Here is a 122,547-nt window from a genome sequence, read left to right on the forward strand (position 1 = left end):
TGCGCACACACACATACACACACACTGCTGTTCTTCAGAGGAGGAGAAGAAGGACTTTGCATGAATGAGTCATGATGAGGTCCTTGTTTCGCTCCCTATAGCTTTCAGGGTCATGGAAGGTCAGAGCGAGTCCTGCTAAACTCTGAGCTTAAAGCAGCAGGAATGACAAGTTGTCAAGGTCCTGGAGTTCAGTGCAAAAGGTGAAGCGAAGAAATCGAATGCATGCCTGGGGGTGGCATGTCATCACACTCTGCGACTCCTGTTGTGTGAATGTATGTAACAAACATGAACTCCTATTTTATAGTCACAACACTGCTGCCTTTTTTACAGATTTAGCAACTTACACTTAAAGAGTGTCAGTAATGACCTTATTTGAAAGCTCTAATAAGAGTTTGAGCATATGCGAGAGGATCAGTCAGATAACTTTAGTTTAGAGGCCTTGTCAAGCCACTGGCTGCATTTCCATTACCCTTGGAAATGCGCACAATTTAAATAGAAACACCAGAAAAATACTTAAATATCACAAAAAACTTTTTTACGTTGAGGTGGTTCAGACGTTTCTATAATGAAATGTGTCGCAAAAGAGTAATTAAATCGCTTTTTTGGCAATTACACATCACAGAACAGGAGACCTTAGCATTATACTTAAAAAATATTACAAACATTAGACAGCAAACAACAAAGGAATGTGGAGCATTATGAGGAGATTTAGAGCGTCCATCTTGTAAGGAAGTCTTGCAGAGATTTTACGAGAGTTACGAGGCTCCAAAACAACCTTCAAAACGTAATTAAACTTTGTCAAAATTTTTGAAATAATAAGCACAATATGTTCTACTTCACATCTTATTCTCACTGTAAAATAATCTATTTTTCCCCACCCTTTCTATTTCCTGCCTTGAGTCTCTCCCCCCTGCTCCCCTCCCCCTCCACCTAGGTGTAACACTGCTCTCCCTTTTTATATCCTCCCTATAATAAAATGTTTCTTACCCTTCCTTAGGGAGGGCTGGTGATGGTCACAATTAAGCAATAAAATAAATAAATTTATTTCATTGCAATAACAAAACATGCATTGCTGTCTCATAATGATTGCACTTCTTGTAGTGTTGACCTTTGATAGCATGTGCAGAGAAGTGAAAAAATAAAAAAAAATTTAAAAATAAATGAAATATCGCTTTAAATTTGCAAAAAACTAATGGAAACAGCTGCTAACTGCTCGGCAGGAATGGGCTGGAAGTGACTCATTGTTGTTTTGTTTTGTGTGTTTAAATAGTAGATGTAGTGGAAATATTTCCAACAAAAAAATGTGTTTAATGTATTAACATACAATAAAAATAATGTGCACATTTATTTAAAGTACTTTTTGGAAGAATTTTATACCTTAAAATACACTTAATTTATATTAGTTCACACTTGATTTCTTTGATTTTCCTCTTTATTTAGGTCTTTGTAGTGTTTTTCTTCATATTTTCAACAATATTATTTCATTTATTACTGGACAACACAAAAATCTGTTTGTTTGAGCTACTATTGACATGTATTAAACTGTTACTGTGAGCTCTTGTTGTGCATCAGAGCAGCCACAGCCGGCAGTCGGCTGCACTGTTTATATACAGTATGAGACATGACAGAGACCATTCTGCACACCAGATAGAGTGAACTTACCAGGCTGTACAAGGACTTTTAAAGAAAGATACCCCATAAAACCTTCAGTGTTATATCAGATTTTGGTTTTTTACAATTAAATTTCACTACAGGTACTCTTTCAAAGCATTTGATCTAGACAGAGTTATTCAGAGGGTCCTGGAGTCACTTCATTTTGACTGAGAAAGAGAACTTCAGTTCTCATGGCCGACCACTGTTTGCATACGAACGGCCCTTTGAATCTACCATCATTTTCCTCCTCGGAATTACTAGAACTAGTACAGTGCCTGTCAGAAGTATGTATTCATATAGTGGGGGCTTAAGTAGAGTTGTCAATTATGGACAAATGTTCATTTGTGTGACACCAATGAGTGAAAAATAACTGTGAATAATTGTGAAACTGCCTCATTTATCATCACGCTTGTAAATTATGTTAATAGCCTGTAAAATAAACATGTACATAATGTAACCGTTGTGTTTTTATTGACATTTAAGCTTTTATTAAACCTCTATTCTGACATCAAGAACCCACTACAAAACAGGGAACTGTAACATTTAAATAAAACAAGTGATCTGAAATACTTTAACTCAATTTCAAATTTCACTCCTGGCAGAATGAACATATATATTATAATTAATAATTAATTTTTTGAATATTAATACCCTCTCTGTTGTGTTTTTGTGCTTTTTTTGTATAATTTATTTATTTTTTGTTGCCATTGTAGTGTGATTCTGAAGTCATTTTGTGTATTTTTGTATGTTTTATGGTGTAGTTTTGTGCATTTCTGTTGTCATTTTAGTGTATTTTTTGTATAAATTATTAGTTTTTGTGTATTTTGAGTCATTTTAATATTTTTGTTGTTGTTTGGTGTATTTTTCTTTAATATATGTTTTTTGGAGTCATTTTGTGTGTTTTTGGAGTCTTTTGTATATTTTTGTGCATTTCTGTTGTCATTTTGTGTACTTTTTGTATAAATATTTAGTTTTGTGTATTTTGAGTCATTTTAATATTTTTATTGACGTTTGGTGTGTGTATGCGACTCGCTACTCCGTGGCTCACACACACACACGCTTTAGCCACGCACATCAGTGACTCACATCAGGCCCAATAAGTGAGATTTGAGAGCTTTGCTAGTTTATCAATGTTCACACGCACGCTGACCTTCTTTGCTTTTATACATAGATAGATAGATAGATAGATAGATAGATAGATAGATAGATAGATAGATAGATAGATAGATAGACAGATAGATAGATAGATAGATAGATAGATAGATAGATAGATAGATAGATAGATAGATAGATAGACAGATAGATAGATAGATAGATAGATAGATAGATAGATAGATAGATAGATAGATAGATAGATAGATAGATAGATAGATAGAGCATGTGTTTCTTATTGATAATACAAAAAAAATGTTTGATGTTGTAAACACGTACATATGATCTGTAATGTAAAGTAATTTTACTATGTTTACTACCTGTATATTAACACCGGTAGTTCTTCTGTGTACAATGAGAGTTCTTCATAGCATAGAAGTGTGCAGCGATGGTTTTACTTGGTGTTATGGGTTTGAATTGGCCAATGTAACGACCCACGCATCATCATTAGTACTCGCTCCTTTGGAGAGTGTTCCATTAATTATTTCAGTGGGAGGATGACTCTGAGAGGATTTGAGAGGCGAATGGAAAGCAATGGGGGTTTCTGGGGGGTGGACAGGAGAAGAATAAAGGAAACATATATACATAATTTGTAGATCAACTTAATGGACCTAGCAAAGTCATTAATGCAACACAATGCATATGCATCTTAATCAGGATATTGACCCTAATGAAGCAACATGTGAAATGTATTGTACTTGGAAGAAAAAGGATATAGGAATACTGCTGACCTGCTGTTATTCCAGTCTTCACTTTTGTTCATTTATTTGAGATCATTCTCACTTCACACAACCTTGAAAACTTTTATTTCTAATAGGGAAACCGGGTCCGAGGGTCACATTATCAACAGTGTCAGCATTTAGAATAATGATCAATCTATGCATTAATACAGGAAGGACAAAGGGTATTCATTCTCATTTTTATCTGTTTTTCTTGCACTGTGTATGTGTTTGCTGTTGTTTCTTGTTTTTTGGGAGTCTTTTTGTATATTTTTCTCTTTATGTTACTTGTATGGTTTTGTTGTCAATTTGTGTCTTTTTGTACTTTTGTTCTTTTTGAAAGTAATTTTGTGCATTTCCATTGTCATATTGTGTTTTAAGTGTAATTTTTATTTTTGAGAGTCATTTTGTATATTTTTTGTTATTATGTGTGCGCTTGCTTTTTTGGTGTATTTTTGTTGTCATAATGTGTGTTTTTGGAGTGATTTTTGTGTATTTATGCTGTTCTTTTGTGTATTTTCTCTCATTTTGTGAGTCATTTATTACATTTACTTTTGTGTGCCGCCTTTTGCTCATGTCTCGGTTACTTTGTGCAGGATTCACTATGTGGATCTCAGGAAAAGCGAGAACATGAATGTGAAGTCATTGCAGGTGAACAAATCTGTGTTTCTTTCATATCTGAAAAGTTAAATATAAATTCAAAAAAATCCCTCTAAACCTTAAAATTTAGTCCAGCTCAATTTAAATGTAAGAGACCAGTGGAGAGGTTGACAGTGATGCCAGGGAGGCAGAGAGTATGATGACAAAAAGTGGAGATGAAGAAGCCAAGGTAGTTTTTTTTTTTCAGTTTAATTAGAGTTTTTACCTCGGGCTGCTATTGGGAATGTTTCCTGCTCTGCACTTAAGTGTTGTGTTGTTCATCTGCACAGATGATGCAGAGGAGGCATCAAGATGAGACGAGACAACAATTTTGAATTTGAAAAGGAGCAAAAACTTCATCATATCTTTTTGGGGGTTTTTTGCGGAAAATACGCTTTTATCCTAGCATCCAGCTGTTGATATTCTGAAGTTAGCCTCCACTGGATTTTCCACTGTTTATCTCCAGCATTGACCTGCTTGGGTTTATGCACTCCTCTCCACGCCGTGGCCTTGCCATGCAGTCATTTATTGATTGAGTGTGAAGCACTAGGTGTGCGACTTTGTCTCTGTTCTCTTGGTCATTTTAGCTGACAAAGTTCCATTCACATACACATTATGCAATAGCTGAGGTAGCAGCTGCACACGGTTTATATAATGGGGTTTTCTGTGCTGCAGCAGTTCACAGGCTTTTCTTAAATGCATTCATTCTCAGAGACCTGTTACTTAATAATGAATTAAAAGCCTAAAATTATTCTAATGTTCTTGTTATCTCGTAAATCATGTTGTTGCTGGGATCACTTGAGATTATGCGGAATTACAGGTCATGTTGCGCTAATATAGTATTCTCTATGCCTGACATGCATTGAAGTGCTTATGCAGCTTCTTTAACTGCTAAAGGCATTTTATAGTTGGTTAAATCTGCTGACTCAGCAGAGTAATTTCCCCAGAAGAGAAAAGGTCGATTGTGATTTTGTACGGAAATCGCTTCAGGTTTTCATGGAATTTCATGCAATATCTGAGCAAAAATAAAACAAGGCAAAAATAAACACAAATAATAGTGATTCAAATGAATGAGATATTATATGTTTTGTGTCCTCAACCTTTACATTGAGATGTTAAATTCTGATCTGTATTACAACTTCAAATTATGACAACTGCAAAACACCCCCATTGTTTAATATAACATAACAAATGTGCACAAAATTGTTAAAATTCCTTTTTTTGGTCATATTCAGATGCAAATCATCATTAACCAGTAGGAGTAAAATATTCTGAAATATGAGGAAGTTAAGTAGACACGATTAATGAATCCAGAGCTAGTTCATTTTTAATTACAAGCACTAAATCCAATAAAGTCAAAATTAACAAAGTTAAAAAAAAAAAAATTAAAAAAAAAATGCCAACGGGATAAACAAAACAATAAACAAAGCACACAAAGGACCTAATATTTAGGCACAAGGAACATGATGAATAATCCAGGCACACCTGGAGAGAGAAAAGAAGACAAAATCCCCAACTACATGTTATCTCAGCAATTACACACAGACAAAATACAAACGGAAAAAGACAAAACAGATTCACAACACAAGAAGTCAGCAACTAAGAAAAGAACATGAACTGGAGCAAAACTAAATTAAATTCAAAACTTTTACATTACAGAACAAACCAAAAATGAGCAGGAAAACCAACAGACAATGAAAACACTTCCACAGACGCACGGGCTGTGTTCCAAGATGCTGGCTCAACATATCCTGAACGAAAGCCAGAGCTCCATTTGTTTGAGGCTCTGTAAAGTTTCACCACAGCTGACAAGTTATGTTGATCCTGAGCTGCAAAATGCATCATCAGTAGAGCACAGACGACATGAATATAGGGTGGCTAGATTTTTAAAACTCAAAACCGGGACAGTCATTTAACCAAAGGAGACGACAAAGAACTGTTTGCATATGATTTTATTTGTAATAAAAAAGGTCACATGAATTACATTTCTTTTTCCTTCCTTTTTGATGAAATGTATTATTGCAACGGCTGAACCAAATTTACAGTGGCCATCAGTAAAAAAAAAAAAAAAAAAGCAACATTTTAAGTTAAAGGCATACCGCAGATTTTTTGACCTAAAGAGTTGATACATATGAGTTATTTTCAGGCTAATATACAGGCATTGACAGTATCAATGCTCCGAGCGGCGCTTCCCTCTTGAAATACCGACTATGTAAGTTTGGAGATACAAACCGTCTTTGGCAAGGTCATGTGACCTGGTGAATGCCTGGAGAACGTGTCACTTCGCTCGGATATATGTAGTTCCCACATGATGTCACAACATACGGGTATTTCCCGACCCAGCACCATTGTTGTGGGCATCTGAAACGAGTTTAACCTCTGTTTACAGCCAAAAAAGCACAATATGGTAGTTTCATGTTGGGTTTAATGGTGCACTAATCGCCGTGATAGTTCAGTTAAAAATAGATTCTTTAGGAAGGGAAGTTGGCAAGTCAGATCCATAACTTCGGGATGAAGATTGGCTCTCAGGGCTGGGTCGGTCGGGCTGGGGTGCGAAGCAGGGCTGGGCTCGTGCCACGGCTTGAGGGAGCAGCTGTCGCCGCCCTCCTCTCCCCGCCGCCGGGAACCCGGTGCTCGGCCCACCTCGGCGCATCAGTGGCACTCCCCACCTACTCCCTGGCCTTGCCGCTGTAAGTTGGCCCCTTTTTCCAGGGGTCAGAGCAGAGGGGCGACCCAGCGTGCGCTGGGCGGTGTCCGGGGCCGGGGCCGGGTCTCGGCGGCGACTCTGGAAAATAGTTTTTAATAATAATAGAAAAAAAGGTGTTTTTCTTTTTGGCATGTTGAAGGAGAAAGCAAGAGAGGAAGCAAACAGGTAATATTGCAAATGCCAGCGACCAATCAGCATTGAGTTGCAAACGTGTGGATGACTTTTGAGCTTTTTCATTGGTTTATATTGCAAGCGCTACTATAGCAACTGTTGTGATTGACAGCTCACAGAGATCAAGTTTCCAAGCAAAATGCACTTTAAGGGTCTTTTCATTCAGCGGCAACAGACCAGACGTCCATTTAAATGGGACAAACGGGACTGAACTAGTGACTGTCCCAGTTAAATCGAGACGTCTGGTCACCCTACATGAATATTAAAGGTGGAACAATATTATGTGCGATAAGATGTTATGTTATCTTATCTTTTTATTACTTCTATTTTTATTGTGTCTTTACTATCTTGCTGTATTTCATTCTTATTTATTGCCTGCATGTTCTTAATCTCTGTAGGTCCTGTGTAATGGATAGATGTGTTAGCATCTTATTTGTGCAGCTATTTGCAGCTTGGAGTCCAAAACAAATATCCATACGGGGACAAGAAAGTATATGGCATCGTATTGTATTGTAGAATATTGCGACGTTAAAACCTATTAAAATTTCAGATTAAAAAAATCAGAACAATCTGTTTTGTTTTTATTCATTTTATATTCCTATTGAGCTGTATATGTCCAGAGTTTACGTCAATTAAAAGAAGGTTATTTTTCCAACACACTCCAGTACAGTAGGTGGCGATATGCATCTATTCAACTTGGTTGCAACACACCAACAACCAAGAAAGAAATAATTTTTTTGGTCTGTTTTTCCTTTGCAAAAATATTGTATTGTTTTCGTGAGCTCATTAGTGTTTTTTGTATCATTTGGTAAAATTAGTCTTTCGCCCTACCTCTACTGATTATTAATGACGGACAGTGAAGAAAAACACACAACTAACTACACAGTAGTGGAATAAAATGTTTTTTTTATTATTCATCTTTTGGTGTGAGCATGTTTTAGTCCCACACTGCTGTAAAAAAGGCTTGTGGGGAGCTTCTACGGGTCTGCCTTAGAACCAGTACTGACCCACTGTGTCCCAGTATGGTTCAGATGTCTCTCCATCAAATCATCAAGACCGATGAGAGAATTATCAGCTCTAGCTCAGAAACAGACATTACATACCTGAACACTCCTGAACATCTACGTCCCACACACACACACACACACACACACACACACACACACACACACACACACACATAACGTTATGAACTTTATTTGTGCATGAACAACTTTCACAGTCATCAGTCACACCTGCTCTCTCTTTGGCTGATACTGGGTGCAGTTGTCAATGTTTTCCCAGATTCCTCATGTTGTCTGAATACGTTCTAATCTTACAGTAGATCTCTTACTTTAGCCTAAAATTACAGACCAAATAATAATAATAATAATACATTTTATTTAAAAGCACTTTTCGAGACACTCAAAGACACTTTACAGCATAAAGTGAAAAGTCATCGATTGAAGAAAATATGACGCAGAAAAAAGAAATGAGAGTGAGTGGGTGGTTGAACGTTAAAAGCTGCGTGAAACAGGTGAGTTTTGATTTGAAAGATTGGAGGTCGGTGCAGTTGCGGATGACGCTTGGGAGGGAGTTCCAGAGAGTGGGGGCAGTAACAGAGAAAGCTCTACCCCCCCCCCCAAATACGTTTCCCTCTCTAAAGTCCTTTCATTGTTTCCATATGTGATATTACTTAACTCCTAGTTTGATGAAATTATCAATGAATTTAAACAAATCTTAAGTTTATTGGGTTTTTTTTCTCCAATAAATGGAAGTCCGAAGTCCAATTATCATTTGATGGAGACAAAATATAGGAAGTATCTTAGTTTTGGGGAGATTTGATGCAAATGTGTCACAGAAATATCATATATTGTGTTTGGTTTGTGTTTTTTCTTCTTTAATTAAAAAGAAAATTAAAAAGATGTCAAAGACAAAGCAAAGTATGTTTTTCGCAAAAAAAAAATAACACAAATACATTATGGCTGAATAATGTTCACTTTTGCGAGCGCACTTTTTCTCTCCGTTTCTGTGGATCCAGAATACAACAGTGTAAAAAACAATAGCAGCCCATTTACAAAAACCGCCGGAACAGAAATGTATAACAATTGCAAAAAAATAACACAAATACATTATGACTGATTAATGCTTCTGTTGATCCAGTTCTTGTATTTTTTCAGCATTAACAGGCACATTAAATTGACCAATAAGATCAAATGATACGGCGAGTTTAATATGCTAATTACAGTTAGCATTTTGGGTTCATTATTTTTGAATGTTTGACCAAAGCATTTCATGTAATTCAAATAAAGTTAGCCTGAAAAAAAAAGCGTGAAAGTGGAAGTAATCCGGTTTTTTTTTTTTTACACTTCATTGGGTAAATCTTGCATCACCAATTGGAGACCACTGGTGTAGGACAGTGGTTCTCAACAAGGGCTACGTGTACCCCCTAGGGGTACTTGAACACATTACAGGGGGTACTTGAAAACATTGATGAATCTATTTCCAACATGCTGAGTCATTATTAAGCATATTTCAGACACTGTACATCATCCAACATCTTTTCCACCCGTTGACAATAAATGGCATTAATGGAATAAACAATATTGTGGCCTTAATGTCCTACTAAACTGTTACTAACATGTTATGCACATTACTAAAACTGAGGTAAATATATTCTCTGATATACAATAATTGTAATGCACAAAATTGATATTTAGTGTGCGGTAAATGTACAGGTTGACATTTTCAAGCTGTAGGAGATTTCAGAGACCAACATGTACATAGAACAAGAAAGGTTACTAAATTGGAGTGACGAAGGGGTTCTCCTAATCTGAAGAAAGGCCTTGGGGGGTACATGAGACAGAAAAGGTTGGGAAACAATAGTGTTGGAGGTGACTCACCATATAATATTCTTTGTATTCCAGTAAAAATAAAAAAAAATGATATTCTTCTTCCTTCTGCTTTCAAGTCGACTGAATTATATGTCATGAATTGTATGTATAGTGTGTGTGATTATTGTGTAATATTGTTATGCACCTTCATAAAGGAACACAAGAAGACCCGTTTGCTCTGATTATGTTTAAGAAGCTTAATAATTATTTTTTATGAGAGTATGGCTTGTTATTAGGGGCTAATGATTCGTCCTGGTGCAGGATCAGTGTTTCTAGCTTCATGTTATTCAATCACTGCCCATTTGCAGTTGTTTTTTCACACATTTTTTTTTATATCTTGTGGCTTGGCTCGTGCAACAAACGTTCATATCTCTGCGTCTTGGCAGAGACTCTATAGTCAGCCATTTCATTGCACAAGAAGTGAGGATTAAAAACTGTGCACTTGCTTCAAAGCAGCGTTTTGTGAAAGAAAATCTTTCACGTGAACTGTAAATGTGATGTACCTGCTGCTGCTGCTGTAGCCCGTGGTGGTGGGCTGCTTACACCCACTGCTCCTCGCCTCCACTGTGGATACACACAAAAACACCACCAGCACAGTGTGGATGTGGACCATGGAGACGGTTTCCATAAACTGCTGCTCACATGTTTCCATCTCCGCTAATTACCATCCAACTGGGAATCTCATATTGTATTTTCACAGCAATGCAGTTCTGTTTTTATAAAAAAAAAAAAAAAAAACGTGTTATTAATCCCATAAATCCTTCCCAATCCTCCAATTAGCCGCTAAGCTACACTGCCAGTGTTTTTGTAGTGATCCACATATCACTTTTAATTATGAAAGTTTGTTTTTTTCAGCACCTACAGATGGATGGATTATTTAAAAAAAATAGAAAAATAAATCATTTTAAAAGTACCGTACCAGTTGGGAAATACCTTGCTGACAGCTTGGCATTTGATCCACTGAGTGTTAATTAAATGCTTGAGTTAACTTGTCTTGAATCTTCCCTAAAAACCGTGCAAGCGTTGAAATTTCACGTTCGTTTTTCTCACACTTTTTTGGAAGTTAAATTTTAGCCCTAAGTTTGTCTTGGGAAATGCAGCTACATGTGTATTCTTCACCTGTCTCTTAGTGTTTCTAAAAAATGTTTCCACAACCAGCAGATCAAATGATCACATATCAACTCCCACGGAAAGATATTGATTTCCTTGTTTCTACGTTGCCCTGCTGAGCAAGTTGCTTGCACCTTGCATCACCTTGTCTGTAAACCTGATGGGATCATAAATGTGTAGCAGAGGTTCATCAGCTCACATGGAAGTTATAGAAAACATCAGCTTTTGGCTTCAGTGCCAAAAAAAAGGAATAAATTATCAAGTTTTTTTGCATTTTAATGATTATTTACAGTCTTTAAGATAAGTAAGTATTAATGTAACACATATATTGATACATCAATAAATGCTATCAGGATGCCATTGTAACAGAAAACCATCAAAATCATGCAGAAATACAGATTATTTTTAATTGAACCCAAATAATAGTCTATTCCACTGTTTCTTATAACTTAATGTCTCCTCTAATGGATGAATGCAGAATGTAAAAAAAAATAAAAAATAAATCACAAAATAAAAGAAATATGTACAGGATATTTGATCAAAATGACTTCAAAAACACAATATGATAAGCAAAAACACACATAATTACATAAAATACACAGACATGGACAGAAAAACACACAAAACAATCGCAAAAAAAACACAAAATGACAACAAAAGTACACAAATACACAGGAAAATAAAGAAAATCCTCACACAACCACACACAAAATGAGAGATAAATAAACAAAATGACTAAAAGAAATATGCAGCCGGACTCCAAAAACACACAAAATAACAAGAAAAAAAAAAAACATCCCAAAATGAAACCAAAACACGACAACACAAACACACAAAGTAAGAGGGAGAAACAGAAAACAACAAACACAAAATAAGAAAAGAAAAGAAAATACACAGCCTTTGTTCTTTCCTGTATTAATGCTCAGATTGGTTATTAATTAATCACTGACTATGGCTGTGGCTAATGTGGCTAATGTGGCTAATGTGGCTAATGTGGCCCAACGATCAGACAATCACATTTTGTGGAGCCTGCTGTGATAAAAGTCGCCCATCTCTGTTATAACTGTTGTGAATTTTTAATTATGACACTAATTTAGATATTGTTGAATGATATTGTAATTACTTCTAAACATTGTGATTTTGCCAATTATTAAAGAATCTAAACTACAAATGTAAATAGGGGTCATGTCACAGGAAGTATTTTTAAGAGATTTATTATAAATAGCAACAGCATTTACATTTCTTTGACACATTTTTAATGTCACCCATCAGAGCAGACATTATAACTACATATACAAATAAACTGGTCATAAAATACATACATGCATTTTCTGGTTCAATAAACAGAAAGAGGTTGAAATTCTGATGTAGCTGGTTATGATTTACTGTCCGCATAAACAGGACTGAATCATAATCTAACCTCTAGAGCGGACATGGGTTCGTCTGTGAACGGTCGCATTTACAGACTTGAATTTTATATTTTGATAAGCGCATTGAGATGACTTTGTTGTAAATTGCGCTATATACAAATAAAGTTGAATTGAATTGAGTTGAATTGAACACTAACATTTTACACATTCACATTAACTTGATCACTTTTCACTGTAGACATTTTTTTATATATCATTTTGTGTTTATTCAGCTCTCTTGTTCTGAATGGAACCAGTTTAATGTCCTTTAAAGGTTGAATTAGTTTTATAAAAGAAGAGTTAGTGAGAAGGCTGTTCTTTATTCAAAGTGTGTCTCTCATTAAACCAAATCTATTCCAATAAACAAAACGAAGCTCTTTAAAAGGAATTAATTACTAACCGATGAGGCATTTAGAAATAAAATGTACTTTTACTCTTTTTCTTACACATGAATAAGATTTTTAATAAAGAGATACTGCTTTCCTCTGGACTATGATGACTCATATTCATTTCTTTACCCTGAAGCCATTTTTTTATTTTTATTTTCTATACTTGTTCTTTTTTCATAGAGCTTTATGGTGTCATTACTTTAGTTTTTTTCTTGTGCAGACACCCAGATACTATATTATATGTTTCCCCATGAAACTTCTATTTTTCTGAGTGAAACAGTAAATCAACCTGTACGATACAGACAAAACATAATCCATCATTCCGATTCTCAAAAATGTAAAATTTATTATCATGTCTTAGGAAAAGGTTTTGTTCTAACTTCTGCTTTTAAAGGAATTCAATTCAACTTGAACAGTTTGTGTGAACGGTTTGAAGTGAAATGATTTAGCTTTTCCAGGTCGACACTTGAAACTCGGCAGATGTTTTATTCATCAAGTCAACTGTTCTGTACCTTTGAATCCAAATGAAACAGATAGACACTCTGCAGCAAGTATGACAAGTATCAGTATGTTTCATCTACGCTTCGCTCATGTTCAGGTTGCTGCTGTTGCATGTTAAGATTTATTTGTGGGGATTTTAAATTAGCATCAATGCAGATTAATTTAGCAGCAGCCGATAAACGCTGCTCGTCTCTTCGCGACGCCTCCAAACAAATAACATCTGAATTCTTTAACCATGAATACTTGTCAACTCAGAAGAGGACAAGTAGGAATGCTGTAAATTTAACATGATGTGTATGTGAATATGACATATGAGTCAAAGATAAAGTTAATAAATATTAGTTATGAGACGTCCCTAACCAGGGCTGCAGACCAGTACACCACCTAACGGCCAACAAAGAAAAATTCAAACTGCTGACGACTTTTTTTTTTAACAGATAAAGATATAGTGTATAGACCTAAAAAAATATGTCTGAAAGGTTTCACACATTGCATTGTGGGATGTGGAGTCCCGTATATGAATGCAAAGAAGTGTTTTTGTAATTCATTCTACTGTGATTTCTTGTGAGAAAAGGAGGAAAGTGATTAGATTGAGACTGTTTTTGTCCTGTTTTGTTCACTTTGCATGACATTCGGATTCCAATATGTGTAAGCCCAAAAAAAACAACATCCGCCATTGTTTTGTCACAAATTATACTCCATGAAAACACCAGAAATGAGTTGGGAAGTCACTTTAGTAGAGTTTTTTGGGGGCAAACACACAAAATCACAGTAAGAATGAAGTAAAAACATTTCTATGCATTAGTTTGGTGGCCAAACCCTGATTTTCTTGTGAACATTGCAAAAATGACCCCCCAAGCAGATTATGACTGATTCTGGTAGAGGTTTTGAGAAATTCAAGATGGCCACAGAAAATACCTAAATCTATAAATGGTTCTAATTTGGTTAATTCTTGACTGGTTTTGTTGTGCAATATATCAAATACAAGGTTTTCGGGGTCAATAAATGTATTTATGACAATACAAAAGTTGTAGGGATTATATTTATGTCAAAATAGTAAATTGTTTACATAAAAAAGTTCACAAATGCTGCAAAAAATTATCCCCCCATACAATGTCAATCAAAACAAATTTTCAAGTGGCAATTTTAATCTTTTACATCTTTTTTATTTGAGTAAATTTGAGTTGGACCCGTGTCCTTTTAGCTATAGTTTCGTGAGTTTTAGTTTAGCCCTAACCCTAACCCTAACCCTAACCCTAACCCTAACCCTAACCCTAGCCCTAACCCTAATCCTAACTCTATCCCTAACCCTAACTCTAACCCAGGAAATACCTTAAAATGTTTAGTTATTTTTTTGTACATGTATTTTTAAAAGTGGAATTTTCCGTGTTAAGTATTCAACACGGCATTACAGTTCCTACATAACCATAATATGCCTATGTTAAAAACAGGCACATTACAATTATGGAGAAAAGGTCCAGCAGTCAGATTTGTCTGAGGTCCGGGTCTGGAACTATAGACACTTCATAATTTAAATGTCATTTATTTTCATGACCAGGTATTTTTTTTGAATAATTGTCACTTCTACTTGCACGCGCATCTTTCTTGCACTCTGTAAAAAGTGTTTTGATCTGTAATGTGTTTGTCTGTGCTACATTTTATTATGACAATGAAACCAAACTCTTAGCTATTTTTCTCCTTTTGAGAAAAATGACAGAGATCAAATTCAAAACTAAATCAAGTACAGTACTCAAATATTCATGCAAAAGGTTTTAGATGTGGGCTGATCTGTTGAACACTGTTTAGGTGTTTTGATAAATATTTGTGTTGGATGATGAATGCACCTTCCCCCACACCAGATGAACTATTTTGTTTATCATTAAATGTAGTGTGATGTGTCACCCATTACCTGCAGAGCCCAATGCAACTCATAATGGCATTTCTCACTGTGTTATTAGATGGACTGTGTGGAGTCGTATCATTAATCCACGTTGTCTGTGCGGCTTAATCCATTTCTGAAGGCTTGGCTGTAGAAAAGAGGAAGATCCTCCAACAGCAGCAGGGAATCAATAATGGAGGTTTAATGCTTGTTTCCTTTTAAATGTAAGCTGCCTTTGGAGCATTTTGACAGGAAGCAGATTCACTTTTTGGTTAATATAACAAGTCTATTATAGCCTTTATCTTGTGTTGTCTTTGTTTGTGGAAGCAGAAATAATATTCATCCATCTGCTTCACGTTTGAAATGTCTATATTTTTTAATTTGCATTTTATACATGTTAATTTATCCTGCAATTTGCATTTTTTTTCAAAAAGTATCTGGGTTCAAAGAGTTGGATCGATGTGCTCTAAAACCTAGGTTCCTAAAGTGGGGTACGGGTACCCCCAGGGGTACGCAAACTGTCATAGGCAGTACATTTTGAATAAAAGATATAAATTAGAAACTAGAATACAAATCAACCAGCACTCAGGAGGCTCCATGCATTGCCACAAATTGAACATTGGTTGATGTAAAGACTGCATGGTTACAGATTATTTTTGGTTTTTTTTATTGTGATTTTACTTGAATTTACATCTATCTTCTACCATGTATTCCCTTGAAATCACATTTGTCAAATTATGTCCTTTAAAGCAGTGGTTCTCAAGCTTTTTGGGATTGTAACCTAATTTTTTTCTATAGATTTTGATCGTGTTTGAGCTCTGTTTTTCTCAGTTTTTCTATTTTTTTTTTTTATTTATTTATTTAAAAAAAGAGTAACAATTAAAAAATTTCAAAAATCTATTTAAATTTTTCAGAATTTTCAGGCAACCCCACATGGGTCGCAACCCTGATTTAGTGTGAGGTGTATTGACTGCTTCATATGATATTCATTTAATGCAATATACGTTTTACCTAGATTTGAGTGTTGGCCTTTTGCAATGCTGAACACATGTTCTAGCCCCAGCTGTATGCCATAAAAGTGTCTGATTGTGGCTCCAGTTCTTTGACAAATGGGATTTGCTCCTGAATAAATATATTTCTATAGATTTTATCATTTTCGGTCATCTCATGCCAGGGGTGGGACCAATAATGACTTTTTATTTGTTAATTTTTCTCCTTCTCCTTCTCTCAAGTACCCCCTGTAGTGCTGCTATCATGTACCCTAAGAGGTACACCTACCCCCATTCGAGAAACACTGCTTTAAAGCATCCAATTTGGCTTGCAGGAGAAAACAATACTCATTATTTTGTTTTTTTTAATTAAATTGCAGATATCTCAGTCCATCCAATTCACAAATTCAATGAAAATCCACATTTGTTACTGAGCCGAGCAAGTTTCCTGTGAGTCATTATCTGACTGTGATCACTTTTAATTTTAAATTGTCGTTAGAACTCTCTGTTCTTATAAAATCCTGCAATTTCTCTCAAGCAATCTCACATAATTCCTCTAAATTAAATAAAAAGTGGTCATAAAAATGTCAAATGATCATTTTACACAGATTAGTCCCAACTCTGATATCTGAGCCCATGGTCGACGCTGTGAGGCTACAATTACAACAATTCTGACTCTCATAATGATGATGTGAAAAATGATAGTTTGAACTTGACTCTTTCCACCTGTGTGTGCACTTTAAGGTGGAGCCAAATAAATCTCATTCTGATTCTGTACATAAAGTATCTGAGATTATGTTTTTGAGTGTTACAAGTCATTCCTTTTTTTATTGATCTTTTTATATTGACTGCCTTCATTTTATGTGAGTGTGATAACTTGTTTTCATAAGACTTAGATAAGTTGAGCATTGTTCTGAGGTTTTGCCTGTGAGCAGGATTTATTCTACGAACGTAAACAGGGACACTACTGTACTTTGAATCCAAACACCTCCAGCCATGAGAGCTGCACAATGCATGTTCACTCTTTTCAGCCCACAGGCTCCTCTTTGAACCTACCGAATGATGCTCACATGTCTCCATCGCTCAGTCCACGCATAGCCATCCGCCTGCATTGGATTATATTTATCTGTTATATTTATAAGTTTTCATCATGGGACCTGAAAGAAATTCCCCTTTACTTGTTTTTTTTTTTTTTTTTTTTTTTTTTTTTATAAACCAAGATGGGGTAAAAGTTTAAGGTTATGACTGAGGAAGTCACATGTTATTCCAAATGTTCACCTGAAGAAAAGAGTTAAAAAAAAACATGAAGAGGAGGCAGAGATAACAACGTCTTTGAGGCTACAATTGTTCTTGTCTGGGTACTGGTTTGCCTCTGGACTCTGAGCTGGTCATCTTGCTCATACTCCAACCAGTTTAGGCTCTAGAACAGAAGGAAAACATTCCTCTCTTCTGCTCTGCCTGATCTAAACAAAATGATTGCCTTTATAGATTTTCTGAAACCTGCACTAACTGCTGATTCAACTTTAGTGGATGTAAATCCTGCAAATTAAGCCAGTAAGCACAACTTGTGTGGTGGGAACCATTTCAACCTCACAGAAATAAAGCCTCTGGTTCCTCTGCTTTGAACCTGGGACCTTCCGTTGCTACATGTGTTTTGTCAGCTTGGAACTTTCAATGCTGGTGTGTCAAATGACCTGAACTTCAGTCAATTTCTTTCTTTCATCACCTCAGATAGATGACTAGATTTATTAACGCAATCAATAACCCTAATACATGTCGCAATCAATAATCCTGATCCATGTAAAGCTACACGTAAGATTGAGGTTCTCTGCTTCCTTCACAGTGGACTGCTCCGGAGGCAAAAGTCATCTTCCACTCTGACTCCGTCTTCTTTTTATAGTGTTTCACTGCACAGTTCAGTTCACTATTTGCTGGTCTTGTGGCCACAGCGTGACGGGGGTCACTTAAACAGCGTGACGGGGGTGTCGTCCAGGGGTCTTTATTCCTCATCTGATTCCTGCTCCATGATCTTCAACGACCTCGCGTTGATTCCATTTTACAATGCTGTGTGTATCTGTGTGTGAATCTAAGCCTTTACAAAGTCTATAGTTCCCCAATAAAAATTCTACACAAGCATTCAGGTGGACATAATCTTACAGTTTGTTTCTATCTGTTGGCTCTGATACAGATTAATGTCCTGTTTCATGTGGTGTGGGGTGTTCAGCAGCAGAACCCTGTGATAAGATAGAAAATGCATAAAAAAGTCAAGGCTTCTCCCTCCTGCTCAAATTAATTACAATATTGACACAAATATTTTATCTAACGGTGAGGATTTGCAGAACTGTTGGATGTGGTCATGGAAGTAATGAGTAAATTAAAATCCTGGTTTGATGAAAACAAACTCTCTTTGAATTTGGACAAAACAAAATACATGGTATACAAGTATAGATGTGAAAATTATTATGAATAATGTAGATATTGAGATTGTATATGAATACAAATGTCGCTTAGCAAGAACTGTTGGAGTGTTGGGTCGAGCCAAATACCTCCTGAATTAAAAAAGCATCATTTATTTTATATTGCTCACTACTTGGACTGCCATACCTGTTATTTTGTGTTGAGGTGTGGGGAAACACCTACAAAACCACCCTACAGACATTATGTGTAGTGCAAAAAAAGCAAACGGGTTGTACATAAAGTGGGTTGTTCATGGTCAGAGAGGGAGGGTATACCATAAACTGAGGAAGGAGCAAAATTTAAAACAACCCAGTGTAAGAACGAGTCTCAAAAGTAATTGCATTATTGTCTGTGGGGTGACTTTGTGGAACGGTTTACAAGAAAAAACATCAAAATGAGTAATAATGTCATAAAACTGAAGATGTGTTATAAAAAAAAAGCCATTCTTGTGATGTATAGCACACAGAAGGAATGAAAATGTTGAGGATGAATGAGTGAATGAATGAAGTGGGAGGAGTGAATGGATGATGAAAGCGCAACGTGGTGATTATCAAAAATCAGTACTAGGAGTAGGACAAGAACAGCCTTTGCTTCTTCCTGCTCCTTTTTAGACAAAATATATTGTATAGGGTGTATGTGAGTTTAGGGATTCTATTTGCATTATTGTATATTTTAGTTATTATGGAATTAAATTGTTGTTTGTCCAAAATAAATAATAATAAAAACTTTAAAAAAAAAACAAACATGTTGCAGTTTGCAGAACCAGCTGCTTTCTGTATTTTTTTTTTGCTTACATTGTTTGATTGATTTACTTGTTTGTCTACAGTCTAACTTGAAAATTAGTTGAGGGATTTTTATGAAATTTTAAGGAAATATCTAAAATTGGATAATGGACAAGTGATTGTTAATGATCATAATCAATACACTCGTTCTGGATCAGTTTGAAAAATCAACGAATCTCCATATTCAGCTCTTTGAGCGTGTTCTACAACACCTCCTGCTGGTTACTTTGCACATTACACACTCCAGTCGTAAAAAACAGTTCACTTTCTGTTTTGATCGTGCAACAGCCTAGCCACGTACTAGAAAGTTCTTAAAATACTTTAAACTAAAGTGTCACTGATCCAGATAACTGACAATATCTAGAAAAGTGGAGATTTAGGTTTGATGGAGGTTTTCACTCTGAGTGCTATTGTTTCTTTTGATTCACTTTGTTTGGAAAAAAGGGTAGAGCAGAAGAATGACTGAATGATCTATAATTATTTGTTAGAAATCAGTATGCTATATATTTGTTTACTTAAAAGCAAAAATGCTTTATTGTCACTTAAGTCATGCTGGTGGGTATTGAATGGACTTTATAATGAATAACTTTACTTACAATAGTGTTTTTTGTCACATGAATGGTTTCAGATCACTGTAAACACTCACACAGACGCAGCCTCGAGCTTATTAGTTAAAGTGAGGGTGGATTTTGGCAACACTTTGACACCACGAGATGAATCCCTGCTGAAGTCGATGCCGTAACCGTCAAACTCTTATCATTAAGCAAATGACGTTCTTCATGTGACGGAGGAAAGCATAAAAACACAGTAACGTGAGCTGTCTCGATCCTATTCAAATGGCATTTAAAAAGGCCAGAGAGAAGTTGCTACATATCTTAGAAGGGAACATAAAGCTGCAGTATGTAGAATCATGAAACTTGCATAGAAAAAACCACACTCCCTCCTCCCCTCCTTGTTTCCAAACCTATCATGACTTAGTTTCATACGTCTCTATGAATAGGTAAAATGTAAAAATTTGGATTTTTAACCTTAAGCTCATTTATTTCACATTCTTTGATGCATATGTCATATTAATACATTTTTACCTCATTTTGCTCAAATTGATGATTTTGATACATTAAATTTCATTTAAAAAACTTTAAATTAATTAATTTTTCTCCCTGAACAAAGTGGGCTTGTCCACCTTGTAGATCATCCTGCTGGTTGAGACTGAAGTCTCAACTGGCAAAGTGCAGAGCTATTCACGCACGCCAAAATCTGCCTTTACCTAAATTCTCTATTGTCTTGCTCAAGGACACATAGGCAAGGAAAGAATCAGTCCTCAGTGAAAGAAAAGCAACAGTAGAAACCACCTTATTGTATGAAAAAGAAACAAATTAAACTGAAACATTTTAATCTTTCTATATTTTTCAAAAAAGACGGTTTAGCTTATGATACTTTCATATTGCACCTTAAATCCTGTAGGTCAGTCTTTGTCTCATTGCATGTATGAGTTGTTTCCTTTAATCCTGTGTTTTTCCGGAAGCACTTTGCTATCCAGAATGACAAGTCTTTTTAAAAACTCTGAACAGGAAAATGACTTCATTATGTTGGAGACATTAGAGGCTGTTTTGTAGTGATGATGTAACAATGACACAGCCTTTCAAAGTCTGGACTGAGGTCAGCCTTTCAGTGACCCCAGTCACCAGGTTGAATCCATGAATCTGCTTTCAAATGTGTCATTTATAATTTTCAATAACACGCAACACATTTTTATGGGGACTTTATCTTTGCTGCTTTTCCTCTAACCATAGATTGTCTTTGTTTTCACAGAATGAATTAAAACCCTGGGGCAAAGGTCAAATACAATTTGTTAAATAATACTATATAGAAGCTTGCACTTTTCATTATCAGCATAGCATCTCATTTTAGTCTTCAATAATGAACTCTGACGAACCATCCCCCAGTATCTTCTGATGTTCTGAAGGAGCGTTCACCAAATAGGACAGTTGCATAAGAAACCAGGTTGCATCTCATAATAGCATTGGTAGAGTTTTAAGCATTGAGGGAAGGATTCACTAAAGGTTTAGTGGTATTAAAACGTGTGCAAACGTTATTCCACGTGCTAGTAAGGAGTACAAACTCCAGGGAATTAGGACTGCAAGTCTTCAGCGTGTCACAATGCGCCACCTATCCATTTAAAGCGTTTCCCTCTGATGAATATGTAAAGTAGGGGGATCTCATAAGGGGCACAAAAAAATGGGATGAGGAAATGCAAATAAATGAATGCAGTGGGCGCACTGCATTTCATCAAACCTGGAACTGTTTGCGGTGATTGTTTTAGCACCGGAAAATAGCACGACTGACAAGCAGGTGCAAACACACACACAGAGATCCGTAGAGTAAATGTTGACACAAAACACAGCAGAGATGAAAAAAAGGCTCCAGTTAACCTTTCTAGTATAACAAAATAATTCAAGTAAAACAATAGTCAATATTAACAGACACTGAGTGAGAAAATAAAGTCTGAGTAAACTGTGTTCGTGGGAGAGAAAAAGATCCAAACCCGAGGCAGTGCGTGTGGAGTCTGGTGATGCTGCGGTGGAGAGAGGACGCTGTTACAGCCGCTTTAGTGATGTTTTGACCGTCAAACTCTCTCTCTGTTGCCTTGATGGAAGGAGCATCAGGCCAGAATCAACTGATCAGATTGACGCAGTGATGGCACAATGTTCACATTTGAGAGTGTGGTGACACAGCGCTACTCAGGAGCTCAAATCTGCTGAATGATGGTCATTAACTGAGCTTAATGGCAGATCAATAGGACGGATTCTGTCCAAATCTGCCTGTTTTTATGGACTGATCAGAGCTAAGTTATTTGTTTATTTAGTTTCATACATTATTCAATTTTTGTGCAGCAGACAGAGAAGTCCATCTGCCTTTGATTTAACTTTCTCAAATGTCATTGTGTGCTTCTGTGCACTCACGTCTTCACATTGACTGAGCAAAATTCTCATTTAAAAAGAGCGGTCTCCACCACTTCTGCATGTGCACTAATCATTGCTGCAATCTTGGTGAATTCCTTGCAGCAGGTGAGGAAACTGCGTCACCAAAGGATTTAGGAATGCAACTGGTTTACCACCCTTCATTTCAGATCTTTGTGACTCCGCCCCCCAGTGTCTCTCAACTCACAGAAAAATAGAATCTGAATCAGAAATACTGTGGTAATCTCAAGGAAAAAATTATTTTGTTGCAGTGGCTAAAGTATTAATAATAAAAAGGTGAAAAACAAAATACAAGCAAAGAACAGAGAAACATGGTCAAAAAGTACAAAAATAAAAAGTAAACATGGAGACCAAGACAAGGATTATATTAACAAAAAATGAAAATTAGGATTAAATTAAATATGAATAATCAGGACAGCAAAAATACACAAAACTAATCCAAATACAAGCAAATGGACAGAAAAATAAACAAAACAACCGTAGTAACACTCAAAATTATTCTAAAAATATGCTAAAATACAAAAAATACACAAAAAGGATGACAAAAATACACAAAAGGACTCAAAAAACAAACTACATGACTACAAATATACAAAATTACAGCAAAAACACACAACCCATTTGTTATTTTCTTGATTTAATGCCTTGTTTGGTCTTTATTCTAAATACTTACTTAAATGTTGATCATGTGACCCTTGGATCAGACTTTCACATTCTTATAGACCCCTTTGTGATGAAAGTTGCCCATCGTTGATCTGTGGTGTTTAAGTCTTATGTGCAATGTTGTAAAAGTTGCCCACTGCTTGGTTATCTGTGCTACAGCTGTTAAAAGATTGATGTTGGTATTTGTGGTGCAATTTAGTAGCTCAGTTTAAATGTTCTTTAAAAATAAAAAAAAGGATGAATGGTTCATTAAAATGTAGATGATTTAGTGAACTCAGAGAAAGACAGAAACCATTTATCTGATCCCTTTAGATGAAAATGGCTCAGCAATCTGTGTAATCAGAGCCTATTAATCAAAACTAAGTTGATTATTGTCACCAGATTCATCTGAACTGTATTATTAACTGTGTTATTGTTTTTTCCTCTCCTCCATATCTTGCAGATTTTTGTGCGTGCTTTAATATTTGTGGAGGAACATGTGCTGCAATTCTCACATTTTCCCCCTCTTTGGTATTGTTCTCCATTCCTTTCTTTTTACCATCGTTCAAAGAAAATCAAATAAAAAGACAAATTCAAGTTTATATCTGAAAGATAAAAGGCCAACCATTCTAATCTGAGACAATGAACTCAGTTCAGTTTGTCAGTTTATGTTCGAATATAAAATGCAAGATTACAATAATTGCTTTCATTACAAAGGGACAATGATGTTTTTGTCAGTGTTTCACATAAAAAAAAGCTCTTAACAGCAGACGTTTTGAGACACAGTGATAAAAGCTCAGGCGGTAGAAATCAGTTTGATTTCAAAACCACATAAAAGCTTCCGCGGAGTTTGGGAGGCTGGGGGGTCAATGCCCCCCTAGTGATCAAAAGTTTTCATTTAAGTTTTCCCAAATTAATTCAAAAAAATGTATTTATTAATATAATGTACATAATATACAAACATTTTAAGTGCCAAAACCACAGTGACTAGAAAATGATAAAAATGGCAATATAAAATTAAAAATTCACCAAATAAAATCAAGTAAAAAAGTTTTAAAGGACCGCAGCACGATGACATTTGACCCTCCTGCTTCCCGCAGTAGCTCAGACACTGCATTGTTTACAACATGGCGGACACCGCGGGTGCTCCGTAGACTAACTAAGAGGTCTGTTGTTTGTAGTGATGCACAGAGAAAACAAGCGGCTGGAACAGTGTACGAGCAAACACCGCGCTCAGTGCACCCTTGTCTGTATATAAAGTGGTGGAGTGGGCAGTGTTGTTCTAATCTACTCCCCCCTTTCCCTACAAAATCGGCATCCCCTGGCCACCACGGGTGCACACATCAGCATTCAACGAAGGCAAAGTTACTTTGTTAGAGACTTTTAGGGCCTGTGTTATGAATCTAGATTGGATTAATCTCCGTTAGCTGGCTTCAACTAACCAAACATTCTCTCTCAGAGAGGAGCTGCCCTATGACCGTGGATCACCTATGATCACATCACGCTAATTTAAGCCAAGTGATTACAACCTCGCTAATTGCGCGTCCACATGAAGGAGTGCAGCGTCTGACCAATCAATGGAGAGAACTGGCAGACTGAGCGTCTTCACAATGAATAGAGGAGATCTTAAACAAACATAATGAATATAACTCAATGATGAAAGCGAAGCGCAACAGTGTTAGTGCAGCGCACAGCAGGAGGCGGTGCTTTTATACTCGCTCAGATCTGATCCACCTCATAACTTGGTACCCATCAGGTTGCTGAAGTTCAAAATGATCAAAAATTAAAATCCATCATTCAGACCAAAGACAACCCTGTTGTTACAGAAAAGGCAGGAATGAGAGAACTCAGACAGGAAGCTGCTGACACTGTTAATGTGTAAAAGCGGTGAGATTATAGATTATATTAATCCATCGGATGATAAACGGACAGCGCTCTAATCAGTTAAACTTTATTACAGCACACACGTGTTTCAAGTAGACCTCTTTCACAATGGGATGAGAGCACATTGTGCATGGTCCTGGTGATAATGTCAGCCCCACCATAATGTGGTGATGATATGATCTTTCCTGCAGCACCACCATCAGGTCAAACTTTCAGTTTTAGTTAGAGTATCTTGAAAATCTTTCATTCAAATTCTAATTCTAATTAGGGATGCACATTAATGACTCAGAATAAACCATATTGATTAATGTTGCTGGCTCCACTTTTCCTGTCATAAACATTATTTTACTACTTTAGTTTAGAATGCCTCAAAATCAGGGTCCTCCTTAACACAATCCTCTTTCTCAGACACATTCTCCTCTAAGTCACTTTCACTGTGAAAGAGCTGTTCCAAAACGAGAGAGTATGCAGACTGCAATACACACAGAGCTCAATAAGGAATGATTTGGATAAATGGCTGCCATGTAAGCTTTTATATGTTTGCTCCTCCCTTAGTTTGTTTGAACTACCATTGTCCTAAAATTGCTTGGGGTCAAAGAAGAAAAAGAGAAACACCAATGCGTCCAATAAGCGTTCAGCACATTGGAGAAAAAAAATATCATCATGATAATTTTACGCCTAATGTGAAATAAGGAAAAATAAGGAAACTGTTGTTTTTTGAATGATTTACATTGAATAGGGTCAAAATGACCCCAAGGATAATAGGAAAGTTAAATAAAAGTTTACCTGTGTAAGAACAACTACACTTGAAGCTTGATGGTTATTCAATAAACACATCTCATCCAGTGAGAGATTTGATTCTGATCATTTTTTTCTATGGTAAATTACTTCATTAAAGTGCAAGATTTTTTGAGTGAGCACTGGGCCCACTTACAGGAAAAGCCCATACATGAAGAACTGAATGTATAAGTAATAAATGAGACTCTAAACATAGTACCTTTAATTTATTATAATTTATATCAAGGATTTTTCTAGATTTATAACATTTGTTATTGATGGATTATCATTCTTTTAATAGATCTCATTGATGTGCCAATATTTCTTATTATAATGTGCTATAAGGACATTACAAACCACACCATGCAAAGAATGCTGATAAATAGAAATCCCGTAAATAGCTTCGTTCTCTTTGATTATAAATACATTGCTTCTGGTCAGATGATGATATACCGTAGTTAATTACAGTTTCATAACCATTTGCTTGTCTCTTATTAGACTGTTTACAAAACCATTCTCTATTGGCGATGGCTACAGTGGAACTCCTGTGGAGTTAAAAAGAGAAATGGAGCATAGAAGGTAACAGAAAGTCCTTTGTTCTGGGAAATCAATGAAACTCTTAGGCTCATTGACGCACAGCCACTGATTCACCAATTGATTTTCTATGTGTGAGCGTGCGGTGAAACGGTGAGACAGCTGACACGTCCGTTTGCATGCTTATACCTGTTTGCCACATTAGCGTTCTTATTCAATGGCCTAGTTTACTTGCAGCCTGTAAATTAAACTCCATTCCAATGAAGTCCATGTGGAACACTTTCTGCCGGCTCAGCACTATCTTCCTTCCCCAGTGGGTTGCTATGTAGACAAAGATACGCTGCATATGCTAGCACCAGGTATAGCCTACATTATCTACCTTTGAAGTTTTATCTATATATAACTTTTTCACACTGAACTATAATTTTCAATTAAAATTACAGCAGAGATGTTTGTCGATAAAGATATTGTTCTCCCATGAAATCTCAAAGTGCATTATCAGTGTTGAAAAGGGAATAGATACAAATCTGTTAAAGCTTCAGTCTTTTCTCAGGTTCAAACTATTTGTTCCATCTCAAGCTGCTCAAAGAAATAAAATTCACTTAATTTCATGCAGGCACAGTCCATGTCATGCTCACAAATGCAGACTTACACCGTGCAATTTACCCTCCTCTTCATTATTATGATCACACTGTTTTTCTACTCTGGCCTCTATCATCCCGGTTAGCGTGATGCAAATTGAAATGATTGATTTCTACGGCTTTATTGTGAATAAAAACTTGTCCAGAATGAAAGTACTTGTTTTAAAAAAAGAAGAAGAAGAAGTGTTACCCTTTCTTTCCTGGCTTCTGTTTTATCACAACTCAGTAATTAAACAGTAACTCCCCATTGGGCAAAAACCATTGACACCTGTGGTGTTATTAGCTATTTGTTAATTTCCTTTTTTTATACAGAAACCTTTGGAAGTTCGAGTTACTGATCATTCACACTTTAAAGGCTAAAAAATAAATAGCAATGAATTATGCAATCCGGATTTGATCTGAATGGAACTCGGTGAGGTAATTGATAAACCAACCTGACATATCTTTATAAAGATGAGTCAATTACAAAGCAAGGATTTTTCCCTTTCAAAATGTAGACTGCGTAAGGTCTATCTTTGGTTATTTTTTTTGTTATAATCCGTTAAATAGTTTTGACTTAATCCTGACAGACAAACTAAAATAAAAATAGATGTCGGTGAAAATATGTTGAAGGTAGAAATTACCGCCCAAAAGTATGAATTTGAATTTATGAAATTTTGCCAATGATGAGAGAAAGGGATTATTCTTTTTTAAACTGTTCCAGAATAAATATGTTATTCCAGATCCCACTTTGAAATGTAGTGCAATCATCCATGGAATAAGATCTATCTTTGGATATAATGTTGTCAAAATTCGTTAATCACTTGTAATATGATGTTATTCATATTATTATGTTATTACATTAAATCATTTTATTGAATCTGTGGTCAAATCACTTGTTTATTTGCAATATCACTTTATTTAGGATGGAAATGTAAACACTTACCCAACACTGATGTTTGAAGTGAAAGTCTATTAGGAACTGATAAATCAGGATGTTTTCGGATGTTTTCTTTGTGATTGGATGGGCTATTGACTTTTTCTTATAGTTTGGCATAAAAAAAAAGTGATTTGCTTATTATTGAAAGACTGATCTTTATTATAATTGTTGTAATGTTTAAAAAACATTCAAATTAAATGTGTCACAGGCTTTAAAAATATAGCAAATGAAAAGAATAAACTCTAAACAAAGAATGAAAGAAAGATAAAAGAAAACGTGCAGAATTAAATAAAAGACTGTTAATTAAATACGGAATAAATACAAGTGAACACATTACAGTGGGGAACAAATAATATAATGTAATATAATATAATATAGTTATTATTATTCAGAGTTTGGGTTTATCGTCAGATGGGCGTGGCCTTTGAGGTTTGATTGACAGGTGATTTGGCAAATTACCTGTAACTACGAGCAGTCACCGACTTGCAGACTGAAAACTCGATGTAAAGAAGTGTCTGGGAATAAGTTGCTCTTATTGACATTCATAAACGTGTTTTCTTGCTGATTTTCAGCCAGAACTGTCCACACGGCCTCCAACACGAGTTCAGCAGCTGGTAAGTTGATTAGCATCTAAGCTAATTAATGAAACTATGACACTCTTTGTTAAAGGTGTGCTTTGCTAACATGTAGCTTGCGCGGTAGCTTAGCTTGACTTGATAAAATTAAATAGTTACACAAATATTCTTTGCCGTAAGTCATTTTATTTGTCATTTATTTGGTAAATTAATACGTGAGCCCGTGGTTCCAACTGCGCATGCGCTCTTACATAAATCACCGTGTCAACTATTTTGTAATTATTTGTACTTTGTCAAATAAAATTGTTTTATTTAAACTTGAAACATCTACTTAGAAAATACATAAATTGTTAATTCATCATAGGTAAAGCTTATAAAATATGTAAGGTGTTATTGGCCAAAACAAGAAATAAGGTCCCTGGTGAGACTCTCAGGCCTATGATTGGACCGTTTGCAAACATGTTTTTTGTAGCCGAAATGTTAGAAAATGTGAATACATTTTTAAACTCTTATTCGCTGTTCCTTGAGAGACCAAGTGTCAAAGTCAAGGGCCGAGGACCAAATCCGGCCATTTAGAGCTCCCTGTTTGGCCCGCAGAAGCAGGGAAACATGACAGAGATGAGAGAAAAAAAATAGTCATTTTGTAAATTACCTCATAAATCAAGTCTTCCAAATTCACAAATTCAATGAAACTATTTAACTAAATATTTACAGCAACTTGTATTTTTCCCGTGCCTACGTGACTGCTGTCCTTTTTTATTACAAATGGGGGAAAAACACAGCGTTCCTCTAAATTACTCACAAAAATTAGGAATTTCTAAAGTGACTTCAATGCACTTTGTGTTAACATGAGAGAACATATTTAATGTGACTCTCTTTCAGCAGCCCAGTCAGTAATAGGCCTGTACAATATTATTTAATGAATTACCGAAATATTTTATTTATTTTATTTTATTCTGCATTGTACGAGCATTCGAACATTCGAACAATGCGGAAGATAAAATAAAATACCGGCAACCTTTGTGGTCGGATGGTTGCCGGTTCGAATCTCACCCGGGCCATCGCTGTGGGATGTTGAGCAAGTCCCTTAACCCCTAACTGCTCCCCAGGCACCGCAATATGGCTGCCCACTGCTCCTCTGGGATGAGTTAAATGCGGAGGACACATTTCAAATTTGTAATAACATATATGACCAATAAAGGCGAAAGCCCCGATTTAATCTTAATCTTTAATCTTTAATTCATATTAAGTCTGGGCAATATATCGTGATTCAAGATATATTGAGTTTTGGCAATACAGAAAATGACAATATCGCCTATATCGAGATATGTCTAAATTTAATTTTAACTTATTTTTACTTATATACAATCACGCAGTACAAATCACATCTTGCAAGTATTTAATATTATTCATAAAGTACAGTCAAACAGTGTCCTTCTTTAAAACTTTTCCATATTTCTGAGATATAGATTTTATAGTTTATTTTGTATTAAAATACTTCATGAAACTAAGTATGTTTTTTTTTTTTTACCAATTTGAGCCTTTTTTTGCTTATTTTTTAACATTTTTCTGCAACTACACCAAACTTACCATATTTTACCCTATTTTAGTCACTTTTTCTTGCCATATTTTTCTTCCTTTTAATGCATTTTTGCGACATTACTCCCATTTCTGCCACTTCTCAGTCAAATTTAAATGTAATTTCTGCAATTTTTTTTTCACCTTTAACTCACTCAGTGCCATTGACTCGTCAATTGCGTTTTTTCACGGCGATTACTAGAATACACCCTAGCGGAGGTCCCTCATCAATATCTGAACTGTAGTGTGATGTAGTGACCAACTGGTGCCCTGAATGTGGCAGCAGCGCACCTTTGGATGAGAGATTTAAAAAAACTAGAAAATACTGTACTATTTTCCTTTTATTTTTCATTGGCAAATGGTTATTAATAAATCACGGGCCTACTTATTGCAATCTTATTAGCAACCTACAGCACATTAGAAAAACTCTCTTAATTGATCAATTAATGATAACAAGAGGCAACTATTAGTATTCATTAATATGAAGGCTGTATTGAGTAACCTGTGGCCTGGATCTACACTCATGCTTCTATGCATCGCTGTGCGTATTCCCCTGATGTGATGGAGGCTGTATTGACATCCTGGCTACGCTGGTGAGATAAAACTAATTTTTGTAGCGTTACTCTAGGCTACACCGTGCTGTCTCCAGCTTGTCTTTATATCGCTGTTTCCCTTTGGGTGTGTCTTATATAACCCCATTAGAGACTTAAGTGATGCTTTAGCTGCACAATTTGCAGTTTTACACCCTTCCCTCCCTTTTCCCCACCGTCTTATCTCCTCCATCTACTACAGCACCTGTGAGGTTTCAATGAACCCTCTATACCTCTTATCAATGTCTTTCCTCCCTCCGGAGTTGATAATGAATGTGGGAACTTGAGCCAGTTGAAGTGGAACATCTCCCAATGGGAAAAGGTTTAAGTTTTAATTAGCAAAGTTAATGTGGCAGAGTTAGATCAGTGCAGTGGGGGTGAGAGATAGAGAAGTTTCACGTTGGGTTTAATGAGACTCCTGAACCTGACAGTTCATGGTGGACCTCACAAAGATTTATCTAAGAGGAGGTAATGACAGACAGCAGGACATGTCTTTCTCTTTCCGAATCAAATTACTTCTCTCCAGTCTAGATGGTGGCTTTTATAAGGGTATAGATGTGTGCTCATCCTCAGTTTGCATTAAATGTACCCTAATTTTCAATGATTACTCACTTGAGTGCGAGCACAGCCAGCGCTATCAATTAGATGACCTGTTTAGGACGGACTGTGATAAAAGTAGGAACTCGTATACCTGCATTTCTAAGTGGCTCAGGTACCACAGTCATTTATATAAAAAGCTATTTTTTAGCTGATTTGTATTTATCTTCCCTTTTACACACTTCGCTCTTCCTTTCCTTTTCAATTTCGACCTACTTCACTTAATGTCAACTCTGCCTTTTGGTTTTTGTCTGCCACACAAAACTGAGTTCAAAAAGCGACCTTAAAGTTTGCGACTTGTGCATTGAATTAATTCCATTGTTTCCCCAAGGTTTGCTGGATGTTAGCACACATTAGTCACTGAGTACATTGGCAGCACTATTTACAAAATAATGAGTGCCGTTGCATTTTAAAAGAATTAAATAAAACTTTGTGTTTCCGTCTTAGTTGCTATACTTTGTTATTTATCCTAAAAAGCATGTATTTAGCTTGTTGGTGTTTGGTGGGTAAAGAAAATGATACTGATCTGTGTGCATCCATGGATAAATACTTGGGTTTTCAGATTTCCTATCGCGTTGAAGTCCCTCTAAATGCATCACTGTCTGTACGGTAATTCGTTCTTCTACTACAGCTGTATTCCTGTGAGGAAATGCACTCTTATCTTCTTTGCAGCAAACCCAGGTGTTGTTGATTAATATACACACTTAATAAAGCAGAGAACTGTGTACAATTGTGTGAAATCAAATCAGGGTTTTCTAGCTTCAGGGGTCAGTGAAATAAAGTTAGGAAATTACAGTATATCTACGGGGTGTAATAAAATTGTACACATCAATGTAAGTAACCACAAAAACATTAAAATACACAACTCCCATGTTCTCAGGTAATGCATGAATACTTCTATCAACTAATTTAATTTGTGTTTGATTAAATAAAAGCAAAATATCAGCCATTAAATGTCCTTTGAAATTAAGTAATGTTGTTGTAATATATTGTTTTTAAGATGGTTTTAGAAGTCAAAGGGCTTGTGTTGTAATTGATAATAGTTTATTTTGCCTGGTAAAAAATTAATATTTGTACCTGCTTTTTTAAATATGATCTGAGATTTATAATTAATAACAATGTTTGAAAACATTTTCAAGAAATACATTATAATATACATTTGTATTGGCTATTTTTTATTTATTTATTTGCTCTTGTTCTTTTTTCTTGTCAGTGTTATTTATCTACCATTGGCCCCACCCACTTAAGGTTTTGGAGCCCTTCTTCAGACTGATGATGACTATGAAGCCAGTCTAAAGTTTTAGCTCTGCATGTTTTTGTTGTGCAGTTTGTGCTAACTTTCAAGCTTGCAAAGTAACTAAATCTTCACATTATGTGAAGCCCTAATGAGTATGTGTGAAATTTGCCAGTTTAATCTTGATTTATTCAGAAAATGTGAAAAGCTTAGGGCTAACCGATCGTTTTAAGTGAAATAGGAGCTGCTTTGTCTTTAGAATCAGAATCAGACCTACTTTATTGATCCCAGGGGGACATTTTTAAGTAGGATTGTAAATCTAATCAAATTGTTGTTTATACAATCCTGAAGGAATCCAGGGGTAAAGTTGCCTTCTTGTCACTGGTCTTATGATTATGAGGAAAAATGTGTTTCCCTCTCGGGTCTTTAACCCCAAAGGTTTTAAAAAGATTTGAGTGTAAATACTAGCTAAACTAAAGCTACTTAAGTTTTTCAATCAAAGGTTAAGTTGGAGACCAGCTGGAAAAGGCAACTTTTTATAACTCTGTTGTTGTTCGAACAGTATAAATTAAATCAAGGAATTCATTCTAAACAAATCATGAATTGCTAATTTAAAAACAGTGAAAGGAGAAAATACTACATCAGCAGGCAAAATGATGGCTTGGAACTCAGGGAGAAATGCATCGCAGAGCGCTGCCAACAGCAAACTGCCAAAGACTAGATGACAGAAAGAAATATGTGTTGGAATGAAACTTAAAATATATATATATATATATATATATATATATAAAGATATAAATTGAATCATGTCTTTGATAGAATGTGTATTTTACCCCTGAGTTCTCATAAAGCTTTTTGCCTTTTACTCACAGGCTGCATGGTTTTCAAAAAATAATAAAACACAATATTCTCTGTCCTTCCTTTAATCTTTTTCTAGAATAGGTTTTTGATGCAGACAGCTCACCATGGTGCAGGAGGTGGGTGACGGGATAAACCAAGACGTGGTTCTACCGCCGGTTCAACAGAATATACCTGCTGTAAGAGCCGCCTGCATGAATGCTTCCCACTGACATCTTAGGCCACGAGCACTAATCTCCAGGGCTTTGTTTCTGCACAATCACAGGGGAACACACAAACCCCCTTTGTGCTTAAAAGCGTCTGATGTTTTCCAAATTGTGATGTGATAAGTGACTCACACTGGCCAGCTGGAATAAGAACACGTTTCATCGGTGCTGCCAGAAGGAAAATCTGTCACGGTGCATGTTTGAAAAAAGGAGTAAACAAAAAACAAAACTTTTTTCACCATTATATCTGCATGCACATTGTGTGTTGTGCTTTTAATTTGCAGAATGGAGAGTTGTGTTCTGTTGCTTTGGGGACGTTGAGTAAAGACATGAAGATAATCAGGCTGTTTTTGTCCCAATTTTCCCCTTTACAAATGCCAGATCATCTTATAACTTATAAGATTATCCTCTAAGATGATCCACTGGTCTGAGGTGTGTTAACATTAAATTTGTCCTGATAGTCTGCTCTTAAACAGTTCATAAATATTTAACTTATTCAATATTTACAACCTAAACTCCTCGTGTGTGTGTGTGTGTGTGTGTGTGTGTGTGTGTGTGTGTGTGTGTGTGTGTGTGTGTGTGTGTGTGTGTGTGTGTGTGTGTGTGTGTGTGTGTGTGTGTGTGTGTGTGTGTGTGTGTGTGTGTGTGTGTGTGTGTGTGTGTGTGTGTGTGTGCGTGCGCGCGCGCGCGCGCGCGCAAAGCCGACGACTCCCTGAATAAATGAAACCTTAACATTTTATTCAAAGAGAACTTGCTGGAATTTTTACGCGGATGTCAAAGACACATCAAAGCGATCAGCAGATGACTCTGAAGAAGACTGGCAGTTGACAGTAAATTTCCTGAAAAACAGTTGTCTGAATAAATGAAACCTTAAAATAGGATTTAAAAAGAACATTTTTATTTGTTTGTTTTTATTATTTTGTTCGCTGATAGAGACAGGTCAGGAGATGGGCAACTTCTCTAACAGTAGGGGCCACACTCTGGATTTTTTGCTCTATTCTATTACCTATTTTATCATCCCCTTGTAAAAACCATTTTATAAACGGCACTATCAAAGATAAATCGAGATTTGTTTTCCATTTAGACGTTAAAAGCTGTTGACATAAGTGTCACAAAATGATTGTTTTAATATTTATGTTAACCGTTTAAAGTGTGCCCTGCAGTGGGACTCCTGTGAGAATGATCTGGGACTTGGTTTTCGGTGACACTAAGTGACGGCAAATAAAACGGAGTGTGAGAAAGCATCCCTGTCTTAATTATTTGTATTCCCTGTCGAGTTTCCAAACACCGTGGCTGTTGATTGCGCTTCTTTGTGGCTGCTGAATGACTTTAAATCAGATGTCATTTCAGTATCTAAATGTATCCCCTGGAAGGATTTACAAATCACCACAGGGTTCCTCCACCAGCAAAAAGCCTAAAATTAGGTAACTTTTGGGAAAAATCAAAACTCACACATGTTTCTTTTTGATGAAGTCGGTGTGAGATGATTTAAACAGTGTGCAAGCTTCAACTGCGACTAATGAGCCTCTGGAACGTGTGAAAAACATAATTATAAAACTGAGGCACTGAATTCCTTAAAACTCCATGAAAATTAGCGCTAGCTTTGATGGGAGTTATCAGGTTTGTGATCATGCTGAGGTGCAAAAAGTTTGACATAAATTCACTCCGAACTGTTTTCTTTTCATAACTCTATAGCTGTGAAGTCAGCTGAGCACGGACGGACATTAAAGTCCGATGTTTATATACGCGCTGTTTTGTGGGATTTGGTCGAAGGTTACGCTAAAGAACAAAGGTTTACCGTTGCTGGAAAGTGAAAGGAAGAACTTCTGGCACTTTCCTATGCAGCCTGAGATCAGAGGTGACTGATTGTTTCTTCCAAGGAAAAGCAAATTACAGCAATATAAAGAAATACAACAACAACCTGGTTCTAGAAAGCCTGAAACTGCCCGATCCCCTTTCAGCTCTTTTTTTTTTACAGATAAGTGGGATAAAGTTTTTACAGATAAGTGGGGTAAAGTGACAGATGCTGCTGGTTGCCCTTGTCTATGTACATTAACAATGAATAGTGTTTTACTTTAAAAGAAAAATGAATAAAATGCAAATATTATAGGACTGAAACAAAGAAATGTCACGTAGATCTATTAAAACAATTTGATTAAATGTAAAACCTATAATTTTCCCCGCGACCCTGAAAAAAAGGAGCGAGTGAGTTCGATCATGGATGGATGGCTCTATAATTCTACTTTCTATATTTCATCAGATCACTTTACTGTTCATATTTAGGTCACTGAGAAGTAAAATGCAAGTTATTAATATGAATGCTTGATATTTATATTGTGTTTGTAAGTTAGGTTTTAATATTTGTATTACTCATTTTGTGCAGTCTGGCACTATGTGGGCCCTGCATAGTGACCTAGGGCACTTCAAAGGGATCGCTACTTATTTTTACAGACCAAAACCTTTGAAATGGTCTTATTAGAAAAAATAATTTTTGCACCATATTCATTTAACTTTTAAAAACAGGACTACTTTACTGTTTCAGTGCTTGTGTTCCGCCATCTTAAAATCACACGTCACAAGACCCAACAGCCTCTAAACATCCTATTAATTATCATGGGAGTGAAGCATTCAGCCTGCTTTTTAGATCATTTAGCAGTCAAAATTCCTACTTATGCTGCTTTTGGTTGCTCTAGAAAAATCAGGAAAATGTAAACCTGTTTTGTTCACAGAAAGAGGATAAACAAAATCTGTGACCCGAAAAAAAATCTGTGAACACAGGACCTAAAGCAGAGAAGAGCGTTCCTTAGGGACCTAAAAAAACAAGCGTCACCGTTGATCTATTAGCAAAATGTAAATACGGTGCCGATTATTTTGGTTATATTGAACTTTCAGCACCAATTCTTTTTTGTGTCGTTGAAATGTCATTTTGGACTAATGGGCCCACCCACTCTTCAGTCAAAGAGGGGATTTAAAGTTTCCACTGTTATTAAATTATCTTGAACCAATCTGTGGTAATGTCATTGTCCTGTGACATCCCATTGTTTAATTTAGTTTTTAGCTAAATATTTATGTGATATTATTTTATGTTTTTATTGCAAAGAAAAAGAGCTCTCCTAACAGACATTTACTCTCCCTTAAATAGTGCATGGCTGATCCTCTGGTGGCTGAAGTTATCGAGTAAATCACGGACAGTTGAAGGACACACCCAAAAGGACTTCTATTCTCAGGGTTTGTGCATCTTCAACAGTCTCTGATTTGCTCGTTAACTTCAGCCACCAGAGCGTCAGCTGCACACTTTTTAAGGAAGAGTAAAGGTCCCTTAGGAGAGCTCTTCTCTGCTTCATTGTCTACTACCAAACCACAGAGTTGGAACTGTTGCCCCCAACTGTTTGTATCGTCTTTCCGTAAACAAAAGAGGGTTACATCGGCATCTTTAACTTTTCCTGATTTTTGTAGAGCAACCAAAATCAACACAAATGGGCATTTTGACCGAAAAAGCTGCGTAATTATCTAAAAAGCAGAATGAATGCTTCACTGCAATAGAAAGCAATGGAATGTTTACTGGCAAATGGGTGATCCCGTGATTTCAAGTTGGTGGAACACAGGCTCTAAAATGGTAAAGTTGTGCCATTTTTAAAAGTTAAACAAATATGGTGCTAAATAATGTGCTTTGTTAGGCATAGATCTTCTAATAAGTACATTTTAAAGGTTTTAGGCCACATTTGTAAAAACAATGGCAGAATCCCCCTCTAAAAATGTGGCAAATGAGGAAACGAGACCATAGTAAATATTGAGTGACCGTCATATCATCGGCATCAGATTAAAATCAGATGATAATTGCTTTACACATGCACATGTATTTCCTTCTAGTGTATTTTGATCTGTTTTCCACAATTGACTTTTTACGCTACAATAGTTACTTGAGCTACTTACATTTGTCATTTAAATCATTTCCTCCAAGCACATTTATCTTCTTTACTCATAGTTTGTTTCCAGCTTCGTCATCAAGTTAATGTTTTGTCTTAAAATCGACTCTCATGCCTCATTTTCTGGAATCAAACCTCATCCTTTAATGAGGCCAAACTGCCATTGATTCTCGGAGATCGATTGGCTATTCAGGTCTGAAGTGGTGATCACTCTGCACCCTAAATAGCATTGTACCTATAGCGTGATTATCAAGGGTTGCTGCAGTGACAAGCTATGCCTTCCCCTCTCTGCACAGGACACTATGCAGGGTATTGTTGTACAGTAAACTGGACACTCTAGTCTCAATATCCTATTTTCACACAAAAGAGAGAAGAGATGAAAGATGACGCACAGGCAGGAAATACCACTCCAGTGTCAGTAGAGCTCAGGAGGTAGGAAATGAATGAGATCCATCCCCTTAAGGTCCTTTCACTGTCTTTTTTCTACACAATGACTGAACAAATATTATGCAGTACAATTATTACTATAAACAATCAGGTCCTGTGTATGTGGAAGTTAAACAAGTTTGACCAAGAAACAGTCGTTAATTTCACTAATAATATCCAAAATATTTGCTGCATCACTTACTTGACCTGCGTTGACACCAGGGTTGGGGTCAATTATAAATGTAATTGATAATTGATTACAATTATGACGTGATTGTAATTTTAAAAATATGTTGCTGTTGGAATCCTAATTGAGTTCAGATATTTGACATTGTAATTGTCCTGTAAATTCTATAAAAACTGGTAATTATAATTTAAGTAAAGAATTCTATGACTTACACATACGTAGTTAACAACTATTAAATATGTTTCATATAAACTTCCCAATACTTGTCAAAAAATTTTAATCTTGGAGTATACTGACAGAAAAAAGGCTCAGACGCCCACACTAAATATATGGGACTGTAGACAAATGATGACTGAAAAATATTCCATTCTTTTTTACTAGATTAGATTAGTTTATTATTTAAACTAGAAAATACTGTATTATTTTCCTTTTATTTTTCATTGTTAAAAGAATCCCTTGATAAACTATTCAAAACAATGCAATTTAACTAAAAATAAATCTTGAATGAAATAAATAAAGGAATAATACAAATGAAGAAGAAGCCTATTAATTTAAATTCTGGTTCTATAATAAAACAATGCAAAACTGCATAATAGTTCTTTTTCTTTTTAAAAGTGCAACTGAAAATGTATTTTGTGCCTTAACAATTGGACTTAAAAAAAAAAAAAAAAAAACTTCATTGCACTGATTTACGTCAGATATTTGTTTGAACTAGCACAGGGCACTGGTAACCCAGTGATCGGTTGGCATGCAGCTAAACTAGCAGTGAAGAAGAGATGCTATGCTAGCAGACAGAGCTAATAGAAAAACGTGACTTTTACAGATATTCACGTAATATTACAAATATTCTTTCGGTGCTAAAGGGGTAAGGAATCATTTATTAACATGTAAGAGTAGAAGCGGCCAGAAAGAAAATAGTAGCAGAAATATGCAGTGTCCTCTGCTGTTTAAAAAAAGTACTGCGATTCAATTTTCAATCGTGATACCTATGAATCGATTTTTAACTGCCTTACGATTAATCTTTACATCCCTAATTGTAATGGTAATTGGTCACTGTCGTCATAATTTAGTTGTAAATGAACATGGATAATTGAAGATGCAATTGTAATTGAGCCCAATGCTGACACTTACTGTTATGTGCACTACTGATTAGTCCATGTTGACTTGGATTTAGTCAAACCATACCAATGAAAAGTTCAAAATGAATAAAGGCTCTGCATACATTTGCAGTTTAAATCGCTCCTATTTTTAATTAATCATGCAAATAATGAAGGCAAATAACATGATGAGCAAACACATTAGCACCCGATTTCATCCTGGCCTCTCCAGTGTCAGAGGTGTCTAAAAGATTTAATCACTTTGACCTTTATGAGTTTACAACAGAACTGTTGTGACATTGTTATTTGAGTTAATGAAAATCTGCATGACATCTTGTTTTCTTTCCTGTCAGCTGTCATGGGAACTGAGGATCAAGAGAAAGCTGAAGAATGTTCCGACCTGTTTGGGCAAACGCAGACCCGTTATGGTGCAGGGCTGCTATCAGTGCACCCCTGAAAGTCTGGTGGTGAGTGCACGATCACGGAAAAAAATTGAATTAAAATTACAATTAGTTGTAAAAATTTAAAGCAACTTGACTTTGTTGTAGAAGTAACTCTTGGTTTTCAGATAAAATCTAATGGAATTAAAACTATAAAGCTGCATGGTTGATCTTTTTTTTTTTTTTATCAGATAAAGACATAGTGTAGGCCACAGAGATCAATTAATCAAAGGTCATATGCTTGAGAAACAAGATGCAAAAGGTTGAAATTGCTGCTCGAAAGTTTTTGATTTCCACTGTAAACACTCCATTTATTGACATTGTGGGAAGAGTTTTGTGTAATGCATTGTGGGATGAGGAGTACAGTAGATGGATGCTTAGAAATGTTTTTACTTCATTCTTGAAATGTTTAGTGTTTCTTCACCAGACAAAGAGGACAGTGATTTGCTGAACTCCATTTTTGTTCTAATTTGTTCCCAGTATTCCCTGTGATATCACCTCACTCCGCCAGACATTTAATTCAAGTCAGATTTGGATATTTTTGTGTAAGCTCTGAAATAAACAGCGGTAATTATTTTGTTAGGAAGTCAGTTTGGCAGAGTTTTTGGGGGCAAACACAAAAAAAAATATGTAAAAACACTTCGATGTATTCGTCGCCTGGAGCATTAAATTACTCAGTCTGACCACTGAACTCACATTGACATCATTGTAAGATTATTTAAAGAGTTACTCAAACCCAAAGTTTTTAACTGACGTGTGTCTAGGCAGGAAATTCAAAAAATGTCTTATTGATTTAAATGTCTTATTGATTTAAATGTTCTTATTGATTTTAAACAATTGAATGTTTTATCATGTAAAGCACATTGAGTTGCCTTGAGTATGAAATGCGCTATATAAATAAATTTGCCTTGCCTTGCCTTGCCTTGCCTTGATTATGGGCGTGGCTCCTGGAGCAGTTAAGACACACCCAGTCTATACTTCAAACTCTCCAAAGAACAATCTATGCTATGCTAACAAGCTACACAATACTCACTATACCTTCTTATTCACAATTTTCTCAATCCAAACTACTCCCACAGATTGCCAAGCCACATTCTCAGCCAATATCAAAATTCTATTGTAATAGTCGGGTTTCAACCCATAGAGGGCAGTCACCCTGACATTTTACAACAAAATATTCCAAATTGAAATTTTGTGCCTAAAATGTCAAGAGTTAAATAAGATACATTCAACAACACTACTTCATACCAAAATACATTTGTTTTCAGTCGAAAAATATGGTTTTGAAGTTTAGTTCCTTTTTAAAGAAATAGCAAAATGACTCAGCAGAAATCTTTCTCAGGGATGTAACTACTGACATGAGAGGTTTGCTATTATAAGGGGCTAAAACATTATAAGTTCAATTGTATGTTTCTTCCCAGCGCACTAAACCTGACCAAAGTGACTTCTTAGGCTTCCGTGACTTGCTGAGTATCAATGAGAAACAAACCAGGTAGTGATAACATTTTATTCTAAAATGCTTGTGTTTTAGTCAATCACGCTTCAAACACTTACAGTATTTGAATTGGTTTTTTTTCTGTCACAGGTATCGAGGCTGGCTGGTCCGAAGGATCTGTTGTGCTCTTTTTGTGAGCGGGTGCAAGGTTTACCCAAGTCCAAGTCACAACAGGCAGGAGAGAATCAGCAACAGGTACCTGAGGGGATGGAGCGGCTGCAGTCCACATGCCAGTCGAGAGTAAATAGAAGATAGGCAGAGATATAGTTTGTACAAATCAAACCGGCTCTCATATTTCTCAAGGGAGGAGAGGATAAAAAAATGAAAAGAGATAAGGAACACAAGCAAAGATATAGAAAAGAGGATTAGTATGGGCACTGTGTGAGTGAATGAAGACAAAAGCACAGATTTAAGATGTTTTTCCTGTATTTTTGTCAGTGTTGATTATGTAGCTGTTGTTTTCCCTCATTCTGTGTTATTGAATTTAACCTTTAGGTAACCTTCTTACTCAGGGATGCCGTTGTTGTTATTTTATACCAGAAGGCTGCTTGTGTTTGTGTGAGAGCACCACAAAAGAGGCTTTCTGCCATCTTTAGCCTATTGTCCCGTGACCATGTGTTTCAGGGTGAAGGAGGCGCTCGCAGCCAAGCACAAACCACCCGAGGGGGAAAACAGCCAAGGGCAGCTACATTTCCTCCCCCTCATTAATACCTGCATTTCCTCTGGACTCATAAGGTTGGTGGGTTTATTCATGGCCAATGTGTGTGTGGGAGGGTGGGGGGGTCCAGGTTGAGGGTCGGACAGTTCAATTTGTTGTTGATTTGCTCATAACATGCTCTGACATATCGATTTAAAGCTACATATGAATAACATTATAACTATTGGATAAGTACAAGTAACAACAAAAACAAGTGTCTTCCATTAAAGGGAAATTTGTCATTATAAATTACTTGTAATTAAACCTAAATTCATAATTCCTGCAACTGTATAATTAAAACCTAAACATATTATTCAAAAAGAAGACAGAAAGAACCTGCTGGAATTATTACACGGAAGGCAAGGAAACATCAAAGCGATCAGCAGACGACGTCTTTAAAGAAGAGGTAGATCAAAGTAAATTTCCGGAAGAACAGTTGTTTTAATAAGTGAAAACTTAACGTGTTATTCATAAAGGAAGGAATTATTGCACTGAAGTCAAAGAAATATCATGCGATCAGCAGACACCTCTGAAGAAGACTGGCAGTTGACAGTCGAAACATGTCAGGATATCACAGTAAATTTCCTTAAGTTGTCTGAATAAATGAAACCTTAATTTATTACTAAAATCAATTCCTTTTTTAATGAGTTTTGATGTATTTACCCTTATTGTTCTGCAATCAATAATAATAATTATAAACATTTTATTTAAAAGCGCTTTTCCAGACACTCAAAGTGACACATGAATGAGTCACTGTTTAAGTGTTGTTGTTCAATCACAATGACCATGAGACTCATCGAGTCAGTTGGTCTTCAACCATTATGTTCATCCATGTCCTCGATGAGTTTAAAGAAACAGTCCTCTTCAAAGGCAGAAAAATCGATTACTGCACCTCTTTGAATGGAACGTGAATTTATCATTTTCTGTTTTTTATATCCTACATGTGGAGAACAGACCAGATACTGACTGAATTTAGCTCTTTGTTTTGGCAGTAGCTGCTGTGAGAGAGTGGGAATCCAGAGATTGATATAATCTTACTAAAAAGCAAGAGACGTCTGTGTGTGTGCGCGTGTGTGTGGAGCAAATATCTCCCCTCAGGTGCGAGTTCGACCTGAAACTTGTCAACGGGTTCCAAATACCCCAAGTGTGTGTATCTGTTATTTTGGAGTAATTTGGTCATTTCAAAATGTTTATTTTAATTTTATTTAACTTCTGGACGACCCCGAAATGAAACCTATTCAACTTTTGACCACGGGGTGTGAGGGGGCGCTAGCGCGCCATCTATATCTATCACCACTTCCGGTTCCGGGTTCATGACGTGTGTTTGGGTTAAAAAAAAAAAAAAAGTCAATATTAAAAATGTTTTTGTACCACATTTAAGTTAATATTACATGGTTATTTAATATTATTCCCGTGATTCCAAACTTACTTTAAATCTCGGGTCACAGACTTCACTTCCTCCTTCATCTCCATGAGTGTGGACAGTGACTGTGCTGACAGTCATTAGCCGATTATATCACAAAAATTCTGATTCTTCAGACAGAGGAATGTAACGTTTTTGTGAGCGGATGGGTCCACTATGATTATTGTTTGTTCTGCACAACGGTGAGTTTCTTCTTATATTCTTCTATGTGCTAAGAAAGATGCTAGCAGCTACAATGTAAACAAACACACACGGCTGATGCGCGTGCGTGCGTGCACTACATCGGATCACACACACAGCATTATATTATCTCTATCTAATCGTACTACTACCGTATTATTGTTATTGCTATTCTTATATTATTCTTTTTTTGTATTATTCTTTTATCTCATAGTTACTGGTATTCTCATTGTATTATTTTTTATTGCTATTACCTTATTATTTTATGTTATTGTTTTTATTGTATTATACTTACTGGATTTTCATTATATTATTTTGTCATTGTTATTGTATAATTTTACTATAGTATTAGAGTTATTGCTATTCTTATAATTACCATTACATTCTTTTTCATTATTAATATATATTTTTATTATCATTACTGGTGTTCTCATTGTATTATTAGCATTGTTATATTATCATTATATTACCTTATAATTATTTAATATTGTTTATTATTAATATTGTTTTTAGTGCATTATATTATTTTGTTATTGCAATTATTAACATTAATATTACGACATTACTTTTATTACTATTACTACTTTCACTATTCATATTATATCCCTATCAACATATTTATTTTTATCAGGGCTCTACACAAACTTATCCAGTGGTGGCACTGGTGTGACAAACTAACTGTGTTAGTCGAGGGGTTGTACAGCATAGACATACATGCTGATGAATAGTTGACTTAACTGGCTACCGTAGTTACCGTGTCTTTCTTAACAACCTGCGTCGGATTATGTGCAAGAAGTGCGCGCGGAGGAGATGGCTGACACACACACACACACACAGTATTTATAATAAAAACTATACTAAATGAGTAAAATAAAACTAAAAACTAAACAATATTTATACAAAAGGTACACAAAATAACAACAGAAATGAATACAAATATACAAAAAGGCTCCAAAAACACACAAAATTACTCCAAAACACATACATTACAGAAAAATACACCAAACAACAAAAAACTTATGAAAATGACTCAAAATACACAAAACTAAATATTTATACAAAAATACACAAAATAACAACAGAAATGAACAAAACTACACTATAAAAGATACAAAAATACACAAAAAGATTCCAGAATCACACAGCAATGGCAACAAAAAACAATAATTAAACAAAAAATGCACAAAAAGACAACAGAAAGATACAAAAATACACATAATGACTCCAAAAACATACATTACAGAAAAATACATTAAACAAAAAATATAAAAATGAGTAACAAAAACAATTATTATACAAAAAAATGCACAAAAACACAACAGAAAGATACAAAAATACGCAACTATACCCTTACGCTCCCATATGAATGCATACTTCCGACGGGCATTGTACTAGTAGGAATAATTGACCATGAAGGGAAAATAAACAATTACCCTTTTGTTCTCCTGTTTCAATGATAAAAGCAACAGACGTTCAATCTTTGTGATTCTCCACATCCAGAATTATTAATCATAACAGTGGGAGTCTCCCGATTATCAGGTCTAACATCTGCCTGTCATAAATCACAAGAGGCCTGATTTACTAAAGGTCTGTGTGTGTGTGTAAAAACATGGGCAGACTTGACAGTGCAAGCAAACAGGAGTTGCTTTTGATCTACTAACCTACGTCTACTGACGATGGACCATATGTGTTAAACTTAAGGCCCGGGGGCCTAATCCAGCCCCTAGAGCATCCCCTCCAAATACACAAATTCAATGAAACTTCATAATATTAGCAGGGCTCACAGTTTCACGTGATAGCTGCATTTTTAATCTCAAATTATTGAAAGAACTCTGAATTTTTAAGATCGAATGGGTCTTTATTTGGTCCCTGAACTAACATGAGTTTGACACCCCTGCAATAGGTGATAATGGACTCAGAATTACAATTTGGGACAACATAAAAAAACAACATAAATATATAATTTCAGAATCAGATACTCTTTAATAATCCCAGCGATAAATTACTTTTGTTACGGCTCCAGATATACAGACAACATATATTATACAAGCCGCATCTGTTATGAACAAATATAAATATAACCATACATATAAAAGGTCAACTGTACAGTTTAAATATGTGCAAAAAGAGCAAAATGAAAAAGACTGTCTGTGTCTGAGTCAGGTTAAAGAAGGGGGGTGTCTGACTATTTTAGGGAGGCGTTATAAGAGTTTAATGGCCACAGGCATGAATGATTTCCTGTGGTACATATGGGTAAGAGGAGTCTTGTGCTAAAAGTGCTCCTCACTGGGCCAATGTGTCGTAGAGAGGGTGTGTGACATTGTCCAAGATGGACTGAAGCCTGGACAGCATCCTCCTCTCATCAGGGTGTCCAGCTGTTTCCCCACGACATCACCAGCCCCCCGATCAGTTTGTTTAGTCTGTTGTTATCTGCAACCTCTCTGCCAGAACATGCAAAATACGTTGGCAATCTTAGTCGATCATCCACAGCAAGTGCGCAAACAGTGTTTACATGCAATATTTTGCACATAGATTACCTATTTTTAATTGTGATTTTAATAAATCAGACCCAAAGTTTGCAGCACATGCAGTAAGACACACAATGATCGTAATAAGAGACTCTGGACAGGAAAAGGAAGGAAATGCAGAAAGGATAGAAACTGTGATTTCCTTTAAATTACAAATGAAAAACTGGCCTCATTTTATTGGATCTCAAAAGAGAAACAGTGAAAATGTCTTGCTGTCAGGCGTCTGAAAGTGACTGACAGTTGTGGAGGAGTGATGTTGCCAAACCTATTTTGATTGCACGCTGCATAACGATGTGTGTCAGATAGTAAATTGCAGCTGGGTGGTGTGTGTCCATCAGATCCTGGGAGCATGTTCCTGAATCCACAATCATCGATAAAAATTCTGTAAATGTCTGATGAACTGAAGTTGGAAAATCCTTTTCTTTTCTTTTTTTCTGTTTGCATTCCAGAAGGATTTGCTCTTACAATTCAATTAAAAACACACCCCTCTCTTTTCTTTCAGTCTCTGTTCATTTTTCTTGCTTTCTCTTTTATCCTCAGCTTGTCTTCTCACTGTCTTTCACTCAACTTTACATTTATGTCATGTCTCTGTTAACTCTGTGCTAACTTTTGATAAAGCCCCCATTTCAAGTCATTATTTTATTGGCAGCGGCTCCTTTGCTGCCCCCGAAGTGAATTTATTAGTTCCTAACCCACTTACCTCTCTTGACTAGGCTCGTGGGCTGGGTGTTGCTGAAGATGTTTGCTTCCATGTTTGGCAGTGTTCAAGTTAACCTCAACCATCTGTCGGCTGTGCGCAGAGCTTCCGACGAGGTACAAGTGTTTGTCGATTCATTTTGTGTGTTTGTGCATGGTTCCTCATCCTGAATCTTGACACATTCAAGAGCAGAATGCAAAATTAGATGAAATGGTTACACATCCCACAACAGTAAAGCTTTACCTAAAGTGAGTTTAGAGTCATTGAGCTGTTAGTAGAAACTTTAAGCAGGTGCAGGTTTTTCTTATTTACCATTTATTTTGATTGAATTTTTACTTAATTTCACTTATCAACTTTCAAAAATACAGACTAAACTACATGGATTACTTACATTATTTGTTGTAGTAGGCTGTTGTATCAGAAGTGAGCGTTAAAATGCAGTAGAACAAGGACAAACTACTAACTGTATTTTATTGGGATTGGTATTAAAAATTGTTGTTAACCCGCAATTAAGATAAATAGTTAAATGTTTATTCATATTGTAACACCAGGAAATTAAAGGACTTACCTTTAGTCATACATTTTCAACCCATGTTATGTTGGGACATAAAATTTTTAATGTATAAATTATTATATATAAAAGTGTATGTTGGTTAATAATTATATGCATTTAATTTTTTTATATGCATATGACAACATATATTATACAAGTTACATCTTATAAAGGTATAATTACGCATATATACACACACACATTAGGATGCATCTCATCCTGCAGGAATTCAGCCCTGTTGGACTGAGTTTGTGCAGAAAGGACATTAAGTGTTACTTTAGATCTCAAGTTGAAAAACACTGAGCATCCAAATGGGTTTGTTTTTTTTTTTTGTTGTTTGCTAGTCATTGCAGTTAGTTTTAAATTAAATGTTTTACTCTTTTTTTTTTTAACCAAATTAATTTTCTCTTTATTTCATCATCCAAGAGCAGGTGGCATATATCCATCTGGTTTAAATGTAGTTTTATTTATAAAATGCTGGCCAATTGGTATTCCATATATATATTATAACTTTTTTTCTTTTTGTATGTATTTTTCTGTTTTGGTTTAAATTTGTTTTCATTCTTTGTTTGATTTTATTAGTTTGTTAATCCTTTATTGTTAATTTTAACCAAATTAGAACAAACATTTCAAACAAAGCTGGTCTTCAGTATTTAAAGTGACATTTTTGTGTCTAAATAAATCAAATACAACTCCAGAGATCGTGGGCAGAGTAATGTAGGTATTTTTGGACATATGAAGGAAGTTAGTCCAACTGAGGTGTGAAGGTCTGCACGTATCAATCAATCAATCAATCAATCTTTTATTTGTATAGTGCCAAATCATAACCAATGGTATCTCAAGACACTTTACAGTAGAGCAGTCTTAAGGACGGACTCTCCATTTTATGGATACACACATATGCATATATATGTATATGCACATACATGGTGGTTCCAGAGAAGTGGGGCCTGATAACTGAAAGCTCTTCCTCCTATACTACTTTTAGAGACAAATGGAACAACGAGTAGTCCAGCATTTTGAGAGCGTAGTGTTCTGGGGGGATTGTATTGCACTACAAGCTCCTTGAGATAGACTGGTGCCTGTCCATTTAGGGCTTTATAAGTGAGAAGAAGAATCTTGAATTCTATTCTATATTTTATGGGAAGCCAATGCAGAGAGGCTAATACAGGAGTAATGTGATCTCTTCTCCTAGTTTTAGTCAGTACACGTGCTGTAGCATTTTGAACCAGCTGAAGTGTCTTAAGCGACTTGCTCGGGCAGCCTGCTAAAAGAGACGTACTGTCGTCGCACAGATATGTTACCTCTGCCTATGTTTTTCTCAACAGAGAAAGAAATATAGAGTCAGATTCTGTCTTTCTGCTGATTTCTAAATGATAAATGTTATTGAAATTCCATCGGCGTGAAAGGATCTGAGGATTGCAGGGTTTGTAATCACAATACCGATTAAATAAAAGATCACAGAAATCCATTTCTAATCTGTGCCTCACCTCACCTCAGTAGTGTGTGGCTGCTGTGATGCATAACAATGTGAATAAGTTAAAGCTGCCTGTGTTTCATAGGAGGGATCGTTGCTGGTTTACATCCATGTTCGTCAGAGCCTCGTCGACTACGCCCTCATCGCTCTCACGCTCTTCTGTCACAACGTGAGAGTGCCTTACACGTTTTGTCCCCTTCAAATTAAAAGCTCCATTCTGAGGTAATCTCACTCACTCACACACAGTGATTTTTGTTTTATTTTTACCATTGTGTGAAAATATTCAGTCACTCCTGCAACTAGCACTATCTGTGATCCCTTCACACACAAACACAGAGAGAAAGAGAAAGAGAGTCAAAAGTCTTTATACGTCTTATTAATTGGATTAAACAAGACGATGCTGCATAGAACATAATATGAACTTAATACACACAGTTTACAATAAGAGCAGATTAATAAGTTTCACCAGATGTCAATAAATTCAGTAATACATCAACCCATCTGTCCATCCTTTTTTTGACCCGCTTGCTCTTTTTCAGGGTGTAAAGTGATTTAATGCAGAATAAATACATTGTCAAGATAACACAATGTTTGCAGCACAGCATTTAAAACACACACACAAATTTTGCCCGCTAAAAACACTTGGTCCATATGTCTTTGCAGAGCAATCCTCCAGAAAGTGGGTGTTGTCCTACTTCCCCCCTCCCTACTGACTGAGCAGGATGCCGAGATGGATCCCCTGCATGCATGCGTCATGACCTCTGTAAGTTATTTGGCCTAGACCACTATTATAACAATATCTAATTAATGAGATTGTAAAAAAAAAAAAACAAAGGGAAATATTGATCAGACAATCAGTTAGACCTGCAGAAAATAAATGAAACACAAAATTAAAAAAAGCTGCATTTTGGACTTCGTATGGAGATGTATCTAAATAAAAATATATTGTTCTATAATTGACAGTAGTTAAAAAAAAAAAAGTTAAATGTGCTCTGTGGTACAGAGGGTTCAAGTGGGGCATCAAAAATAATTTTTTTCATTTTTTTTCATTTTGTTTGGGTTTTTTGCTCTTGTTGTGTATGTTATGAGTCATATTGTCTATTCTTGTTGTCATTTTGTGTGTTTAGAGACATTTTTGTGTAGTTTTGTTGCATATCTTCTGTATTTTTGTAGTCGTCTTGTGTATTTTGGAGTAATTTGGGTATCTTTGCTGTCTTTTGTGTATTTTTGTAGCCCTGCTCTGTGTTTTGGGGTATTTTCTGTACTTTTGTTGTCCTTTTGTGAATTATCTTGTAAATGTTTATTCTATTTCATAATATTTTGTGAGATGTCTTACTATGGGATGCACTCCCATCTGTAGCCCTCAGAAGCATTTTTCTCAATCTGCTAATCCTGATTGGCTGGTGAAACGTGTTCATCCACCAAGGACACTCCCACCTCCTAAGAGGGCCTCCTCATGCGTGGCACAAGTTTTACTGTCCTAATGTGTACAGACCTCTGCCATGCAGGCTTGTCTTCGCTCGATAAGCATGTCTGCAATAAGGGAGCTACCACATTCCATAATGAGACATCTCACAAAATTTTATGAAATAGAACTTTAGGTTATTTACATAACCCCAGTTCTATGAGTAATATGAGTGAGATGTCTCACCAGACAACCCTTCTTGCTTGGGCAAGTGAGAAGAGGTGCTTGTTTTGAATAATGTGTGCCCGTCCGCCGCCTCCTCTTATAGGAGGTGGGAGTGTCCCTGGCGGACGGACATTTCACCAGCCAATCAGGATTGGCAGATTGAGAAAAATGCTTCGGAGGGCTGCAGATGGGAGTGCATTCCATAGTGAGACATCTCACTCATATTATTCATAGAACCGGAACATGTTTGTAAATAGCTTGTTATTAAGCTCAGCAGTAGCCACCACATGAGCCATTTACCTGCATTTAGCATTTTATACAAGAAAGACATCTAAAGCCGTCTAAATACGATATTTGTTGCTTCCTGACCGTACATAAACTACTATACTTTTTTTATTGGCATTTATTAGAGCTTGGGTGTAATTTTTCTGTTTAAGTTCTGGTCATTGTTTAGCTCTCAGCAATTAAAATATGCTTATTTCTGTCAGTCGGGGACCATAATCTAGCTCATCATCAGCTTTCCAGACTAAAAAGCAAGAACCTTTGCTGTTGGTGCTGAACCTGAAGTAAGGAAGCATGTTGCTAATGCGTTTTCCTGAAAAACGTCTAATAGACAGCAGGTAATTATAGAAAATTAGGGGGTGAGTAAAATGTGCCTTGCCCTGACATTTGTTTTTGCCTGTATGCATTTGGTTCAATTCGTACACGCTTGTACACAGGCGCCTTTCATTTTCCTCCATGCTGGTGTGTTATCACAGTCAGAATGCAAGCTGTAATTTCTCCCAACCGTCATCGCTCATTCACCAGCCTTTTCCCAAATAATATTCATACCCTAAATTACCCTCTGCCCTGGATATGGAAACAGGGACTGGAGCTTAGGAGGTTGCTGGAGGGACAAAGAAATATGACGAAAGCAGAAAAATGAGAAGAATGGGGGTCACAGTCAAGTGTTGGTCAGCAATACCAAACAGAAAAATCAAAGTTTGTCTTGTGTGTTGATGTGGTCATGCTTGTGTCATTGTCTGTGTGGTGTGAGTTGGCACATGTAATCAATAATCATAGATGGCAATTTTCTGCTGGTTTTTGCAGATTCTATTTGCAACTGATAATTTTTGTGGGTTGTGTAAATCCGTTGAAAACATTTTTATAACTTGTGTTGAAGCATTTGTTGATGGATCGGCAATTGGATGAATATGAAGCAATTTTGACCAATGAGAATGCTTGGAGCATTTCACATTAGAAATAAATGGCTAAAAGTCACTGTAAAAGTTAAAAAAGGGGGAAAATACAAGATAACTGTAACTCCTGGACAATTTTAGAAGAAATCGGACGTGACTTGGGAAGCATTTTTTGTTTATTGCAATGACTTGATAAACTATGGTTCCTGCAGGATGTGTTGCAATGCTGGATAATACTTCTAAAGCAGGGGTGTCAAACTCATTTTTGTTCAGGGGCCAAATACAGACTCCTTTGATCTCAAGTGGGCCACAGATTTTAGGCAGGAAAAAGAGGAGTTTTAACATTAATGTGCCAGAGTTTGCATTTTCAGGTAAAAATTACATATAGAGTATATGAGACTGACAATATACAAGCATGGACCTTAAACTTAAATTCACTTACATTTCCTTGATATTATGAACAATTATTTAATTTAGTAGAATCATTTTAGAAAATGACTGCCATCATGAAATATATGCTTGGGAAATTTGTATCCATGTGTATTTGGAGAGGCTTAGATATCTAGAATTTAATTATTTTGTAATTTACACAATTATTTGTGTTTTTCTGTCACTTTTACCTGATCCTGTAGGCAGAATTAGATGCTTTAAAGGGCTGGATTTGGGCCTCGGGCTTTGAGTTTACCACATGTAATCTAAACTGAAAAAACATGCGGGAAAAACTTGTCATAGCAACTATTCATGGGAGTGTGGTGACTCACAAATACACTGGAAAGACATTCGTCAAAGGTCTGTACCTTTAAGGGAGAGATGTTGCGGTTTTGTGTTTCCAGGTTTACATGTGTGACGCTTCGGACCTCTCTCGCTGCTGAGTTTATATTCATATATGATGTGGAGAGTAAAGTGATTCAACGCATCTCCGTCTCTCGTCTGCTCACTTACCGCTCTCCACAGGAGTCTGCATTTGTAAGGCAATTATTGACTTTTTACAAGTTAAAAGAGGCAACTCACTGTGAATACAATCAATTGAAGCAACCTCAGATGCAAAGGTTAGAGAGATATGTTAAAGAGAAAGGGATGCTGCTCATAAGACAGAATTAAAGAGGAAAACAGTGCAAAGGTTAAACTGTAAATAGTGTAAATATTAATAACCTATAGCTAGTTTGATTCTGTTGGCTGGTTTACATTCAGTGACTGTTAATGTTAGTGAGCCAGTTTGTCCATGTTTGAAGGCTGTATTTCAATGGTAATAGACCTTTTTGGTTTGAGTTCTGGCCTGCTTCGTTGGAATTCAATGGTAATTGAATTTGTCCAGTCTGTAAGTGTAGAGACATTACCAAGGAAAATATCTGTGAATGACAAAAGGAGGCCCCCAGAGCTCTTTTTTTTTCTTTTTCTGCTCCTTATCCTGACTGTTTACTACATTTTGTCTATTTTTGCTCCACATTCCCTCTAAACTCTATTATTTGGCTTTCTGTAATACCCCAAAGGTCTACTTTGCTGTATTGCTCATGTATATTCTAAAAAGTGTTGCCTGTGTTTGGTGTAATGGTTCCTTTGCTCTGAACCTATTAACTTTACTGTTTTTATCCTCACCCTTTCCCTACTCCTCCTCCCTCAGCTGGTACGTGAGCTGCTGCTTGAGGGCCAGGCCGTGAGTGTCGGTGTGTCAGCAGAGTCTGGCCAGGGCGGCCAGTGGCTGGGTCGCATTAGGCACCTCATCAAAGCAGGTTCTGTCCCAGATGTCAGCCTGGTCCCTGTGGGCATCTCGTATGACTCAGCACCCAACTTCAGCTGGCAGGTCAGTGCATTTATACACACACACACCTTCAAATGCAGCCTCCTGCCAACCCCAATGACCTCAGGAGGAAGTGAACAGTGTGAGAGCCAAACATGACAGTGCATGACATGGGCACAGAGCCCATAAACTGGAACAACTTATTTACTAATGTTAAAGGTCATCCATTAGATAGATGAATCAATTTATCTTCCTACGATTCAACTACATTGATCTGTGCTCGGCAAGTTGGCCTTCTGGGTGACACACATTGATCTAAAATCGTTTTAAAGGTAATCTATCGATTGTATCAATACAAGGAAACAACGCATTGGATTTAAGCATGGCAGATTTTGTAATGATGTGCTTTAAAAGCTTTTTTAATAGTAAAGACGTTGCAGCCGTTCCTGTCGGCTGTCTATGACGTCATAGCCACACACCAGCGAAGAAGCCAGAGAACGAGAAATTGATCAATTATCCAACTTTGGGGTCCAGTATGTGGAAACACTTTGGCTTTTGCACAGACGACGATATTATAAAGGAGTCAACCACCAGAACCTTCTGGCAGCATTCACTGCAGCAGCAGCAGCACATGTAGCATTAGCTCGTTAGCATTAGCACTGCAAGAAGCCATCAAGTTAAAACGAAGATTCAACCACTGCTCATTTAACCAGAACAGATCTTGTTTTCGCTTAATTTTTTATTTTAATTTTGTATTACTTTTATATTGGGAAAAACAGGCAGAATGTTAAACCGAATATGTATTTTTATTGAAAACCTAAAGAGTATTGAAAATGAGAGCAGAACAGTTAACGTCCTGTTAATTTAAACTGGTGTATATATGTTCATAAATAATTTAAAGATGATTCCCTTACAAGAAACAGGAATCTAGTTTAGCTCACCTATACTGTACAGTATTCAGGTATTAATTTCACAGTCACACTGGTTGAATTGTTATTTTGGCTATAAAGTTACTAAATTGTTTTGGATTGAATCCTTCTAAATGAACCAATATCATCAATTAATCGAATCGGTAACAAAGAAACGTTAAAATTAATCATTGTTAAAACAAATCATTACACCACAACCAAATGCTTTGTCATGGTTTAGATATTTATATTCAGAAAATTATTTTTACACTTTTAAAGTAGTGGTACTCAATTCTGAGCAAATTCCAACAGAAAACTCTGCTATTCATTGAATTAAAAGTAATAATTGTCTCTATAACTTGCTGTAGACTAAATTATACACTGGTGTGTTTGGGACACTGGTCAAGGTTGGCCAAACGGGTTGACATAAACACTCACAGTGGCTCAGTTCAACCTTTTACTGCGAACTATAATTTAATAATTCAATTTTGTTGTAGAATGACGGTAAAAGCACCTTTACAAAAACATGAGTTACCAAGACATTAAGTGCCACGTGACATTTAATCCAATAATGTTAAGGTCATCGGTAAAAGCTGGTGGTCGCAGTCGCTCAATATTAAAAAGTCTGATTAAATTATGGGCACCAGTGCCAGTTTCTGACAACGTCTTTTCTTTTTGAGTGTTTGGGGTGTTGTCCTCTGATTGACAAGTTTGGGATTCGATTCCAAGTGTGTTTTAAAGGGGGAGACCCTAAAAACCCTTATTTCCTCTTGATGGTAAATTAGTGCCTTGCATGGCAGCTCTCTCCCATTGGTGGGTGAATGTGAGTGTGATAGGGTGAAAATGGCTGATATTGTAAAGCACTTTGGGACAACTGCGGTGATCATTAAAGCTGCTGGGGATGATAACTAACAGTTCTTAATAACAATGGCATATTAGGGCCACATTACAATAAGAAGAAATTTGAGTACTACAAGATTAAAGTTGTAATGTTTTGAGAATAAAGTTATTTTATTAGATTAAAGTCATAATATTTCGATATTAAAATTGTTTATTTAAAAACTGGTAATGGTAGCGCTCAGAATTCCCTGTTGAATTAAAAGCAACTAACACCCTGAAGTCGACCACTTCCAGCCAGTTTCTCCTCCACTAAAGAGGTTATTTGCTTCAAATCAGTCTGGTTCTTTTGTCGGAATAAACGCAAACGTCTGCAAAGTCACTTGAAAGTTTTTTGGGTTGACGATGGGCCAAAATTAAACCTAAAGAGAAATATAATCTCACTAAATGCTCCACATTCTCTATAACCGAGAGTGACCGCATTTTATTTAATAAAATTCTGACTTTATTCTCAAAATATTGCGACTTTAATCTTGAAAAATTACAACTTTAATCTCAACATATTATTACTTTAATCTCATAAAATTCAGATTTTATTAAAATACGACTTAATTCTCAGCAAATTACAACTTTATTCTCAAAATTCTATTTCTTTAATCTGGTAGTGCCCAGATTTTTTAAATTTTAATGTGGCCCCAATACGTTGTTGTACTTTATAATACTGATGAAGATCAATAAATCAAAAGATATATCTTCCGGAAAGTGGAAGAATATACCTACAAATGTTGAAATTGTCAAGTTTGTTTATGACAAGTTTGTTGTCATTTTCAAATGGTCATGTGACTTAAAGAGCCTAAAACAAATGTATTTGGGTATGAAGTAACAAAATATCAATATAAGCTACTGCTTTATTTTGGTTTTCAATCTGTAGAAACAATGGAAACGTCAGTTTTTTGGTTCACACTGGCATCGGTAATGGACGAAAACAACTTTTGGATATAATACAGGTGCTGTTTAAAAAAATGTGATTTATCTTCCCCAGCAGCTTGAGAGCATTATTATAACATGAAGTCCTTTTACCATTTACCAAATCACTTTGAGTTTTGACAACCATAAGACAAACATTCATTCAAGGAACCTTCAAGTGTTTCATGTTTCTATTGCTTCCCATTTTCTTTGGAACAGAAGGTTAATCTTTTTCCTCGGGCCCTGTGATACTTCCTCACCAACACTCAGTTTCCTGCCTACTTTTGCACAGTAGCACTACTGTGGGAATGATGTTCACGCCACTCTAGAGAACTGCTTTGAAACACCTTATCTCATCGTCTCCACAGATATACAGTCATGGTCGAAAGGATTGGCAACCCTGGAATTTTTCCAGAAATTACACAATTCCTCCCAGAAAGTGTTACATCTACCATTTTTTTTGGTATACAGGTGTTTATTTCCTTTATTTGCATTGAAAAAAGCACAAAAAAGCCAAAGAAAACAGACAAAATTGTTGACACGCTTTTAAAATTGTGGATAAATCATTTTATTTCAAGCATGTGATGCTCCTTTAAACCCAACTGTGGCAAGTAACAGGTGCTGGAAATATAGAAATCACACCTGAAGCCAGTTAAGATGTATATAAGTTGGCTCAACTTTTGTGTTGTGTGTCTGTGTGTCACACCACGCATGGAGAAGAGAAAAAAGAGCCAAGAACTGTCTGAGAACTGAAGAAGCAAAATTGTGGAAAATTTGTGTCCATTTTTTTTAATTTTGTGTAAAATGATGTAGATTTTAGCTTTTTTCTTCTGCTTTTTTGTGTTTTTTCAATGCACTTAAAGGAAATAAACACATGTATATAGTGCCCTATAAAATCCTTTTTTTTTTTTTATTCATGTTTTCCACATTATTTTTTTAAATTCCGTATTTTTTTTTAGAAATATTATTACATTTCTTCAAAAAATATTAGTTTTTAACTCCTGTGAGGAAACAAAATAAATACTAACTAAAATTATTAATTAAACAAAAATGTATGTGAAAAAATAAAAATGTAACTTAAAATAATGAGTCAGCTACAATTAAAAAAGGTACATATAATTTGTACTGACATGGATTATTCTAACTGCTCCTTTTTAATTATCTATAATATGTGCAGCATTAATGTCACCCACTTTCCCCTCAGGGATCAATGGTTTACTGAATCTGAGCAGGTTTATTGATTAATTGTTGATTAACTTAATTGAAATTATCCTAATGACATCATTGCCGACTGTAATAATTAAACAAAAACAAATAGACAAAAAAATACATCAGTTATTTCACCACTAGGGGCCAGAATATTTTACAGTATTAGAAGCTTTCAAGTTATCAAGAACCTACGATGTTTCAGACTCTACAATCACTGGCATCGGTGGTCTTGTCCACAACAACAGAACACTTTGATCTTCTGTAGCTCTGATGAGATGTTGTTGAAACACTATGAGCAGGTGAAGGTGATCATGTTTTCACGGCGTGCCTCAGAGCTTGACGAGAAACGAGCAGAGTAAAGTTAAGCATGAACTGGTGTCGCTGTATTTAGGAGTGAGTGATGATTTGCATAGTTTTTTGGCAGTTTAGACGGTGTTTCTGGTGGTTTAGATGGTGTTTGAAGCGGCCAGGAAGGGAGGGGTGAGGGTGGTGCACCTAAAGAGAGAGGTCCCCGGACACATTTCCCCATCAAAAAACTTTATTTTCCTCATAGTGATGGCGTTTCATCCCGATTCTGTCAATTTCCACGTTCAACAGTGGATTTTGTTTTCATTGGTCGATTCCGTGATTCTGTTAACGTGGATTTTATATGGCCCTATGTATAACAAAAACATGCTGGAAAAATTCCGGGGGTGCCAATACTTTTGTCCATAACTGTAGTTCTCATCGCCTATTCTTAACTGTTCCCTCCAACTTCCTGCTGACCTGCTTCGGTCAAATGCCTGCAGTTTGCATTGAATGTATTCAGGCAGCAGTAATCACAGTTTGTCTGCATTTATCCACCTTCTGTTATCAGCACTGAGATGATGCTGAACAGTAGGTGTTGCTTCCATTTAATTGCACTAACAGGGTCCTCGCAGCGTTATTGTGTTCCGTCAGATTCATGCTAAACTCAAACTGAGCCAGCTGTTTATCCTAATGTTTGTCATAAATCCTCCTCATTGGTGTGGCTGCTGTTTGAACATCCCACTGCCTGTTCATGTGTGAATTCACGTGTCCTTACAGGGAGGGTTAAAGTCTGTGCTGCAGAATCTGTGGACTCTTCTTTGGAGAAGACCAGAAGGACTCGTGAGAATCCACTTTGCTCAGCCGTTTTCCTTCAAGGTGCTCCAGCAAAACATCAATTTACTAAAGATCCTTTCACTCTGAATAGAGGCGAGATAGAGCTATGGCTATTTGTTACAGTGGATCAAAGGGCTGCAGCACAGCATTCAAACGGCAGCTGAGCAAAGCCAGGCGTTCAGATTGTCGAGTGGATAGCTCAAGATTTAATTTTTTTTATCATCATCTTGTGAAGGACTCCAATGTTGAGATCAAAAGAGCCTCCACTTAATATAACAGCTGTTGTATTACTGTTAATGAATAAAACACAATATCAGTGCAGCCTCCAGAATAATACAGTACAATACAATAAATTAGTTTTTTATCAAGCAGCTTGAACATTAAAGTTGAAAGTAAAGGTTTTTCAAAAAGTATGATTAATTTTAGATTATCTATCGAAAGTAGAAGCCAATAAACTTTGAGCAGATTTAGCTTCAGTAAAATTGTCGGGATCAATATTGCAAAGTTTGTCCTGTTTTTTTCTGAACCCACTGAACTGGAACATTAGTGGAAGACTGATGTAGAGATGTTGTCCTTTAGTTCTTGGAAGGTGCCTGTTTACATGTATTGTCCTCATATGTGTGTGTAGGAGATGTTCAGTTCTGGAAGGTACAGAGTTGATGAATGGCTCCCTCTACAGGACCTGTTGCTCTCTGTTGTCCTCAACGACAGGTAATCAAATCACCTGTGAACTCAACTGCGATAGAGCTTTAACCATCTTAACATCTTAAACTTGATTTAACTTTGTCTTAAACCTTGTGTCTGGCTTGAATATGATGCATATTTAGCGGAGAGTTTTCATCCTCTTAGACTCGGTCCAATTACTATCAAAATTACACATTCAATCTCTTTTTTTTTTTTGTTTAAAGCTGCAAAGATAAAGATCCAGTGTAAGCCTCATAGATCAATACATAGAAGATAATGTGCTTTGAAAAAAAGATGTCGCGTCACGTGTTACGCACAGCCTGCTGACGCCGTCATAAAGTGTAAGGGATCATTTTGAATCTGTGAACATCAGCTTTGATTGGTCACTGCAGGTTGTAATGCACCACACACTATTGCAAGCCCTCTGTGTGGTAAAAATGCAGATGTTTAAAAACCTGTTTATGCAGGTGAACACCAGCCTTCTCTCTGCAATCTGCAATGCACCCTGCCTGCGATGTAAAACACCTTTTTCCATGGAGCTAAGTCTGTTTTGTAATCCGTTATGGTAGCGGATGTGCACCGTGCTGTCCTCCAACTGGGGGTACAATCTCTACACCACGCCTGATTTTTAGGGGCAAGGCTAACAACGCGGCAAGCAAAGCGCTATTCTGAGAAATCAGGCACAGTAAAATTGCACTTTAGGTCTCAGTCCGTGAAAACACCAGAAATGAGTTGGGAAGTAGCTTTGGCAATGTTTTGGGTGCAAATATAAGCAACAGGGTAGGAGGAAGTAAAAACACTTCGATGCATCTGTTTACAGGACTCAACATCCCACAATGCAATGTATGAAACCTTTCCGAAAATGTCAATAAGGGAGTGTTTGCACTGGAGTTAAAAACAGTATTTCGAGCAGCAATTTTAACCTTTTACTTCTACCTTCTTTCAAGGAAATGATCTCTGATTTATTCATCTATGAGGCCTGTTATGGAAATCTTCAAGCGTACACTGTATGTCTGATGAAATAAAGTCAAAATAGACCAAAACATCTTTTGTGGATTTTATTCCAGAGCTCTGGCATGAAAAAGGAAAAGTGGCAATCACACAGTAACAGCACATATTTCTAATAGGATAGAGAAGGGAAAAACTGATCAGAAAGGCTGCTATTGGCTAATCATATAACAGTGGGGAAGGTAATAAGGTTTTCCGAGTCACGACACCCGCAAGAACTTTGTTATGGGATTGTCTGGCACTGAGAGAGAATCTAATGTGAGAACGACATGTTTTGTGAACTTGTCTGAGGAAAACAACACTGGGAAACAGAGCTCTGACATGAAGGGAGGGAGAAATATACATATATAAGCATCTATAATGACATCTATAAGCTCATAATTCTACCATTTCAGGTTTACACAATGTCTTTATCTGAAAACTCATTGTCCCTAGCAGCTTTAAAACTAAGAAGATAGATTATTTGAGCTGCCATGATGAAAAGCTTTCAAATTTTTTCATGCTAACAGTTGTGAAAGGAGTCCAAAAGCAGTTTGAGTTCCTCTCAATGCTTTACCACTGTGTTCTTTCTTATGACCACTGCATGTATTTTTTACCTTAACAAAACACACACAGACTTTTAGACATATCAATATTGCACTTGCTAGCAGAACTTGGCAAAAGCAGCTTGAAAATTGTTTTAAAATCGCTTTCATTCAACACCTGCTATCATCTCCACTTAACGTTCATAGCTTTCTCTCATACCAAGTTGTTTGGTCACTCACTCTAACATGGCTTGAGTTTACTTGACATGAGGCCTTTGTTGTGATTCCTTTCTTAAAAAATGTTATCATATAATAAACAGAGTTTTTGGGGCTGGAGCAATCGACGCCGGCTTTCACTGATTCCTGTAATTTTCTTTTTTTTTCTTTCTGTAACTTCCTCAACCAAGGAAAAAAAAAATCATTTTCTGCAACATGTTCCAATGGCACAAGGCCAACAGTGAATGATTTCCCAATCTCCTCTGAGGAAGTTGCTATGCTAAACTATAATCCCTCAGATTTTCACCCGTAGTGCATGACAGCTGGTGTTGTCATGGTAACCGTGTGGGCTGTTTATTACCTGTTTTTTTCAGGTAAAATTCAAGCATGGAGCTGCTGGTGGGAGTCTGCTTTTAGTTGTGTTGGAGTTGCTACTCTCGCAGCACTTTGACCGTGCAATTGTAATCACTGTTCGCAATATTTTAAAACGCTCCCCTTCCCCTTTTAAAAAAAACTAAATAAACACAAAAGCACAAACCTGCACCAAGCACCAAATCTCCTCTTACCCAGATATTGGCAGTTAACTGAGTCAGTGATCCTGATCATGGTATCATGATTATTCACACTTAAGTATTGTATTAAATGTATTTCACCATTAATAACCATACAGTAGGTCCAAATGTATGGACACCGCCTTTTTTTTTTAGGAAAATTGTGATGAAATGCAGAAGCTGAATCTGATCAGGATGAAATTCAGTGGAGTAATTAAAGAACCAACTCAACATAACAGAGTCAAATTTCATAAAGGTCAGTCAATTATGAATATATGCGTTTTTGAAATTTTTTATTTTTTTATTTATTTTTTTTTTTTCTGGGAAAACTGTTCCAAAATCAGTATGTTGATCCGGATCCCCTCAAAAATGTAATGGAATTTTTCATGGCGTAACGTCTATCTTTGGTTAAGATTTTATTCAAATCCCCGAAACTTTGTCTGTCTTATGAAAACAAAAGTGTTTTGGTATGAAGTATTGGCTAATAATTCTTGTCCAACTCTGGCGTTTTATGTATTTGGGTATTTTGTTGTATAATTGTAAGAGTTACTGCCGTCTATGGGTTTAAATCTGGCTATTACAATTGTATTTTATTATTGGTTGAGAATGGTGGTTTGTGATGTTTTGCTGGCTTCTTATATCACTGTTAGCCCTAGCACCTGTGGTAAATTGGTTGGATTGTGAGAATTCTGAATCAAGAGGTATAGTGAGTATTGAGTGGCTAGATTGTTCATTGGAGATTTTGTAGCATAGACTGGGCATGTCTTCACTACTCCATGTGCCCTGCCAATAATCACAGCATTTTTCAAATTTCCAGCTGAGAGGCATGTCAGCCAAAACCTCTGGGTTTAGCACTTTTGATGTAACCCTTCTAACAAACAAATAACGCCTGTGAAAGTATTAGGTGAAAAAAAATAATAATGAGTGTATAGTTGACTATCACAATCAATGATTGGTAATAAAAAGCTTTTGCCTTCCTTACAGTAAACATTGAAATAAGGGTTTGAGATACAAAAGTCTTTATTTATATGACAAAGTGAAGTAACTTGAAGTAGCTGCTCTTGGTGCAGTGTCACTGCACAGAGTTGTATATTATTGTTTTTATAGCTTATTCTACAGGTAGCAAAGTGGAAAACTTTATTGTAAGTAGGGCTGGGTAACATGAACTATACCGACATGAACATGAACAATATCTCTCCTCAAAATGGCAATATACGACAGAAATCTTGATATTTATTAAGACAAATCCGGGTTACATTTGCTGATTAAAAAATGCCACACAGGCACATTTATTAACAAAAATTTACATTTTCTCCTGTAAGGGACAGCACCTGTGAGTGAGTTCTGTAGTGTGGCTTGTTTAGGCAATTATTGTATTTACTATATTGCCAAAATAAAAAACTCAGTATATCTTGAATCTCAATATATTGCCCAGGCCTATTTACTGTAGAAGAAACATTTACACATTTATTGTGACATCTTAATAATAACACCTTTATATATCCTAACGTCTCTGTATTCCAATGTCCCTTTTCATTTTTAGAGTGAACAGTCATTTTGGGCAGAGGCGAATGCCGTGGCTGCTGTCCCCGTCTCATTATGCATTTGATCACGAGGAGCCAAATCAATCGGAGCGAAACCTCGACATTGCCATCATCCTCCACCTCATATTCTGTAGGCCCAACATGACGCTCTTCTTTCTATCAGCCTTCATAAGCTGTTGTTTAATGCTGTGCTATTTGTGCTGCTTTATTAAACTCTGTGTGCGTGTTCATGTACATTCTTCCAGCTGCCCATTCCTGCATGGCCGTCATGTCCACCGGCCTCGTTGCAAGTCTGCTGTTGCACAAACACTACAAGGTAAAATCAATGTATCACTCTTTTAATCACGTGTTTACAAACTAAATTTCCCCTCGGTGTTGTCATTGCTAAAATCCACGCGTAGACCTCCAGAGAGCCATTAATACTCACAGAGCTCATAAAGAGAATTGGTTTTCGTACTTGTGTAATAGAGTGTGACGGTGATTCTGACTCACACCCACCATTGTCTCAGTAACGTTGTTGTTTGCCTAATGATCACCTGTTTTTTTGGCATCATTCCTGTCACTCTGCTTTCTCTTTCTGTTTTTCTGTGTGCCTTTAACTTCTTTTTTCCTTTTACATATTCAACTATTTAATTCTTCTTTATTCACTCCTCACAGGGAGTCAGTGCACCTGCCTTGTGTCGTGATGTGGTTTGGCTCACTGAAGAGCTCCTGCTTAGGAACAAAGATGTCGGCTTTAGTGGGAGCTTAGCAGAAGTCGTCCACTACGCCCTCTCTCTGCTGGCCCCTCACCTCATAATGGCTGCAGCACCGTCCAGGTGGAAAACATCCTCCTCCTGCTTCTTATCAAAATGACGTGTTCCCTTTCAATGAAACCAGTTTTTAATTATTTTTTGGGTCAGTTTGACCTCATTCACTGTTTATTGTTCACAAAATAATTGTTGATGATGATCTTTTTTCAATTTGCTGAGCACATATTGGATGCATTGGTGTTCCTATGGTTCCAAGCTGTTTTAGCTCCTCTTTCTCTGAAAAATGTCTTCGAGGAAAATGTTTACTGTCAATGAGGTTTTGAGCAGCTCTTTCACAGTGAAAGTAATGTAGAGGAGGATGTGTTTGAAGCTGCGTTTCCATTGATGTGAGCTGTCATGATGGTTCATTTCCCTACTGCGGGATCAATAAAGCTACAGTATCTATTACCCTTGGAAATGCACAAAATCTAAATAGCGCAATAAAAACTGGTAATGGAAACACCTGAATTTCGAAAAAAAAAAAAACACTTAAATATCGCAAAAAAGTTTTTACGCTTTCATGAGGCGGTATTTCAATTGAAATGTGTCGCAAAAGCGCTATGGGAACACCTTTTCTGCAAATACACGTCACATGACGTGACGTACCTGGTCACATGACCACTTCTAACAATTTATTGAAACCCAAGGGTAAAATGCGTTAGTAATATTTGAGGATAATAGGTTGGTTAATAATGACCTTTCTTCCCCTGGGTCCATCTTTCTCTTCTAGGATGGAAGTTTTTATCTTGCCTCGTCCTACCCCGGCTGCAACTCGTCACCTCTCCCTTCAGTCACAGGCAGTTACACGCACATTTGCTCTGGAAGCTGTTGGAGGTGGGTGACTTCAAATATTTTTAATCGCCAATAGAACTTTTATGCAACACTTGAAGCCAAAATACCATTTTGTGGCCCTGACGTGTTTGGACACCTCATTTTTCGTAGGAGGCCTTGGCTGTTGCTTTGATGGTTGGCATGTCACTGTGGGAAAGTATTTTCAATTATGACATCCAAAGAAGTATGAGAACTTGAAAGCTGCTGGAGACGAATGTTTTTTAGATGAAGTCACAGTGTAGGCCTCATAGATCCATAGATCAAAGATCATTTGCTCAAAATAAAGATGTAACAGGTTGAAATTGCAGCTTATAAATGTGTTATAAAAAAAGCTTATAAAAGTTTTTTTTTACATTTTCAGAAAGGTTTCATGCATTGTATTGTGGGTTGTGGACACCCGTTGATGGATGCTTAGAAGTGTTTTTAAACTTCATTCTAACCATGATTTCTTGTGTTTGTTACCCCCAAAATCTTCCCAACGCATTTCTGGTGTTTTCACTGACTGGAAGGTTTTTTTTCTGGTTCACATTGAAAGATCTGAATCCAATGTCTCGCTGAGTGACTAAACCAGTTATTTCCTCGGGAATTTAAGACAACTACCAAATCAAACCACTTAAACAGCAGATTATTGTTTTATTCCAAGAAATTCAACCAAATTTGTCATGTTGACCATATATGTTCTTTAGAGGTTTTTAAAAAATAAAAAAAAATCCAGTGTTTTTAAGCATTAGACATTCATTTTGCATGATTCATTGGATCCTGTGTGACTCATTTTGGTTTTATGGAAGGAAATGCTCGTGGGCAGTGGGCTTTGTGCTGCTAAAAGCCTTTGTGGAACATATTCATGCATGGGTAATCACTTGAAGTTTTAAAAATAGGTTTCCGTTTATAAGTACATGACCTTATGTTATATACTGTAAATGTACCGATGAGTGTGAGAATACCTAGAATTTATAGCAAATTGTCAATGCGAGAGTTTTTTTGCAGCAGATTAAAGGAATTAGATGTACATATTGACATATTCACAACCCTTTTTTCATGTTTGTGTGCTTGCTTCTTTTCTTAGCATGTGCCGTTTCAGCCATGCTGCGTGAGGTGGCGTTCAGTGGCATCAGCAGCTGGGAGAGGAGCGTGGATGTGGAGGGAGAGGACGTCAAAGGTGACATAGAGTTTGATGTTGTGCTCTGCCAATCCAAGCTGACTGAGAAAGCCTCCAAGCTCTGCCATCTCCTGCCTAAGGGCTTCATGCCAGTAAGTGTGCAATTATATGTGGAGCACATACACACATGCATGATAACACACAGGAAGTGTGTGTAGTTCTCTGGATAATGGAGCCCAACACCCACCCGTCCTGGTCTTCCATCGTTATCTCAGGCTGAGAGGTTTGGGACTGTGTGTGTGTGTGTAGGTGTTTGTGACGTGTTTGTGCTCCCTCCACCAAACCGACTTCAAGGGTTCCCAGTTTAAGCCTGATGTACTTTTCCTTTTTGTTTGCACACCTTTCATTTCAGCACTTGCTTTTTTCTCTGCTCAGTTTACAGCACTGTTTCTAACCTGAAAGTCCCTTCTGCCAACACACCCCTGCAGGTAGCCTCTCATCCTCCGCCTCTGATTTGAACTGCATCTTCTCTGCACATATGCTTCCTGTCAGCTGTCTGCTCCGTGCGCTTCCTGGTTATGTGACAGGCTGAGGGTGTTTGGGCCTTAACCTTTCTTCTCCATTGGATTCACTAATGCTGTAATTCTGTTTCTGCAGCCCTGTCAGTCTGAGAGTTTTGCTTTGGATGCTGTTGACAGTCTGGTGCGCTGTGGCATCCTTATAATGGAAGAAGTGAGTGCACAAACTTTTTCACCCTAAAATACTATGAAACTAAAAAAAGAAAAAAACTTTTTCTGAGATATGTTTATATTTTATACCCTCTTATACCCTTTTATACCTCTTATTCTTGGCTCTCATCAATGCAATACAGCAAAGCTGCTGTCTGTGCTGCATCTTTCAGCTTTGCTAATGTAGCTACACAAGCTATTATATTGAAACGTCATGAGGATCGTATTGTGCATGACTGGGAGGAGGCGTTATATTGTTTTTCCCTTTAGATTCCAACATACCGACTCTCTCTACCCTCCATTGTTGTTCTTCTTTTGGTAGACGAGATGCAGCAAGGAAATGTTTATTTTAAAATTACATTTAGAGTTCAAAGTCAAATACATTTTATTTTAATAAATAGGATAATACATTTTTTTTAATTGATAATTTTTTTTTCTCCAAAATATCATGTCCTATTGATCTTGTGAAACATTGTATCGTCACAACCCCTGTTTGTCAGACTAACTACAATAATTAATACGATACCAATATTGCGGCCTTGTGTATTGGTCGATACTAATATCGATCTGATACAATATACGGTAAGCAATAATCAAACATGTTTTATTACTTATTTTGTAGTGTGTAGTGATACTATTCAAACAGAGAACAACAGTAAACCTGACCCATTTGTTATCAAACCTTAAACATAGGAATATTATACAATCGAATAAAATAAATAAAGGTCCTCTAAATGTAAAAACATAAAAACAACAACAAAACCAACAGCCTCATGTGAAATGTGTGGATTATTCAATTCCACTCGTTTGACTTGCTGCTGTCGGTTCTACTCTTCATTCTGTGTAGGTTCCCAGGGCCGTCCCAACTTGTGATTTTTTGAAACGGGAGGGGTTTCTGGACTGGACCACCTCTGACGACCCTTACCCCAGCGACTCAGACTGTGAGGAGGAGGACCTGCACTCGTACAAGGTACACGATAAGCCATGCTGGGGCCCTGCAGAATTTATGCACGCCTTAGGAAAGTGTGTGCATAAGAAAGTACTTAGCTGATTAAATCTCCATCACATTTCCACAAACACAAGGGAGGCAAACAAAGAACTCCAGGGTTTTACTGCATCTGCTCTAAATGCTGGAAGATTACACATCCATGTTTTTATGAGTTTGCCTTTTCCCCCGTGGAATTTTTAGAATCCTAGATGGCAAATTACAGATGATCTTTAACTCAGAAAACCGAGTCACGATCTTGTGTAAAAGTGTGAAAGCAATTTAAAATTTGCTGCTCACTTTGCGTTTCTTATTATCTACCAATAATATGAAATCTATTTATCTTCATGCACACAGATTTTACCAGAATATAGATCAATAAATGTTAAAGAAAAAGCTGATTTTAGTTACAACTTCTATTAAACAGTTAAAAACAAATATCTGTTTGCAACTCACAAACTAATAAATGTGTATCTCTTGCCAACAGATAAAAGGAAAATTCTGAAAGCAAAATTTTAAACATGTAATGATTTTCCACAAAGTAATTCACTACACCTTGAGGAATGAAAAAACAGTCTGGAAGAAGGATCATTTCTGCAAAAATAGAGAGATTATATATTGTTACCAATAAGGGAGATTGTTCAAAGGCTGTTGTGGTGGGAAAAAAGCTGAGTTGCGATTGGTCCACCCTGTGTATTAAATGATAATGGTTCCAAATGATAACTATAAAACTGATTTAAGGATTTTATTGTTGAGGTGTTTTTTCCCACCTTTAATCATGTAAAGCACGTTGAATTGCTTTTGTATATGAAATTTACTCTAAAAATAAATGTCCCTTGCCTTCTCACCTAAAGCACACGCCCACTGTGACAGGTTTCACGTGTCAGAAAGAGAAGGAAAAACTGGTCCATGCCTTTATCTCCAGTAGACTGGACTACTGTAATAGTCTTCTGACAGAAATCCCCCATCGAGCTTCAGACACTGATGTGTGCTCAAGTGGATATCTGGAACACTCATATAAATAACATACCTTTCAGTTTTTAAAAATGATTCTGTCTTTGCTGGCTGGTACTTAATGGTTCTCTCAGTGTACCATACAGAATGCTCCTGCTTGATAGATTATAGGATTTGGTAACCTACTCGTGACCGGGTGGGGAGTAAAACTATCTGTGAAGAGTAGAGCCACCACTCCTTCATTTAACGATGAGCCAGATAAAGGAATTCATGTATCTGGGTAAAATTTGATCTGGTCTTTGGCAGAAACACTGTATTTGCTCCAGAGATTCTGTCTCTTGGCTGCCCTGCGAGTGTATCTTGACACCCAGAAGGAGTTAAAAGTTAAAGAGTCAAAACACTGGCACGTCTGAGAGTTTTTCACTCAAAGCTGCATCCACCACGTCGTGTGGATTTAGGGCAAAAATTTCTGCCCTCCGGGTCTGCAGTCCTGCACGTCAAAATGTCTCCCTGCTTTCACACATATTCCCTCAATGACTGTGTATCACATAGGTGTTCAAACAAGCTGCTCATTGCAATCCAGAGTGTAGAAGCATGTGCATGTGCAGTGTGTAAGAGAATACAAAAACAAGTTGGAGAGTAGCTCTCAAACACTAGAAATATCCACCTCGGATTAAGAGACCCTCAAAAATGGATTAGTGACTTTTGAAGTTAGCGAACATTTTATTTCATTCAATCATTGCCCATAGAACCACATGCTGTGAAGTTGTTTGATAAGACATTGTTTCTGTTTTGTATTCAGCTATGATAACGCACAGTTAGGGCCTCTGAATTTCCCTTTCATGGTTTACCCATTTTACTTATTTGTTTTGTTTCCGTTTTATCATCTTTCTTTGTTTAGATTACTTTACTGGCCATTAAACGTCCCAAAATCATACCAAACATGCTAAATAGGGTTATTAAAGTCAACTACTGTTATTAATATAGCATTTATATGCTTCAGATGGGCTTTCGGAATCCAAAAGTGTGGGAATAACACAATGGAAATATGTGATATGGTCCCGAAACATTATTTGTGAATCCTTTAATTATCGCGAACCATAATCTGAACCGCTTGTTCATCACAACACATCAAAGAACTCATTTTAGTTCAGAGGCCGCATACGGAGCAGTTTGATCTCAAGTGGGCCACATATTTTTTTGTAGGAAAACAAGTAATTTCCACATCTATGTGCCGTAGTTTGCACTTCTATGTATACATAAAATACAAAATATGTAAGAAACCAACTCTATCCAAACAATAGGTGACAGATATCAGTACCAACAGTGTCGTCACTTCTAATTTCCTAGATATCGTGACTGAATTCTGTTTAATTAAGGAAAACACTTTGTCATAATTTGAGGAAAATTCAAGGACTCTATAAGAATTTTTGGGGGGGGGGGTTTCAAATGTTTAACATTAAAAATGACTGCAATCATGTGATGTAAGCACTGGGAAAACTGTGAGTCCCTGTAAATATTGTTGAGTTTCATTTACACAATGATTCATGTTTTCTGTCATTTTTTTCTTTCTCCTGCCAGATTTGGCCCCCAGGCCACGAGTTTGACACTAGATAGCACAATAACTAGACGAATTGTTACACGTAGCGCAGAATATTAAACAGGATTTTTTAATGTGAAATGGGATGTATTTGTCGGTTTTTTGAACTTTCTAGATATTCATTCACCTGTTTTCCCCGGTGTTTTCTAAAAAAAAGATGTATGAGAGGCATTTCAGTGTCATGTTTTTTTCTCTCACTCTTGAATAGATGGAAAAAATGGGTCCAATTTCTTTTTTCATTTTTAGAACGAAAATTAAATTTTTTTCGCCATTTTCCACCATTATGAAAAATCCCTACATAGCGACAGTCTCCCACTGTTTTACCTTTCGTTGCTGTTATTTAAGAGTCTGCATGTTCCAGGCTTGTTTAGACTCCACGTTGACGTGTGTGTTTCACTAAAGGCTAAAGATCTCAATGTCAATGTCCAATAACACATGTAAAACAAATGCAGCTTGTTTACAGCTTGCTTTCCATATAAAGCTGAATTTTAGCTTTTAGTTCACTCCACATCTTTGTTTGGAATTGCACTGATAAACGGACTGTCATTATGTAGGCCTTTTATCCAAAACTGTTTACCATTGGACTCCCACTTACTTTTACACACAGTCCCGCACAATGGGCAGAGTGTTTTTTTATCCCTCTAACTCAGAAGGTTTTATATTGACTTTTAAATTTCATGGAGCCTAACTGAAGCTGCTGGACACAAAGGGAAAGCCATCTGCTGCATAAACAGAACCATGTCAGAACAGCTTGAGCCATTCAAGTCCACACACGCATCATGTCATCATATCGAACAAGGATGCTTAAGGCATCAGTTATCAAATTAACCTGTTAAACAATTTACTTTAGACTGTATTTAAAGGGATGCTGTGCAATACAGTGTAAATCTATTTTATATAGATTTGTTAGGGAGCAACAGTCGTAACATGTTAATGTGCCTGAATCATTTCACAGCTGATTGCTTGATGAAGGCTTTAAAGGTTGAAGCATTGATTCACCTTTTGTGGGAAGTAATCTGTATTTTTTATGCAGACAGTCCTTCATTTCTGAATAACTTTTGTATTATATTCACACAAGCAATTTGTTGGGTTGAGCGTAATCATTCATTTTCTTTGGTCCCTCTTGGTTGAGCTAATAGTTAATCTGCACTAGTGCTATGTCCACCCTATAAATTAAGTTGGATATTTGAAAGGCTTTGTTTCTTCCATAATTTCAAATTTCTTCATCTATTTTTCTTTTGTTGATGCCACAGCTCTTCTACCCTCAACTCAAGTGCTAAATAAGGATAGCTAACACCTTCATAATAAACAATGGGATTCCACTTACCAACCTTCTACGGGGTTTTTAGGAGTTTGCTGAGCTCATTTTTAATTTAGGTTGTTTTTGTAAAGCACGCTGGCGTTAATCCAAGTGAAGCTGGTGTATTTGCTCATTCTTAAGGAAAGGCCTGTTGTTTGGCAGCTCAGTTTTGAGATATTTACACCATTTATGAGTTCTGAAAGTAAGCCCAGCTTGTTTGTTGATCCAAAAATACTTTTATTTTGATCTGATGATAGGAATGGCAGACAGAGCTCCACAGTTTAATAAATGTAATGTCAAACTCAATATCTGATGTATTCTTACATATTCAACCCATGAAAAGACAAATTTAGTGCCAAGGAAAGGAATTGTTTTTGGAGTGATGTTGTGTATTTTGTTATTTAGTTTATTCATTTGGCATATTTTTTTCATTTTGTTTATTTTTCTGTCATTTTCTTTATTTTTTAAATTTAGTTTATATTTCAATTTATGTATTTTTAGTATTTTGGGTTTTTTGCCATCATTTTGTGTGTTTTGTTGTGTATATTTTGGTAATTCAACTTTTTATTTTTGATTCATTTTCAGAAGTTGCCACACAAAGTTAGACTGACGACCGCCTGTTGCCCACTTTTTATCGCTATTTGCATTTCCCATTTTTATGCGTTTGCTTTGCTCAGCTCAATTAATATTTGTTAGTGTCATTAGACTCTCTCTCTCTCTCTCTCTCTTTCTCTCTCTCTCTCTCTCTCTCTCTCTCTCTCTCTCTCTCTCTCTCTCTCTCTCTCTTTCTCTCTCTCTCTCTCTCTCTCAAGTTTAGCGTCGCATTTATTTTTAAATACCTGCTGTGTGTTGAGTCTTTAAAGTGCTGCACCTTCATATAATGATTGTTTAAACAAATTAAATTGGCCTTACTTACTTAGTGGCTGCTCACTTAAAAATGAGATTAGTTCCATAATGTGAGGCTGAACACAAACCCACTGATGTTAATTAGTCTTTATTTAAATAACACAGTAACACATTCTAAATACAAAACAGTAGTAAAGGATACTGAAGGATTTGTAAGAAACAAATGCCTTATACCCAGAAACGGGTTCAGAAAGCTGTGAGATACTTAATATGTGGTATGTAATGGCCCCAGAATACAGGCCTGTTTTACATGAACAGCTGCACACAATATACATTGTCTGCCATATTATCTTGCCGAATGAAGTAGTCCCACACATGCTACTAAACTATTTATAAAAGGATTTTATGAATCTTGTTTCAATGCTTTTCTTATTACTGGAGGAAAGCATTCATGGAGGCTTTATAGTGAAGTCGATTTACAGCTTCTGAGCCTCTAGATTAGATTGTCTTTGTGCGTCTTTGTTATCTCAGATTCAAACACTTTAGTTTGGACAAAAACACGAATGGTACATTTCTTCTGTTTTCGGGAAAAAACTTTCAAGTAGCTGTAAAATGGATTTATTATCATTTTTTTTTTTCAACTCAATTGTTGGCAATAAGTCGACCATGAAACAAAGTGAAAAAACGCACTCTCGCCTGAGGAAAAGAAAAGTGCAGAGTGTGCTACAGGAAATAAGAACGAGTCCCAGAAATTGCCTTCCAACGTCCGAGCAGATGAAAACTTCCATCAGTGCTTTCAACAGCTCAAGCAGCCTGGGCATCAAGTGTTCAGAGGAGATTCTGTGAGGCAGGTCTCCAATGTCGAGGTGGTGCAGAGGAGATGTCTAGAAAGAGGATGGACAATCAGGCCAGAGAAATTGGTCAGAGAGGTTGGGGATTTGGAAGTTAGTTTGAAGGTTTTTGAGAGAGTTAGGGTTAAGGGGATGACTAACCCCTAACACAGATGTTTGTTGTCATTTCCGGGGAGTACGAGCCTGCTTTTTTGATAGCTTGGTTGCTTCCACAATGGTCTTGGTCTGGATGGGCAGTTTAAGAGTGTGTAGAAACTTCTGCCTTCTCCGTTTCGCAGCATTCAACAATGGAACAGCAACAAGTTACCATGTTTTTGGTGGTTTAAAAGCCCTGTGTCGTGCTGTCGCCAGCTCTCCTGACCACCCACAATACCACACGCTCTACATCATTGGTTAGTTCACGACGCTCCTTATCTCTCTAGACTTGATTGGAAATGCTTGATCAGCTCTATGTAACTAGTAAAACGAGGTAATTAACTTTTTCCTACAGTGCGTTCATACATATTTTATATACGGTAATATATTCACTGATGTAAATATTTGGCAGTTTGATTCTCTAACATTTTAGGGAGAAAATGAGGCCATTTTTTTCCCCATTGATGTTGTTTCATGTGTTTTCATGTCTTGTGGATACCTATACAGTTCCTAAAAATGGATATAAAATTACTCATGTTAGAAATAAATTAATAAATGTTTCAAAGTACCTCGTGCCAGGCCACAAAAAAAAAGCTCAGAGGCGACCAAGCTTTTGCAGTTGCAGATCCGAAACTGTGGAACGCACTGCCACTTCAGTCAATGAGGCTTCATCTAAGCCTGTTTTTTAGTCTCTATGTACACTGTTATTTTATATTGTTTGTCTTATAGTGTGTGCACTTTATATTATCTGTTGTCACTTTGTACAGCACTTTGTCCCCCTCCTCCTGATTTTTTAAAGTGCTTTATACACAAAGTTAGACTGGATTACATTGGATTTCATATAGACATCACAATTCCACTGGTTACAACCCAGATATGTTGATTTAGGTGTATTAGCACGTGCTCATTGGCAACACCTGTCCACAGGAGGCTTTTAAAGTGTCAAAAGTAATATATTTCTGTTCAATTCAATTCCAAGAACTTTTTTTTTTCCTTTAGGAAATTCAGTTTCAGTGACATTACGACCAAGAAACATGAATGACAATAACATATCACATGGGGGACAGGTACGGGGAGTACTGGGCAGCAGCCACAAGAGAAGCGTTTCATAGATGACAAATATGAAACAATGGGTCAGAAGAAAAGGTAAAAAAAAAAAAAAAAATTATAACTGGGCCCTTGTTGAGAGGGGCGGAGTTTGGGATCATGAAAAAGCTCTTCAGCAAACTTTGCGACAAAAACCAACAAACACAACATTCAATTTCAATACAACAGCACGTTAGCCCAGTGGATAGGTCTTTAGGATGGGTAGCTCGCAGGTCAGCCACCTTATGGCGTGCCTCCTACTGCCAACCGCTAGGAGGGAGGAGGGGATGGAGCCAGAGGAGACGGTGACAAAGATAGGATATGTAGTGATGGAGGAGTGAAAGTGTTCATTGAGATAAGCCTGTTTACTCACACTCAGCTGCCGACTCTCACACAGTTCGTCTCAATGCCAATGACGTGCGACTGCTTTGCTGTAGAAATGACCTCGAGAGTTTGTTGGCAGAGCCGGACTTGCGATCTTTCCCATTGCCAGTCCTTCTAAGAAGAGAGATTTGACCAAAAGCAGAGAAAGACCAGATCAAAATATCAATCCCATGATTAGATTCAGGCTCGGGATGCTGATAGAGGCTCCTGTTAGATTAAAACAAGACAAAGAGCAGGAAAAAGGGAGCGAGGGGAAAATAGCGTCCTTCTCCTCTGAGAGGAAGCAGGAATACGATATTTATATATAGAGATAATAGAAGTACAGTACATGTGAGAGTATATTCCCTGTCTCCATATTGCAGTTGCCCCCTGGTTTCTTTTAAGACTAAAAATGATAACAATGTTGCCACTTCAGTTTCAAAAAGGAAATAACATTTTTTCACTACTAATCAGAGTCCTTAGAGGGTTTCATTGATAAATTGTTGATCAAAACATTTTTTGATTAAAGGATATTCAACTTCTCTTATGCTAAGCTGGGGGGGATGTGATGCACACATGACTGCTCTCTGAAAACCTGTTGTAAATCAATTAATCCAACAGTGTTAACACTAATTGATAAATCCTCAGCCTGGAATGATTGAAAATCATTGATCCGAGCTCATTGAGATGCTTTCACACTCAAAAAGTTTCTGAGAAACTGATGCTGTATGAGAATGCTTGGCTTGCAGCTTTTGCTCAGATTCATTCGGAAGGGGAGGAGGGAACACACATCCCAGTCCAAATCATTCACTCCCGCTCCGTATTTTACAACAACTACGGTGTTCTGTTATTCCCGACTGTGTCCTCTTTGATTTACAGTACCACCTCTAAAAATGTACTGTTGATTAAGCAGTAACAAGAAAATGTCACCAACATCCTTTTTCCAAAAATGGCAACCCTTCACAAATGTCAGTGAAATCAGTCTGTAGGGGGTCGGTGTTTGATTGAAACGTGTGTATTTTATTATTATTGTGAGCTTGTGCCATTACTCTGAACATTATAGTTAAATTGCCAAGTCAGAAAAGAGGCCAGCAGACACAATGTTATTCTAGATTTAGTGCTGCTCAATAACGCTAGTTTAGAGGCAGTTATTGATTAGAGGATGATTACCGTATTCGTTTCAGATATAAGTGTAATGAGAAAATATGATGAATAATCTATGTAATGTCACTGAGTTGATGTTAAAAACTCATTTTCTTCTCCATTTCTCTGATCAAGACTTCTGATGTCAGGGTTTGTTTCAGCCTCTCAAATATTATTATTCATGCATTAGACTAAAAGTTACTTCACAGCCAACAAGGCTGTAACAGTATAATACTAGGATAAAAGCTGGCTTATCAGTAGCATGTTAAACACTTCAATGCATTATCTATTGTAAATATGCAAACACATTAGCAAGCCTGGAGGTAAAACAGCGAACCTCATTTGAAGATGCGCTGACATAACAAAACGTGAATGTATCACACACACATGGTCCCATTAGAACATGACAAATAAAAAGATTAAATAACCAAACATGAAGTATGATGGTTAAAAATAATAGTAATGATAAGAAGAAGAAGATAAAGAACATCACACCATCATTTTTTATTGTTGAATGCTTAAAGTCGTTCATTGGCAACCCCTTGTGAAAATGCAAGAACAAATTAAAGAAAAGTGAATTGTTGTCGACAATGGACCCTATTGTATATAAGTTTCAAGGGGTAATAAAGATGATATCTTCTTAATCCCACTTGTGAAGGGAGCAGCTCTGAATAATTTCTAATTATAGAGTATACGATAGCAACCAGTGAGGAAAATACTATGAAGTTGGCAAACGAGGGAGCAATGGTCGGATTTCAAGTCACAGTAACTATAGTTGTATTATTTAATTTATTTTAACCTGTAGCACATTGAGATTTATTCTAATGTTTAGTAAATTACAAATGAAGTGTAATATTGTTGTTATTATCCCCCTTCCGCCACAAAGTGTGGAAGATGGATATAGGTTTGAGCTCCGTCCATCCGAGTTAAAGAGGACAGCTTTTTTCAGAAAGCGTTTACGATAGGATAACCAAATTCGGTATGTGGCTTCAGGGTATCAATGCTTTGATGGAGTTCAAAAATGAGAAACGCGTAATAAAATAAGTAAAAAATAGAGTAAGACATCTTATGAAATATCATAAAAGAGAACTGTTTGTTATTGTCCTGAAAATAGCTTTGACATAAGTTGGCCTGACTGAAGATATATTATATTAACAAGATTATTGAGTATAAAGATACATAATTACAGTTATAAACACAAAAAGAAACCATGAATAATAGTCCATTCCAACACAACCCCAGAACATAAATTAACAGAGGAAAATAACGTGTTGTCAGATGCGCAGTAAGCAACACACTGTTCTAGTTTCTCACACGCACACGCCAAACCTCCGGTAGCTGCTCGTTAACTAGAAGTGCGACACAACACGAGGACCCACAGAACATATATGTTAAACAGTTAAGTTAAAGATGCTTTGAAAGCTTAAAACTGGGGGGAGGGGCTCTGCTCTCTCTCTGCAGCAACATGGAGCAGCCGCTCTGTTTATAAAGTGGATCGGCGAACGCAGCAGCGCGCATCGGCCAATGCCGATACTGAGATAGTTTGGACATGTACAGAGTGAGGAATAGTGGATATATTAGTAGAAGGATGCTGAGGTTGGAATTGCCAGTCAGCGTGAGTTAAAGAAGATGAAGAAGATTCACTGTAGCAGCCCCTTAAGGGAAAAACCAAAAGACAAACAGTTATTATTATTATTATTATTATAATGGTTTGAACTGGTGACCCTCTGATTACTAGCCCGCTTCCTTAATTGTTATGCCACTACCACCCACCACCTGACTTCTGAACAAACTGCTAGAACAACACATGCAGTTGTTGCCCCCCTTCTTTGCAAAACTGCCTTTGGACAATCTTCTTTCTCACACAAAACATTAAGAGAAAGGCACAAGTTACCTGCTAAACTTAAAACAATTACAAAGTCTAAAGATTTCTCCGCTGAGACAAAAAAAATGGATCGTGAGCATCGACTCTTTCCTTTAACTCTTCTCTACACATGGTGTGTGTGCGCTTTTGACTTTTTCTTTTCTTTTTAATTTACAGTTTTTTTTTTCATGTTTCTGATTTAATTTCCTTCTTGTCGGCTCCAAACACTGCAGATGGAAACTAGCGATAATGTTATCATCCGTTACACAGCATTTTTCCTCTGTGTTAAGGAGTTTTTCTCGTGAACATAGTCTCTAACAAATAAATAAGTAAATATGCTTTGGTGTTAAGTAAACTCTCAGTAAAGCACTCAGTGTTGGCTCATTTACAAACTCTCAGTTTGAGTTTAAGTGTTTTACAGCCACAGACTGCCCAACAATGAGACATTACTCTGTGCTATAAAGAAAACCTCTTTTTTTACCCAATAATTCATTGTTTTAGGCCAGACAGAAAGTGCCTTGACGGACAATATTGGATTTTTGGCCAATAACCGATACCGACATATTGTTCCTTGACACCTAATAATTACTACTTACTTTCTAATTGCAGAGATCATCTCGTTCTGTAAAACTTGTCTTATTTATTCATGACACTTGTTTTTAAACAGAACAATAAAGATACTTCCAGCCTATCCAACTTTAAACACGTACTACAGTACCTACTTACCAATTTAAATTTTGTATTTTTGTGGGAAAAACAGCAATTTTGAGATTGTTGATGTGTGAAGAAACTTAGTGGAATAACTAGTTTTTAGCGTGTTTATCATAGGATCAAGGAGAAGCAAGTAATTGAGTCTCTGACATGCTGTACTTCTTCCTGCCTTTTACTTCTGAAAATATTGTTTCATACTTTGCCCATTCGGCCCCTCAAAAAAATACACACACGACTATAAACATACACAAAACACGGACAAAATGAGGAAAAATATAGGCATGAAAACAACAAAGAGTAAACACTGTGGTCAGATTAGTCATTATTATAAATGTTGACATGAATGTTGATAAAGTGACCCTCAGATCATACAGTCACCTTTTTGTGGCCCTCCGCTGTGATAAAAGTTGCCCATTCCTGATATCAATGCTACACATTTTTTTTAATAAATCCGGCCCTTGCTTTGCTCTGTGTTGGCCCCTTTAGATAAGTCAGCCAATCCAGTGCCCGGGGATGCTGTTCTTTCTCTGCAGTATGCTCGCTGAACATCTGAGGGCGCTGTGCTGGGCCATCAGGGGACTGGACCACATGGACACCTCACTTCCTGGTATGTGCTCTGTATGGTTATGAGACGGTGATAATGTCTACACACCAGGGTTGGGGTCAATTACAGTTTTAATATACAATTAAGTGTTTAAATATCCATGTTCAATTAGGATTACAGTGATTTCAATTGCAAATAATTTACAATTATAATTTTCCCCATGAAAGTCAATTACAATTACGTTATCAACAATTATATCATTGTGTGTGTGTGTGTGTGTGTGTGTGTGTGTGTGTGTGTGTGTGTGTGTGTGTGTGTGTGTGTGTGTGTGTGTGTGTGTGTGTGTGTGTGTCATTATAGCATCTTTACATTTTAGTGCATTTATTGTAATATCTTATGTAAAAGCCCAACGAGGGACAATAGTTGGAATTTAGCAATAGCTATAAATTCTTTGTGCAAAACATAATTTACATTCACAATACTGTTACTCTGTAAATTTGTATCATCTCTATTTAAATAAAATGTTATAATATCCTGACTAAGCTCTAACCCTTCTGAGCCTTACCATCTGTATGGGTGTGAAGATCCACTAACAGCTAGTGGGAAAAGTTGATTTGAAACATATTTTAATAATTAACTACATATGTGTAAGCCTTGGAACTGTTTTGCATCAATTAAATTGTGTAATTTTTTAATAGAATTTACATGGTAATTACAGTCACAAAGTCAATTATCTGAACTCAGTTACGGTTACAATGGCAACACAGTTTTTAAATTACAATTTCAATTATAATTATGCCATAATTTTTATTCATATCAATTACACGAATACAATTATAATTAACCCCAACCATGCTACACACATTTCTTTCTTAAATCAACAAGTGACTTTACAGTCATTTTCTTTGATTTTGTCCAATGGCAAAAACTTTGTTTAGATTTATACGTCCCATATTAAAGAAATGTTTTTTGGAATTGATACTTTTATGTAAATTGAGGGCTGATGGTGGACGCATCTTTTCTTTTGCTAAATAACTTTGACCCAAAAGCCATTTGCTGTGAGCATCATCTGAACCATGCACAACAATGACGCGTTCCCACTCACTTCTATCTGGCCAAGTGTCCTCACTTTCCCTTCACTGCTCCAGTAATTGCCTCCATTTTCATGTCTTCTGCTGCAGAGGCTGAGTTTGTGGCTCAGATACACTCGCATATGTCTGACACAGCGAAGGGGAAGAAACGACACTACGGTGAGCCTTACTTGACACCTTCTCTCTAAAACACACTTCTTTTTTTTTTTTTTTTTACTTTCTCTTTTCTGATCATGACTGTAAAAGCTTCTCCCATTCTTTTCTTCTGTCGGTGTGTGTTGCAAATAGTCAACAAAGCAGAAACACACACCACCTACACACACTCTCAATCTCTTAGTTGAAAAATTCACACGGCAACGAGAAACCACTCGAATGTCACTCTAATGAAATTATAGAATAAAATGTGGTTCCCACTCATGAGGGCTTTGTTCTTCTATCGTGAAATTGTTGTTTTCTTTTACACCACCTGTTCTTTTGATTCACGCCTGCCTTTGTTGTGCCGTATTTCACAGAGAGCTGCTCAGAGGAGGCGGCACGCACCGCCATTGGAACATTAGTAGACCTCGGGGTGAGTGACTCTTGCTGTGTGTGTGTGTCGTCTGCAGAGTGTAACTCCCTCTAACAGGAGAAGATCTGCTCCTCCATTAACCTGAATCCAACCAAAACACACAATCGCAAACAATAAATCTCTGCCTGCGATTTCAATTTCAAGAACATTGTCAAGTGTTCACATCAGCGTCAAGAAGAATTCAACCTGATTTTGATCCAATAAGAAAAAAGGGAAACTAGGCCTGCCTGCAGCCAGTCAAAGCCAATCATGTTTGAGTCAGAAATGTCAGACTGCAAAGAGGATTCAGTTTATAGGGGGGAAGAGGCTGGTTGCCTTCAAAAATAGAGCAACACTGACCCAAATATCTTCAAAGTTTGAACTGATTGTCACACAGCTTGTCTTTTGGATATAGTTATTGGTTCAGCTCATTTTTGGCAGCTGGAGTGAAGAGAAAATATGTGAATGTTATTATTTTTTCCTTTATTTCACAAAGAAACGGAACAGGAAGCTTCCCAACTGGCCTCATTATTTGTGTTGTTCTGCCTTTGTTTTAAAAGTAACTAAAACACAGCTGAAAACAAATGTATTTGGATATAAAGTAGTGTTGTTAAGTGATTCATGGCCAACTCTTGACATTTTAGTCTCAGTATTTGCCATATTTTGTAGTGAAAATGAGAAAAAAAGCTCTATGGGCTCAATTAAATTTTACTATTGCTATCACCTATTTACTGCAATCTTTCCAGAAAATAACAATTTCTCACAGAAACTGTTGCAATTACAAATGTCTTTGATATACATGTGTTTATTTCCTTTATGTGCATTGAAAAAAAGACAAAAAAGCTGAAGAAAAAGGCCAAAATGTACATAATTTTACAGAAAAAAAATGTAGCGGACCAAACTATTCGCACTCTTTTAGAACTGTTGGTAAGTAATTTTATTTCAAGCTTGTGATGCTCGTTTAAAGCTAGGGTAGGCAATTTTCTCCAGATACACTTTTTAAGTTTTTGGTTGAAATTGTCTTTATTGAGTGATTGGGTGAATGAGCTGATATGTAAAGCGCTTTGAGACTGCTTCAGTGTGGGGATAAAGCGCTATATAAATCAAGTCCATTTACCATTTACCATTTATGTCCTGATAGAAATTAAGATCTTATGTGCTCTGAAAAAGGAACGAAGAAAATTCATCATCTGTAGCAGCTGTAAATCTGTAATAACTTCAACCAATGGAAAAAAAACGAATCGTTCTCCCTGCTCATTCTCGACCTTTCACATGCACGAGCTCACACTGAAAGCGCGTCACCGCTGACAGAGTTTTTGGTCACGTTTTTAACATACATAATGATAAAGTTTATTGTTTACTGACTGCTGAATGAGACATGAGACAACAAAGTTTCTACACAATACAAGCGATGAGCTGAGCTCCTCTTCTGCAGCAGCTGTGAGCATGCATGTGAGTGAGACGGAGCACAGAGGGGAGGGGGGTAAGGGCGGAGCCGTCGGGGAAGCTACATTCAAAATCATGCTAGCTTTTGAGAATCGCCTACCCTACCTTTAAACTCATCTGTGGTAAGTAACAGGTGCTGGCAATATAGAAATCCAGTTAAAATGTATAAAAGTTGAATCAACCTTTGTGTTTTCTCAATGCACATAAATTTACGTGTGTATACCAAAAACAATAACAATTTCAGGGAGAAACAGTGTAATATCTGGAAAAATTCTAGGTTGTCGATACTTTTCGTCCATGACTGTGGGTGTCATTGAGAGAATAGTGAGTATTGAGTAGCTAGTTAGCGTAGTGTAGATTTGTTTTTTGGAGATTCTATACAGTAAAGACTGGGTTTGTCTTAACTGCTCCATGAGCCCCGCCCATAATCAAGGCCTATTTTGAATTTTTTTTTATTTCCAGTCTAGACGCACACCTGGCCAAACCTCTGGGTTTAGTTACTTTTTTTAAGTTAGAATTGATTGTTTCACAGCTTGTCTTTAGGATATAATAGGACACAAAGAAAATGAACATAAAGCTTCCCAACTGACCTCATTATTTCTCTTTTTCTGGGTGTTGTGTTCTTTTTATGTTATTCCTTGTGTTTTGCATTTGGCTTTCTGTTGAAAGCTCACCACAAAAAGATAACAAAAAGCTACAATTTCCCTGTCCTGAAATAAAGGTTACTAAATAATAGGCCTCGTGTTTACAAGCTTGTTAACATTTTTTTTTTTTTGTGTGCGTGTGTTCGCTATTCAGGTCGTCTCAGAGGAGCGTCAGAACCAAGTTGTCCTCCTGGGTGTGACTCCTTTGTTCCGGCTGTCAGAAAATCGGCAGAAACTGCACGTGTTTGTGGAGCAGTACCTCTACAATTAATGTGTTAAAGTGTGAAAAAACACAACCCAGTGCTTTGTTTAGCTGTAGCGTCTGACCTCATCCTCTGTTAGTCACTATTAAAGCGCTGCACGCTGAGCCGGGACACGTGTTCGACTTAATTGCAATTTGATTTTTCTATGATGAGACAGTGATTTTAAGTTTATCTTTAGTGATAGCATTAGCATAAAGCCACAGGGGACGGGGATTACGGAGTCCCTGCAATCAGTTCTGAGTTCTGGCTGCAGCTTGTGTGTGTTTTAGCTGCTGAGGTTTGTTTTGTTGTTGTTTTTTTTTTTTTGTTTTTTTTTGTGCAAATATTTGAATGTGGCTTTTGTTTGTATTCAAGACAATCCATACAGTCAATAAACAAGTGTTCATGGCTTCTCTTTGCATGTTCAGAGAACAGACTTCATGGACGTAGTTGCTTTCATCCTCCAAACAAACAGTTTTTTTCCTGGATCGCCTCCTGAATGTTGATGGCTCTCTTACTGACATCAGCGATCTGTGTGACGCACACCTTCTGACATGCACACGTAAGGACGAATCAATGAGTCTCACTCTGATCACAACCTGCAGCTCTTTCTGGCAGACCTCAATATTTGTGTTTACGGCAGACTGAGATGTGTGTGTGTGATGCATTTAGAGTCGCTGCTGATAGTTTCATCTGCCAAAAGGCACACTATCCTGCTCAGTGTTATCAAACTACAAATCTCTACTGCCCCCCAGTGGTGCAGTCCAGTTATGGTACTATTCAAATCAAAATATAGTATATTCTGCAGAGAAAAATGACGCTACAAAAGAAAGCCTTTGTTTCTGCTGCTCATTGGTTGGATAAAAAACTAATTTAGGATCTGACTGCTAAAAGTTATTCAGTAGAAGGTAAATGTTAAATTATAAAAAGATCTACATCTTTATTTACACAAACTGACAAATGATAACATTCATAACAGTGCTAAAGTCTGGAGGGGTTTTTGGACCATTTTATGCCTAACATTTTTTTTTTTTGGTTTTTAATTTCTTTTAATATTAAATTAGATATCTTTAAAGATGATCATAATTTGAAATAAAACATTAAATGAGTGAAGCATAAATCCTCAAAATGCCAGAAAAAAAAAATACAGCACTTTTGTTATAAATTATAAGTATGTAATATTTGTACATTTAAATTCCAGTTATATTATTGAATAACATTCTTATAATCGATTTTTGGCTTTAGGTTAAAAAAATTGAATATTTCTCTGACAATGTTAAAAATACATTTTTTAATCTAAAAAATTTACCTACATTTTTGCTAAAACATAAATGCTAAGTTATTTCAATTAAATTCACAACCTAAAATGTACGTTATAGACTGCAGTTGTTTACCAGTGAACTGACTCTTCATGGTGTGAGTTGGGCAAAGTGGTTGGAAGTACAAAAATCTGATATAAATAACGTTTTTAAACATTAGGTTAATTATTAAAAAAAAAAAAACCTGACAAATATTTACAGTTTAATTGTAAATAGTGTAATGCAAAGTGTTTGTGCACTCAGTTAAGTTTTGTTCAAGCGTCAAATGTTTGATTATTCCCTGCACCGGGACTGTCAGGGGAAATGCGTTACGCTGTGAACACTGTAATGAACCTCGTTCATCCGTCACGAAGCCTCATTTCGAATCAAAGCATTTGACAAATTAGAAGTGACTCTGAGGTCACACACACACACACACACGTCACGTGCACTCACCTCATCACACGACGGCAAAATTTAAAGCTGAAACACTTTAGTAAAATCTCTGTCAGGTGACAGGAAAGGAAAATTATTAAAAATTCATCCCTGGGATTGTATTATATTTTAATGAAATTACAGCTCTGGTAATCTGATAAAGTGGTTGTTTTAATTTAATTTGTTTAGTTTGAGGTTTTAAGTGGAATTCATCACATTGTGGTTCTAAAAACTAAATGGAGTCAAAAGGTTTGTGGTGGCTGCTGTAGCAGGGGTGGGGGTGGGTTCAGAGGCTGATTGAGGTTATTTATGTAAGGTAGAGACAAGTATGACTCACTGAGGCTGACTCACATAATTATAGATTTATGTTATAAACACATTTTGTCTGCACACAGTTCTACAATCATGAATGTAACAAACTCCACAAATGCATCGTCTGCACACTTTAGACGTGGTTATTTTTACCATTTCATAATGTGAGAAACAAACAAATCAGCAGGCGATGCTCTTTCATGGATCATTGTCCTGGTGATTAGACAACTTTGTTAACTATTGAGCCTAATTGCTCTATCTGGCACTCCACCACGTCTCCTCTCTGAAAGGAAAAGGAGAAAAACACCATTAAAATCACTTTCTCATCTATTTTAAATGCACTCCAGTCATCGGTTGAGCCAGAAAATGATTTCTAATTCTTGTTCTTTTCTGTGTGTTACCCCAAAAGGTGTTAAAGAGCTACAGAGGAGCTGTGAGGCTTTTGTTTGGACTGAAGGATAACTTCACCTTGAGGAAGACGGGCGGGTTTTTGAACACTCCCACACCTGGAGGAGTTCCTGTCAGGAAGACGTCTCCAGGAGTTAAAGTAACAAACCTGACATGAGACGGAGAAACAGTTAAACACAGGAAAATATCGCTATATTCTTATTAGGGTGGGACGATAGAGTTCACCATATGATACTGTTGGTTAGATTTAACTGAAGGACTGTATAATTGGTTGGTTCGTTGTGTGTTTAAGCTTCATTCGCCCCCGGGGCGTCAGTCAGGACACAATAACGAGAGCTTGAATGGATGAAGTTTAACTATTTAGTCAATAGTTGCAGGCACAGGTGAATAACAGGCATGAAGACGGATGAAACAATGGGTACAGCTCTGAACAGGTGTATGAATGTGGTTATCCAACAATGACGCACACCGACACTTGAACACTGCACAATGGACTTTAAAGAGGAAGAAACTAAACTTAACCGGAGTTTACTCTCCACTGCAGCTGCTAATGATCAGTGCTCATGCTGTTAAGGGTGAATTAACATGAACCCTTAAGGTGGACACATTAAATGCAAATAATAATAAACAATGACTTAGCCTAATAACTTAAAACATCTAGAGCCTTTCTAACAGATACCATATTTAAAAAATAAATGCATTTGGAAAAATAACCATGCTTTTATTTGACATTAACTCTGGATTTGTATATCCAATAACACTTTTCCTATGTGTAAAATGTGAACACCAGTTTTATTGCACTTTCAATAGGATACATTTTGTTTATTTTATCCTTTTACATTCCTGTTGAGTTGAAAAGTTTATACCAAGAGTAAATATGTTCAGAGGTAAAGGGACACTGTAAAGGATGCCGTCAGGCTAAAATTACAGTCATGATTTTAGTAAAAGAAAGTGGGACGTGCAAATGTGTGGAAACTTAGCATCCCCTCAGGGAGCTGTGATGCTGCGTTCAAAGCAGCTTGGAACTCTTGTTTTTCTGAACTCCCACTTAAAAAATGCATTGGGAAGACAAAAATCCCACAAACATTAATACAAATTGCACCTTTAGGTGACACAAAAATGGTCTAAATTATTTATTAATGTCAAATAAAAGCACAATTATTTTCATAATTTCCGACGACAATTATTTCTTCCAGCTTTCTTGAGCCCATTATTGTCTCATCGTATCGTATTGTGAACACTATGTCTCTGGTTGTTAGACAAGTCAAATACACCTCACACAGACTCACTTTGAAACCCAGGCTACGAGCGCGGCCGTCTTGAAGATCATCTGCGTGGTGTTGCTACTCTGAACCGTGTCTCCATTAACCAGGCAGCGGATGTTCAGGTTGTGAGGGTCTGAAGGAGAAACGATGCAGGGATTACGACACAGTTCAGACTTAACTTTACATCCTCAGGTCTGTGTCTAGAAGAGTCTGGTTACACTTGGTGGTTATTGCAGCGACATGCCTGCTGTACGTTTATCCATTATCTACAGTTCAATCATAACATAAGAGTTGCATCTTTAGTGTTAAAGGAAGTATTTTAGGAATTCATTACAACTTTTAAATATTTTTTTGGGGGGAAACAAAATACTACAATTGTCTAAATCTAAATATTTTAATCCACAATTTATTTAATTCATTTTCAAAAGGTAGTTCCATTGAGACCTGGCCAAGATAGCAGCCATAGAACAAAAAACTGCATCATAAATCTACAATAATGTTATAATACATTTTTATGTTAAAATCCTGATCAGAGATGAGCAACTAATAAATATATGATTGGCCTGAGGGTCACGTTATCAACTTCCACGTCAGCATTTAGAATAATGACCAATCTGAGCATTAACACAGTAAAGAACAAAGGGTTCGTCTGTTTTTGTTGGAGTTTTGTGTGTATTTTTTAAATCATCTTGTGTATTTTTCTTCTTCTTTAACGTATTTTTCTCCCATTTGGGTTGTTTTTATTGTTCTGTGTGTTTTCTGTATTTTTTTTTTTTCCATTTGGATGTTTCCTGTGTTTTTGTTTCTGTGTGGGGTTTTTTTTGGAGTAAATGTTTGTATTTGTGACATTGTTCTTTTGTCCTTCTGAGTATTTTTGTTTTGTGTATTTTTCTGATATTTTTGTTCTTTTTGTGTATTTCTTTTGTCATTTTGTGTCTTTTTAAGTCAGTTTGTGCTTTTTTTTTTTTTTTAGGGGCTGCACAAAATTAGACCGAGGGCCTTGAGTTTCTGCTGTCTGATTGTGTTTCACGTGAGAATATAAATGCAGATCATTTTGGAAACATCAGCTCACAACACTAACTGAAAACATGGACCAACTAGTTCCTTATATCTGTGCCCTCAGGTAGAGAACACATCCATCTTCAATAAACATTACAGAGACATTCAAACAGAACCCACCAGATTCCCTTTGATCCGCTCTCACCTTCCACTGCGTCCCGGGTCACTAAGGCGGGTCCCAGAGGACAGAAGCTGTCAAATGTTTTTCCCAGCAGCCACTGCTTTCCGTTCTTTTTCATCTGCCAGTCTCGTGCGCTGACGTCATTGGCCACCGTGTATCCAGCCACGTACGAGAGCGCGTCCTCCTCCTGAATAATAATAATAATAATAATGAGTGAGACGAAGGAAAGGTGGAGCAATAGCTGCAAAGAGTCACAGAGTAACGGGCTGCTGATTCTCACCTTTATGTGTTTTCCTCTTCGTCCAATCACGAAAGCCATTTCCACCTCCCAGTCAACCTCCTACACACACACGATTTGAACTCATTTTTACAAGTTCAAACACCAGAATAAACACTAAAACCTTTAGTTTGCCGAATCAGCATTCCTCTTTCACATATTTTGAATGACACAAAATATTAAATTTATGACAAAAAATAAAAATAGCTCTTCATTTTATACATTATTCAGATGTGAATCTTCATTCATAAATGCCTAAAGGAAACTGTGACCCTAATTCTCAAAATATGACAACTATTCTCAAAATGTTACTACTTTAATGAAATTACAATTTTATTCACATAAAATTATAACTTTATTCTCGAAATACTGGGACTTTAATCTGATGGGGCTCAGATTTATTTTTATTTTAATGTGGCCCTAATACGCCGTCGTAAAAACACTTCTTAAAGAAACTTTTTCACCTCGGTGACGTGTTTACATTCCTCTACTGGACTCAAAATCCCACAATGCAATGCACAAAACTGTTCAGAAGTTGAAGTCACATGACCATTTGTCAATTAACCCCTTGTTATTGGTGGAGTCAATAAATTACTTTCTACCTCCGACATTAGTTGTGAGTCAGTGGATTTATGTAAAGAACTTTTGGACGACGTTCAGGTAGATTTTTTTTAAATGTAATGTTTGTATTGAAGCAGCTTTGAGTTGAAAACGTTTAAACTGATGTTTGGTCTCACCTGGCTTTCTGACGGTAAGATGATGTCATCGTACGGGCCTGTGATGGCGCTGGGGAACTTGCTGAAGATGATTGGCTCTTTGGGGATGGGTGCATTCTGCTCCAGGCAGTGATCCTGGTAGTTCATTCCCACACACACGACTTTCTCTGGAGCCAACACTGGAGACAGCAGCTGGACGTGTGCGCGCTCCAACACAAACTGACCCGACGCCTCAGCCCTGGGATGATGGCGGAGAGGAAGAAACACAAAGCAGAAGAAGAAGATGTGACACTGCAGGGGTATGGGAAGAGATTTGTCTCAAAAATATTCACAATTATATGCACAATTTACATGTGTTTTATAATTTGTGTGCGTGTTGTCAGGGCAAAATTGTTAGTTATGTTTATTAACATATTTACTCATAGACCTTATTCTTTTTAAGGCTTTAAGTTGAGACTTTTCATTTCTGCTGTCTCATGTTTTCTGCTCTCTTCTCGAGGTCAGCTTCCCAAAACACATCTTATCCCTCAGACACAGAGGCATGACACACTCACATGCCTACACACACTCACATAGTCACACATACACACCATTCATACACACAAACACCATACACGCACACACCTCCAACACTCACGACAATCAGGAGATACCAGAGAACTGGTTGTTTTGACCTAAAGAAGAAACTGTCTCTTTTCACCCTCTTCTTTCACCTCCACCCTGTCCTCTTTATCTCCTGGGGGGAGGACTGAGGGGGAATACAGTATACGTGATGAGTTAGAACTGTGGGCCACTCTGTCATCGGACGTCCGCCCGGGGCAGTCACTAATTTTGTCCATCTTTGTACTCCTTTTTATTTAGTTTTATAATAAACCTTTTTTTATAAAATCATCAATGCCTCGCCTGGACTCCATCATTCAACCAGAGCAATAAATCATGTCTCCAAATGAGGTCAAACGCAAATTTGCCGTGACAGTGTATTTATCATGATTGATCATGTGTAAATCATCAATTGTGCTTGTGAATTGTGTTTGTGGATCGGCCGGCGTGTGCATTTATTTTTGAGACAAACTTAACAGATTCACACACACAAATATCCCGATCCTCATGTGTGTAAAGCACCACCATCCACCAGGGGGCAGTATTGAAGTCTCTGCTGAAGGTTAATTCCATTTACAGATACAAAAACAAATGCTACAAGAATATCTAATAACGTCACTGGTATTCACTGCAGTGTCCCCAAAATCACTGCAGCCTTCATTTGTCTCCTGTCGCTCAAACTACAACACTTGGTTTGACAAAAAATACAATTTTGACATATTAATAAAAATGCAATAACTTTACTCTGATGTACTGTAGAGACTAATGACACACTATCCAACCAACAAAGAGGTTCTTCATTATTTTTTCATAATTTTTATGGATTTTTATGAGTTTAGAAAAATAGAAAAAGGCTATTTCATCAATTTAAAGAAGTGTCATCAAAATATTTTTTACTAATAACAATCCATTAAAATTATGAAAAAATGTATCTTTTTTGACAAGCGTTGTAATTTGATCAGCAGGAGACAAATGAAGGCTGCAGTGATTTAGGAGACATTTTACAAGATATTCTTGGAGCATCTGTTTTTGTTCTGGAAAATGGAATTAATCTTCAGCTGAAACTTAAATACTGCTCCCTAGTGGAGGGGTGTTGCATTTGTCTAAAAAAATTAATTCACACGCCGGCCAATCAACTAACGCACTTTTTACACAATTCACAAGCATAATTGAAGATTAACACACACACAAATCATAACACACACGTGTAAATTGTTGATATATTTGTGGATCTGAAAAATACATGTGAAAATTGTGGATCAGTGATCAGACAGTGGCAGGGTTCATGTTCATCACCTTCGGGCGTATTCCAGACCATCATCTCCCAGCTCCAACAGCTCCCTCATGGTGGAGGGAGCAGAGGGGTCGAACGCATTTACGTCCACAACGCCAAGCCCCTCGCCCAGCTCCACTCCCACCCTGATCTTTCCCTCATCTCCATGACGACAAAACTGGACCAAACGCATCCCTGCTCCGCTGAGGCCCCGCCTCTGTACCCGTGTGGTCCGTCTGTGAGAGTTCAGTGTGTGGAGGATGCAGAAGGAGCCAAAAGGAAGTCTCATCTGAGGAAAACAAAAGAAGATGCAGAGGATTCATTTCAACTAAGTGTTAATCAACTGTTAGAAACAAAATTAAAGTTCAAATACAATCCAATCAGTAAAAAAACAGCTCAAAATAGAGTTAAAAACTCATTTTCTCTACAGATCGTTATTTTCCGTCAGCTTGATTATAGTGACTAGGAATGCAAAGGGTCAGAACATTTACAGGAAGTTTACACATTAACTTAAAATCCTAAATTTGGGGATTATTCAAAAATATAAACTTTTAATGGGAATTATTTATTTACCCCAAAAGATTGAAGGAATTTTAAATAACTATCATGTACAAAAAAAAAAAGATTTGAATCCATGCAACAACAAAAAAAAAGTTTAAAAACAATTCAACATTTAGGGAATTTTCAATGTGTGAAACTTTTAATGAAAAAGTCGGAAATATCAGAAAAAGTTTTCAATTACTAAATAAATGTTGTATTTTCAAAAAGATAAATTAAACAAGTTGGTGCATAAAAAAGCTTAAAAGAAAATATTATTCATTTGATCAACTTTAACATTACATTCCTGCAGGTGATTTGACAACTGAAATGTTGTATTTAACTAAATCTTATTTGTTTGCCAATATTTCTATAACCTCTCTTATCACCAGAGACGTATGTCCCATGTTAATAAACTGCAAACAAACAGGTTAAAACAAGTTATGTCACATCCTTCATGTTCAAATATTTAAATCTGAAATAGGACAGACGTGGGCAACAGGGAGCTCGGGGGCCACATGTGACCATTTTTTGTTTTGCTCCCAAAGTGAATGTGCAAATGACTCTAAAAACACACGAAATGACTGAAAAAGACACTCATTTCATTGGCCAAGCTGGAATACAAAGCAAACAACATGATGTATAACACCTTAATTATCATGGCCATACAATTTATCCATGCATGCAGATTCATAAACACCCACTGTTCTTAATTTATATGAATGAGGCAATGAACTTTAAAGAAACACACATTGAAATGTGTCAAAATGAAACAAGCCTTAACTTTTTACGACAATTTGATTGAATATATTGATTTCTGAATAAACTTCTGGCTTTAATATATATATAGTGTTATTTATCTATGAAAATATTTAATTTTAATGCCAGATTTTCAAAAGAAACATAAAAAATTACAAGAATTGCACAAAGATAACAAAAAATACACAAATTTACTCCAAAAACTGATAAGACAACTACAAATACGCACTAAAACAACTGCAAAATAAACAAAACATGAACAAAAAATACTCCAAAACACAGAATGACCAATAAATATACACAGTGACAACAGAAATACACAAAACTACAAATAAAACGCACAAATGGACTCTAATAACACATATTATTAGAGAAAAGTATATAAATATATATGTACAAACAACCCTTTTGTAGCCTGCCTGCGTTAACACTCAGGTTGTTATTATTCGAACTACTGAGATAATAATCTGATTTTGTGGCCCTTACTGTCCATCTTTCTGCCAAAACTAAGTTAACAATGAGAAAGCTGATCCATAAGTCTCCATGTTGCATAAAACAACAGTTTGTGCAGCAGCTGCTGCTACTTACCTGCAGCTGGGCTGTAGTTTAACTGGAACAAAGCCTGATTATGCAGTGCAGAGCACGGCTAAACAAACAATGACAGGTTTTAATCTTTGTACTGTCACAAGTCAATGCTTTACTCACCTCTGCAACTCACAAGACCTGCTTCCGGTTAGTGTTTGTAGTCCGTGAGGTCACCGCCGCAAAGTAAATAAATTACCAGAATATTAACCACACTTTGGCTAATAGCTAGTATTGTTCAACCACTAACAAAAAGTGCTATTTTGCCATTAAGTCGTAGTAAAAACACCTAATTCGTTCGACTGTTTCACTTTTAAACTACAATTCCCAGCAGTAGTGTTATCTGCTCACTGCCGCTACTCACAAGACTTGCTTACGGTGAGTTTTTGTAGTCCGTGAATCAGCTCCACAAACGTAAATAATTAACCAGACTGTTGACAATAGCTAATAATGTTCAACCACTAGCAAGACTTCTTATTTTTGCAAATAAAATCTATGTGAAAGCGTCTTAATTCGTTCAGCTGTTTCACTATAAAAACTACAATTCCCAGGACCTCACAAGACCCGCTTCCGGTTAGTTTTTGTCGTCCGTAAAGTTACCGCCGCAAAATAAATTAATTACCAGAATTTTGATAATAGGTAGTATTATTCAACCATTAGCAATAACTTTTATTTTTGTCATTATTTAATCGTAAAACCGTCCTAATTTGTTTAACATTTAAACTACAATTCCCAGCAACAGTTGTATCCGCTCACCGCTGCTACTCACGAGACACGCTTCCGGTTAGATTTTGTAGTCCGTGAATTCACCGTCGCAAAGTAAAAAAAAAACAACAGCATGTTAACCAGGCTTTCGCTAATAGCTATTGATGTAAACCACTACTACGAAGTGCCAATTTTGCCATTAAGTCCGTGAAAGAACAATTTAATTCGTTATCAGTTTCGCTCTAAAACTACAATTCCCAACAGCAGTTTTACCTACGCTTTTGTGTGTAATAGGAAATTACGGGTGCTGTTTGGCCTTCAAGTAATTATCGCAATCTTTTGACATTTTATGATAACATATTGCTTTGTTACAGTATAATTGTCACTAAAAATGATATAAAGTGTTAGATATTGAAGCGATTCTAATTATACTAAAATTAATAAGGTTTAAAATGTAACAAAAAATGTCGAGTCCTAATTGTCTTTGAACGCAGCACAATGCTGAATGGGTGGGTCATGTGACCCGTGCAGGAAAGACTCCTATCTGCGCTGAGCTGCTTGTTTCTTTCATTCTGCAGAAGAAGAGAAGGACAAGATGTGTTCCAGGTGAGTTTCCTGCACACAGCACATGACTTTACTGTGCCTTTAAAACATTTATAATGATTTAAAACGAGTCTCTGGGCCTTTGCTTATTACGCACAGCGCGTGATGTAATTATAATTCTATTGTTCACAGTATAAAGTAACGGGTTTATTGTTTTAGATTGAAAACTGTTTTTTTTAAATAGATGGTTTGACTTGACATCATCCTCCTGCTGTCTTTTATTCATCAAATAATGACTAATCCTGGATTGCAGAACTGTGCACATTCCAACCCTCAAAGTATCCTGAGACTACAAGTTAATCACAGATGAATAATTTTTTAACACTTTTCCAGCAATAGATCAATATTTAACCTCAAACTTGTCCTGATTTATAAGAATGTGATAAGAAATGTGCGTGTTTAGCTTGTCCTAGCCTCATGTATCAAAGGTCTGTGAGCTTTGACCCACTCTTTTATCACCTCTCATGATGAATGTGAGAAGGTTTAGTCGCTGACACGTCATTTCTTTCCCTGTGCGCAGCGTCCAGCCCATCGAGTTCACCACTGATCTGAAGAACAACAAGTGAGTCTCAGCAGAAGAAAAAAAAAAACACTTCCTCTTTATATCTCTGGTCATGTTTTGTGCAGATTGCATCATCTAATGGTTAAATGTGTGTTTTCTACCAGCTTCGATGGTTTGGTCTTGGTCACCCAGAGCCATGAGAACCTTCCCTCTGAGCTGGAGGTTCTGAAAGCACCACTGCAGGACTACGGCTCTGTGAGTCTCTCACATCACAAAGAGATCAGCTGATTTTTAGCTTTGATCACATGACAGATCAAAAGCTGTGAGAGGCTTTGATTGGAGGGATGGTTTTTACTCTCTTTTGATATCGTTGAGTTCCTTAAATATTATTTTATGGGACTCAGCACCCATTGTAATGTGGGTGACTAATTATTATTGTTATTATCTATACTATTGTGTATTATTTATTACATCCATTGGTTAATAATAGGTATGTATAAATCTTTATTTGAAGTAAACTTATATGTTTTATAACAATTATTTATCAGTAATTGGTATTATATTTATTCTAATAAAGTTGATATTTGTGGTATAATTATATACTGATTTTCAGTCCACTGGATTGTTTTATGTGTGCATAATATATATTAAATCCATTAATTATGTGTAGGAAGGAAGTAACTAAAAAGACTTAACATTTCCCTGTTTTTATTTATTTATTTTTGTTTGAAATAAAATGGAATATAAAATACAGGTAAATCGTGAAATAATTTATTTTAATTTAATTTCCTGTTTTTTTATTATTTCATTTTACAGTTTTTGTTTGAAATTCAAATTCCAACTAAAATACGGGTAAATAAATACAATTAATAAAAAGATGAAAAATAAATAAACTTTTCTCTGATTTTTGTTGTTTTTTTTTTTAATTAAATTTAGTTTGAAATAAAATGCTAGATAAAATAAATTAATAAAATAAAGCTTCATGTGTAATAACTTCTGCTCTAGGTGGACCAAGTCCTCGGGGAGGAGGTGGTGGTCCTGAAGGTCCCTGGTCTCCCTGGTAACCGTCTGGTGTTTGCATCCACTGGTCCGGTCAACCGCGACTATGATGACATCAGACGTTTCAGCGACGCAGCAGAAAAAGGCATCAAACGGTCAGTGGATGGCAGCTGAAAACTGCAGCGTGACCTCCTGATATTATTATTATTATTATTATCATTATTATTATTATTATTATCATTATTCTGTGTTTTTTTCAGGGCCCTGAAGGCTGGCATGCAGCGGCCCTTGCTGTTGTGTCCCCCACACAAAGACTACAACAACAGCACCCTGGCAGCTGCACTCGGGGCTCTTCATGCTCTCTACATGGTGAGAAAAACAAAACCGAAATTATCGAAAAATCTTTCAGTTTCGAGTTGACGTTAAGAATTTTGGATGTGAACCCAAAAAAACATTCTGGCACACCTTAAAAAATGTGTGACCAGCTCAAAGGAACATTATCATGCCTAAGTGCATGCCATGCTCATCTCCAACTGAAATGCTTGAACACAGGCCCAGATTCTAACAGACAAACATGATATTCAGGGTCCTCGCCAGCGCTGTTGAGCGTAGGGGGTTCCACCGCTGTGATGTTGCCCCCTACGCTGTGTTTTAACTAGCGTAGGGGGCAATAAAACAATGAAAAATATGTCCATAACATTCCCAATATTACTGCGGTTCCCACATATAATAATATAAAACCTCATTTCAGTTTGAAAAAACAACATGGTTTTAAAGTAACGCTGGAACAAAAACCAAAAAGCTTTACTTTACATAATGTTGTCCTCAAATTGCAGGAAATAGTGTTTCAGAGAGTTATAGATTTCTAGATTTTGCAGAGGGTATGCCCCCCCGACACCCCTACTATAGGGCTGGGTGATATGGACCAAAACTCATCTCGATATTTTTTTTTCAAAATGGCGATATACAAAATAAATCTCGATATTTTTAATTCAAATAAAGTCTGACCAGAAAAACTATTCTGGGTTAAATCTGCTGATACAAAATGCCACACAGGTCGTTCATTTATTAACAAACAGCTGCACAATATTTGTCACTTTTAGCTTTTTCTCCTCTAAGGGACAGCACGTGTGAGTGAGTTCTGTAGTGTGGCTTGTTTAGAGGAAGGTGTGGGATAGGATGCACTCAGTGATCCATCTAACTGTGCTTTTCAAGCTGTTCGGAGAAGTAACCAAACCAGGTACTCCTAAACAAGTATTTAAATACAAAATAAGCTATAGAATATATATACAGTATATCTGGAAATCTGCTGAGGCCATAATCGTGCTATAAAATTATCTGAACCCACCCACCCACATATTAATCCACTCACTACAAACCAATCTTGTCAATCTCACATATCTGGTTCTTTTTTTTTTGGTCTATCCTCTTGTGTGTGACTCTATGAATAACATCACTTTGCTAAAGTAATGTATATCTGTCAATCACAACGCAATATGGATACAGATGTAAGAATTTCAGAGAATGTAATAAGTTAGAAAATTGTGTTTGAAAATGTACCAGTTGTTTACTTTGAAAATAAAAAATAAGTTCTAGAAAAAAATATATGTATATATCGATATAGGCGATATCGTAATTTTCTATATCGCCAAAATTGAAAACTGGATATACTGGTGAGAATGCTGACATTAATAACAGTACGTCGTCGTCTTCTTCTTCATCTCTTTTCACGCCCCAAAAGCCCATTGAAGTGAGAGAGTGGAAGGGAAAGGCCAATGAGCTGAAGGTGTGCGTTCTGGGCCTGTGGACGGCTCAGGAGGCTGAGGGACGGAGGCTGGTGGAGGTAGCCAACGCTCTGGAGAGTGGGAGGTGATGCGATCGCAGAGTATTCCTTCAGCATGTTTCGTCTTTTTTTTTTGCTGTGCACCTGATCTCCAGTTGACCTGTTCATCCTCAGACTGGCGTGCCGTGATATCGGCGGCTCTGATCCTGAACGTATGGCTGCTCCTCGTGTGGCCGACTACGTTGCAGAACTCTTCAAGGACAGCCCCGTCACGGTAAATCACAACGTTTCAGACGGAGATGATTGGAATCGCATAATTGATCATTAATTACGGAATAATAATTGGATTGGAATTGGAAAAAAAAATGTGCTGCTTTTGTAATCATAATCAAATTGTAATTTTGTTCAGATAATTGACTTTGTAATTGTAATTGGAAATTCTATTTTACTTGTATTCTATTTATAATTCAATTAAAGGCAAACCTGGGGAAATATGTTACAGTTCAACACATTACACATATTTATTTAACAATTATTCAAATATGTTTCATATCAACTTTTTTCACTACCTGTCAGTTCTCTCGAGTATCATTTTAATATTTAAAAAATAATAATAATTGAAATTGAGAGCTGTATACTGACAGAAAATGGGCTCAGACGCCCTCACCAAAAATATTAATACCAATATTTTCATTGATTAAGAAGCCTAACAAGATAACCAAGAGATGATTAACAAATTGGATGATGTATAATATTTTTTTGTGTATTTTACAGCTGTTTAAAGACATGGGTCAAAACTGACCTGTTAGCATAAAAGATGCTAACAGAAAGCTAACACAAGAGCATGGTTACATTTTATGGGATTATTTATTAAAGGCTCAGTAATTGTGATTAATTGTAAAAAGTGAACTTTAATAACTGAGAACGTAATTGTAATTGACTTTAAGGAGAAATTATAATTGTAATTTTAATTGAAAGTTGTTCCGGTAATTGAACATAGATAGTTGAAGACGTTATTGTAATTTACGATAGAATTGAATCATTTTAATGTCATTGCACAAAGTACAATAAAATTGCACATGTCCCTTCCAACAACATACAAGTACCGTACACTTCAAGGATTCAAGCTAAACAAACACAGTTATCATAAAAACAACATAAGGTACAGTAAAAGTCTGTCTGAATAAAATTTTTAATCAGTATAAAAATGCATGGTATAAAATATTCAACAAAAGACAGTATTTCATTTTCCATTATATTAGTAGTGATGCTGGTGTCTATGGTGTGTTTATTGTTTTTTAAAAATGTAATTGATCTCAACCCTGGTGTGAGTTTTGGTTTGTCCCTCGTTCTCCACTTAAATCCCAGCTGATGTTTTCCTCCGTGCAGGTGGAGGTGGTGAGTGACCTGAAAACTCTGGAGAAGGAGTATCCCTGCCTGGCTGCAGTCAACCGCTGTGCCAGCAGTAAGAGCACGTTCTCGTCATCATCTGTCAATAACGCTCAGGTTTTTAATAACTGCTGCTGAGTTTAGCTCCTGTTCTTCCTCAGGTGTTCCTCGTCACCAGGGCCGAGTCCTCAAGCTTCAGTACTGTGGAGAAGGTCCCATCCAGACGACTCTGATGCTTGTGGGAAAGGTGAGACCAGTCCTCCGTCCTTTATCGGATACACACATCAGGGTTACACTAGACCAGAGGTGGGCAACTGTTATCACAACGGGGGCCACAAATATTAGATTTTCTGATCCGGGGGTCACATTATCAACATCCATGTTAGCATTTAGAATAATAACCAATCTGAGCATTAATACAGGGAAGAACAATAGGTTTGTGTTGTCATTTCATGTGTTTTTGGCGTCATATTGTGTTGTTTCTTTTTGTGTATTTTTTTATCCTCTTAATTTTGTATGTTTTTGAGGTCATTTATTGTATTTTTCTCTTATTTTTTGTGTTATGAGCCAATTAGTGTAAATTTGTGGTCATTTTGTGATTTTGGAGACATCTATTCATTTTGGTGTTTTTATAATTTTTCTCTCATTAGGTGTTGTGTTAATTGTTGGTGGTGCAAATAACATTAGCTTTGAACCTTAGCTTTGGAATTAATTTTTTTAAGTAGAAAAAAGCTAAGCAGAAGTAGCATAAATTCATTTTCCAGTAGTGCGCATGCTCATAACCGAACTCAGGCCGATGTCAACTCAGACCGTGACACCGGTCCCAGGACCATTTTACATTCCACTCGCAATGCATCATGGGGCGGTTGAGTATGAATAGTGTGCCCACCGTGCATACTTAAAATATCCAGATATAGTAAACAATTGGGTGTTTCTCACATAATCTTTTCATACTATCTAATGTAAATACACTACATTTTGATGTCAGACTTGGTATAAGTTGTAAGTTAGTATGATGTGAAAAAGTTTAACAGAAGATAAACTAAACTCAGTCATACTGAAACCAAAAACATGTTCATCTCTCATCACATTCTATTGTGTTTTTCGATGCTTTCTGTTTCATTCTCAGTGTTTCATAGCAATGATGCTTATCTAAACTCACCAATCGGCTTTTTCTTGTTCCCTCCTGCCTCAGGACGTTTTTAGGGTTCATTTGTTTTTCCACTGATGGTTTAGTAAAAATAAATCTGATGCTTCTTTAATGCTCATCACCAATGATTGATTGATTGATTGATTGATTGATGACCAACTCTATTCTGCTTCCTGTTTGTCATCGATAGGGCATCACCTACGACACCGGTGGAGCCGACATCAAGGCTGGAGGTCACATGGCCGGGATGCATCGTGACAAATGTGGAGCTGCTGCTGTGGCGGGATTCTTTCAGGTGAAAACCTCGACCCCCCCCAACCCTCCCAATCCTAAAGTCATGAATAATAAACAGATATCACAAAAAAAACGAGCAATACGTTGTGTTCATAACACAGGATATTTGGACCGAGCCGTTCTTCACTAAATCAAAATGACGTACATTAGCAGAAACTGTAGCTTTTCAAACAAGTGAAAAAGGATTTCAAGAAAAACTTCCCCCAAAAATAATCAGAAACTATTTATTGAAAAGGCTGAGGCTTCTAACGTAAGAGACTAAATTACTTTCAGGCACTGCGCGCATGGACAACAAAAAACAGACTGTGTGTGTCAGTCAGCAGTACCAGGTTGTGGAACAGTTTGTGTGTGTAAATAAAAAAATGTCTGATTTGAAATACATAAAATGTATCTTCTCATAGCATGAAAATAATAAAATAAAAAAGGACAAAATAAATAAATAAAAGGGACAAAAATATATATGTATAGTGGATTACATGAATTGTATAATTATGTAGATATACATCAAGGAATTATGTCTCCTTTTATAGTGTAAATAGGTGTTTATTATAAAAAGATTAATGTATAGAATTAAAGTATAATATTAGATATTACAAGGGGTTGAATCATCAGTTTATACTCCTTTTCCAACAAGTATAGGCTGCACTTGCAGAATTTTAGAACCATTTGTTCTCTTTGTTTTGTTTATTTTTGTATTATTATTATTATTTTTATTATTATTATTATGTCATTTTGGTAAATACACTGCTGTTGTAATGAATTGTCATGTCTGAAATAAAAATGAAATCAAATCATATTGAGGGTTGATTGTGATGTTTCCTGTAGATTGTTGCCAAACTGAAGCCCAAACACCTGAAGGTGATTGGCTCCATGGCCATGGTGAGGAACAGCGTGGGTTCAGGTTCGTGCGCCATCATTAAAACGAGCTCCATCAGTGTGATTTCATGACGCATCACTTCCTGTGTTTCCTCAGATTGTTACGTGGCCGATGAGATCGTGATTTCCCGCGCCGGACGCAGAGTGAGAGTGGGAAACACCGACGCTGAGGGGCGCATGGCCATGGTGGACCTGCTCTGTGAGATGAAGGAGAAGGTGCTGACGTCTCTTAAGATCATTTAAAGCTTGATTATATTGCTTTTTCAGCGCTGTGGTTCTCAAACGTTCCCCATTTTGAACAAAGGTGAACTTTTAAGCCCCGCCTACACCCGCTGCCCTCCAAATAATCCTGACAAATAACACATTTTCAAATTCAATCAACTAACGAAACAAGTAACATCATATTTCATAATGAATCAAAAACTAAATTAAACTAATTGCCTGCATAAAAACACTTGTAAAAGTGCAGCAATCAAAAATACAGGAAATGAAGAATTGTTGTTTGTAATGTGTGACAAAAAAATTTATACAGTAATTAAAACAAAAAAAGGAAATTCAGTGCACGTCTGAAATACACTAGTAGGGAACCAGTAGCATCATGTTTCATATTGCAAGTAACATATTTCATGAATAAATTAAAACTCAAAAACTAAATTAAACCAATCACCTGCATGAAAACCACATTTAAAAGTGTTGGTTAATGACTTATAGTTAATAATTCAAAAATACAGCAAATAAAGGAAAAATGTTTGCAATCTGCTGCAAAAAGCTTAAGAAAACAAAAAAGGAAATTAATTTTACTCATTTTTTTTTTTGTACTTTAGTTCCATGTAACATTTTTTCCCCAGTCACATACTGTATCTAATGCAGTCTAATAATTTAATACTTTTGGATTTTTTCAGCTTCTCATTCTTACTTTCTTTGTGTATGGTTGTTTTGTTTAGTGTTATTGATCACAGAAAGGCATTTAGCATGATGTGTCCTGCCTGTCATACGGTACCTCTATTCCCCACCATGGGGGACGCGCCCCACACTTTGAGAACCACTGCTTTAAGGTGACTTCTGCTGTGTTTCTACAGGCCGAGAACGAAATTAACCCTGAGCTTTTCACCATCGCCACTCTGACCGGCCACGCCATCAGAGCCATGGGACCAAACTACTCAGTGAGTTCTGATGATGATGATGATGATGATGATGATGATGAGACTCACTGCATTGTCTGTTCCTCACTTTCTTTTCTTTGTAGATCATCATGGATAACGGACCTGCTCACCGTAATAAGAACGCTGCAAAGATGCAGAAAGGTATGAAGCTAAAATATCAATAGTATCAATCATTTTAAAAAGATATTCTGAGCGTCGTATAAACCCTTTCAGTGTGTCGTGTTTTGTTACTGCGTTAAAGCAGAATAAAGTTTTTATCAGATAAAGACGGGCTGTGTATGAAATACACTACAACTCAATGAGTATATACCACAAGTGTCAAACGGATGACCCGTGGCCCAAATCTGGCCCTTTGGAACATCCGATTTGTCCCGCAGGAGAAGGTAAAAATAAGAGAGACACGTATCATTGTGTGAATGAAAGTCAACCATATTTGCAGGGGTTCACAGTGTCCCCAGTGCTTATATCACAGGATTGCAGTCGTTTTTAATGTTAAACTTCAAAATCCTTCAATCAACTGAAGAAGAAGAAGACTGACAATTGACAGTTTAAACATGTCAGGAGGTCAAAGTAAAAGAGCGGCAAACCAAAAAAAAAAAAGGAAGTTGTTCTGGTAGCTGGAGAGGTGCCAGGGTACCCCTCAAGCACTGCCGAGGTGCCCGTGAGCAAGTCATCGAACCCCAACACTGCTCCCTTCATTGTTGCCTGAATAAATGTATGATTCAAAAAGAAAACTAAATAAATTTGCTGGAAATTATTCAATGCATCAATCTACTGGACTCCACATCCCACAATGCAAAGTGCCAAACTTTTCTGAAAATGGCAACAATTAGTGTTTTTGGTGGAGATTTAAAAAAAAAAAAAAAAAAAAAAAAAACACTTCCGAGCACTAATTTTAACCTTTTACATTTTTTTTTTTATAAATTTATAAATGATTTTTGATTTATTGATCAATGAGGCCTACACTATGTCTTGGTTTGCAGCATCTTTAACTTGCAACACAGAAGCAAAACCAGTTGAACTCAGTCACAGTGAAACCAAAGGACAACTTTATCTCTCATCACTCTTTTGTTTGTCAAGCACAAATATTTCATTGATGAGTGATGTGTTCCTTTCTGTTTCATAACGATGACGCTTTTCTAAAACTCACCAATCTTCTGCTTCTTCTCCTCCTGCAGCCGGGGAGGTTCTGGGCGACGTGTTCGAGGTGTCCACCATCAGACGGGAGGATTACGAGTTCCACAAAGGAAAGTCTGAGTACGAGGACATCCTGCAGTGCAACAACCTGCCGTCCTCGGCCACGCCCAGAGGACACCAGAGTCCCTCAGCCTTCCTCATCATGACCTCAGGGCTGGACAAGGTTGGGACAAGTTGCTGCTATTTAACCAAACTATTTAGTTTGGTTTATTTGAGAAATTTACATTCATATTTTTTTCATAGTTTTAGTAGAATTTTCATGTCAATTACAAAAACAAAGTCAATTATCTGAACTCAATTACAATTACATTATGATTACAACAGCAACAGGTGTTTTCAATTACGGTTACAATTATAATTATGCCATAATTGTAATTCATTGTCAATGACACGGTTATAATTATAATTGACTCCAACCCTGCCAATCAGTTATAATCATTATTATTATAATTATATATTTTACTTCTTTTTTTCCATTTGTTTCCTTATTAGTTCCTTGTCATCACCATATCTACTGTTCATATATGTATTTCTATATATTTATATACATATTTGTATGTACTGTATATTCCAATGTACTGAATGCAAGGCATTCATTCGGCTTTGTTGTGTTTTTCCTGCAGCACGGTGTGGATTCCAACAAACCTCTGCCATATTCCCACATCGACATCGCTGGCTCCAGTGGTCCGTTCCCCGGGGTCCCGACCGGAGCTCCCATTGTGGCCATGGCCTGCAACTACATCCTGTCTGACAGTCTTTAAATGAGTAACGTCACAAAACCAGATGTTGCTCCTCACCTGTAACTATTTACTGCTCTCTCTCTCTCTATATTTGGGTATTTTTTCATCTTTCCTCAAATTTAGATCAAACATCACGTGGACGTCTGTGGCCTGAAAAAACCTTCTCAGGGGTTTGATATATTTTTACTGATGTGTGTAACAGCTGGGATGTGTTTACAACACAATGTTTATTAATGGGGCAATAAAAGAAGCTAAAAGCTATCATATCGAGTCACTTTTTTTTTTTTTTTTTTTTTTTTAATAAAAAAAGATTTATCTTGTCTTACTTTTTCAATAGTAATAGAGACTTAGTTTATTTAGACAAGGTTTTTCAGGATTTTTTTTTTTTTAATTTCCTGAAAAACCTTATACGTAATAATAGACGTGTTTATGGGGTATTATTTTTTTAGATGGATTTTCACTTTGACAAACGGGAGCATGAAAAGTTTCTAAATCAGAGCAGGGTTGGTTCATGTTTTATTGTGATATTTTATTGACGTTACGTGATTAAAAAGAAGTGTTGAGTGTTCTACCAACACAAACAAATAAGTGTGTAATTATATCAACAGACACACAAATAAAAAAGAGACAGAATACCAGTAAACACGCCCACTGTACTGGTGTGCATTCAAATATGCACCACACCTCCCAATAAAAAGCCTTGACCTTAACGAATAACAAACATAATCATGATGATAAACAATCTAGGACAGATGTGTGCAACTCGAGGTCCGAGGGCCACATGCAGGCCATGGTCTCATTTTTTTCAGGCCCCCAAAGTAAAAGCATGGATTTACAGAACAACATTAAATTACAAAGAAATGCATAAAAAAGAAAATAAAATTTAACAAATGACAAAAGAGATGACACAAAGAACACAATTACAGAAAAACAAACCCAGAAAGACAACAGAAATGCGCTGAAAATATACAAATAACTCGAGAAAAAACTGAAGACAACGACAAAAATATACAAAATGATTCTTAAAAACACACAATGAGTCATGACAGATAAAAGGGAAACAAAAACACACAAACTTACCACTAGAGAACACAGTTCTCTGCGCTACAGTTACAGGAATCTGGTATTTTACAAGAAATTCAGTATATTCAAAGAACTGCCAATTTGACAGACTAACTGTCTGACAAGCATGAGACTAATGTTGACCCAGTTTAAAAAAAACAAAACAGAATTATTTTTGTAAATAATGTCTTTTTTATTCAAAATAAAATATAGTGTGATATTTTGATTTGAACTGAGCATACGGCGTTTGTAAAATATTCTAATAGTTAATATATGTAAATAATGTAACTGTTTTGTGGTGCGTTTATTTTGCGAATAAGGAAAAACAACAGTAAAATGAGATGAGTGCTGTGTTGTAGGGTAACAGCTCCCCCTAGGGGCAAGAACGCTTCATGTACTGATTAGTGTAACATTTCTCAGCACAGCTGGAATCCAGGATCTACACCATAGTTTTCTTTGACAACATTCATGTGACAATAACTAGACCAGTGGTTACCAACCAACAAATACACAGTAGCCAGGGTTAGTACGCAAAGTATTTATAAACTGCAATTTCATTTAACTAGATTTATATTTGAGAAAGTTTAAGTATTGAATACAGTTGTTTGATATTTAGTGTGTGTGTGAGTGATGTGTTAATTTGAGAAATATTAAAATTCCAAAATACAATGTAAATTTTTTGACAATTACTAGACATTTCAGGCGACCCCATTTTAATTCCAGGCGACTCCACCTGGGGTCACGACCCCGAGGTTGAAAAACCCTGAACAAGACAGTGACTAATAATTACAACAACAAAAAACGTGCAAACGAAAACTATATTAAACTATAATTTAATTGCATAGAACGAAACCCAATCAGACTTTGACTAAAACTAAATCCAATTTAGTTTTAGTCAAACTGTACACAATTCAATAAAAGCAGTTCAAGACCCAAGCAAGATGGCGCCGCGTAATCACGTCAGCTCCAATGGAGTACCCAATCCTTTCGGATCCTTTCAACGCATGCGCGAAACGCATCTATATCTATACCCTGCTATTTAGGAAGAATTAGAAATGTTACATAAACTAGAAATGTTACATAAACAGTCTGCACTTTTAATGTACATGTGATGTGAATATACATATATACATGTTGTTACGTCAGCTGTATATTGTAGATGCCTGGTAAGGATTGGGCACTGCTCAATGCGTCTGCGCACTGAGACGGAAGTGACGCAATGATGCAGAACTATTAAATACTGAAGTTAGCGCGCGCTTCCTGTTCATACGCGGTTTTGTTTGAGAGTGAGTCGTCCGCACCAGGCTGAGCTCACACACACACACACACAGAGATAGAACCATAGTGTGTCTCCGCTCTTTCTTCTTCTTCTTCATTCTCTAAACTCCACATAAACATCCGCCATGTTTGAGGCTCGCTTGGTGCAGGGTTCCATCCTGAAGAAGGTTCTGGAGGCTTTGAAGGACCTGATCACAGAGGCCTGCTGGGACGTGAGCTCGTCTGGGATCTCCCTGCAGAGCATGGACTCATCCCACGTCTCCCTGGTCCAGCTCACACTCAGACACGATGGGTTCGACTCCTACCGCTGCGACAGAAACCTGGCCATGGGAGTCAATCTGAGCAGGTGAGCAGCGGCACATGACGTCATTACACTGACATAAAACTCATTATAAACTCCTTATAATAGTAGTTAACGCTTAACAATGTGTCTGTGACTTAGACTTTAGCTGTGTTTCTAAAGTTTGTGTCCCACTGAAAAGATGGTGGCCATGTTGGACAAATGTCCGGGCATGTCTGATTATAGCTGAGTCACATTCACTCAGAAACTCCGCCCTACATCTAAACTGCTACATTTAATAAACACACAATGACTTTATAAGTTCATTTATTCTGTATTAAGTATCGTCGCTTAATGACTGATGACGTATAGCTGTCATTTCGGCGCCAAACAGCCTGTATAGAAGTAGGCGGGAAACTCAAACCCGGGAATTTTGACTTCCGGTTACTGCGTCACCTCCTTTATATAGATTTGCCGCCAAACTCGGACACCATTAATTGTATAACCCGGGAAAAATATTCAGTTTTGAGGTTTTTTACTTGATAATGGTCGTTGTCATTATTAAAACGATGATTACGAGATTATGTTAATATTAATAACATATTTATATTTTTAAACTGTATTTCTGACCCCGAGGGATCATGTTTAACAGTTACAGTTCAACATTTAAAGCTAAATTCAAAGCTAAATCTGTTTTTGGTATTAAATTGATAAATTGACTACATTATTGAAATCTGTAATTAATGATTGATATTTTTAATATGATTTTTTCCCCCCCAATTTAATGAATTTGTTGCAGTTTGAGCAATTTAAATAGTAAAATTACTTTGTATATTATACTATCTTGCTTTTACAATAGTAAACAAATTTAGATTTTTCTTCTTTTTTTAGTTAATAATGCATTGCAACCCATTTTAATAGGTGTATATTGCCTCCTACTGTATATGTTTTTATTATATTACTTTTCCTGGTTTAGATTTTAGAATTGTTTTGCTGATAAAGTTTAGTTTTTTTACAGCATGTCCAAAATCCTGAAGTGTGCAGGGAACGAGGACATCATCACCCTCAGAGCAGAAGATAACGCCGACACACTCGCCCTTGTGTTTGAAACTCTGAGTGAGCATTAATATTAATTATTCTGTAATATTTAATGTGTTGTATTGTGCTGTGGTTTAAACACAATTTTTATCCTTATTTGCTACAGATCAGGAGAAAGTGTCTGACTATGAGATGAAGCTGATGGATTTGGATGTGGAGCAGCTTGGCATTCCTGTAAGAACTTTGTTCTGCTTCTTCTTCCTATGAATGTTTCCTGATTTTAACCCCTCCCCCCCACCGTCTGTCCCACAGGAGCAGGAGTACAGCTGTGTGGTGAAGATGCCGTCTGGGGAGTTTGCTCGTATTTGCCGTGATTTGTCTCAGATCGGCGACGCCGTCATGATCTCCTGCGCCAAAGATGGAGTAAAGTTCTCTGCGTCGGGAGAACTGGGAACAGGAAACATTAAACTGTCTCAGACCAGCAGCGTAGACAAGGAGGAGGAAGCTGTGAGTTATTCAATAAATGTTATTAATTTACATTTTATATGCATCAAACGACCTAAACAACAGGATGCTATGCTCGCACATAGCATCTCTTCTTCACTCCTAGAATAGCTGCATGCCAACTGACCACTTGATTACCAGCGCCCTCTGTTGGTCCAAACAAATATCTGATTTAAAACAGTGCAGACTGAAAGTCCAATTGTTAAGGCACAAAATACATTTTCAGTTGCACTTTTAAACAGAAAAGAACTGTTATGCAGTTTTGCATTGTTTACTATAGAACCAGAATGTAAATTATTAGGCTTCTTCTTCATTTGTATTATTCCTTTATTTATTTCATTCAAGATTTATTTTTAGTTAAATTGCATTGTTTATCAAGGGATTCTTTTGACAATGAAAAATAAAGGAAAATAGTACAGTATTTCCTAGTTCCCCCCCCCCCCAAAAAAAAGGAATATTTTTCAGTCATTTGTCTACAGTCCCATTTTGTAAAATAAATCATCTGAGTGAATCATTACATTCCTACAAAAGTTACATACGAGTCATTCCGATTTCAAATTAAAAGGGAAAATAAATTGCTGTTTTTTATTAACTTTTTCACCCTGGAAATGTTTTCTGACGTCTTTTATTTTAATTTTTTTCCAGGTTACCATTGAGATGAATGAACCCGTACAGTTGATCTTTGCTCTCAACTATCTAAACTTCTTCACCAAGGCCACGCCTCTGTCAAAGACGGTCACTCTCAGCATGTCTGCAGACATCCCACTGGGTGAGTGTTGGTTCACTGACGTGTTCAGAGTGTGTTTAACTCGTCGCTGACTTATTCTGTGCGTTCACAGTGGTGGAATATAAGATCGCTGACATGGGACACGTTAAATACTACCTGGCTCCAAAGATCGACGAGGAATCCTCATAAAGTTCTAACTTATGCGTAAACGATGGACTGAAGAGATGCTGTGGAAGAAAACCAGTGGCTGTCCTCATCTTTATTCTCTCTCTCTCTCTCTGTTTCTGCTCTTTGTGAGGAAGAAGATTCCAGAATCCTGTCCGTTTGTAGATAAACACCTTTGTAAATACTTTGTGTGGCGTCACGCCGTCCGTCAAACCCACATGTTTTTGTATTCAGTGGAGAAAAAAAATAAAACATTTCTTATCTCAGCTCTTGTCCTGATTGAAGTGTCACTGGTTTTCACATAAACACACAGATCAGTCTGAATGACAGTCAATATGTGAGTTTTGTGACATGACTTAATTTGTAGAATTGTGTTTTTCTGTTTATCGTTGTGTAAAAGTCTGTTAAAGCAGTGGTTCTCAACCTTTTCAGCCCACGACCCCCCCCAATAAGTCATTTATAATTTGACAGAAATGGGGGGGAGGGGTGGAAATGTAATTAAAGTAAGGCAGAAACAATTTGTAAAAACTGGCAAATAATGGGCGTGACAAACTGAATGTGGTTAAATTGGCGAAAACAAGCATAAAATATGGTGAAAAGAGGTTATAAGTGCAACATTAGGTGGGAAAATTAAGTGTTGAAAGGGAAGAAAAAAATCAGGTAAGCCATTGAAATGTGATGGAAAAATAAGAGTAATGTGTTGAAAAATGGTAAGTTAACTACACCAAACTTCCCATATTTTAACATTTTCATCACTTTTTCTTGCCATATTTTTGCTTTTAATGTATTTTTTCTACATTACTCCCATTTCTGCCACGTCTCCATCAAATTTCAAAACCTTTTCTGCACATTTTTTCCACTTTTAAGATATTTTCAGCACTTATAAACCCTTTCTACCACTTTTTCCACCTAATGTCACATATATTGACCCATTATTGTCACTTTATGCCTCTTTTCACCATATTTCATGCTTATTTTTAAAAAAAATTCACATTCATCATTTGTCATGCCCATTATTTGCCAGTTTAAACTAATTTTTTTCTTAGTTTCTTGAAGGCGATCCCCATAGTTGAAAACCCCTGTGTTAAAAGACCCCGTTATCTTTATTAAAAGATAATTTGGTAAGATAATTTAGCACGTCCGCCTCACAGCCTGAAGGTTCTGGGTTCAAGCCCCGGGGTGGACACCTAAGTCCATGACTATAAGGTTGATTGGGGTCTCTAAAAATAGCCCATTGGAGTGAATGAGAGTGAGTGTTGCCCTTCGATGGACTGGTGCCCTGTCCAGGGTGTACCAGCGCCCAATGAGAGCTGGAGATTGGCACCGGCAGACCCCTGTGAGACAGGAGCAAGTGGGTTTGAAAATGGATGGATGGGTATAAATTGTAAAAACTAAATGTAGATTTCTTGTTTTTACAAAAACAATGACACTTTAATTCTCCCTTGTGCCTCACTGCAGTAACAATAAACCGCCACCAGGTGGAACCCTGCTACTGACATCACAGTTACTCTGAATAGTAAATTATAGAGTTGGGACGATACACCAAGTTCACAAATCCGATAAGATATGAAATTGATACCATATTTTGAAAAAATAATAATAAACTAAACTAAAAAACAATATCTGATTAAATCAGCATTTATTTTGCTTTGCAAAATAAATATATAATTTTAATGTGGATCATTGGAGCGTATATAGTCCTCATGTCGGAGTCTGGGGCGAAGAAAAGACGCCACCCGTTTGATTACATCGTAACATTCTTTAATAATGCGAGATGTCGGAACAGACACTGGAGTTTGTGGTCGTTGAACGCAGACAAAGTGTCAGACCCTCCATCACGTGCTCCGTGTGGTTCACAGAGGAACACTTTAATCTATTTTAATCTGAGAGGCAGACACATCTGGCAGCAGCTGCAAATGTGACAGAAATACAGACGAAAACATCAGGATCACAGTGTAGAGCCTCAGATGAACTCTGCTGCTGTTACACACACACACACACACACACACACACACACTTGTTTCACTATAAATACAGTTTAAATAGTTCAGATATGATCAGATAATTCATCTTTAGTCTGTTTTTCTTAGACACCATTTTTTTAGGATTGGGAATTACACATTTAGAAATGATTAAATTCATAATTTATAAAACGCATTTAAAAAGAAATCAAAGCGTTTCAATAAGAAAACAGTGTAAAAACTATTAAAATAAAACAACAGAGTACAAGTATAACAGGGTTAATAATGTACATCTTTCCCGCATTCTCAGAAATGTCATTTTAGTTTATTTTTTGTAGTAAATTTGTGTATTACTTACTTTATTAAACGCACAAATTGAGTCCAAAATTACAGAAAAAAATGCAAAACACAGAAATCTACCTCAAAACAAATGTACAAAAGACTAAAAACTGAAATTACAATAAATTAGCTACAAAACTCTCAAAACCACTGCAAATTCACCAAAAATAAGAGAAAAATATAGAAAACAACAACAAAAAGACTCATATTACACAAAAATACATACATTTGCTCGAAAAACCACTAAAAATGTACAAAAAATAAGGGAAAAATATCTGAATCGACAACAAAATACACTCCAGTTCAAAACCATAAAATGACATTAAAAGTACAAGATGACAAAAAAAAAACAGACAAGAAACTGAAAACTGAAATTACAATAAATTTGCTTCAAAGATACACAGAAATGTACTGCAAAAAGACTCATATTACACCAAAAAAAATGATAAAATACACCAATTGCGCCAAAAACACACAAGACCACAACAAATGTACAAAAAAATAAGAGAAAAATGTACAAAACGACAAAAAAAAATACACGTCAAAACCACAAAATGACAAAAGAATATATATATACCAAACTTGTGTTTGTCTCCTGTATTAAGCTTTATTGCTCAGATTGGTCCTTATGAATGTTGATAACGTGGCCCTCGGCTCAGACAGATGCAGTGATAGAGGTTGTCCATCTCTGCAGGTTGAAGTCAATCACACTCACTGTGTTTATTTACAGTTGACTTCAGTCATTGTTGTTGTTGTGCAGAATAACTTCACTATAATGTTCTGGTTCCAGATAACGCAGCATGAGACAGAGACGCAGCAGATCATCAGATTGCATTAGATTTTCTATCACTATAATCTGTGTAACAATTGATCTGATGAAAGAGCTGAACCTGCAGAGGGGAATAGAGGATTGGATTTTTCATCCATTTATTTATTTATGTAAGACTTTTTTTTTTTTTTTTGGAAAAATCCTCTCCACATACAGTATTACCTAATAAGTGTGTTTTATCTGTGGAATAATTCAGCCCAGCTCTTCCCAGTGTTGTTATTCAGTTAAAACCACAGTGGGAGAGAGAGGATGAAAATGAGTGAGTGAGTGATAAGAAAGGACACTTCCATGTTTAATTAAACGCTGCCATCCAGGTTCAGATTAATTAGAAGCAGAACATTAGGGTTGGAGACTGACTGTGGGATCAGACGTGCTGAATTATAATGGTTTAAGAGTTTTGTTTGGGCGCTAATAATAGCGCTAGCCCAGCACAATCAGGCCAATCACAATTAAGGTTTTTAATCCCGTGTAAAGCGTAGAAAGTTAGGCTAAGGTTAAGTTTTCCAGGTTTTCCAGGCTTTATGAGGTTTTCTTATTAACCTGCTTGTTAGTCTGAAGCACGTGTCAAACTCGGGAGTTAAGGGGAGCGAGGGCAGAGTGGAGGAAAGGAAAGGATTGCCAGTCGCTGGGGGGAGCGTGCGTGCAGCCTCTTGTGGGCGCTTCACCCGACCCCTTATAGCCTGCAGGGAGGGAGGGCGGACGGACGGATGGCCGACAGAGGCGTTGAAATATAATCCCTTCGCTTCCTTCCTGATACAGTCAGATGACGTGTGACGACCTTGAGTCAATCTGCTTCAGAAACAAAGTTCCAGGTGGCGGTGGGGGAAAGGAGGAGGAGGGGGCGGCGACTGTTGGGGGGGGGCGTCGTTCCGCTGGTGATAGACGAGACAACCTTGAGCGGCTGGCTTTGGCATCCAATGCAGTCCGTAGGAGAAAGTAACATTGACAGAGTACAACATGAATCATTGTGTAAATGACCAAACATTTCAGCTGTAGATATCTCAGCCCCTCATTATACAAAAACACTCACCATTTTTTATACAGCTGCAGTCATTTTTTAATCACATATTATGGAAAGAGCTCCTGTACTTTTTCCACAAACAATTCTATGAAATTTCCCTGAAAATGAACCCAAAAAGGAATTTAGACATAATCTGATAGAAAAACGTTAGTTGTAGCGTTTTGAGACTAAAGAGTTTAAAATGTAAAAATCCTCCTCCTCCACAAAGCCACAGCGTGCTGAGCGGCTGCTGTGTCTTTGTGTCACTCAGAGCAGGAGAAGGAAACAGTATTGATCACTTGGTCCCACTGTGTGTGCAGCACTGCTGATCAGCATGTTCACCAAAAACCTTCAGACAAAATCAACAAAACACTGAGTGTCTGACTACAACTGGATGTGTGAAAGGCTGTGGATGTGCAACACATCATTAATCCATTCATCATGGAGTTTCCTGTTCAAAAAGGACTAATTCCACAGTGTCGATCTATTCTGACCACGCTGTTAGTGCTGATCCTGTATCTCAAATAGAGCCAGACGCCTTCATTGGATCCCCCTGGTCTGAGTGGATGTTTGCCAGGGGGCCACATGTGGCCCTCAGACTAATTAAGTGCAGCAAAGTAAATGCCAACTCTAAAAAACATCCACATTTACAGCAAAATACACCAAAACAAACACAATTACACAAAAAACAACAACAATACACATAAATAACAGAAAATGTACAAAATGAAAACAAAATAATACACAAAAAGACATGAAATGTAATCTGAAATCACACAAGACGACTACGAATGTACACAAAAATAACAAAACCACTCATAACATACAAAACAGCAACAAAAATTCACATACATAAAACAAAAATCACTCCCAAAATACACTGAACTGCAACAAAAATAGCAGACAAACATATGTAATGACAACAAAAATCCACAATGACTCATAATACACAGAAAAACAGTTTCTATGGCCCTGCTGTGATAACAGCTACACTCTCTGATGTAGATGGATTTTCATTAAATGCTAAATAGACTTTAAAGGAATAAATAAAGTGATTTACTAGCATTCAAACCATATTATATTATGGGATTCTATATGGGTATATTTTCTATATTTTCTCATGTGTTGGATGTAGTACGGCTGTCATCCAACATCTTTCTGCTTCTCTCTCTGCTGTCTCCGTCTGGCCTTTAAATTGCTTTCTGGAGGCAGGGGATTTTGTCCTGGCAGATAAGGAGGAGAACAGGGAGGAACGCTCCGTCGCTGCTTGTCTATCTGTGTTTTTCTCACTGAGGGAGAGGAGGAGAGTCTGAGACAAAGCTTCAGCTCAGACCTGTGAGGCCGAGAGGCTTGGTACAACATCAGCAGCAGCGGTGTCATATAAACTGTAAGGAACATCAGTGTACAGTGCATTCTCACTCCCATTATGAGTCAGTCCTGACTGTGTCTTAGATGAACCTCCAGCACTAGTTTCTGCTGCTGTCACTACACTGAGCTGCTGGCATGGATTATTAATGTTCTCATAAAAAAAGGGACAATAAATTCGCTCCAAAAAACTCTCAAAACCACAAAAAAAATTTACCAAAAATAATAAAAGGAGAAATATAGAAAACAACATCAAAAATACCCCACTTTACTCCAAAAACACACAGGACTACTAAAAATGTGCAAAAGATAAAATAAAAATATGCACAATGACAACAAAATACACTACAGTCCAAAACCACAAAATGACAGAAAAAGTACAGAATAAACAAACAAAACAAGAAAACTTGTTTTGTTTGTAGTATAAACTTGCTCCGAAATCTCTCAAAACCACTACAAATTTGCCAAAATATTAAAAAAAACACCGCATTGCTCCCAAAACACATAAGACCACCAAAAACGTACAAAAAATTTGAGAAAAAATAGCCAAAACGACATAATACGCTACAGTCCAAAACTACAAAATAAAAGGAAAAGTACAAAATGACCCAAAAAAACACACAAAAAACTAAAAGTACATTGAATTGGCTCCAAGAACTCTCAAAAACCACTACAAATATACCAAAAATATAGAAAACAACAACAAAAATATAGAAAAATTCACTCCCAAAACACAAAATAATGGCAATAAAACAAAAACAGACGTGTTTTGGGTTGTGATGGGTCAGTCCTGATTGTGTCTTATATAAACCTCCAGCACTAGTTTCTGCTGCTGTCACTACACTGAGCTGCTGGCATGGATTATTAATGTTCTCATAAAAAAGGGACAATAAATTTGCTCCAAAAAACTCTCAAAACCACAAAAAAAAATTACCAAAAATAATAAAAGGAGAAATCTAGAAAACAACATCAAAAATACCCCACTTTACTCCAAAAACACACAGGACTACTAAAAATGTGCAAAAGATCAAATAAAAATATGCACAATGACAACAAAATACACTACAGTCCAAAACCACAAAATGACAGAAAAAGTACAGAATAAACAAACAAAACAAGAAAACTTGTTTTGTTTGTAGTATAAACTTGCTCCGAAATCTCTCAAAACCACTACAAATTTGCCAAAAATAAGAGAAAAATGTTAAAAAAAACACCGCATTGCTCATAAAACACATAAGACCACCAAAAAAGTACAAAAAATTTGAGCCAAAACGACATAATACGCTACAGTCCAAAACTACAAAATAAAAGGAAAAGTACAAAATGACCCAAAAAAACACACAAAAAACTAAAAGTACATTGAATTGGCTCCAAGAACTCTCAAAAACCACTACAAATATACCAAAAATATAGAAAACAACAACAAAAATATAGAAAAATTCACTCCCAAAACACAAAATAATGGCAATAAAACAAAAACAGACGTGTTTTGGGTTGTGATGGGTCAGTCCTGACTGTGTCTTATATAAACCTCCAGCACTAGTTTCTGCTGCTGTCACTACACTGAGCTGTTATCATGGATTATTGATGTTGGGCCTCCATAGAAGGACAGCGGAGTGGCAAAGCGTGACCGTTCCATCTGCTGAACATGCACACACACTCGTCTCTTCCATTTCCACACTCACACTGATTGCAAAAGTGTGACTACGTTTTTTTTATTTATTTTTTTTTATGTTGAAACTCCATATTTACAATCAGCAGCTTTAGTTTAAATCCATTACAAACTGTTCTCCTCCTGTTTCACACGCTGAGCTTTGATTTTACACAGTTCACACACACACACACATGTAGCTCTGCTGGTGCTCTGCATGTCCATGGATTAGCATTAATGATGTGTCCTCTGTGTTCCTGTGCTGTGTCACTCACTGAGAAGAAGGCAGGATGAGCTGCTGCTGATGTAGATTACAGAAAAGAAGACATTACAGTCATTATTGTGGTTTGGGAAAAAACTGGAAGATTTTATTGAGTTATGAAGGTAGATTTGTGTCTTTATTATTCAATAATAATAATACATTTTTAAAAAAAATCAATTAAAAAAAGCACTTTTATAAAAAATAAACCTTTTAAATAATTTAAAAAAAAAAGGTTTACTTCAATCAAAAATCAATATTTTCAATCAAAGAAAAAAAAGTGTTCAAATGCAAATTGAAAAAAAAAACCTTTTTTGATTGAATTAAACATATTATGTTATATTGACTCTGAGGAGTTATACCAACTTTAGGGGTTTGTACTGACTCCAAGGACGTTATACTGACTCCCAGGGTCAATTTTGACTCTGAGGGGTTATACTGACTTCAAAGAATATTTTTTACTCCAAGGGGTTATACTGACTCCGAGGGATAATTCTGACTCCCAGGGGTTATACAAACATTAGGCGTTTATACTGACTCCAAAGACGTTATACTGACATCTTGGGACAATTTTGACTCTGAGGGTGTTATACTGACTCTGAGGGCGTTATACTGACTCTGAGGGTGTTATACTGACTTTGAGGGTGTTATACTGACTCTGAGGGTGTTATACTGACTCTGAGGGTGTTATACTGACTTTGAGGGCGTTATACTGACTCTGAGGGTGTTATACTGACTCTGAGGGCGTTATACTGACTCTGAGGGTGTTATACTGACTTTGAGGGCGTTATACTGACTCTGAGGGTGTTATACTGACTTTGAGGGGATTATACTGACTCTGAGGGTGTTATACTGACTTTGAGGGCGTTATACTGACTCTGAGGGTGTTATACTGACTCTGAGGGCGTTATACTGACTCTGAGGGTGTTATACTGACTTTGAGGGCGTTATACTGACTCTGAGGGTGTTATACTGACTCTGAGGGTGTTATACTGACTCTGAGGGTGTTATACTGACTCTGAGGGTGTTATACTGACTTTGAGGGCATTATACTGACTCTGAGGGTGTTATACTGACTCTGAGGGTGTTATACTGACTCTGAGGGTGTTATACTGACTTTGAGGGCGTTATACTGACTCTGAGGGCATTATACAGACTTTGAGGGCATTATACTGACTCTGAGGGTGTTATACTGACTTTGAGGGCATTATACTGACTCTGAGGGTGTTATACTGACTCTGAGGGTGTTATACTGACTTTGAGGGCGTTATACTGACTTTGAGGGCATTATACTGACTCTGAGGGTGTTATACTGACTCTGAGGGTGTTATACTGACTTTGAGGGCATTATGCTGACATTATGTCAATGTGGTTTGGTTTATACAAACTCCGAGGGATCATTTTTACTCTGATGTGGTATACTGATTGTTATACTAACTCCGAGGGATAACTTTTACTCCAATGTGATATACTGATGGTTAATACTGACTCAGAGGGCTTCAGTTTATGCATTTTCTTTGTGTAATGAAGTTTTCCTAGTTAAATTTGAGGCATGAAAACACACGTACACACACTTTCTCCTCAGTGCGATCAGATTGTTGTCCCTCTCAGTCCAGGGATGCCGTGCTTTGCTACTTAGCAACAGTTTCCACGGCTACAAAGTTGGACCCTTTCTCACCCATACCTCCATTCAACAACAAGTTGCTGGCATGTCTCTCTGCTGCTGCGATGTGTCCAATCACTAAACCCTGAACATGAATCAAGCGTCTCCGTCAGGTCTTTGATGTTTATCGTTCACTAAATCCTAACGGTTCTATTCATCGTTGTCTATGGTCTGTGAGAGAATGAGAAACTGATGAATAGAACAACCTATGGCGCTCACCTCCACCTTGTGTATCCTGAGCATCAGTGTGCTCTGAGGTCACACAGCTCAGCAATAATGTCACTGAGACAAATGACTCCTCAAGAGTTCAGTCTTTCCCAGCACGTGACCATCACACACTGACACACACACACACACGATAAATCCTTTTCTGTGTGTCTGTGAGAGAAAAAAAGCATGCAATGGGGGCTACTGGGTATTTTCAGCATGAATGTAAGTGTTGAACCTACAGAGGGATCTATTTATATCACACCTAAAAATAGACGTCGTTCTCCATAGAAACATGAAATCCTTCTGAGGGGCAATTACTCTCGAGCTGCTGCTGCTACTGGTGTGTCTTTGTGTGTGTGTGTGTGTGTGTGTGTGTGTGTGTGTTATTATTCAGGCTCTTTTAAAGGTGGAGGGAAATGATGGGCTTTATTATTAAAGCTGTGAGGTTCTTTCTCGGGGAATCTCCGCTCTGCCTCTCAGCCTCCTGCAGTCGACAGGATATTCCAGGAGCTTTAATGATCAAACCCCGTCCGCCACCTTCCCCTTCCTTCACGGTGACAGGCCTGAAGCCCACAGCCACAGTGTAGAGACACATTAGTTCACTGTAGCTAGAGAGAGAAAAGGGGGGAATCCAAGCTGAAGCTGCTGTGGGAGGGAAACGTCTGTTTGGCTTTAAAAAGGTGGAATAAATAAGAGATGCTTCATTCTATTTAAAGTTGAACTCATTGGAGCAGAAGAGAAGAAAGCGTCTAAAAGCAGGATGACTTCATGTGTTCAGAGACACCAATGGAATGTTATTTTTGATTGATGGTAGCTGGGTGTTTGTTAAAGGCAGGCATGGACAACTGGGGGCCTTTAATTTGATTTTGTGAGGCCCTCAAAGTAAACTTATAAAATGAGTTCCTACAACACATAATAACAGCAAAGATATACAAAATTATGGTGGAAAAAAACCTTACAGATGACAGAGAATTCACAAAAACAAGAGCTTGCAAACCTCCGCCATAAACCTAGGGAAGCAGATTAGGACGGTTTTTGATGGAGAAAATAAATTTAGGCAAATAAAGGATAAAGTCAAAATGTCGAGATTAAAGTTGAAATTTCAAGAATAAAGTTGAAATACAATGTCAAAATTTAATTTTGAAAATAAACTCAAAATACAATATTGCTATTTTTTGCTATTATAGTCAAATCTAAGCAGTCTATGGCCAATAATATTGTCAGTTATCTGTATCAATGATTCTGATCATAGTACCATGATCATTCACAAGACATTTCTATCCCCATTAATAACCATACAGTAGGTCCAAATGTCCAATTTTTTTACAAATCACGATGAAATGCTGAATCCATGTCTGATCTTGATGAAACTCGGTGGAATAATTAGAAAAACCAACCTGACATAACTGTGTTATGGTCAAATACAAACCAACATATAAAGTTTTGAATAATCGCTGATGAGGAGAGATTATTTAAAATGACCCAGAATCAGTATATTGATCAAAATCCCCTCCAAAATGTAATGGAATCTTCCATTGTCTAAGGTCTATCTTTGTTTTAAATTTAGTCAAAATTGGTGAAGTGCTTTTGATGTAATCCTGCTAACAGACAAACATATAAACGGCGGTAAAAATATGACCTAAATACAAAAAATGCACAAAGGACAACAAAAAATATAAATGTACTCCTAAAATACATGAGATTACTACAATTATAGGAAATATTAACAGGGGGAAAAACTAAACAAGAACATGAATGACACTGAAACACAAAATGACTCCAAAAACAGACAAAGCAACCAAAACAATGCACATACACACTGCAATAACACACCAAATAAACACAAAAACAGACAAATGAGAAAAAAAACAACAGACTAAACCCTTTATTTTTCCCTGTTTAAATGCTCATATCAATCATTATTCCAAATATAGAGATGATATTCTGATATTAACCCTTGGATCATATGACAATCAAATTTTTGTGGCCCCTGATGTGATAAATGAATAATCTAATCAATAAATATATTAATTTAGCTTCAAATGGTAATAAATCTTCAATGAAAACCTTCAGATTTTGGAAGATTATACATTTGTATGTCTGAGTTTATCTGCACTGCCTGTCATTAACACAGACTGTATTCCATCTGTTTTTTCCATATTTCATGTTTGGATGCAAACACATGGCTCTGAGAAATCACAGGAAAAAACAGATATAATGACACAATAAATAAATAAAATATGTATCTGCTTGGGCACAGATGAAGCGTGTAATACAATTAAACAAACACGCTCTCCAGTGGGCTGTAAAAAATGAGGACCTAAACCCACGGGACAAATTGTTTTTCCCATAACTTGATCCCACTGACAATTGGAAAAGGTAAGATTTAGTGAGCAAGAAGTCAAAAACATTAGCTGAAACAATTAAATATACAAACATCCCCATTAGGAGAAGGTGAAGGGTATTTTATTGTCATTTTTGTAATCTTTTAATCTTGTTCTTAAGCTTAACCAAAAGCCTTTTTTATTACTAATGAGACCAAATACAAAGATGACTTTTCCTTCATTGGGCTCCATTCTTTCCTCTGATAGTCAAAGGTTTGTGTTTTCTAAGGTTTGGTACAAAGACGAGCAGGAATCTTGTAGTTTGACACAGACTGGATGCAATTCAATTTATTTTTTAATGAAAGCAATGAAAGAAATGCAAAAATAATGTAATTTAGAGGCTCCGGAAACACACATACTGTATATTCTTATCAAACCCTATATGAAGCTCAAAAACACATATTCTCATCATTCATCACGTTGTTTTATTAAGTAGTGTTAGAAAAGAATTTTTCTCCTTGATATTCCTCATCATTTGTTCCTTTCTTCTGTTGCTCCTCCTCCACCAGATGATGACCTTTGCACGGATTGTTGGTTGTACAGTGTGTGTGTTTGTGTGTGTGTGTGTTTACTGAGCATAGAACACAACTAAATGTATTCATGTCCTATATAGTACATGATTCTATACAGTAAGTGATTACAAGAGGTCTTCCATATGGCCACTGGCCTGTGTTTTCATATAAAATGATGTATAAGGATTTCCACCACATGATATTTCATAATATGGGCATCATTTCATCAAACAAGGTTTACATGAATATTATGATGGAAGTAAAAATGGAAATACTTTGAAATCTTATACAGGATTATAATATAACTAAAATAGGGCAGAAAATACATTTGGATAGATTTAAAGTAATTTTGTCACACCACATTCTATTTTGATCATTTGAATAACAGAATAAATTACAATAATATGATAAAAAAGAACATTTAAAGTAAAAAATAAAAAAAATAATTAAAGTGAGGGCATATATACTGTTACTACATATTTGGTATCTTTTTATGCATTTGAACTAGAGGTGGGACTCGATTAAAAAAATAATCTAATTAATTAGAGACTTTGTAATGAATTCATCTTGATTATCACAATTAATCGCGTAACCATATTTGACACAAGAAATGTATTGTGGTGTTTGACTGAATCGATGAAAACAACACAATTGTGTTTATTAATATCATTACTGAGTGCTAACATAACGTGTGATATGAATAAAGAAGTATGATTGCGTTGTTCACAAACCACAAACTTAAATCTAAGTAAGCTACAGTATATTCATGCTTTTATGGATTTTTTGTAAACTTTCTCAACCAAATTTGTTTTCATGTGTTAAAATAAAAAAAAAACCAGTACTGAAGATTGCAGTTGATAAGTTGGGTCAGACAATGCCATCTGTAGCTGCGCTTCTAGCCCCGCCCACATCCTCTACCACCGAGAGTGGTCGACTGTCCACTACAATCATTTATCCACTGACTTTGTTCATTTGTCACTCATGGATTTATTCATTTTGGCACTGAACCCTGTCATCTTGTCCAGTGTGGATTGGAGACACGTCTGCTCGGACGAGGACAGCGGTCCATGCTAGCTGCTACATGTTTAGCATTAAGGTGGTAGCTGAGGCTAGAGGAGCTCCGGTGTCATGGTCTGAGTTTGCATAGTGCTGAGATTGTATTTGCACATATATGCGTAAAATACATTTTTGCTAAAAAAAAAAAAACAATTCAGTTTTGTTTATATTTGTTTTCAAAGTGAACGGACACGTTTTTTATTTGTTTATTAGATTAGGTTAGCGTTAGGTTAGCACGGTTACAAACTCAGACCGTGACACTCTCGATTGGCAAACTCTTTTTTGCACAAAGCACAAAACTATGCTTTTGTTTTCCATTAGGTGTTTTTATTTCAAACTAAAATTAACGCTCACAAAGCATAGCAATAACTTCTCCTCAGGTTCTCCTGTTTCTTGTGTTCCAGTCCGTGCATCAGTATTATGGATACACTGAGAATTTCTGCAATGAGAAAAGTTCTGCACCGTTTGGAGTGCAAATTTTTTTTTTGTGCAAAATTTTTCTGTAGTTAATTAACGCGATACATTTCCAGTCCTAATTTTCATGCATTTAAACCTTTTTTTTACTAAAAGATGTAAAAAAAAATTTTTACCTTCTTCCCAGATTGTTTAATTGAACAGCTTTGAGGACAGATTACAAGAGCAGCATCATTTTGAATGTGGTTGATTCTAGTCACAAGAAAAGTTTAGCAGACAAAGATCACGTGCAGGTAACGAGAGGAAGAAGTCTATATCT

General features: G+C 36.7%; 4 protein-coding genes across 8 annotated transcripts; 3 read left to right on the top strand and 1 right to left on the bottom strand.

Moving 5' to 3' along the window:
• Positions 1-28,263: 28,263 nt before the first annotated feature.
• On the top strand, positions 28,264-82,704 carry gpat2 (glycerol-3-phosphate acyltransferase 2, mitochondrial). 4 transcript variants are annotated; one of them, XM_028457290.1, is made up of 23 exons: positions 28,264-28,422; positions 33,320-33,419; positions 39,436-39,549; positions 40,944-41,014; positions 41,108-41,212; positions 41,642-41,752; positions 46,559-46,658; positions 48,658-48,794; positions 49,236-49,335; positions 53,002-53,181; positions 58,104-58,202; positions 58,789-58,871; positions 62,687-62,817; positions 62,933-63,003; positions 63,345-63,505; positions 64,209-64,312; positions 65,376-65,560; positions 66,066-66,140; positions 66,984-67,106; positions 78,461-78,581; positions 79,700-79,768; positions 80,122-80,177; positions 82,401-82,704. In XM_028457290.1, the coding sequence occupies exons 2-23, from the start codon at positions 33,348-33,350 to the stop codon at positions 82,515-82,517; spliced, it is 2,385 nt and encodes a 794-aa protein (XP_028313091.1). In that variant the 5' UTR covers positions 28,264-28,422; positions 33,320-33,347; the 3' UTR covers positions 82,518-82,704. The 4 variants fall into 4 exon arrangements, with proteins under 4 accessions (XP_028313091.1, XP_028313092.1, XP_028313094.1 ...); XM_028457291.1 differs by having other exon boundaries at positions 33,325-33,419; XM_028457292.1 differs by lacking the exon at positions 28,264-28,422 and adding an exon at positions 37,740-37,804 and having other exon boundaries at positions 33,360-33,419.
• A 1,859-nt stretch (positions 82,705-84,563) lies between these two features.
• Positions 84,564-92,635, bottom strand: fahd2a (fumarylacetoacetate hydrolase domain containing 2A). Of its 2 annotated transcripts, none has more exons than XM_028457332.1 (8): positions 92,254-92,635; positions 90,276-90,541; positions 88,401-88,617; positions 87,667-87,726; positions 87,411-87,573; positions 86,231-86,339; positions 85,002-85,089; positions 84,564-84,816 (listed from the first exon to the last, which is right to left on the bottom strand). In XM_028457332.1, the coding sequence occupies exons 2-8, from the start codon at positions 90,539-90,541 to the stop codon at positions 84,754-84,756; spliced, it is 966 nt and encodes a 321-aa protein (XP_028313133.1). In that variant the 5' UTR covers positions 92,254-92,635; the 3' UTR covers positions 84,564-84,753. The 2 variants fall into 2 exon arrangements, with proteins under 2 accessions (XP_028313133.1, XP_028313132.1); XM_028457331.1 differs by lacking the exon at positions 92,254-92,635 and adding an exon at positions 92,137-92,253.
• Positions 92,636-93,328: 693 nt separating this feature from the next.
• Positions 93,329-103,792, top strand: LOC114469628 (putative aminopeptidase W07G4.4). Its single transcript, XM_028457314.1, has 16 exons — positions 93,329-93,441; positions 93,959-94,000; positions 94,105-94,195; positions 94,946-95,094; positions 95,200-95,308; positions 96,681-96,808; positions 96,897-96,996; positions 98,112-98,187; positions 98,273-98,358; positions 99,452-99,556; positions 100,381-100,456; positions 100,529-100,647; positions 101,511-101,594; positions 101,678-101,735; positions 102,773-102,954; positions 103,415-103,792. Exons 1-16 carry the CDS (start codon positions 93,431-93,433, stop codon positions 103,550-103,552), a joined length of 1,554 nt encoding a protein of 517 aa, XP_028313115.1. The 5' UTR covers positions 93,329-93,430; the 3' UTR covers positions 103,553-103,792.
• Positions 103,793-105,806: 2,014 nt separating this feature from the next.
• On the top strand, positions 105,807-108,851 carry pcna (proliferating cell nuclear antigen). Its single transcript, XM_028457346.1, has 6 exons — positions 105,807-106,217; positions 107,170-107,267; positions 107,356-107,423; positions 107,502-107,696; positions 108,339-108,462; positions 108,533-108,851. Exons 1-6 carry the CDS (start codon positions 105,997-105,999, stop codon positions 108,607-108,609), a joined length of 783 nt encoding a protein of 260 aa, XP_028313147.1. The 5' UTR covers positions 105,807-105,996; the 3' UTR covers positions 108,610-108,851.
• Positions 108,852-122,547: the final 13,696 nt, after the last annotated feature.

The sequence above is a fragment of the Gouania willdenowi genome, chromosome 9 (genome assembly GCF_900634775.1).
Source record: "Gouania willdenowi chromosome 9, fGouWil2.1, whole genome shotgun sequence".
NCBI lineage: Eukaryota > Metazoa > Chordata > Actinopteri > Blenniiformes > Gobiesocidae > Gouania > Gouania willdenowi.

Bases quoted from the DNA above. Each gene is read 5' to 3' on its own strand.
- LOC114469628 (XM_028457314.1), top strand. The intron at 98,359-99,451 runs GTGAGACCAGTC...TGTCATCGATAG, and splicing joins CTCTGATGCTTGTGGGAAAG to GGCATCACCTACGACACCGG. The intron at 101,736-102,772 runs GTATGAAGCTAA...CTCCTCCTGCAG, and splicing joins CGCTGCAAAGATGCAGAAAG to CCGGGGAGGTTCTGGGCGAC.
- gpat2 (XM_028457290.1), top strand. From the start codon at position 33,348: ATGGTGCAGGAGGTGGGTGACGGGATAAACCAAGACGTGGTTCTACCG. The intron at 63,004-63,344 runs GTAAAATCAATG...CACTCCTCACAG, and splicing joins TGTTGCACAAACACTACAAG to GGAGTCAGTGCACCTGCCTT. The intron at 64,313-65,375 runs GTGGGTGACTTC...TTCTTTTCTTAG, and splicing joins TGCTCTGGAAGCTGTTGGAG to CATGTGCCGTTTCAGCCATG.
- pcna (XM_028457346.1), top strand. From the start codon at position 105,997: ATGTTTGAGGCTCGCTTGGTGCAGGGTTCCATCCTGAAGAAGGTTCTG. The intron at 106,218-107,169 runs GTGAGCAGCGGC...GTTTTTTTACAG, and splicing joins ATGGGAGTCAATCTGAGCAG to CATGTCCAAAATCCTGAAGT. The intron at 107,697-108,338 runs GTGAGTTATTCA...ATTTTTTTCCAG, and splicing joins TAGACAAGGAGGAGGAAGCT to GTTACCATTGAGATGAATGA.
- fahd2a (XM_028457332.1), bottom strand. From the start codon at position 90,541: ATGAGACTTCCTTTTGGCTCCTTCTGCATCCTCCACACACTGAACTCT. The intron at 85,090-86,230 runs GTGAGTCTGTGT...GTCTCATGTCAG, and splicing joins CTCGTAGCCTGGGTTTCAAA to GTTTGTTACTTTAACTCCTG. The intron at 84,817-85,001 runs GTGAAGTTATCC...TTTTCCTTTCAG, and splicing joins ACCCGCCCGTCTTCCTCAAG to AGAGGAGACGTGGTGGAGTG.